The sequence below is a fragment of the Poromitra crassiceps genome (assembly GCF_964638095.1).
Source record: "Poromitra crassiceps genome assembly, chromosome: 3".
Classification (NCBI taxonomy): domain Eukaryota; kingdom Metazoa; phylum Chordata; class Actinopteri; order Beryciformes; family Melamphaidae; genus Poromitra; species Poromitra crassiceps.
Window position 1 is genome coordinate 28,954,864 of NC_139625.1, and position 140,000 is coordinate 29,094,863.

At 44.6% G+C, this 140,000-nt stretch overlaps 7 protein-coding genes across 10 annotated transcripts; 3 read left to right on the forward strand and 4 right to left on the reverse strand.

Moving 5' to 3' along the window:
- Positions 1-9,028: 9,028 nt before the first annotated feature.
- On the reverse strand, positions 9,029-19,816 carry pkdccb (protein kinase domain containing, cytoplasmic b). The gene is made up of 7 exons (XM_083632435.1): positions 19,130-19,816; positions 17,858-17,977; positions 16,181-16,452; positions 15,745-15,824; positions 15,272-15,379; positions 10,769-10,945; positions 9,029-10,051 (listed from the first exon to the last, which is right to left on the reverse strand). The coding sequence occupies exons 1-7, from the start codon at positions 19,748-19,750 to the stop codon at positions 9,945-9,947; spliced, it is 1,485 nt and encodes a 494-aa protein (XP_083488561.1). The 5' UTR covers positions 19,751-19,816; the 3' UTR covers positions 9,029-9,944.
- A 7,670-nt stretch (positions 19,817-27,486) lies between these two features.
- Positions 27,487-43,834, forward strand: disp2 (dispatched RND transporter family member 2; the record flags this gene model as incomplete). Its single annotated transcript, XM_083633430.1, is given in 9 exon segments — positions 27,487-27,581; positions 30,678-30,831; positions 34,709-34,933; positions 35,728-35,892; positions 36,650-36,804; positions 37,524-37,600; positions 38,263-38,360; positions 38,605-38,766; positions 40,469-43,834. Coding segments are annotated over 9 exon segments (4,497 nt in total).
- Positions 43,835-46,537: 2,703 nt separating this feature from the next.
- Positions 46,538-51,752, reverse strand: rpusd2 (RNA pseudouridine synthase domain containing 2). The gene is made up of 3 exons (XM_083633313.1): positions 51,097-51,752; positions 50,239-50,535; positions 46,538-47,862 (listed from the first exon to the last, which is right to left on the reverse strand). Exons 1-3 carry the CDS (start codon positions 51,688-51,690, stop codon positions 46,993-46,995), a joined length of 1,761 nt encoding a protein of 586 aa, XP_083489439.1. The 5' UTR covers positions 51,691-51,752; the 3' UTR covers positions 46,538-46,992.
- A 598-nt stretch (positions 51,753-52,350) lies between these two features.
- Positions 52,351-80,280, forward strand: LOC310773062 (kinetochore protein Nuf2-like; the record flags this gene model as incomplete). Its single annotated transcript, XM_083632983.1, has 13 exons — positions 52,351-52,473; positions 52,906-52,980; positions 57,740-57,813; positions 57,960-58,021; positions 58,127-58,224; positions 58,536-58,609; positions 59,332-59,425; positions 59,883-60,020; positions 63,806-63,946; positions 64,822-64,888; positions 66,051-66,162; positions 76,741-76,876; positions 80,173-80,280. The coding sequence occupies 13 exons, from the start codon at positions 52,351-52,353 to the stop codon at positions 80,278-80,280; spliced, it is 1,302 nt and encodes a 433-aa protein (XP_083489109.1).
- A 1,694-nt stretch (positions 80,281-81,974) lies between these two features.
- pcmtl (l-isoaspartyl protein carboxyl methyltransferase, like) lies at positions 81,975-87,728 on the reverse strand. The gene is made up of 9 exons (XM_083632662.1): positions 87,673-87,728; positions 86,982-87,117; positions 86,570-86,674; positions 86,367-86,398; positions 85,735-85,839; positions 85,440-85,560; positions 85,189-85,274; positions 83,803-83,972; positions 81,975-83,595 (listed from the first exon to the last, which is right to left on the reverse strand). Exons 2-9 carry the CDS (start codon positions 87,097-87,099, stop codon positions 83,583-83,585), a joined length of 750 nt encoding a protein of 249 aa, XP_083488788.1. The 5' UTR covers positions 87,100-87,117; positions 87,673-87,728; the 3' UTR covers positions 81,975-83,582.
- A 115-nt stretch (positions 87,729-87,843) lies between these two features.
- ccdc32 (coiled-coil domain containing 32) lies at positions 87,844-97,119 on the forward strand. 4 transcript variants are annotated; one of them, XM_083633455.1, is made up of 5 exons: positions 87,854-87,952; positions 88,139-88,231; positions 89,328-89,588; positions 92,173-92,326; positions 96,437-97,119. In XM_083633455.1, exons 2-5 carry the CDS (start codon positions 88,207-88,209, stop codon positions 96,630-96,632), a joined length of 636 nt encoding a protein of 211 aa, XP_083489581.1. In that variant the 5' UTR covers positions 87,854-87,952; positions 88,139-88,206; the 3' UTR covers positions 96,633-97,119. The 4 variants fall into 4 exon arrangements, with proteins under 4 accessions (XP_083489582.1, XP_083489581.1, XP_083489583.1 ...); XM_083633456.1 differs by lacking the exon at positions 88,139-88,231 and having other exon boundaries at positions 87,844-87,952; XM_083633457.1 differs by lacking the exon at positions 88,139-88,231 and having other exon boundaries at positions 87,877-87,952; positions 89,255-89,588.
- A 4,123-nt stretch (positions 97,120-101,242) lies between these two features.
- On the reverse strand, positions 101,243-137,947 carry bahd1 (bromo adjacent homology domain containing 1). Its single transcript, XM_083632839.1, has 7 exons — positions 137,737-137,947; positions 109,402-111,152; positions 105,213-105,613; positions 104,770-104,929; positions 104,191-104,270; positions 103,345-103,436; positions 101,243-102,628 (listed from the first exon to the last, which is right to left on the reverse strand). The coding sequence occupies exons 2-7, from the start codon at positions 111,050-111,052 to the stop codon at positions 102,436-102,438; spliced, it is 2,577 nt and encodes an 858-aa protein (XP_083488965.1). The 5' UTR covers positions 111,053-111,152; positions 137,737-137,947; the 3' UTR covers positions 101,243-102,435.
- Between the last annotated feature and the right edge of the window lie 2,053 nt (positions 137,948-140,000).

Below are 140,000 nucleotides of genomic sequence, written 5' to 3' on the forward strand. Positions count from 1 at the left end.
AGCAAAACAGCACTGAGCGTGTCCATGGAGATGTCACTGGATACAGCGCACAGCCATTAGGCCTTTCAAGATGCCTCTGTGGCTTTAGTGGTAGGCATAAACCTTTTGACTGGGGTTAACTTCGGGGCTTTTAAAAACATGATCCAGCCACACCTCCCAAAGCAGACGGGCAGAAATGAAATCCTCTCAACTCTCTTGCTCTCCCTCTCACACACACCTACTCTGTCTCTCCCTCCTTCAGGGCCTGCTAAAGTCATTATAGCCCTCCAGAGGATTGCATGGGCTCCAGACGGACAGGCAGACAGACACAGAGTCAGTTAAGACAGGTCAGACGTACAGACAGCGATCTGCAGACTTAAGAGGCCTGTGTGCCGGGGCCGGAGCGGCTAAATGTCTGGCTGCTCTTCAGAGGCTCTCAGGTGTGACCGGCAGCTCTCCCGTGCGCTGCAGCCAAAGCCCGCAAGACAAGAGCACAAGTGTTCTGCAAGCCCTAAGTGGACTGAATATCTGCTCTATCTCCCCGTCACACACCGCATGCACTGCAGATCTTCTTTCCTGCAGAACTATGCGGGCTTTCATTGAGTTAATGCATACTTTTGGTCTCCGCCAAGGTCGCTGACACGTCCTTTTTCCCAGCAGCGGTGGTTTTCGAACATTTGATGACTAACTTTTTGCATTTTGTATCAAAGACCAGAGCCAGGCCACAAGAGGAGTGCAACCCAGATTTTAAGAGGAGACGACGGAGGCTTTGGTTCAAGCCCAGCTTAGTCATGCGTGTCTTACTCACTGTACTAACACTGTTACACTGAAGCCTGAACCCCACAGAGGGGCCAGAAAAGTCCCGTGTGCGCGCGTGCACGCACACACACACACCCATACATTGTGCGCGCGCACGCGCACACACACACACACACACACACACACACACACACACACACACACACACACACACACACACACACACATTATGCACTCATACGTATACACACAACTCTCCCCTAAAATTGCTGATGGCTTGTTTTCATGAACATATATTATTTCCAGATGGAGGTCATGAATAAAACTGACGGAAACTAGTCGGGTGAAACTGGAAACTAAAAAAACAGCAAGTGAGGGGTGCAGAGTTGAGTATAGAGAAACAATCTTTCCCCTCCTCCTCTCATCCCCCGAACCCTTTTTAAAACACCACCATGTCAAATACAAGCTCTCAAAACAGAGCATCACTGTACCAAACATGAACATAGAAGGCAACAGCATATTATACATTTTAGTTTTTTTTTGCTACGATGAAAACATCCCTAAACAAAAAGTGGCTTTCATTCGAAAAAACTGCCATTTGAAACGCCTGGACTAACTCAACCTTCACAACTCCCATACATATTTCCAGCTAAATAAACACAGGCAGGGGAAGAGAGGGGCTTTCAGACTCAACAGAGGATACCAAAATATGCAGTGAAGAAACAGCCGCAGATTACATGCTGGGTCCACAACCCCGAGGTCTCCAGCAAACCCTAATACTATATGAACAATAGAACATTATTATTCTTATTATTATTATTATGTGAATATAACCCGCATTCAACTGGAGAAGTCGATGAGACTATCACCATTAAGCTTTCAAGACACTGAATAATGTGTTTGAAATGAAAACATTTGTGCGTAGAGCAACATGTGCAAGCTTCACACAAAGCCAGTCATCCATTAGACACGTCAAAGCCAGTGCCAAAGTAAAGCAGGCAGACGCCAGACATTTTCTCCTCGGGGCTGACATGGAGGAAGGACCACAGCTGTACGTTTAAATCAATTCACTCTTGTCACTGGCGGAAACCTGAGAAATTGAATACTGACCGTGTATTCTCAATGTGAACTAGGCCTATTTACTGCCTATTAGTAAAAGAAAAAGAAAAAAAAGCAAGCTTCAAAAAGTTGAGACTTGAGACTTTCAATTTACAAGCGCTTGACTGTGTCTAATTTTAGTGTTTTACTGTTGAATGTACCGCAGATGAAGTGTGACCTTGTTGAAATTGCTACTTGCCCATGAGCAGGTTTGAATTTGAGTTTTTGAGGCTGCACGCTGCCAGCCATGTTTCAACATAACTTAAGGCTGCACACTGCCAGCCATGTTTCAACATAACTCAAGGCTGCACACTGCCAGCCATGTTTCAACATAACTCAAGGCTGCACACTGCCAGATATGTTTCAACGTAACTCAAGGCTGCACACTGCCAGCCATGTTTCAACATAACTCAAGGCTGCACACTGCCAGATATGTTTCAACGTAACTCAAGGCTGCACACTGCCAGATATGTTTCAACATAACTCAAGGCTGCACACTGCCAGCCATGTTTCAACATAAATCAAGGCTGCACACTGCCAGCCATGTTTCAACATAACTCAAGGCTGCACACTGCCAGATATGTTTCAACATAACTCAAGGCTGCACACTGCCAGATATGTTTCAACATAACTCAAGGCTGCACACTGCCAGCCATGTTTCAACATAAATCAAGGCTGCACACTGCCAGCCATGTTTCAACATAACTCAAGGCTGCACACTGCCAGATATGTTTCAACATAACTCAAGGCTGCACACTGCCAGATATGTTTCAACGTAACTCAAGGCTGCACACTGCCAGATATGTTTCAACATAACTCAAGGCTGCACACTGCCAGCCATGTTTCAACATAAATCAAGGCTGCACACTGCCAGCCATGTTTCAACATAACTCAAGGCTGCACACTGCCAGATATGTTTCAACATAACTCAAGGCTGCACACTGCCAGATATGTTTCAACGTAACTCAAGGCTGCACACTGCCAGATATGTTTCAACATAACTCAAGGCTGCACACTGCCAGCCATGTTTCAACATAACTCAAGGCTGCACACTGCCAGATATGTTTCAACATAACTCAAGGCTGCACACTGCCAGATATGTTTCAACGTAACTCAAGGCTGCACACTGCCAGATATGTTTCAACATAACTCAAGGCTGCACACTGCCAGATATGTTTCAACATAACTCAAGGCTGCACACTGCCAGATATGTTTCAACGTAACTCAAGGCTGCACACTGCCAGATATGTTTCAACATAACTCAAGGCTGCACACTGCCAGCCATGTTTCAACATAAATCAAGGCTGCACACTGCCAGCCATGTTTCAACATAACTCAAGGCTGCACACTGCCAGCCATGTTTCAACATAACTCAAGGCTGCACACTGCCAGCCATGTTTCAACATAAATCAAGGCTGCACACTGCCAGCCATGTTTCAATGTAACTCAAGGCTGCACACTGCCAGCCATGTTTCAACATAACTCAAGGCTGCACACTGCCAGCCATGTTTCAACATAACTCAAGGCTGCACACTGCCAGCCATGTTTCAACATAAATCAAGGCTGCACACTGCCAGATATGTTTCAACATAACTCAAGGCTGCACACTGCCAGCCATGTTTCAACATAACTCAAGGCTGCACACTGCCAGCCATGTTTCAATGTAACTCAAGGCTGCACACTGCCAGCCATGTTTCAACATAAATCAAGGCTGCACACTGCCAGCCATGTTTCAATGTAACTCAAGGCTGCACACTGCCAGCCATGTTTCAACATAACTCAAGGCTGCACACTGCCAGCCATGTTTCAACATAACTCAAGGCTGCACACTGCCAGCCATGTTTCAACATAACTCAAGGCTGCACACTGCCAGCCATGTTTCAACATAACTCAAGGCTGCACACTGCCAGCCATGTTTCAACATAAATCAAGGCTGCACACTGCCAGCCATGTTTCAATGTAACTCAAGGCTGCACACTGCCAGCCATGTTTCAACATAACTCAAGGCTGCACACTGCCAGCCATGTTTCAACATAACTCAAGGCTGCACACTGCCAGCCATGTTTCAACATAAATCAAGGCTGCACACTGCCAGCCATGTTTCAATGTAACTCAAGGCTGCACACTGCCAGCCATGTTTCAACATAAATCAAGGCTGCACACTGCCAGCCATGTTTCAATGTAACTCAAGGCTGCACACTGCCAGCCATGTTTCAACATAACTCAAGGCTGCACACTGCCAGCCATGTTTCAACATAAATCAAGGCTGCACACTGCCAGCCATGTTTCAATGTAACTCAAGGCTGCACACTGCCAGCCATGTTTCAACATAACTCAAGGCTGCACACTGCCAGCCATGTTTCAACATAACTCAAGGCTGCACACTGCCAGCCATGTTTCAACATAAATCAAGGCTGCACACTGCCAGCCATGTTTCAATGTAACTCAAGGCTGCACACTGCCAGCCATGTTTCAACATAACTCAAGGCTGCACACTGCCAGCCATGTTTCAACATAACTCAAGGCTGCACACTGCCAGCCATGTTTCAACATAAATCAAGGCTGCACACTGCCAGCCATGTTTCAATGTAACTCAAGGCTGCACACTGCCAGCCATGTTTCAACATAACTCAAGGCTGCACACTGCCAGCCATGTTTCAACATAAATCAAGGCTGCACACTGCCAGCCATGTTTCAATGTAACTCAAGGCTGCACACTGCCAGCCATGTTTCAACATAACTCAAGGCTGCACACTGCCAGCCATGTTTCAACGTAACTCAAGGCTGCACACTGCCAGATATGTTTCAATGTAACTCAAGGCTGCACACTGCCAGCCATGTTTCAACATAACTCAAGGCTGCACACTGCCAGCCATGTTTCAACGTAACTCAAGGCTGCACACTGCCAGATATGTTTCAATGTAACTCAAGGCTGCACACTGCCAGCCATGTTTCAACATAACTCAAGGCTGCACACTGCCAGCCATGTTTCAACGTAACTCAAGGCTGCACACTGCCAGCCATGTTTCAACATAACTCAAGGCTGCACACTGCCAGATATGTTTCAATGTAACTCAAGGCTGCACACTGCCAGCCATGTTTCAACATAACTCAAGGCTGCACACTGCCAGCCATGTTTCAACATAACTCAAGGCTGCACACTGCCAGCCATGTTTCAACATAACTCAAGGCTGCACACTGCCAGCCATGTTTCAACATAACTCAAGGCTGCACACTGCCAGCCATGTTTCAACATAACTTAAGGCTGCACACTGCCAGCCATGTTTCAACATAACTCAAGGCTGCACACTGCCAGCCATGTTTCAACATAACTCAAGGCTGCACACTGCCAGCCATGTTTCAACATAACTCAAGGCTGCACACTGCCAGCCATGTTTCAATGTAACTCAAGGCTGCACACTGCCAGCCATGTTTCAACATAACTCAAGGCTGCACACTGCCAGATATGTTTCAACATAACTCAAGGCTGCACACTGCCAGCCATGTTTCAACATAACTCAAGGCTGCACACTGCCAGCCATGTTTCAACATAACTCAAGGCTGCACACTGCCAGCCATGTTTCAACATAACTCAAGGCTGCACACTGCCAGCCATGTTTCAATGTAACTCAAGGCTGCACACTGCCAGCCATGTTTCAACATAACTCAAGGCTGCACACTGCCAGATATGTTTCAACATAACTCAAGGCTGCACACTGCCAGCCATGTTTCAACATAACTCAAGGCTGCACACTGCCAGATATGTTTCAACGTAACTCAAGGCTGCACACTGCCAGCCATGTTTCAACTTAACTCAAGGCTGCACACTGCCAGCCATGTTTCAACATAAATCAAGGCTGCACACTGCCAGATATGTTTCAACGTAACTCAAGGCTGCACACTGCCAGCCATGTTTCAACATAACTCAAGGCTGCACACTGCCAGATATGTTTCAACGTAACTCAAGGCTGCACACTGCCAGCCATGTTTCAACATAACTCAAGGCTGCACACTGCCAGATATGTTTCAATGTAACTCAAGGCTGCACACTGCCAGCCATGTTTCAACTTAACTCAAGGCTGCACACTGCCAGCCATGTTTCAACATAACTCAAGGCTGCACACTGCCAGCCATGTTTCAACATAACTCAAGGCTGCACACTGCCAGCCATGTTTCAACATAACTTAAGGCTGCACACTGCCAGATATGTTTCAATGTAACTCAAGGCTGCACACTGCCAGCCATGTTTCAACTTAACTCAAGGCTGCACACTGCCAGCCATGTTTCAACATAACTCAAGGCTGCACACTGCCAGCCATGTTTCAACATAACTTAAGGCTGCACACTGCCAGATATGTTTCAATGTAACTCAAGGCTGCACACTGCCAGCCATGTTTCAACTTAACTCAAGGCTGCACACTGCCAGCCATGTTTCAACATAACTCAAGGCTGCACACTGCCAGCCATGTTTCAACATAACTCAAGGCTGCACACTGCCAGCCATGTTTCAACATAACTCAAGGCTGCACACTGCCAGATATGTTTCAACATAACTCAAGGCTGCACACTGCCAGCCATGTTTCAACATAACTCAAGGCTGCACACTGCCAGCCATGTTTCAACATAACTCAAGGCTGCACACTGCCAGCCATGTTTCAACATAACTCAAGGCTGCACACTGCCAGATATGTTTCAACATAACTCAAGGCTGCACACTGCCAGCCATGTTTCAACATAACTCAAGGCTGCACACTGCCAGATATGTTTCAACGTAACTCAAGGCTGCACACTGCCAGATATGTTTCAACATAACTCAAGGCTGCACACTGCCAGCCATGTTTCAACGTAACTCAAGGCTGCACACTGCCAGATATGTTTCAACATAACTCAAGGCTGCACACTGCCAGCCATGTTTCAATGTAACTCAAGGCTGCACACTGCCAGCCATGTTTCAATGTAACTCAAGGCTGCACACTGCCAGATATGTTTCAACGTAACTCAACAAGCAACTATTGCTCCTGGTTTCTTTTGCCAATTCTTGTCATATGAGCACCGAAGCTGAAGCATATCCTGCATCTGCTCACTGGGGAACTGAACAAACAATAGAACAAATCAGAGGTTGATTGTAGCTTCTTTGTTCAGGTTTTCTGTTATCAGTAATTGATAGTGGCTCCGTAGGACAGTGGTTTCCAACGTTTTTTGTATTATGTACCCCTTGAGCTGTTTTGCCATGCCAATAGTTCCCCCTCACTCATGCGTGTTAATGATTCTCCTAATAAGTTTTTACTTGTATTTATATAACCTTGTTTTTATTTCAGCCTCCCACCCCCTTCCCCCAAAAGGCCCTTGCTTTTTGTCAGGCTGCTTTTGTATATAAGAAATTGTTCTTACTTGCTTGCCTGGGTAAATAAAGGTTAAATAAAAAATAAAAAAATTAGTTATATTAATGGTTAATAGAACTAATAATTAATAATTAACCTCATATTAAACGTTTAGTAGGCCCCTCTAACATCTGATTATTAAATGGAAATCATTTGAATGACTCTACAATTCTGACTGTTTTCAATTGGAAAAAGTCATCAGTTTTACCAAGATGGGCCTATGAAGTTATTTGGAATATTGATTTGATCATTTTGGAAATAAATTGTAATCCTCAATCTTTCCAAGTACCCCCTGCAAGCTGCTCAAGTGCTCTGGGTACACGGCCTGGTTGGGAGTCACTGCGACATGTTGATGCCTGTTTCCTGCAGTGTGCTGTAGTTCAGATAAAGCACAATGTTGTCCGTCAGGTCAGTCCGGCTGTGTTTGTCCAGGCAGTTGGTTTGCTCTTATCTAATCAGACTCTGGCTGTTATCTCCATAATCAGGCTCTAATCAGCCCGCTCTGTCCAGACAACAAGGGGCCAACATGGGGCAAAGAGGACCCCAAGGCCTCCCCGCTGTCCCCACCATAAATGTGTAATTTGTAGATGGGACGTGCCCCTTCAAGTTGGTCGGAGTTAAGTGGTAGTGGTGTAGCTGGAGGTTTGATTTCTGGCTCTCAGATGCACTACCAGCAGTCAAAAGTTTGGACACCATTGAATGTAGTGTTTCATTATCTTTAAGCCATTTTGTTCTAAACACTTGTGCAAAATGCTTGGATTTTTTGGGGACAAGTGTAATAGTGAAGTTGATGCCTTATGTATGAATTTCTTTCCAAAGCCTTTGCCTTTCCACCAGGGGCTGATTTTAAACAATCAATTTTGGGGTCACTGCAGAACTCTTTTCATCGTTTTGATCATCTTAACGATTATTCTAACATGTGAAACTGTGTTGAAACTTGACTGGTATTGTATCTGTTTTCTTTTCAACGTATAGCTTTGTTAGTCTAGCACCTGGTTTGCATAGTGGATGTGCAGACGCTTCTCTCTACTATGGTATTGTATCTGGACCATGTCTGTTCTGCGAATTCTCATTCATACATTTTCATGAATACAATTTTTTTCATCATGTTCTGTTTCTCTGGACTCCAGGGTCTGGAGGAATGTTGGGACATTTAAACAATCATGAGGATGGAGGTTGGCGGCTGTACTTTCTGTTTATTTTGATGCTACATGCCCTGAGTTTACAAAGCCATTCAGTCCCTGCAGGCCTGGACTCAGGCCTGCCCTTATCTCCTCTCTGCTCCCTCCCCTGGCAGGCACAGATGGCGGGCCCATTCCTATGCAAACTGGAGATTTAGCGGTGATTGTCCTGATGACCGCCATTGTCTTACAGTAATGCCCCCCTCTCACCATGTGAAAGGGCTGCTAAGTAAGCTTATTTACATGTATTAATTAAGGCTGATAATGAGCCCAGCAGGAGAGGGCATTTTAATGCATTCCTCTGGCATTGTGTAAACTCTGCGGAGCACCGTCGGTTTGGAGCCTCACCCATTCAGATGGCCTACAGATAGAGATGAGGAGACACGCGAGCGGACAAAGACTAAACACACACAAAACCAAGCCAGCATATGCATGCAAGTCTCCCCACCCCCACGGACACACACACACACACACACACACACACACACACACACAGGAAGAGTGTGAATGATGTGGTTGTGGGGGGTTAACAGCATTCAAAGATGACCCTTCATATAAAGGTGCTAATGAGAGATTAGTTAGTTCAAATTACACTGCTTAGTAAAAAAAATAACCAAGAGAGCAACAAAGTAGAAATAATACATTTTATAGTATAAGTAAAAATCATAAAAACACATGACAACAATTTAAGTATAACAAAAATCACTGAAGTGGATCATTTTTCATTGAAAATAAGAGCTTCACCCACAAGGTGTACAGAAACAATGATGCACAATCGATGTAAGAACAATTACATTTCATTTCATCATTTAAAATACTTCTGAAAAACAACAACAGTATCAACTAAATGTGAAACAGTATTTAGAAACAAACTGGTCTGGAATGGTTTTAATCATCTTTGCTCATTGTTGCTGTGTAAATGCTTACATGCTTGTTGCCAACTCATCCCACAACGCAGCTAAGCCAGGGAACCATGTTACAACAGCCACAACCTCAGCGCATTCACATCAAAGAGTATTTGTATAAGAGCATGTTTTCTCTTCTCCTCCTCGGGCTTCAAACAGTGAGCTGTGGCGGTTGTTCTTATTACTTCTTTGGCTTAAAATCCGACTACAGGGACCCGGGCCTCACAGCTCAAACCTAACACACATGGCAAATAAAGACAAGCTGGGGGGAAAAATTAGAGGGGGGGGGGCAAGACCCCCTCCCCACCCCACCTTTAATTGTACCTGAAGGGAAATCCCTTTAAATAGATGTTGGCAGAGGCAGCGAGCTGGCAGGCAGATCAAACAGTAACCAAGCAGAAGCCCTATAAATACATCACATTCACTTGCCTCACTTCAAAAACGCCTCCTCCTCGCCACTCCTGCTGCAAACCCACAGACCTGCTGCGTACGCTACGTTCCTGCGGCACAACGTCACCATCACGAGGGGAACGCAACTCGGGTCTTAACGCAGCGGCCACGCGCGCGCACGCGTGTGTGTGTTATCCCAACCGCAGCCCGACTGAAATAGGAACGGCCGGCCCCCCATTTTGGGCCTCACATCACACCGTAGCCGTTTCGGGAGGTTTGGCTTTCCTCAAATACACCTCGGATGTCCCGTCGGGCACCAGATGGCTGAAGCTGCTTCTGAAAGAGGCCAGGAGGCGACCTGCACACCAGGAAGAATACAGGACGAGAGAACACACACACACACACACACACACACAAAGTTAAAAACACAAATTTAAAAACACTAATACAGCAATTTGCTCTGACTTGATCTCCTTGATGCATTTGAATGTTAAAACTTCCGTCGGGGGATTAAAGGGGAATATCTTCACTCAGCACTCAACAAGAGAACATAGCAGACACACCCCCCCCCCCCCCCCACACACACACACACAACACCACACCCCCCCCCCCCCCACACCCCACACACACAGCCTTTCAGCAATGAGAGGAAGAGTGAGGGAGGAAACGTCAGCACTAGCTTAAGGTGTCAGGAATCCTCTACCGCACATTTTGTTCGGTCTGTTTTTCAATAGTTGTGACAGAGCGGTTTTCAAACTTGATCTCGGGGCACTGATATCTCTTAACAGGTCTGTGCCTGTAACTTATATTTGCTTATCATAGAAAATTGACACAAGAGCTATTTTCTGTGAGTATTTCTTTTTAACTAGTGCAACATGTACAGTAGTCCACATTATGTGGCAGGAGCTGGAAAGACAAGACTACAGCAGCATCTTATAAAATAACGAGAATCCCTGTGTAATTGGGCATGAGGGACGTGAAAAAAGTCTCATGGGGATTAGCAACAGCAGGGAAGAATTTGCGGAAACGGGAATTTGCAGAATTCTTTGCTAAATCCTAAATCCATTCCACTGACCCGTCCAGGTCTTGTGTCCGGTGAGGCTGAAGCTGGTGCACTGCGAGTGGGAGTTGCAGATGAGCGCGGCCTCTCGGGCGCTGTGCACCGACAGCACGCAGCCCCGGTGGCTGTAGGACGGCCAGCATCGGTACTCCACGTCCCCGGACGTCCCCATGCCTCGCATCAGCGTGTAGTCTAACCACGGACAAGGAGACAAGAAGAAGATACAGTTCAGTATGCAAGGCTGCTGGAAGACTTTGAAGCGCTTCCTGGAGATGAGGTGAAACTTTAACAATCCCTGTGGGGGGGGGGGAACTTGAGTCAATGCTGCCGCCAAACAATAGAATACAGATAAGAATACAACAAAGAGAATATATTGAAGTGAAGATGCTGCATCAGGCTAAAACTGAGCTCCTGCTAGCATGAAAGCGTTCTTACTATGGTTATGACAGATTGAAAGGTAAAAGGCATATAAGGCACATATATATCGGTCCATCTATAAAGAAGTGAAAAGAAGAAAAAAGGTACTATAGGAGTGCATATGAAGGTCAGAAACACAGAAACAATACCAGACTTGGCTCTCCTCTCACAAAATGCTGCCCGACAATCTTTGAACTACACCTTCCTCCCAACATTTTCTGCTACATTCGTCATTATAATCCTTTCAGTCAGACGGCTTGAGACTCTGGCCTTAACTCATCTGCTGCACATTAGCACGAGTCATGAGAGAATCATACACACACATGCCGGCACACACACACACACACACACACACACACACACACACACACACACACACACACACACACACACACACACACACACACACACACACACACACACACACACACACACACACACACACACACACACACACACACACACACACACACACACACACACACACACACACACACACACACACACACACACACACACACACACACACACACACACACAAAGCAGGACAAAAGCCCAGTCAGTGAGTCAGTATTGAGGAGGCAGCCTGTTACAAACTCCGTATCTGTTAAGCGTCCTAATGGAATGAACAGCCTGGTATGTGTGTGTGTGTGCGCGCGCGTGTTCGTGCGTGTGTGGATGGAAGGGGGTATTGTTAAGAGGAAAGAGACATGAGTATCTGTCTTCTGGAAACAAGCAGCAGAGTGTTTAGACGATCGCTCTCGGGGGAGAAAATGAGGCCCGCTGGTTGGAGCTGCAGGGCGGCAGGCTTCAGCTGTCGAGGAGACGGCTTTGTGTGAAAAACAATCCCGCTCTCCAAATTAATATATATCACAAAATGGATTTGACTTTGGAATGCATACATTGAGCAGAGTCCGTGTCCTTGGCCTGCAGAGTTGACTTTTAACAGAAGTCAAACTTTTTCAATTCACACAAATAAAGCTCTAATACCTATCTGCACGTTCTCTGGCTCTGGACCACTTGTTTTTCCCTTCATGAAATAACCGAGGATGTCGGCTGCGGAAAAGTTACAGACGTAATACCAGTCAAACTCCATCTGTCAACAATTTCAAATAAAGACTTGAGACCTTTCTAATGAACACAAACACACTCTCTCCCTCCTTCTCCCTTTCTTTTTTAGAACACACCCGCACGCACGCACGCACACGCACACACACACAGATTACCGGTATGTTTTTTTGTTGTTGTTTTTTTGCATCAGGACTATTATAATGTTTTTCCCCTGTACATGCCTCTGACTGTTTTTCTCTTGAGGAGAGACGTCTTAATGAGCCCTATTTCAACACACTGGCAGACATTTGTATTTTGCTCTCTTCTTTCTGTGTTTTATCATTTAAATGTGCAGTTAATTATACTAAAGCATGGAGAGAGAGGATATCTGTTTTGGACAAGTAAACACAATCTCTTTGCAATGTAAGCCCAGATAGCAGTGATAAAAATAGATAACCCTCAGAGAGAGAGAGAGAGAGAGAGAGAGAAAGAGGAAGGGGGTGGTTTAAACTAAAGCCACATTATGGTGAAACTGAAATAATAAAAATGCATTTTTGCACGACTTTGTCACGTAGCAGAGGCTCGACTCATCGCACCTCCTTGTTAAAACATTCCCTCACTCTCGGTCTGATTCAATTCACAAAGCACTGCTATACAAACAGTCCGGCATCTGGGGGGATGGAAAATCTCACGGCAGGAACCGGGCCAGTCATTCTGTTATTAATATTTCATAGAGCTGAGAGGAATGAGGGGCTGGGGGGGGGAGGGGGGTGCTGGCAGAGGAGAGGCGAGTCGAAGAGAACAGTAATGGACTTTCACTGCTTTAGATGAGCGGAAAGTGGAAAAAAAGGGTTTATTAAAAGCAATTCATCTCGAATACGACTAACCTGAACAGCAAGAGAAGCGAAATAGAATGGATATTGTTATTTAATTACACACTTTTTTTCTTTTTTCTAGCGGGTCAAGCTGTGTGCCCCGGTCATTGCTCCACCTCCTCTGCCGATCTAGGGAGAGCCATAGACGAGCACATGCTTCCTCCAACACACGTGCCGGCCAGCCGCTTCTTTTCACCTGACAGTGAGGAGTTTCACCGGCAGGACATAGCGTGTGGGAGGATCACGCTATTCACCCCAGTTCCCCAGTTAATGCAGCAACAAGGACACATACCACACCGGCTTCCCGCCCGCAGACACGGCAAATTGCGTCTGCAGGAACGTCTGACCAAGCCGGAAGTGCCACTGCCGGGAACTGAAGCCTGGTCTCCTCCCCCGCAGTGGTAGGTGAGTGCTTTTACCTCTACACTACCCAGACGCCCCAGTTATCCACTATTTCTGACTGAGGAATAACCAAACCCAGCACTGTATTTTTATTTTTTAAGAGTCTGTGCTTTCTGGGCATAACAGTACACTATCTTTTGACCAAACCCAGTACTGTATTTTTACTAAGAGTCTGTGCTTTCTGGGCATAACACTATCTTTTGACCAAACCCAGTACTGTATTTTACTAAGAGTCTGCTTTCTGGGCATAACACTATCTTTTTGACCAAACCCAACACTGTATTTTTACTAAGAGTCTGTGCTTTCTGGGCATAACATTATCTTTTGACCAAACCCAGTACTGTATTTTTACTAAGAGTCTGTGCTTTCTGGGCATAACACTATCTTTTGACCAAACCCAGTCTGTATTTTTACTAAGAGTCTGTGCTTTCTGGGCATAACGCTATCTTTTGACCAAACCCAGTCTGTATTTTTACTAAGAGTCTGTGCTTTCTGGGCATAACATTATCTTTTGACCAAACCCAGTCTGTATTTTTACTAAGAGTCTGTGCTTTCTGGGCATAACACTATCTTTTGACCAAACCCAGTACTGTATTTTACTAAGAGTCCGTACTTTCTGGGAATAACACTATCTTTTGACCAAACCCAGTGTGTATTTCTACTAAGAGTCTGTGCTTTCTGGGCATAACACTATCTTTTTGACCAAACCCAGTCTGTATTTTTACTAAGAGTCTGTGCTTTCTGGGCATAACACTATCTTTTGACCAAACCCAGTCTGTATTTTACTAAGAGTCCGTACTTTCTGGGCATAACACTATCTTTTGACCAAACCCAGTCTGTATTTCTACTAAGACTCTGTGCTTTCTGGGCATAACATTATCTTTTGACCAAACCCAGTCTGTATTTTTACTAAGAGTGTGCTTTCTGGGCATAACACTATATTTTGACCAAACCCAGTACTGTATTTTTACTAAGAGTCTGTGCTTTCTGGGCATAATACTATCTTTTGACCAAACCCAGTCTGTATTTTACTAAGAGTCTGTGCTTTCTGGGCATAACATTATCTTTTGACCAAACCCAGTGTGTATTTCTACTAAGAGTCTGTGCTTTCTGGGCATAACACTATCTTTTGACCAAACCCAGTACTGTATTTTTACTAAGAGTCCGTACTTTCTGTGCATAACACTATCTTTTTGACCAAACCCAGTACTGTTTTTTTACTAAGAGCCCGTACTTTCTGTGCATAACACTATCTTTTTGACCAAACCCAGTACTGTATTTTTAGTAAGAGTCCGTACTTTCTGTGCATAACACTATCTTTTTACCAAACCCAGTCTGTATTTTTACTACGAGTCTGTACTTTATGTGCATAACACTATCTTTTTGACCAAACTCAGTGTATATTTTTACTAAGAGTCCGTACTTTCTGGGCATAACACTATCTTTTTGACCAAACCCAGTACTGTATTTTTACTAAGAGTCCGTACTTTCTGGGCCGGAGTCACGGAGGGTTAATCTGCGCTCGTTGGGTTCGTCCTCTCCTTCCAGCTGCCTAATAAACCTGTCAAAACAGACCGAAAGGGCGAAAGATCTCCCATTTCTTTTCTGTGAAGAAACCAAATGAAAGCAGTGTGTGTGTGTAGGCTGTCGACGTTCCCCAGGACAAGAGAAGGAGAGTGTTCTCAGCTGCCCCTCCGCCCCCCCCTTCAAGAAAGAGAAGAAAAGGTCTCACTCCGCTTTTATAAAGAGAAGCCTTCATCCCAGCGGCGCTTACCTCTGATTATTGATGGAGGCAGGTTGTCCAGGTGCAGGCCAGACTTGTAGAGGAGGAGGACGCGTTCAAAGGCCTCCAGCGTCTGATTGATGTCAGCTCTCAACTCGCCTGGACACACACACACGCACATGAAATCAGTAATGCATTAAATCTGGTACGGGCCCATTTAACCACAAACAGCATCAAACCCAACCAATGTGGATGATTTGTTTTGTAACGCTATGCATTCCAGCGTATCTGTCCTTCCCGGGCTCTCTTCTCCGAGTCTCTTTCATGTGTGATCTTAGCAGAGAGATAACAATGGCTATTCATTACATTGTACGAATACATTGCTGTATGTCATGCGGCATCTCGTAGCGCTCGCTTCATGAAGCATTAGATAGACAGAGGCGCGTCGTTACACCACTGCAATAATGGGATGATTTGCTTTGTAATGTGGAATAGTTAAGCCCTGTCGTGTCGGGACGTCTCACCTGTGGAGTTCATGATGTGGTCTACCAGGTGTGTGAGGCCGGGCGGGGCCTGGTGCGGCAGCAGGTAGGTGAAGAAATACCTGGGGCCAGGGAAAAACAACTCATTCAGACAGACAGAGAGACAAGCCCCATCACATAGTGCCCGCAGAACATGACTTGTCTCACTCCGCTGTTAAAGCAAACAGTCCATAAACCTGTCAAAAGTCTGAAAGTGCCTTTAAAATAGAAGGGAAAAGATTTCCCGTTTTCCCCCACTGAAACTACCAATTCATTCATCAATCATACTGAATCCATCAAACCATCAATCTCCAGCTTTACGAATATAACACTTTAGGTGTCAAGCCGGACGTATAATCAAGCAATTATCCATGTATCCACCGATCCATCCATCCGTCAAACGTCCATCATCTGGCAAAGCCGTCACTTTTTCCTTTACCTGTAGGCATTGTAAATATTCCGCTTCTCGTTCAGCCCCTCACAGACTCCGCGTGCCGAGCAGGGCAGGGTGAAGTTTCTGTGGGGGAACTGCAGTGTGCAGTCTGCGTCTGCCCGGCAGGCCGGCTCCTCCATGCTGGCGTCGTCAAGGTCCGTTAGCTTCAGCTCGCCCGACACCGTGACAAACTGCCGCGGCTGGAAGTCCAACAGCGCCACGGAGCCCAGGGGGGAGCGCGACAGGAAGTGGAGCAGCCTGGCCAGGTCCAGACACACCTGGAGCCAGATCACACATCACGAACACCCGTGTCAGAATACTGAGAATTATTCATTCAAGACCAGTTTGGCTGATGTATTGCACGGCACAACTGAGTAAAGCGGTAACATATTGCCGGGTGAAAACCTTGTAAATCTATTTTTAAATTGAAGAATTACATGGTTCCTCTATGGGTTGAAAAGTTATCCAACCCTTGGTCTTATTAAACCCTTTCAAAAGCCATTGGATATACCGAAAAATGCGTGGTTGTCAAGCTAAAAACAAGGCTGTTTTTTGTAGTTTCTTAGCTCCTAGTTTTTTTGTTTTGACCAAAACAGCTTTAGTTTCCTACTTCATAAACAAGTAAATTAAAAAGCAATAAGGGAAGCATGCTGTGTGATGTGGAATGTAATTAAGTTTCATGATATAGTTAAATAAAGGCAAATATAAAAACCTCCATTCTTCCAAAAACAATGTGTTGTGTTGTACCAGTCACAATGGTAAGCCATTTTCTGACTCGGTTTTTGCAGCATTCTTTATAACCCAGAGTCAAATAGAAGAAAAAAACAGAAGACCACTGTTCCAGATGAGCAACCAGAAACAAAATAAAGGCATTAGCTGTGCACTGACAGGGCATGAAATGATCCGGTCACACTACAAACATAGTTGGAGTATTAGGTAATGCTCAGAGTCTCTCCAACGTCACTCGGTTGGGATCGAAGCACTGTAAAAACAGGGGTGGGTGAAACCAAACACCCTCGGATTACTGTAGCCTGCGCAGATGCAGCGTAGCGGCAAGGGGCCGAGCGGCTTGGAAAGGGATGTTATGAACAGCTATTTGGATGATGTGGCAAAATAAGCTCTGCACATTTCAAAATGATACTTGCAGACTGCCGTTACATTTTCTTTCTACTCCTCTAACAAACACGTACGTATGCAGCTGCTGCCAGTTTTTGACGCCATCAATCCCTCGCTGACATTCTCTCTCTCTCAGACTCTATACGCTCACTTGGATCCCTGGAGTGTAAATCAGGACTGTCCCACCACCCACTGTTGACTCCCACTGGGGGCATACCTGTGATGGGGGTTGGGCTAAGCTGTGTGTGTGCACGAGTGTGTGTGTGTGTGTGTGTGTGTGTGTGTGTGTGTGTGTGTGTGTGTGTGTGTGTGTTAAGGATGGATGGGTCGACATTCCTAGCCTGCAGTGGATTAACTCCGCGACCCATCTCCATTCCAACCACCCTCTGATCAAATACGCTGAGAGACAGATGTCAGACTTCGGGGAGTTTCAAATGTCCTCTGTCCTCATCTTAACTTAAAACCAGTGTCATCTCTTCTGTGTGTGTGGGAGAGACTGACAGCCTGGGAGAGAAGACAGACCATGCATATCGACAGCTGAGAGAGAGTAGCAGCTCAGGTCCTCACCCTGAAGCGGTCCTCCCAGGGGCTTTGGAGCAGCTGGATCATCTGGAGAGGATTCCCCTGCTCCAGGATGACCGTCACTCTGCCTCCCCCTCCTCCATCGCCCATACAGTGACCTCTGAGCTGTGGAGGGGGTCGAGAAAAGGCCGACAAATCAATAATTCAATTCAACCGTTAAAATGCCTTTCAGTGGAATCATATTGTGACAACATGGTGCTGTCGATAACGTGCACATTTGATTTAAAAACGAACAAAATGAGGTGTATTATATTGGGGTATATAAGAAATATTTGAATGAATTTGATTTGAAATCACAACTAGCATTTCCATTCAGTTCAACGGGGGTGATCATTCATTTCACTATTTGAAATGCGATTTTGCACATGAGAGCCATATCATAACATCTTAGTATTAGATTATGGTGGTGTTGATGTTAATAATATCGCCATGTCCTAATGGTGCTTGTGAGGTTGTAACAGCAGAGGATTTGATGATGACAACAGGCATATCAGTTGATTCAGGGTGGGAGAAGTCAGTAGAGCAATTATCTGTAGCTTAACTCAAAGGCCTAAAAGAAGCAACAGGCTAACTCAAAGTTATCCGTGTAGGAAGGACATGATGTTCTGCCAAGCCAGCTTGTTGCAGCTGAGACTTGTAAAATCACATAGAGTGAATATGCTCCGTACACTTCTGCAATCAACCAAGTAAGCAGTCGCACACACCATATATGGGCTGACGGTTGAGAGAAACAAACCTGCCCTTTCAGTTCAAAGTATCTGTCTAAATTGGGCTGTAATGGATTGATTGAATAAGGGCTGGGGGCTTCAGATGCTACAGGGATAGTAGTCAGGACAGAGGCACATTGTCTCCTCTGCCAAGCCAGACCCCAAGGTCACATGAGGTTCAATGAGTTTGATTTAATTACATGGGGAGGTCCTGCACAGGGGGCTTTTCATGCAGTTTTCATGCATATAAGGATTACATACAGGCCTCAATACAAAATCACCGTGATATTACTACAATAGCGTTGTCATTGTTATCTGGTTACATGGGAGTGAGTTTAGTTTATTTTAATTTCCTATGCACAACATCTCACACATGCAGTCTGTATATTGCAGTGATATTTCTATGGTATCAAAACTTCAAAAATGACTATAAATAAAATGACTACTGTTTTACACAAGGCAGAGAGAGAGAGAGAGAGAGAGAGAGAGAGAGAGAGAGAGAGAGAGAGAGAGAGAGAGAGAGAGAGAGAGAGAGAACATTTTACTTTACCCGTATGACGTTTGGATGCTGCAGCCTCTGCAACAGGACAATCTCTTTCTTCAGCTTGTAAGAGACGAGCTGGTGGCAGCCGTGGGGGTCTTTAAAATCGGCCACACACTTCTCCATGTCCGTCCCCTGGTCGTTGACGAGCTTTAACGCCACGGGCTGATCTCCGGGTAAAATCACTTTCAGGACCAGCTTGGTGTATCCAGATCCCAGAACGTCCACCGCCCGCACGTCCACCAAAGACTCGCAGCCCATTTCATCCATATGCGCCTTTCTGGAGCCATCTACAATCTCGTTCCACAAACTGTAATCCACGTTTGATGTCACTGACTGGTATAGTTCGGAAGAATATGTTGATTCCAGGGACAGTCCTTTTTCTTTATCATGAGACAAAAGTAATGGAATAATCTCTTTGCGCCTTTCGTTGACTTGGTAAATCAACGCCCTGTGGAGCGATGCGAACTCCTCCTCATCACCACCACCACCACCGACAGTTGCATTGGGAAAGTGTGCGAGTTTAGCTCCAAACTGCTGCACGCTGCTTATCAAAAGTGACACCAAAACAGAAATAACCACGAAAGCCAGAAGAGCGGCCGCGCGTAAAGAGTTGCCCATCACAGGCATTTGGGTTTTTCTGGCTCGGCGACGCGTGGAAATACGCACGGACGCGGGCAGAAACGTGCCACCGTTCACTCCATGTGAAAGCACACTTTCTGCAGAAGTGAGATCCGCTGCTCCTTGTTCAGTAGGGAACTCCCTCTAGAGGTGTGTCCTGTCCGCTCGTAACTTTACACCCCCCCCCCCCCCCCCAACAACCCCGCAGAGCAGCCCGACCTCATGTTGTTGCCCAATCCTCATGTTAACGCACTTTCCAACGTCGACTTCACAACAGCAATTATCACGCCGCTTAGTATATATACGTGTAACTCTAGCCTGCATTGAATCACCCGAAAATGTATTCAACACACACGCACGCAACGCGCGCACGCACGCACGCACGCACACACGCACGCACGCACGCACGCACGCACGCACACACACACACACACACGCACGCACACACACACACACACACACACACACACACACACACACACACACACACACACACACACACACACACACACACACACACACACACACACACACACACACACAGGATTCATAGTGGGTGGAAAGAAAAATCACAATAAATTCAGAATGTTTTAGAGATACATTTTAAAATCTACAAAAAGCAACACAGTCTCACAGACAATTGTAAAGATGTGTCCATATGGACAAATTACCCCCCCCCCCAACACAGCCTACTATGTGCTGAAAAATGCAATTCAATTTGAAATTGTGTAATCTAGTGTAAAATGAACGGGCAAAAAAGAAAAGAAAAAAGAAAAGAAAAAGGGCTAGTACGGACCTACCGATAGGAGGAAAATGTATTTTTATTATATTTCGAGTCACCTACATGTAGAATAGGCTACATTTTTGTATATTATGAAGCGTGTCATAAACATAATCTAGGTTTAGCATATGTGAAATCACCTATTTTTTTGCAGAGAGAGAAAGAGTCCTGAGACTGACCCCCAATTCTCCCCAACCTCAGGACAGCCCTCATATCTGGCCCAACCAAATTATCACAAATAAAAAAGAAAACTATATTACCTATTGGAAAAATACCACAAAAACCCAAAGTAAATTTGATTGCTATTTGGCCCTAAATCGAGAGTAGGCTACATGGTGGCAGATTACCAACCTAAAACTGAGGAAGACATTGAGCAGGTACAGACTCAGTGATCATAGCCTGGTAATAGAAACAGGTCAACACAGACAGACCTGGCTGCCCAGAGTGGACAGGCTGTGTTCATTCTGCTCCCAAGGAGAGGTGGAGATGGACCTGTTACACTTTTTTTGTTTTTTACTTTTGTAATTACTAAGTGTTGCTATATGCTTTGTCAATGTAGGATGCACCATATCATGTCAATAAAGCCCTTTTGAACTGAATTGAATTGAAATTGAGAGACAGAGAGAGAGAGAGAGAGAGAGAGGGAGCTATTTGCATCTAGTGCTGCTGTCTCCAACCAAAGAAGGACTACAACAGCACCATGACCATCTACACAAATTTTCCCAGACCTGGGCCTTGACAGTGAATCTAACCAAGACAAAAAATATGATATTCCAAAAAGGACCCAGCCTCCAGCATCACAAATATAAATTCTATCTAGATACGATTACCCTAGAACACACAAAAAACTAACCTACCTCGTCCTGCTGTTAAACACTGGCAGCTCATAATCCCGATCATGTCTGAGTGGGCGGGTGGTGGCACTTCACGTTCACTAGTTTATTAATTAATGAATCGTTCGGGCAATCGCTTATATCAACGAATTAAACGAGCAAACTCACGGTTTCCTCAAGTGCCGCAAGTTTGAATTGTTTGGTAGAGCTAGGGATCCCAACGCGCTTCAGCTATCCAGGCAGGCAGGTCCGGTGCATCACACCGAGGAGAGGAGAGAGCTTACTGCTGCGCTGCTGATCCATGTCAGAAAAAGTGAGACATAGGCCTAGCCTAACTTTTGTGGGGAGAAATACATTGAAAACTAGTCAGATATGACTTGAATGCCACTTGTAAAAGAAATCACGACCACTATATTTTGACTGGGCGGCTTTATGTAACAAAGGCGGAAGCGCTCATTTTTGGCATACTGCCACCCCTCGCGGTCGGAATGGACCCTCGAGTTAAAACGACATGTTTTTGAATGGAGTTTGGTTAAAGATTCGCTAAAGCTGTTTCAATCTAGCACAGTGCCGACGACGACTCACACGACAACTATTTGCCTTGTAGGGAATAACGTGCATGCTCCCGCACCCCCTCCCCCCGCCCACTGGCAGAGAGAATACTGACCATTTCCAGCTGTTTCTAAACAAAGACCCCTCATGTTTAAAAAGGTAAAACCGGAAAATATCCTGCTAGCCTCTAGCCAGACATGATCCAGACTTCATGTTTAAAAGCCACTCAAGTTAGACATCCCAATTTAAATCTCGCTCAAAATATTGTACTTTGTTATAGAACCAATTTCCCTTTATGGTTGCGAGGTCTGGGGTCCACTTGCCAACCAAAATTTTACAAAATAGGACAAACACCAAATTGAGACTGCATGCAGAATTCTTCAAAACCATTCTCCGTGTCCAATGGAAAATGCCAAACAATGCATGCAGAGCAGAATTAGGATGATACCCACTACTTATCAAAATTCAAAAGCATTCAAGAGCATGTACATTTGACTATAATCTAAAAGAAAGTGACCTTGACACGCTCCATAACAAAGCTCTCACCCACAGAGAGACTGTACAGAGATGCCCCCTTAGCCAGCTGGTTCAGGGACTCTGCCCACAAACACAAGCAGAGCCACCAGATAGGAACCCCATTAGACTAAACCAAATTATAAGGAAACAAAAAGACAACTATCTGACACATTGGAAAGAATCAACAAAAAAAACAGAGTAAATTGGAATGCTATTTTGCCCTAAACAGAGAGTACACAGTGGCAGAATACCTGAGCACTGTAACTGATCAAAAACAGAGGAAATCCTTGACTATGTACAGACTCAGTGAGCACAGCCTCGCCATCGAGAGAGGCCGCCACAGGCAGACCTGGCTCCCAAGAGAGGACAGACTGTGCACCCACTGCACACAAAAGGAGGTAGAAACTGAGCTGCACTTCCTAACTACCTGCCAACTATACCAAGACATCAGAGACACATACTTCCCACATGATTACAAACATCCAAAAAGACTTTGAAAACATGACGAACAACAAAAAACTTCCATATCTGCTGAGGGAAGTACCTCAATGTGCAAACACAGCAGCACGATTTGTGAACTGTTGTGACAAGAAAAGGACATCAAACAGAACATAACCACCCTAAACCCAGAGCAGGATAGGCCCTGGGTCTTCCTCCTGCTTTAAATACCTTTATTAAGGAAAAATGCAGTGTTTACACAAGTTCCAAATTATTTGTATTTGTATATATAATTTTTAACTACAGTGTCCACATTTTTCTATTTTATAATTTCATTACATTTCATTACATTTACTTGTATATATTTCGCTCAACAACCATTAAGCACAATTTTTCTCTTTGCACCTTTTAAGTTAATGTTTATACTCTTATGTACAGCTGTTTACACACTTTATAGATCTTCAATTGTGTGCCCAACTACGCTTATGTATATTATCTGATTGCAATTTACACATCTGTTTAGACACTTGCTTAGTTAGTATATCTTTAATTGTAAGCACATTCTTAAGCTAACTTATGTATGTTACTAGGCCGCTGCGTGGCCTCGCCCATAGCTCGGCCTCGCCTGCCCTATTGGCACGCACGGATGTGTGTGTGTGTTGCTCACTAAATGTTATTGCATCAGTGATGTCACAATGCCTCCTTGTGTAGGTGTGTGTGCCTCATTATATCACTGATGACATCATCAGTGTGTGTGTGTGTGTGTGTGTGTGTGTGTGTGTGTGTGTGTGCCCCCCTATGACAACACTGATATTTGAGTGCAATGTTACACACTTCTTTATTCTCCTATATTTTTAGATGTACGCACATGTTTGTTTTTGTTTTCATTTTACACTTGCTTTGGCAATGTATGTTTCTCATGCCAATAAAGCCCCATTTGAATTCAGTTGAATTGAGAGAGATCTGTCACCATCACAATCTGTCCAACAGGTGGCAGCAAAACACCTCTTTGTGTCCAGTCATAGGCTACTGCTTTGTAAATCACCCAAGACATGGATCTTATTTGGAAGCATAAATCACAGTAATCTATCAGGTTTGCACGAGCCCACAGCAGATACTGGCACTCAACTGGACCCCAATGGTCACTGCATCATTTCATTCAGAGGTAGTGTGTATGTATTTACCATCATCCAAACCCTTGATGTTTTCTCCCCATATCTCCCCATGGATTTCCTGTTGTATTCGTAGTATTTATCTGACTGTGTTTGCTGTGAGGGTCTCGAGGCTGCATTCAAGCTGTAATAAAGCGTTTCCCGTCGCATCATTGCTCACTGGGAGAGATCTGCCACAGGAAATTACCATGGCTGTCACCTCAGAGCCAGCCAGAAGGCCCACCACCGCATGCAGGCACACAGGCAGAGAGAGAGAGTGAGGCGGGGGAGAGAGAGAGAATTATGGGTCTCTTGTGCTTCTCCCTCATTATGTGTGCTTATTTGTGTGTACGTGCCTGTCAGTGTTTGTATGTGTGGATAATTTCCATGTCTTAGCTGGTGTGTGTGTGTGTGTGTGTGTGTGTGTGTGTGTCTGTGTGTGTGTGTGGTGTGTGTGTGTGTGTGTGTGTGTGTGTGTGTGTGTGTGTGTAAACTGTGTAAGCTATGAAGTCAACAAGGCTTTAACCAGTCAACTGCAACACAGCTCATAACACTATTTGCCAACTATCAAAACAACGATATTACAAAATAGAGAATACTCTAAATTGACATAAAGGATCAAACATTTTCCACAGATCCCTCTTGACGACCATGTCCTTAAGCAAGGTGAATTCAGTTCTGAGTTCTGACTGATTCTCTCTCATCCAGTCTTCCAGTGACCCTGAAGACAAATCTAATCCGGTTTATCAGTCAGCTGAGACACAATCAATGCCAAACCACGTCACTCGAGTGAGCACCATGACTCATTTGTGCATTAATAGAGACGAGGTGTAGGCTACAATATTGGGTTATATTGCCTCTCTCCCTCCTAAAATATGAAATTGGATCTCTTCTACAGCACTTTCTAATACATTTTCCTCCCTCTGCTATTATTTCCAATAAATCTTTGATTTCTCTCACTCTTAACCCCTCAGCGACAAAGCCCCTGAGCCATGATTCATATTTATAACCAGAGCCAGACGAGGAGAGTCTCACAGGTCAGATCTGCTGTGTAGTTTTACTCTCTTTGAACTGTCATGTAGCTCTTAGAACATATAGGCTACAGGTACTCTATTCTATTCTATTCTATTCTATTCTATTCTATTCTATTCTATTCAACAAATCTATATCTCAGTGTGTAGTGGAGCATGCCTGAACTTTACCCTTTGTAGAACAGACTTAGTCCAAGCTAAAAAAAGAAAAGAAAAGAAAAAGGTCTGATATGAATTGTCATATTGTAAATTATATCGAGTGTCGAGTCTTTTAAGAAAGAAAAACAAATAAATGCTCAAAACCCTGAATGTACAAAATATTAGGGACATCTTCTGTAAGTTGCAGCCCCTCTTGCACAATCCAATTTTCATTTTTCAGTTGTCTTGAAAAAAAAGAGCTAAATCTTGTCTTCTTCACCCAAAACAGTTAAGGGGCATAAAATCACAATGCAAACTAGAAGTGCACTCAGAGCGCAGACCTCCACCAAGGCCAATACTTCAGTCTAATGCAAATTTGGTGAGTTGGATCAGAACCATGACCCTGATCAGGGTATTATTTGTTTGTTTGTCTGTCCTCTCTCTGCCTCAATGACTGGTACTTCCTGCATGAAGTTCACATTTTAGCGAGATTTAAACTGCCATTATTCATAACTAGGCTTGCCTGCTGTGCAGGCTCGCTAGCTCGGCCCTCGCCCGCCCTGCAACTTGCCCGCTGCGTGGGCTCGCATACGCAGCTCGGGTGCTGCATGGCCTCGCCTGATCTACTGGCACGCGCAGCGCACAATTGCTCAACTTCACATCAGTGATGACATCACAATTGTTTGAGTGGCCATCACTGATCACATCATGGAGTGCTCGAGTGACGTCACGCAGCGGACATCATCAGTGACATCACAATTACAGTGACATCACTGATGCTGTCATAGACATTGTGACATCATCAGTGGAAGTTGTGGAACAAACATTTTAACAAAAAACAAACCAACCAACAAACAGAGTCCCTTTTTTACTCCCTTTTATGATGATGATGATGATGATGATGATGATGATGATGATGATGATGATGATTATGGTCATTTCATGTTATCCCCCAGTAGTTTAATATATAATGCACAAATTAAATGAAAGTCAGGGAATTCTGTTAATTGCTTGACTCACTTCATCTGCACTCTCCCTGCCTCCTGTGGTACAGTAGCCTATCCTGAAGGAAGACGCTATGAATTACATACCCAACAAATAACTACAATTAGGTTTCATCACTGCTTGGTCAGGCAGACTGAATCGACTATCGATTGGTCATTGTAGACCTAAAACACTGTCTGAATTCATTGGCTATATGTAAATTTAAATTTATCAAATTCAAGTGTCCCACGCTGTCAAATCACATTGGCTTTTCACACTACATGCTCTTAGCCCGGCGCTATCTAAGCCCTGAGCTAAAAGTAGAGCTAAGATAGCCCCAGGCTAACTTAGCCCCGTTTCACAGTGGCAACTTTTAGCCCTGTGTTTAGATGGAAAGTCGGGGTTACCATAACCCTGCTCCAGAGCAGGGCCAGCTAGCCGGGGCTGAAGTCGGAGTTAGCCTACTTTGGAGTGGTTCCAGAATTGTGCAAGTGTGAACGTTTTCTTAGCCCGAGGTTAACAGCTCTCTTAGCCCCAGGCTAAGAAAGAGACTGACTTAACCCCGGCTAAGTGTAGTGTGAAAAGCCCATTGGACAGCTTAGCCTAGCTGTCAAGCTAATACAGCATTGGCTATATTTAATACAGCATTGGTTGTAATTAATACAGCATGCACTCCATGCAGACCTGCTCTCTGCTGCCTCCTAGTTTAGCTAGCTAGCAAGGAAGCTTTTATGGAGTTAGAAAACACCTTCTAAAAGTAAACTCGAAAACATCACCTAGTGGCACATTAGCTCCCATCACAACTCACACGTGTAGCCTATCCATGGCATCATCAGCTGTATGATTGATTGATTGATTGATTGATTGATTGTTTGCCTCTTGATGTTGGGGGGTCACAGTTATTTGACTGACCTTTTTCCAACAGCAGCCAGCATCTCTGTCTGCAGAACTGCACCTGCATGATGTGGCTAGTGAGCGGCAGGCAGCTGTGCGTTCAGGACACATCCAGGCGCTGTATCCGTCAGCTCTCCGCTCCAGCACCGCGGCCGGTTGGACAGCGACCAGGCAGCGTCCTCAGCATCACGGCGGGCTCCGCCAATCACAGCGCGGCTCAGGGCAGATTAACCCAAACAGCCCGGTGCGGATCTGTAGTAGCTGCCTCAGAAATAAGCCTATATCCCTATTCCTCGTGGACTGAGTCTCGGCATATGGGATCTGTTTTACAAGCCGACATCACAGGAAATTGATCGTTGTGGTTATATTATTATTATTATTAGGCCTATTATTTTTGGGTGTGTTTCAAAGCCAAATCGAGGTGGGGATGGATGCTTGCTCGATAATAGGAGAAAGCACCGATGCGATTGTAATGGATGATTCTCCTACAAATGAAATGGAAATACAAGAGGCTTCTCAAAGGTGGGTCGACTTTTCCCTTGCACGCAGATTTCTCTAGCCTATATCTTAATAGCATGATTAGGCCTACAAATAGACTACTTTACAAAATATGAATGATAATCAGCTGAATTAAATTTGTTTTTGTTTTTTATCCCCGTGCGGTCGCTGTAGCCTGTTCAGCGCATCCCTTGATCCAGCCGTGTTTATGCTGTGAACAATAGGATAATGTATCAGTCAGAACACACCTCAATCATGATGTTATTTCTGGTATGATTATTGATCCACGCCATGATCTAAGTGGTCATGCCAATGGCACTTTGATCAAAATGATTAAATCACCTAGGCTACTGAAACCAAGAGATGCTCCTGCCCTGTCAACTTACTTTTTCCTCCAAAAAGAATTCATGATTGTTAATCACAACATTTGCAGATAGGGTATTGTATTCATATGAAATCAACTATCAGTAGGCTATCTAAAGAAAACAATAAAAACATACTGCATTCATAGAATTAAATTATCTCCTGACACACATTCTGACACAATGTGCAGCAAGCACCACTGTTCAGGCAATAGCATAAAGGCCAAGCACACACACAGACACATGCACACACACACACACACACACACACACACACACACACACACACACACACACACACACACACACACGCACATGCACGCACACGTACACACACACACACACACACACACACACACACACACACACACACACACACACACACACACACACACATAATGATGTTCAGCTGGTGTCTCACCTCCTGCTCTGGGCTGTCAGGCAGTTCGGGTCACTGTTGTCGAGCTGTCAATCTATTCCCCACTGCATGTCAAATCAAATGGTTGAAACTGGGGAGTGTGTGCGGGTGTGCGTGTGCGTGTGCGTGTGCGTGTGTGTGTGCGTGTGTGTGTGTGTGTGTGTGTGTGTGTGTGTGTGTGTGTGTGTGTGTGTGTGTGTATCTTGGGGGGGTTTGGTTTAGAGCAAGGGTGTCAAACTCATTTTAGTTCACGGGCCACATGCACCCCAATTTGGTCTCAAGTGGGCCAGACAAAGAAAATCAACATAATAACCTATAAATAACTAATCATTTAGTGTACAGAATTACAGGTACATTTTAAGATCACATTTTCACATCTCAGCTCCCATAGGCCTATCAAACAACTGAAAAATTAACAAGTTCCACAAATTGCTCTCCTCCTGCATGTGTGTGTTTGTGTCTGCCAGCTCTGGTAAAAGGCATCAAAGAGATGTAATGGGTTTAAATACGTTTATCCTGTGCCCTGTGGTGAGGAGGCTGCCAAGCATGCATGGGTCAGATAGCATTTGCAAATAATTCAGTGTTCGTTTTAACATATCATGCAGTATCTGGTGGAGGGGTTATCATGCTACAACGGTGTCAAACAAATCCCAGAAAAGTATAGAATTAACCTTCAAATACATTCATGTAGGAAGCTAAAACAGCCAATGACAAACATTTATAAATATTGTCGACCCAGAGCTGGTGAGTGGTTATTTATAAAGAAAAACGCAGAGATTTGAGTTCCTTAATGTCTGTGCTAGTGCTACTGTACACCACCAAATCAACAGACTACTCATCCGCCCGTGCCCCTTATTATGGGGTGCAAATAAAACTGCATGAGGCCATTTAGCCTGTGTTTACTTTCTCTGTCACCATAGAGACAATACAGGAAGTGTGGTGGTTGCATCCACTCTGCTGTGGAAAAACCCAGCATGTTGTACACCGCAGAGTAGACCTTATGGCCACTTAGCTGAGATACAACTGCTATGTTGATGCTAGCTAGGCCTCTGTAATCGAGTCAAGGAGGTAATTTCACTAGTTTCAATAGAAACGCGTGGAAATAAGTTGAATGGTATTGAAAAAGTAAAATGATCTTAACCCATTGGAAGTTTATTCAATATATATATTTTATTCAATATTTCAATTTTAGTAGTAATAGTTTTTACCATCAGTGAATTTTACAGGGCATGAATTTGACTATTTCAGAACAGAACAGAACAGAACAGAACAGAACAGAACAGAATACAAACTTTATAAACCAAGTGTCATAAAGCACCACAAACTGCAACAGTATCTTATTGCAGCAGTGTGTGCTGCTCACTTTATGACATATGACATGACATGGGCTATCCATTAAAAAGCTCATGGATGAGAAGCATAGTATATCATTTCAGCCATCACTCTGCGCCTCTCCTGACTCCTGCCATTACCGTGGTGAGTCATCTTTCATGGTATCTCTCCTGTACAGCCGCCCGCCTCTCACATAGCGGGGTGAAGTGAAAAATAGTCTCGCTCTCTCTCTATGTCCCCTCCCCCATTTCTTTTTTAATTGGGCCTTCCACCCTCCAGTAGCCAGTGTGCTCCACACAAATCCATTCCTTACCTCATTAGTTGTGCTGGCCGGCTCATTTCTCCGCAGTGTGAGTTCATAGATTCAAGCCACGAATTTCTTAACCAAGAAACTGAGATTTCACGCAATGTCTAGCAAAATAGTCTGGTTTTTGTCCCGTAGTTTTACAACCATTACCTTCTGCATCTTTGCATCATTCACACGCGTTACATTTTGCACCCTCAGTTTGACAGAATTCTCTTCTCCTACTCACCTGTCACTTATTTCTCCTCCCCGCGTTATCTCATTTTCTCTCTCTGCTGTTCCCTGCCTTGCTTCTCCTCTCTCCTCACCCTCTCACCCCCTCCTCTCTCCTCGCCCTCTCACCCCTCCTCTCCCTTCACCCCCTCCTCTCTCCTCACCCTCTCACCCCTCCTCTCTCTTCACCCCCTCCTCTCTCCTCACCCTCTCACCCCTCCTCTCTTTTCACCCCTTCCTCTCATCTCGTCTCCTCACCCCTCCTCTCACCCCCTGCTCTCTCCTCACCCTCCTCTCTCCTCACCCCCTCCTCTCTCCTCGCCCTCTCACCCCTCCTCTCTCTTCACCCCTTCCTCTCATCTCATCTCCTCACCCCTCCTCTCACCCCGTCCTCTCTCTCTCCTCACCCTCTCACGGCCCTCCTCTCTCCTCACCCTCTCACCCCGTCCTCTCTCTCTCCTCATCCTCTCACGCCCCTCCTCTCTCCTCAGTGAGATCCCGGCGGTGTCACTGTGCCCCCCTGACAGCGTGTGCGCGGCACAGATGACAGCCATCCAGTCTGAAGGGGAGCTGTGTGACAGCTGCAGCAGCCTGGGCAGACCCTCATCTTCCTGCCAGCTCTACCACCAAGTACGCCCGAGCACTGTACTGTATGCGCTTTAAACCTAGACAACTTTCAAAACCCAATTGCCGAATCTGAGACACTTGCAGATTCTGGATTTTCTTTTTACCCATGCCGTACCTCACCGGGCTTATCCAAAAGCTCCATGCCCTCTCAAACATCAGAATTCAGGTCACGGTCACCACCTCCCCTCACCACAAAGACCCCCGCTGCTGGACTGTCTGACTATTCATTGTTTTCTAGGTTCAAACTGTGTTTACAGTACCATCATCACATGAATTGGTACTCTATGTTAAACCGTTGCCACGGTTACAGCAAGCGATATATCAAAGTGCAACATGTAATCTAGACCGCAGGTTGGCAGGGCTATGCCTTAATTATGCCATCAAACTAATGTAAAATAAATCAAAGTAATGAAAGTAATAATAAATCTTAACTGATAATAAAAAAAAAAGTGATGTTAATGTCTGATTATATAATTCCACCTCTCACCATGGCAGCCAGGTTCATGGGAGTGTTGACCTGTGGTTCATGTTCCTCGTGATCTCCATGCAGTCAGGATTACTTCCAAAACACAATCAGATTACCTGATTACTTTTTTAATATATATATTTTATTTTAAATTTTTTATAGAACAATATAGAACAATATACAAGACAAACAGGCTCAGACACAGGAAATGAAAATGAAAACAAAAAACAAAAACAAAAACAAAAACAAAAACAAAAACAAAAACAAAAACAAAAACAAAAAAAACAAAAACAAACATGTGCTACCAGCCGCATAAAGTGCCATGTGTTCACAAGAGACAACGTGTATGGGATGGGATCCCACGTATAACATCTGTATAACAGAGATCATGTCCATCAGCCACACCTGAAAAGAAGGCAAAGAGGAGGACTTCCATTCCTTCAGAATAAGTCTTTTGGCGACAGTTGTCCCCAGTGTCAGAGATTGTTGCACAGCTGTAGGGAAGTTCAGTGAGGACTCCGAGCAGCCGAAGATGGCGAGTTCCGCCAATAAAATATATTCGGTTTTAGCCATGTGAAGGGACAACTTGTTATCAGTGACCCATGACTTGATGTTATCAAATTCTTCTCTAAGAATGGTCTGAGGTTTAGACTTATCAGAGGCCAAAATGGCTGAATCATCGGCGTACAGAAACAAGTTTGAGTTACAAGCAGCTTGTAGATCCTTTATATAAATTAAAAACAGTAAAGGACCTAAGACACTTCCTTGTGGGACCCCACACGTAACAGGCAGGGGCTTGGAAAGATGGCAGAGGCATTCTGTCTTTTGGTCCCTGTCTGACAGGTAGGAGATGAACCAATTAAGGCCTAAAGGGCTTAGGCCAAGAGCTGAGAGTTTATTAAAAAGTAGGCTATGGTCTATCGTGTCAAAGGCCTTTTGGAGGTCAGTTAAAATCATGCCACAAATTTTACCGACATCCATCTCTGAGCGAATAAAATCAGTGAGATAAAGAAGACAGGAGTCAGTTTAGTGGGACTTCCTAAAACCAGATTGAAATGAGTACAATAGACCTTATTCGACTGACGTAACTCACGTACGGGCACGCCCACCGCCGCCATTTTGTTGACATTCCGCAGTGCGCTGTTTAAAAGTGACTGACAGCTGTCGTAGCTTAGGACGCTAGCCAACGTTACTTACTAGCCTATTTAATGCCATTTTTACTCTGTCAGGAGCTATTTCACAACAGCGATAGTGTGCTGTGTAATAATACACGGCTGTAGTAATAGCAGCAACAAAAGCCTAGGTGTTGGCTACTGTCCACAAACTTGAAGGGAAAGAGACTAGAGGCTAACGTTAGTAGCAAACATTGGGCTAACATGCACGCAAGCGTCAGATCATATCAAACAAACATTTAACGTTAATGTTATTTACCTTTGCTGTCACGACAATGTTTGACGATGATGATGATGTCGTTGGTGGCACAAAAGTAAAAATGTCAGACCAATTGCCACAGATGAAATAGTTATACGACTCAAGGGATTTGAAAGCCTTCAGCTCCATATAATGAGTTATATTTACTCTAAGTCAGTTTTTTATAGGGGTCCGCACCTCTGACCAAAATTATTTTTTCATCACTTCTCTTTGATGAAGCCATAACTGTTATATGCTCGGCCAGACTACGTTACGGCTGCGGTTTGTCAACAATATGGCGCCGTCCGGGGTTATCGAATAAGGTCCATAGATTGGACACATTAATAAAATCATAAAGCTGCTCGTGGACTACTTTCTCAAGTACCTTAGAGGTGACGCTGAGAATGAACTATTTGAAGCCTTCAAGTGATCTTAACTCTATTTTAGCTTTTCTATTTGACATTCTAAACATCAGAGGATTTATATCCCAGGATTGCCTCAGAGAGGGGGAACCTTGTGAGGGCCAATGCAGCTTAGGGGCCCAACTATGGACCCAAATCTGGGGACCCCCCTCTGGGACAGGCTGAGATGCAATAGATGCCGGGCTAAACATTTTACAGATACAGAAATGAAATTGCCAAAAAAAAGAAAAAGAAAGTTGAAAGGGTAAATAAGGAAAATATAGTCTTTAAGTGTTTATGAATTTAGGGAAACTAGATAGTTAGCTAGGTGAAAAAGGAAAAATTTGTATGTAAGTGATCTGAGAGTTCCACAAGTCTGCATTGGTGGCATCGTCCGAGAAGAGAAGGGTGGGGGGAGGAGAGAGGTCAGTAGTGGTGATGAAAGGCTGGGGGGACGATGAGCAACTGGATGAGTCGGGTAATGGGCCAGGGCGAAGGGCCAGGGTGGGGGCGAGCAACCGAAAAATTGACTTTTCGAAGCCACAAGCACAACAGGTTTCTCTGCAAATGTTTTCTTTTCCCTTTGGAACTTCGGATCACACACACTATCGTGTTGTATAAAGAATGAATGACTAGCTATTTGACTGCTTCTTGGTGCATAGCCTCATAGTTTTTCATTGGATATTAACGGGATCCATATGCATGTGAGTTGTTGATGAGTTTACACTACGCAACTGCATCCAGAGTCGGCTTGGAAATTCAAACATGTTTGATATAATCGTTGTGGCTCCGAGGCGGGAGGCGGTACACACTTGATGAATCTGTACCCATCATACACTAACAGATTTTGGTGCCAACTGCCCACAACAACTGCAGACTAGTGTAGAAGACAGACTGTGCCCAACTGGAAATCCTGTCTAAAAATCCGGAGGAAAGTCTTATAGTGTAATGCCTGTGATACACTAAGACTTTGAAAATCTTAACAGATTATGAAAAGACTGGCCGGGGAGTTTACACTACAAGACTGGTTCATTAAGATTTTTTATCACGACTGAAAACCTGACTGAAATACACTACACAACTGACTCAGACGAGGCAGTATAGTATACAGTATACTACAAGACTTTTCACTTCAAATTCAAACATGTTTGATATAATCTTTGTGGCTCCGACTGGCGTTCGGGAGGCAGTTTACACTTGAAGACTAGAATTCTGGAGGCAGTTTACACTAACAGATTAGAAATCTGTACCCAGTATCCACTAACAGATTTAGCTGCCGACTGGCACAACAACTGCAGACAACAACTGCAGACTAGAGTCAACAAAGACAGACTGAGCCCAACTGGAAATCCTGTGTAAAATCGGGGGGAAAGTCTTGTCGTGTAAACCAGGCATTACCTCAGCTTTAGTGTAGATGGCACCTTTATTAAAACCAAGTCAGAATGCCTCGAGCAAGGTCAAACCACAAGCGAGGCGAGGTAGCCAAAATAGAGACTGTCTGTCACCCAGAATAAGAAACAAACAACTTCTGTATAACTTCTGTATATTCTAGCCTACATGACAGGATCTAATATTAACCTTCTATTCTTTTCTACCTCTGCCTGCTTGTCTCTCTCAGGTACCGCGGGGTCCTCGATCTGTGGCCCTTCACTGCTGCGGCCACCGCCAGCCAATTAAACCCAACACCTGCCGCGACTGTCACTCAACGCCTCCTCAGGTGGGCCATAGCTGCAGCTCTGGCCATCAGGCGTCCTGCCGCGGCGCGGTGAGGTGTCACTGGCTGCACGGCTCACACGAGCCCGGGGCGCACAAGCCCACGCAGCGGCACGTGGTGACAGTCAGGTGTGTATTAGGCTACTGTCTGCTTTTCAGTCAGCGCTTTTCAAATTCTTGGCTGGAGTCATTATTTATATTTGAACATATGTATTTTCTACTCTGTTTTAGGGATGGAGGACTCTACTGTATCCCTAGAAAGTCAGTATTCAGTTACCAAACTGGAAATTGATGATTGATCATTAGGACTGATTTTATTTTGATCCAGTACATCCTGTTTTAGACGTTATTTTTATTTATTTATTTATTTATTTATTTTTCAGATTCCCCCCCCCATTTTCTCCCAATTGTACTTGCCCAATTCCCCCTTCTGTCCCGGTTGTTGCTCCATCCCCCCAGCCGTAGACTAGCATGCTTCCTCCAATACATGTGCAGTCACCAGCCACTTTGGCAGGAGGTAGGGCTTGGGAGGTTCACCTAGTTCCCCTCCCCCCCGAACAGGCGCCCCTACCAACCAGAGGAGGTGCTAGTGCAGTGACCAGGACTCATATCCCACCGGCTTCCCACCCACAGATACGGCCAATTGTGTCTGTAGGACTGACCAAGTCTGACCAAGCCGGAAGTACCGCTGCCGGGAATGGAACCCGGGTCTCCGCGGTGGTAGGCGAGTGCCTTTACCTCTACCCAGACGTCCGATGTTATTTTATTTTAACCTCCTCTTTTTATTTATTTTTATGTTATTCTATGTGTGTGTTTGTATAAAAAGACAATAAATACAGTTTAAAAACAAATAAAAATAAATAATGTAGTTTCCATCCATTTGAATTGGTTTTTACCACAGATCAGCTTCTCACAATGACAGAAATCCATGTTCACTCTCTTCTTCGGTGGTGTGTGTTTGGCAGCTATTCACAGGTGATTGTGGATTACCCGCTGGCCGTGCTGCTGGGCTGCGCCCTCGTCCTCCTGGGATGTTCACTGACTGGCCTGTTCATTGGGCCGCTTCCAGACTTCTCTGATCCGCTCCTAGTGAGTCTGCACACAGACACGCACGCACGCACGCACGCACGCACGTGCACGCACACGCACACACACACACACACACACACACACACACACACACACACACACACACACACACACACACACACACACACACACACACACACACACACACACACACACACACACACACACACACACACACAAATACACACACAGTGAAACTCCACTGTCAACTTCTTGTCAAAACTACAGCACAAAACCTCCTCAGTATTAATTACTACGTCCCTAATGACTCATGAACTGAGTCATATCCATTCACTTCAGTCTCATCTCAGATTTAATGAACTGGGCTGAATTAGATCACACATGCCCTCAACTTCATTAAAAAATATTGCATCACCTTTGTAATGCATGCTTACAGGATAACCCCTGATGAAGACATTATTCTGATGATGCAACGTGTAAATCATAACAAAGCATGTCTAATTGTTACTTAAAGAAAAACTAAATTGACAGATGACTGAAAAATTATTTAGCTTAAGATAAAATTAAGATTAAAGTGTAATGTCTCTTGTACGATATCATGAACACACACCGACACAAAAACCTGGCTCATTCATGCAAAGTGGCTTGAACTGGTCCTGCATTGGTGGGCGCTGGTGTCCACAGGGCTTTGATGTTTGTTTGTGTGTGTGTGCGTGTGTGTGTATGTGTGTGTGTGTGTGTGTGTGTGTGTGTGTGCACACACGTGCGCGCGCGTGTGCGTACGCTCTTTTTCCAGGGTTTCGAGCCGCGGGGAACCTATATCGGAGTCCGCCAGTCCAGTCTGACCAAGCTGCAGGAGAACACCGGTCCAGGGAAAAGTCTGTCTCCTCTGCCACAGCAGCTCAGAGAAAGGTCAATGGGCGGTTCAGTAACAGGCAGGCCTTCTGCACAGTGGGGCTGCATCAGACCGCTGCACAGACGCCATAGAAATGGATATGAGTTGCACACAAAGTTGCTATTGATGCAGCAGTGGTGGTTGTACTGTCTGTGTGTGTGTGTGTGTGTGTGTGTGTGTGTGTGTGTGTGTGTGTGTGTGTGTGTGTGTGTGTGTGTGTGTGTGTGTGTGTGTGTGTGTATGGGGGTGTAGTTAGAAAACTCAGAATACAGGACTGTTGGAGTTCATGGAGTTCATCTGTTGAGAGTAATTTCTAGCAAGTCATTTCATGATCATATTAATGCTAATACTAAACTTTATTTTGATAGCACTAATCTAAAAGCAGAGTTTAAAAAGTGGAAGGAAATGAGAAGGAATGAAAAACAAGAATGGTAAAATTGATGGAGATAAATAAAAAGCACAAGCAAGAGAAAACACATTAAAAGAAGGATATGTAATATAAAAACAGATGAAAAGAAAAACATACAGAACAACATGAGATTAAAAGTAGGCAGGCAGAAACAATTGCATAAGAAAAAGTGCTTTCTAAGAACTGATTTACCTTTGAGACTTGTCTTGATTAAAGCTGAAAACATTTGTGTGTGTGTGTGTGTGTGTGTGTGTGTGTGTGTGTGTGTGTGCGTGCGTGCGTGCGTGCGTGCGTGCGTACGTGCGTGCGTGTGTGTGTGTGTGTGTGTGTGTGCGTGCGTGGTACCAGTGGAGATGTCGGAGGCAGCCACGCCCTGAGACGACGCAGCAGGAGGATGCTGGACAGAGACTCTTCTCCAGAAACTTTCCTCTGTGAGGCTCCAGGTGGGTCAGCCGGGCCAATCACTTAATCTATCAATACACTGTTAAATCAATGAATCAATAAATCCTTCAAACCTTCAAACTCCCTAATAGCAATAATCATATCAATACCATCGCAATAAAAACAACACTATTAACAATAAGATTATAATCCTAATCATACATGTAATAACTATTTTGTGTGTGTAGCACATCTTATAACAAGGTTAAGTAGTAACACGTTATTTTAAAAGTTTATAAAAATGTGTTTTCAGTTTTGACTTAAAAGAAAACATACGGTAGTTTGATTAATGCATTTCCTCAGGCATGTTCCAGATTTTTGTCTTTGATCTTGAACATTGAAACAATGAAAGAGATTTGCTGGTAGATCAAAGAATGTGATTCTTTTCACCTTATTAAACTTATAAACACCCTAAAAGGATTTTCCATCAATCTCAAGTCTAGAAGGTAGCCTTTTATTTAACAGGTGCAATTTATATTCAGCACAGAGGTATAAAGAAAGGCGGATTTAACAGTAAGGAGGTATGTTGTTTATAGTTTCACTAGATTTGTACCCCCAATAAATTAAACAGACAACAGCTGAACTACACTGAACATTTTGAATTGACCGTGATTCAGTGCTGGTTGCATTGTCATGTTGGATCCATCTGTGTCTCTCCATGCAGGCGAGCGTTTAGCCCAGCTGGTGTTTCGTTCAGGGAACTCAGCCAGTCTCTGGAGCCTGAAGGCCATCTACTCCATGTGTGAGATGGAGCAAGCCAGGGTGCGTCCTGCTCCTCCCATCCCTCCACATCAACCCAGTCCTCTGCCTCCCTTACTCATCATCGTCCATCTCACCATCCATCTGCCTCGCCTCACCCTTCCTCTCTACCCTGACCATACCACAATTAACTCCTCTACATGAATGAAAAACGATAGTTTACCAACATCCAAAGTGAATTCCCATTTTGCTAATTTAATTCAAAACTGGGCATGCATTCAAAAACCTTTCCCCTTGTCTGATTCAGATTCGCTCCCAGGCCCAGTTCCAGGACCTGTGCCAGCAGCATGCGAGGGTGGAGGCTGAAGACAGGGCAGCCAGGGGCGGCTGCTGTCCCAGCTGGTCCCTGGGGAACTACTTGGCTGTCCTCATGAATGCCTCTTGCTGTCTCAGCCTCACCTCACACCAGGTAGCTTTCTTTTGAATACCCGCTTTCCAAAATGACCAAATGATACAAAATAGATTGTAATCAACAGTACAGCTCTTTTGTGTGTGCTAGAATGTTGTAGGCTACCCTGCACTGTCTGGAAAAAGGTCAAAGATACGTGTTAAAGGAAAATCCACCCTAAGTGTTACCTTGCATTTCTGGGACCACTTTGTTGTTTTTGGTGCTGTATTCTTAAGCAGTGCAGCCACTTCTATATGTGACATGTGTGTCTGCTTGTAGCACAATGTCCTTTTGTAGCATGAGAGGATAGACCAATCAGGAGTAGCCTATGCATGTGGAGAGGGGGGCTGGGGAGAAGGGGCCGACCAAACGTGCACCACTTACTTCAACACCATGGGTGTGATTTTTCGTATTCCCATCGAGATATTTCCAGTGCAGCTACAATGGAGTTTGGTAGGAGAACATAGCTATCTAAAACATCAATGATAAATGTTAGGTTTTGTTGTCGGCCCTTCAGATGATGCTGAGTTATCCACCTTATTTCTAGTGGCCATGATACCTATGCGTTTTTCTCCCGGTGTGATCCTCCCAGCCTTGTTGCTGACAGCTTGACACCCGTCTGGGCGAACGGAGCAAATCACTAATCAGGTCCAGCTTGGCAGAAATCTCGTCGATAAATATCCCTTTAAGAGCGCAGTGCGCATCCTACTGTGTTAGTGGCTAGGTATATGTTACATGGCAGTAAAACGCCACTAAAGACCAAATTGATTTAACTTTGAACCATTTCGATTAACACTGTTTCCATATGGACCCCCAGCGTTGGTTAGTTGTTTATAACGTGACTATATTTATAACTTTTATAACTCCAGTTTCCAGTTTATAATTCGGGTCTGGTAAAGGTAAAGTCCCAACAATTGTCACACACCTGAGTGTGCGAAATTTGTTCTCCACATTTGACCCATCCCCTGGGGGAGCGGTGAGTAGCAGCAGGGCCACGCTCGGGAATCATATGGTGATCTAACCCCCCAATTCCAACCCTTTGATGCTGAGTGCCAAGCAGGGAGGCAATGGGTCCCATTTTTATAGTCTTTGGTATGACTCGGCCGGGGATCGAACTCACAACCTCCCAGTCTCAGGGCGGACACTCAAACCACAAGGCCACTAAGCTGGCAGCCAGAGTATAACAGCCAGAGTATAACAAAGGAAATGGCAAGCTGCAACAATAAGTCACGTTAAACCGGAACTTGTACCCACAATTATTTGTACAGTGGGGCATTAAAAAATAAGGTGGATAGACTCACCATTTTGCATTTTGCACCAACAATCACACAGGGAGAAATCCATCACAGAAGTGGCAGAGGCACTCATTTCTCCACCAACAGTAGCTTCAATAGAACCTAAAGCAATGCAGCCACAGCACATGTACTCACTTTTTGTTGACTCGGAAGACTCGCTCTCTCTTGCTGTTACTATTGCTATCACCATTGGTCTCACACCCACACTAACACTCAAGTTATCTTTGGGTTGGTGAAACACATTCAGGGAGATGTAGGAACTGAAGTAGAAGTAGGCTAGATGAGGCAGGTTGAAGGAAGGTGGGTACACCACAAAGGTTAGGGCGCATCACAAAATAACTCCTGGAATGCACTGAACATCATAAATTGATGCTAAAACAGCTTTTCAATATGTTTTATGTTATTCAATTTTCCTTCTTTTACACCAGGTTTCGGAGTCTCTGAGCCTACTCCGGTACTGTGCCCCATACTATCATGAAGGACATCTAGTGGAAGCCTGTGTCGTGAGACCAAAACAGGGCAGCTGTTCTTTGGTACCCTCCCTCTGCAAGCAATCCCGCATAGTTTTCCAAATCCTACACTTTCTGGTTGATAAGGACTTCCTTGGCCCGCAGACTGTCGAATACCAAGTCCCGTCACTGAAGTACAGCCTCCTGTTCTTACCCGTGGACAAAGGGGATCACATGATGGAGATATACATGAACAGCCTCGAAGGCCGGGATCTGATGTACAACAACACCACTATCACTGGCATGGACCTTGGCATCAAGCAGACATTATTCAAGTATTACCTGGCAAGAGATTCAGTATACCCAGTTGTAGCCATTGTGTCTCTTCTCTTCACTATGGCTCTGTACCTCCAGTCTCTCTTCATAGCAGCATTATCTGCGATAGCAATCACAGGCTCCCTCCTCACTTCCTATTTCTTCTACAAAGTAGCATTTCGCCTCACGTTCTTCCCTTTGCTCAACCTATCAGCGGCTCTTATTCTCCTAGGCAGCTGCTCCAATCAGGTGTTCACATTTGTTGATTTCTGGAATCTCCAGCTATCCCAGAATCCCTCCACTTCCCTGGAGAAGAGAGTAAACAGAGCCATGCAGGAAGTGGGGTATTTGATTTTAGCTTCGGGGTTGATCTCCAGCGCAGCGTTCTTCTCTGGTTATCTAAGCAGCATCACAGCAATCAGATGTTTTTCCATTTACCTGGGAACTGCCTCTTTTATCAATTCCCTCTTGGCATTGGTGTGGCTGCCATGCTCGTTCATTCTACGCGAGCGCTACAGAGAAGCATCCTCTGCCTCAGTGGCAGCCCAGGGATGGAAGCCTTGCTGTTCCAAAAACTCTGGCGGTTTCTGGGACACGAGCTCACGGAAGCGGTGCCTATTCACCATTGGGCAAAAGTTGAGAGGCTTAAAACGAGGGCTGAGCGACACCTCCAATTTGTTATTTCTGAAGATCCTGCCTTGTGGGGTGGTTAAGTTTAGATACATCTGGGTGTGCTGGTTTGCCGTGCTCGCTGCTGGAGGCACGTACATATCCTGCATCGGCCCTGGTATGAAGCTGGCAACCTTAGACAGCGGGGCCACTCAGCTGTTCCGCTCCAGCCACCCGTTTGAGAGATACGACGCCGAGTACCGTCACATGTTCATGTTCGAGAGACAGAGGGACGGGGAGGATAAGCCTGTCACATTAATGCTCGTTTGGGGCGTCCAACCCACCGATAACGGGGACCACTTTAACCCAAGAAGCAATGGCTCTTTGGTTCTCGACCCAGACTTTAACATGAGCCGGCCAGATGCTCAAATTTGGTTGAGGGATTTATGTGGAAGGGTTCAGAACCAAAGCTTTTATTCCCCTCCATCATCAGAGGATAAAGATCCAATAACAGACAACATCTGCCTGGTGGAGCAGCTGATACACTGGGTGTCTGTCAGACGTTGCTCAGAGACTGAGGATGCCCTACACTTTTGCTGTAATGATATACCCTTCCCCTACCCACCCAGTGTGTTTGAAGCCTGCCTCAGTATGATGCTGGCGGAGAAGTATGCCGAGGGCCATCTGGCCCACAGCAGAGGCTTGTACTTCCAGCCAGACGGCAGAATAGCTGCCCTCGTGTTGGCATTCAAAACCACATACCTCTACAGTTTCAACTTCAGCAGAACCAGTATTTTCTACAAAGAAATCTTGACGTGGTTTAACAGAGAGATGTCTGAAGCACCACATGGGCTGGAGAAAGGCTGGTTCATCAGTCAGTTGTCTCTCTTTGATCTGCAGCAATCCTTAAGCTCAGAGACTCTATTAGTAGCTGGGTTCTCGGTAGCTCTCACATTCGCTTCACTCCTCTTAACCACGTGGAATATTCCACTGAGCATATACGGGACTTTGGCTGTAGGCGGCAGCGTGTTTGTCACTGTCGGCCTCCTGGTGCTTCTGGAATGGCAGCTGAGTGGCATTGAGGCTCTGTTCATATCAGCAGCAGCAGGGCTCTCTGTTGACTTTATTGCCAACTATTGCATATCCTACAGCTCAGCTCCTCATGCAGATCGAATTGGGAGAGTAGCACACTCAACAAAAAGGATGGGATGTCCTGTAGCAATAGGCTCTGGTGCGTTTTTCTGCATTGGGATCATCATGCTGCCTGCCACCGCCTTGCTGTTCAGAAAATTGGGGATCTTCCTCTTTCTGGTGAAATGTGTAGCATGTGGATTTGCAACCTTCTTTTTCCAGTCACTGTGCTGCTTCTTCGGACCCAAGAAAAACTGCGGGACGATCACGTTGCCGTGTTTGTCAGACCAGGTCGCTGACGGCATGCTGTCCTCCTGCTCGGCAGCAGAACCCGGTTCCTCGTCGGCCTCGGCCGCTAACGGGGCCTTTTGCAGATCTCGAGTCAGGAGGAGTTATGACAAAGATGCAGGTGGGTATCTGTACCCCAACCAGCACCAGCGGCAGCAGAGACAGAGACAGGCCGGAGCGGGAGGAGTGGGTGGGGCCGGGGGGCACGGGCCCGAGCAGTACGAGCTGCAGCCGCTGGCCTACCGGCTGAGCGACAGCTTTGAGAACAGCACCTGCACCAGCAAGTTATCCAACCGACCATCCGTGCTCTCTGATGAGATCGAGTACTGTGGCAGAGATGTGGAGAGGAGCAGCACAGACGGGGACAGTGAGGAGATGTGCAGTCATCAACATCAAGTGGGTCACCCGCCTCCAGCCCTCCAGACTTCTTCTCCTTACAAAGAGAACACCCTGCGGCCTACAGCGTCACCACAGGAGGGCCCGGCCAAGGACAGGCTGCTGTGTAAGACTTGCAGAGGTCAGTCTGGTGGGGTGAAGCACTGGAGAAATACATCCATCTCCTCATCTTCCAGCATAGAAGAGACTATAATTAGCCACACCTTGGAAACTATTGACCAGCTGTCGCTCTGCAAAGGGGGAAAAACCACCGAGGAGACACTCCAACACCTTCATCACTCCCACAAACGGCTCCTTTCCTCCCAATCTCAGAGCTCCTTCGAGGGTCTGGAAGAGTCTAACGAAACTTGCCTGAGCGACATAGAACCGGGACCTTCCAACACGCAGCAAGAAGAGGGAGAAGGGGAGGTTCAGTTACAACCAGGACACCTTAACGGGAAACGGGACACTCTGCGTCTCTCACTGAGGGAAACTGTTTATGACACATCGGGGTGTGGCAAGGGCCGCACCAGCCAGAGTGAGGAGGTGGTCATTTTACCCAACAGTAAGCCGGACTTGCCAGATGTATGGATAAAAAGAGATGGACAACGGGAAGATACATGTTAAGTAAAGCTGGAGAGATTTTGCCAACACTGTGCATTAACTGATCTGAAATTTATGGGGGGGGGGGAGAAGGGGATTTACAAATGGTAAAAACAAAAGGAATATATTCTGTTCCTCTTATATAATAACATCGATGCTCAAGGGAAATAAGCCAATTGCAAATGTAACATGTAATGTGACAGCATGTGTGTCTGATGTTGTTGCTTTTGATTACAAATGAATGTGATCAGAGCATGAATGTGATCAGAGCATGAATGTTCATTTCTTTAGCGAAAAGTCAAATCTGGCAGGATAGTGAAAAATTAAGCATTCTTTGTAACCAGAATTTTGCACCACCATCACACTTGAAGTAGTTAAGGCCAGGTCATCAACACAGACATCACCCAAGGAAATGAAGTACCACACATGCTGCCTACTGTTGCAGAATGTTACTTTGTGTATCTGCAGCTGTAAACTCAGCACAGACTGCGTTAATAAATGACACCAGTGTGCAACCACTGGCTTTTCCCATGCTGGAATTGACCTTAATGAGCCATATGGGAATGTATAAATTCATAGACACTTTTCAGATAGATCTGACATATACAGGGAAAGAGCTGAATTGTGTGTGCTTATGTAATACATACTTTTTCTAAGAACCAACCCTCACCATGAATGGATTAGAAGACAAGTGTCACTTGTCATGGGGGTGCACGGTGGCACAGTGGTAGCGCTGCAATATCCTGGTCGCTGAAGTGGTGCCTCCTCTGGTCTTTCGGGGCGCCTGTTCGGAGGGAGGGTAACTCGTTGGAATAGCGTGATCCTCCCATGTGCTATGTCCTACCGGTGAAGCTTCCCCTGTCAGGTAAAAAGAAGCGGCTGGCTACTGCCCATGTCTCGGAGGAAGCATGGAGCCAGTTTCGGCTCTTCCCAGATCGGCAGAGGGTGGAGCAGCAACCAGGATAAACAAATTAAAATTAGGACTAATGGGGGATAGAAATAAGATTTAAAAAAAAATCTGGAAAAGAAGACAAGTGTCACTTAACTGTAGCCATGGTGCATCAGTTGGTTTTGTGCTTTGTGACCATAACATGTGTCCGCTGACTGTGACCATAATGTTAATCAGAGACTTACAGTTAGCAATGTGTGTTAGCATTTCTAGTGTCATGGCTTATTTGCATTTAGTAACTGTTTCACGGTTGAGTTACAAGTCAAACTGTTTATTCCAGTGTCAGTGCCAAGAAATGTAATGTTTACTTGATGATTCTAAAAGGAAGGTTTCTAATAGAGATGAACTATAACAAATTAATAACATTACTGTATGTAGGTTAGTACACTGTTGCAGAATTCATGCTCGGCAAGGGCATATTATTCCAGACTTGAAAGATGTTGGTGTTTGCCTTACTCTTTGGTAAGGATGTAAAAGTCCTGATCAGCAACATTTCCAAAGCAGTTGTTGTGCCATGAAATGCACGTGACCGCTTGGATAGTTAATAATTTGTATATACACCATGTTGGAACACTGTAAAGAGAAATTCTGAAAGAAAAATATCTAAGGAACAGAAAGCCTTTACCGCACTGCACCTCCCTGCTGATTGTTGCTGGTTCTATGTATGTCTCAATACCATTCAAATAATGGTATGTACATGTACAGCATGTGCCAAAATCCTTGCAACAAACGGTTTCATTAGCTGGAACAATTGTAACTGTGTTGTGTGAAAACGACATGTCCTTTACGAATGTAAAATGTACGTTTTAAGAGATGTGTTTATAGTATTCAATGTGATGTAAAGTATGAAACCCAGAGGTGTTTGGAGGTTCAACACAAAGACCTTGACAAGAATAGACTTGTGTCAGATGTGCCTATGAGCAGGGTTATTTCAAAGCTATCTCGTAACAAGTGTTTCCTTTTTACCATTCAACAGAATAACCTGCCTTAGAGAGATGACTGGCATTAATTAATCACAGGCTTTGTATGATCAAAATAAATTAAAGGGATACGCCAACTTTTTGGGAGTTTCGTTCATTTGCCATATCGCCCATAAATAACCAAGACACACAATGCCTTTCCCGTCACTCTCGGTACAGTATACAGTGAGCTACAGTCATCAAGCATCGCGCCATTGGATTGGGGAAAACAGTACAGCCGTTCAAAGTCACCAAAAACACATTTCTAGCTCTATGTACATGTTGTGACTGGTACTCATCATGAGATTAAATATTAATCAAAAATGCAGAGAAACGCTCTTTTTAAAGGTAAATGGATAGCCGGAACTACTTTCTAAACATGGCCGCCAGGCATACAGCGCATGCGCTGTGTACAGGCAAACGAGGAAGTAACTATGTGGGGATTTACTACGAAAATGACGTTTCACGTAACTATGGATTATTATTTCATTGCGTGGTGAGTACCCGAGTCATAACATGTACATAGAGCTTTTTGGCGCTGTTAGAAATGTTTTTGGTGACTTTGAACAACTGTACCGTTTACACCAATTCATTGGTGATAATAACTGGACTGTAGCTCACATTATACTGTACCGAGAGTGCCGGTAAAGGCATTGTATCTTGGTTATGTATGGGTGATATTGCAAATTGACAAAACTCCCAAAAAGTTGGCGTATACCTTTAAAAGGTCACCACCACTATTCTCTACAATTCCAATATTAATTTTTCACAACATGGAAGGTAATAAAATAAAACAAATATTTTTCCTGCAGACCGGGTTTTATTTAATTTATAATGGTTGGAATAATTGACAGATCACAGGCCTACAGTAAATGATCCAACATTAAATTAAATCAAATATATATTCTTGTCATTAAAACTGCCCTCAAAGTAAAATGAGTATGAATCAAATTATATTTTCATTCATGTTTTGCTGAGAGCCTTATGGGGGAAAAACTACATGCTAAATTATTTCTAAAAAAGAAATCATCTATTAAGTTGAGGCATTTCTTAACCATCTGCAAACAGATTACTGGAGCCGTATCTAGAGAAATGTATCACACAGAAAAAGCAGCCTCAAACCTCAAAGCAAAATGTCTAGCATGTCAGATTTAAACAATATTTTACACATGACACAATATTTGTCTTCACTTTGGCCACACTTATTCTTCTGGTAAACATGCGTGACAGCAGTAGCCTAAACGCAGGGGTCATCAGAAGTGTTTGTGAGGACTCTAGTCAGCCTCAACCCAGTCGTCTTTGGCCCAGTCAGGCATTTTTGAGGAATATTCAAAATCTGCTCCTTTGTAGCGCAAAGCGTGCAGATACATTACGAGTTCCTGCTCTGTGGGGTCTGGTCGCACTAGCTTACATTCACTACACAGGTGGTCTCTGGTCCCTGGAGGGATCTGCTGAGATGAGTCAGCTGCCTCCATCTGATTCCCATTTGATTTGGTTGGTGCAGGGCAGTGTGAGTCCACAAGTGAGTTACTGTTTACGTCCTTGACCTCTGACTTCACTGTATCACTGCTTGAGTTAGGGTTACACTCCTTTTGCAGCTTGTTGTCAGCACCACACATATCCTTCTGTTTCTGACAACTTTCTACAGTCTCCTCAGTTTTGGAGGTGCCATCTAATTTATCGGCCTTCTCCTCTTTGCCAGAAGCCCTGGCCTCGACGTTCCCTTTCTCCACTACAAGCCCAATCCCATCATCTGGTATATCCAGCATACGCAGACTTTCTTTAGAGTGATGCTCCTCTACCAGAGCTTGCAGGAGCTCCTCATCACTCTTCCCCACTTGCCCCCCCTTGCCCCTGTGAGGGCCCCAGGCTGAGGAGCCATATATGGGGTCATTGAGGATGGGGAAGCCCAGGTACTGGAGGTGGACACGGATCTGATGCGTACGGCCGGTGAGGGGCAAGCAGCGAACCACGCTGGTGCTGCCATTGAAGCTGAGCCTCTGGAAGACAGTTCGGCACTCCTTCCCCTTGGGGTCAACCCGGCAGAGGCCGACCTTAAAGGAGACAACCAGGATGGGCTCCTCGCAGATCAACTCACTCTCTGGGAACTCCCCCTCCACTCGGCACACATACTCCTTTTCCAGCTGTTAAAAAAAAATGGCAGATGTTAGATACATCAGCAATATGCAGTACTTCTTTACATCGCATACCGTAAATAAACTTAAAGCAGCTACAAGGAACTTTCATTTTGTATTGATTGTAGCGGCGCCTGTGGACAAAAGCGGTACTGTTGAGCCGGAACAAAAACTGCATTTCCTGAACACCGAGTCTCCTCCCACTGTCTCCACTGGGCTGTCCGAGCCGCAGCAAGCCATGCAGGGCTTCTCCCAGTCAGCAAGCCTCCCCCGCTGTTTTATTTACTGCATAAGGTTCATGTTATTGGTTCATTCTCCAGCCGGAAAACAAAAATCACAACCAGTTTGACACGGACGTGACACGTGACGGACAGCGCAGCAGGCATTTGGAATAACCATATCCACCACATTTCTAGCTGCCATGATGCCTTTTGTGAAATATGGGCGCTTCTTCCGGAGTAATCCTCCCAGCCCCCTCCCCCCGTTAGTTACGTTGCTGACACGGACACAGCATAGCCCGTCTGTAAACGATCATCTCTAAGATTTCAGCTTTGTTCTCTTGGGTGACACCTATGGCGATGAGTGTTAATTGCAGGTGACATCCAAACAGTGTTGCATTATGTGACATTACTAATGTCACTCACTATATACTGCAAAGGCTTCCATCAATGGACCATATCCTCAATCAACATTGTGAGTGACTGTTATTTTTATTTAGATGAAAATCTTTGAGATTATAACTTTAAATCAGGATTCTGAGAATAAAGTCAGAGTTTTGAGATTAAAGTCAGAAAGAATTCTCAGATTAAAGTCCGAATTCCCCGGGGGAAAATAAGCATACTATGTGACATCACTGACATTGTCACTGATGACATTATCGACGATCTACCGGAATTTGAATGTCGCGGGTCCCTAGATTTTTGCGACTTCAAAATAGGGTCACAAGCCAAAAAAGGTTGGGAACCCCTGCCTAAATGGATTAAGTTGGAAACTCTCATTAATGCTTTGGTTGCACCAGTGTTTACCCTTCCTTTTAGACACAGAATTGCGGCTGTGAAAAAGGTCAATTGCCACCCATAGCTCACCTGTCCAACGGACTGTTTCATAACCAGTTAAAAGTTCCTTATAGCTGCTTTAAAGTCGAGCTCAACCCAAAAATGACTTTTCTATTATTTTAGTTCAAATACCTGGGTATGCAGTGCACCTATTTAATAATGTATGCAAAAGAATCACAAAAATCAAATTTCTTTCGTTTTTCATCCTTTTTCACATCAAAAGTTCATTTTTCAAGATTTCATTGATAACAGTAATCTACAGTTTGCTGACGTCACCTAGTACTATCAAATTTCTACCCCATTTCAACCAATCATATCACGACATGGCAGCTGTCAATCAAATCTTCATCTCAGGATAATTTTCTCTTCCAAAAGAAAGAGAAAATGGCGCCTAGTGCCTGTCTGTCATCTGGCAGAATTCCTATCCCAAAAACGAACTACTAACTTGGCCAATTGTATGAAACATGAACAAAAAACAAAAAGGGTAATGTCTAAGAATGCAAAGAAATTTAACTGGCTCGTTAAAACGCGCATTCCAGAAATATCGTATTTACAGCAATGGCGATAAAGGCGCGCGCTTGAGAGGCTGGTTGTCAGGGGTCGCCCCTCGGAGATTCCAGGCCGACGGGCTGCACTCTCCGCAAGACGAAGGCAGCTGGCTGCCTGCGGCTCGCTGAGCTCCACTCAGCCACTAACCTCGCGTCAGCAGGCTCTTCCCGAGGGAGGAGAGCAACCACAACAAGCTGAATCCCACTCGATTTGGAGGCGGAACACTCCAGGATTGGCCAAAACTCAATCCAGTCCCCAGAATTGTCAAATAAAATCATCGACATGATACTATGACCCGCCTCTCAACCTGTCATCTCAGACAAATTATGTTTTCAGTCTGAAACTGACTCAGACGCACGCGACGAATGGGTTCAGTTCGATTTTAAGATGCATTATGCAAAATGTACGAGTCAAGAGAAAGGGGGTGCTCGTAACGGTCTCACGACCTTCTTCAGAAAGAAGAAGGTTGTGAGACAGACAAAAAGTCTTAATACATCTACTGGGAGACATCTTTAAGCAGTGTGCAGACTCTACTTTTTAACTTATGATTGCTGCTTGTTAGTCCTGCACCTGCTGTTTTTGAGTGGATGTGCTCGCTCTACTTTTTATCGGTGCTCTTCTTTAGGACAGACAAACTTAGTGATTTAGGCTGATAAGACGGGTATATAACATCTAGTCTGGTCACTGGTGTAGCTTTAATTAACATTATGACCATTTGCTACATTGCTTTCAAATTGTGTTTCAATGCTGTAAAGTGGGTTCTACAGCATTCTGAACTCACCTGTCTGTCTCTCACCAACTGGTCCAGTTTCTGTGACATCTCCAGTGTCCTGGCGAACAGCAGCACCCCAGAGGTGAGCCTGTCCAGCCTGTGGACCGTATGGAGCTCGGAGATGCCCTGCTCCTTCCCCAGGATGAAGATTACCGTGTTGTGGCGGAAACGCCCGCAGGGGTGGACTGGGATGGAGGCGGGCTTGTCGACGACAAGCACCTCACCGTTGTCCACTAGAACCTCCAGCGGCCGGCCAACCACAGGTGGCTCATGGCGGTGCACCGTGTTCCTCATGTGGTCATTATTCTGTTGATAGACACGGAAGATAACGATTTTTATGACTAGGACTGCAACTAACAACTATTTTCATTATCAATTTTTTTTTATTGATCATTTAGTAGTTTATGAAATATCAACAAATGTGTGTTACAAGTTACCGGAGCCCACAGTGATGTCTTAAAACTGCTTACTAGTCTTACCAGCAGCAAAACACACACCTATACAAAGTATTAATTTTTAAATCTTGGGTTTGTGAAGCTGTAATCTGCAAATGTTTGATGTTTTTACTAAATGACTAAAACGACTTACCAAAATTATAGTCGACTGATCGACTAATCAACTAATGATTACAGCACTATTCAACTACCAATTACCAGTGTTAATGATGGGAATGTTTTGCAAACGTTTCTCCTTGGGGATCAATAGTCTGTCTGTCTGTCTATCTATCTATCTATCTATACTCCTGGGTCAACTGTATGAACTGAGAAAAACGCAAGAACAGTAAAGAACTTGATAATCAAATCTTGATTCTGATACTTATGGGTTTTGCATGGCCAACTCATGTGAGGTGATTATCCTGACACTGACCCTGAGTACCACCGACAGATCCTCCACAGGCGTCTCGTTCAGCCGTATGCGCCCCTCCTTGGCAGCCTTCTGGTAATACTCTATGGACTCGGCCCTAAACTCGCTCTTGAACACCTCGAGCAGACTCTTCCCGATCCACCGGCCCTTGCAGTAGGTTTTGAAGTCGAAGTAGTAGGGACGCACTTTGCGCAGGCCATCCTCGAAGTAGTAGGCCGTCTCTTGGAAATGCTCCTGGCTGAAGCTGACGCCCGGGTTCCTCTTCTGGGGAGGCGGGATGTACCTCTCTCCAGGACGGAGCTTCTTCCCTCCTCCGCCTCTCCGCCTCTTCCCTCGGCCAGCAGCTTTCTCGGGCTCGTCTGTCTCGTCGCTTTTGCGTTTAGCCGTCTCTGCTGTGGCTGTGTTGGTCTCTGTCGCCTCTTTTGCCGCTGTCACCGAGCTGCAGCTCACCTCGGCTGTCTGCTCCATTACTCCCACCGAGCTCCTCTGTTGATGCCGTGGGTCACACAGACAATTCACTGTCTTTAAAATGATCGTTGGACCAGAGAAAAGTAGATGATATACTCTAAACCCTCTGACCAACACACTCAGATGCATTCAGGACAGGAGCCGTGTCTATGCTTAAATACTGCCATGCATACGACGACATACACGCACTGGCCGCCATCTTGTCTGACGTCAAAGTCCGTTCCGGGGTCCGTCCTCAATCTTTGTCCGACCCGATTGTAATCAAGACCTTTATTTGTATTTTCAAACATGAATGTATAGGCTAATTTGATTAAAATGTAATGTGAAAAAAGGGTAAAGTGAAACTGACTGTAAACGAGGGTCAGTGAGTGTTTTGTGACCAGCAGTAGATACATCAGTTAGTTATACAGTGACAGATTCAATAATTATCACAATTGTCCTACTTGCCTTAAGAAAAATGCTATAATATGAGCAAGTCTAATTAAACGTGTTGCGAGAATGTGTGAGGATCATGGACTGTATAAATGGTGAGGATAAGCAGGCAACTGCATGCTGCTGCGGCTGGAGCAAGCACGACTCTCTGCTGCTGTACGCCATTATCACGGTAGAGGGCGCTAGGGATCATTCTACGCAATCTCGGTCACAACAGAAGAAGGGGAAGGCGCCAAGCAGGCACTGGCAGCTCGAGCTCGAGCTCGTTATGTATCGCCCTTGAGATGTTAGCTAGTTTGTTGTATTTTTTATTATTATTATTTATTATTATTATTATTATTTTTATCGTCAGCAACAATGGCAGAAAACACCTTCCCTTCCCATAAGGTGGAGGAGATAGTCAACTTTTACCGAACTGAAGTCCTTGTTGGTCAAGAGACAAAACGTTTCAAAAAGAGTGCTCTAACTCCTAATCCAAAGGTAACGTTAATAATGTGTAAGGTTTATCTTATTAATGTCAGCTCAGAGAGTAACTAATGTTAACGTAGCAAATAGCTAACGCAAGCTAAATTAAATCAGCGAAATATCAATTAAAGGGAATATATCACCGTTGCCAATGACTAACGTTATTCTAGTTTTTCGTGTGGAAACGAGGTAACGCCATTGAACAATCTGACAACTCGTTCTTGTTGTGCTTATCGGTAAAGTTAAATGCCTGTTTTAACAAGATTGCATGCGTTTTACGGATCAGATAGATAGGATCCACTGACTCTTGGATTCGCCAAGCACCGTCAAATTGATTGGCCTGTCATTCCTCACATGTTATCAGGGCGAGTGGGAAACAACTGCATTCCTCTTTGGTTGGTTAGCTCCAACAACACGATGATGCTCATTGATTTGCTCACTTTTTAGGCAGAGTCGGTCCAAATGTTATACATGAGGATACTGCACCACCTGTATCGTTTCCGACCAGAGTGTCACTCGATGGTAAGTATTGTGTCACATCCAAGCATGCATAGTAGGTAAGTTTATTTGTAGGCCTACCGGTATATCACATTTCATAGACAGAGGCATTTCAAAGTGGTTACATAAAATAGATAAAAGAAAAGAGCACAGTGGAATAGAAAATATTACAATGTGAAAAAGATAAAATTCATATAAAAGAACAAGCCCCTTTTTGCCCCCTAAGGGAAACATAGGATTAGTGGCATTCTTGGTGATAGACCCTTTTCACGCAACTGTTTTGAGGTGGTAAAGCAGGGCAAGCAGGTGTAACCAACCTGTGTTTACCTAGCCCCAACGTGACCCTACTACTGTACTTTGTGTATATATAATATTGTAACGAATCATGTATTCGTCCAAGGAACCAGGAGACTTGTCATTGGTACAGGCTTTTATTCTTGGCTTCACACACAGCTCCTAGCGGTAGCTTCGCTGCTAGCTATACACACAACCAGCCAGCTCTCCCACATATAGACCAAATCACCGTGACGTCACCATGTAAACAAATTTACTTCCGGGTACCACTTGGGGAAGGCGGCAGGTTTAAATGTGCGTGTTGTCAAATAAATGCTGTCAAACCCTCTCGCTGTTTTCGGCCGACTACTTTCAATTTAAATGGTTAAACGGTTGGTAAACATGCTTGTCCGACGTATCTAGCCTTTCTTCTGTGTTTGTTTTATGTAGTGTTAGCTAGCTAATAACGTTTGTTTGTCTGTCAAACTCGCTGTTTTTTTGCAGACTCGTTAACGTTACAGACAGAGCTACTGACGCCACGTTAATTTAATTTAGCTTCAAGTCTACTCTGGTCTGGTCCAACAGGTAAATTAGCTAGTCTGGTCTCCACTAACGTTAGTGAAAGTGTTGTTATGAATGATATTAAACAACAACACAACACGGACGAACCATTTTTGTCTTCTTTGTCTGTTTTTGTCTTCAACACGTCAGTTTGTGCCGTCCACCGCCATTATAATGTGTGGACCTCAGGGGTACCCGGAAGTAAATGTAAACATCCCTGCTAATTTGGTCTATACAGACTGACTCCTGCCACGAGACAGGATGCCCACTTACACACCGTTCCCCCCAGGAACACCCCCACACATCAGTTCCTAGCTAAACACGGAAACACCACATTACATGTAAAACCCCGGATGGCTACAATATATACACTCGTGCAGTATTAGGGTCACATAGCATTCCAATAGGCAATAGGGGGGAACGGCTGTTCAAAACACCCTCCTACCCGTCTCCGACGTCCGATTGTAGATCCGAAGATATGATAGTCCTCCTACGCAAGCCAGTAATTTAGCCAGGGCGGATAAATGATACTGCTGCGTGAAACAACCGTTTAAAAGCTGTATATTTAGGAGAGGAGAAGCTTCCTAGTGCCGACAGGAACCTTGGGAGTATTTCATGACATGTTTTGCTTCCCAGGTGTGCTGGATTTGCGTTGATCACTGACTGAGCCGCCGTCTCCGTGTGAGTGTGACTACATGTGTTTGCTCCCCGCGTCATGTGCAAGAGGTGCACCATGATAGTGAGATCAATCACACCCTGCTGTAAATTCAGCACAGGCTGTGGAAAGACTGCTTTTAAACGGTTGTTTCACACAGCAGCAGTATCATTTTAACCGCCCCGGCTAAATTACTGGCTTCCGTAGGAGGACTATCATATCTTCGGATCTGCAATCGGACATTGGGAGACGGGTAGGAGAGCGTTTTGTACAGCCGTTCCCCCCCTATTGCCTATTGGAACGCTATGTGACCCTAATACTGCACCAGTGTATATATTATATGTACACAAAGTCAGGGATAGCGGAACGCATCTGAACTTGGGGGGGCCGGGGGGCGTGTCGGGGGGGCGTGTCCCCCCGTCGGGGGGGCGTGCCCCCCCCCACACACACACACACGTCTGTGAACCACCATCATTGATTATTATTATTATCATCATATAAAGATTTTGGTTGTTTGAAGCCAGATTCATATAGGAATATCTCATTTTAAATTAACATTAGGATTAGACGGTTGTAATGTCAGTATTCAGTCTTAACACATTCAGTGCCACAGCGCTTCAGTAAAATTGTCTGGAGCCTGTGCCAGATTCACTTCCATTCAGTTGAAAACAGCTATAGAATTTTTTCTATTATGGCTATATTAACGGGGCTGGACTTTAATGAAAGATTGAACACTCCTGCTTCTTCCAAAGAAGAAATTTTGTTTCTAGACAGTTCCATTATGAAATTATAGCCTCTCAAAAAAGTGCACTTTCAAGGGTTTTCTGTCGTTTTTTTTTTCGTTCCAAGATATAGCCCCTTTTATGAATACCTTTTGCACTCTAATTTCGAGCACATTTTCACTGACTCTGGCTGGTGTTTTCTGATGTGGTGGCGTGTGGTGTGGTTTCTGTGCAGCCACACACCCCTCCCCCCCCCCCCCCCCTCTCCACCTCTGAGCTGCGGGCTCCTCCCACACGCACAGACTTTGCTTTCTCGACTCCGTTTTTGCCCCGGACAGATCCCAGCTTTGCTGCGCGCATCATTTCCTTGATGGGCATCAAGGAAATGATGCGCGCTGGCAAACGCGACTGAACGAAAAGGCTTGGCCCGTTCGGCTTCGGATGGCTTTCTAGGAAATCGTGTGGAGATAGATAGAAGCATAAGAGCTCAGTTGTGAGCGCGGATGCAGCCGAGCCCACTCTCGCTGTAGACGGAGCAATATATACGGCTCTGGCACAAAGCATGCATCGGTTTCCACGGCTTTCTCCGCTGTCTCCTGTACAAAGTAAAGGATCTGAGGTGGGTGGAGCAGCTCCTGTGACGATGTTTAAGGTGGCGCCGTGTGATCCCTTGAAGGGATTCATGCTCACTGGCTGGGTACGACCTTAAACAGCAGAATTATGGAATAATATGAATTATGATTTTAGGACGTCCACAGACGTCCTTGGCACTGAACGTTACTTTTTTTTAGGACGTGCACAGACGTCCTTGGCACTGAATGTGTTAACAATCATATATTTGCTCCTTTTCTCACTCACTCCTATGTCACCACCTGCTCTCACTGCAGGGTTTGAGATTCAACTTTTTTTTATCACCAGCCAATATGGCTGCTAGATTTTAAAGTTACGAGCCAATTAATTTCAACTAGCCAAAATGTTTTTCTTGAAATAAACCAGAATATGAGGGCGACTGGGTTTTACAGCAGGGCTATTCAACTAAATTGTTCAGGGGGCCACATTGTCAGAAACCTAAGGGACCGGGGGCCGGACCGTTCCCCGAGCCAGTACACTTGACACAATGCGCCACCATATTTTTGCAGCCGCGCTGGAACTATTATTAAGTAGGGGGTGCTGTAAGGAATGGAATCTCGGCAGCGCCGAAGAAAATTTTATGTTTTTTGGACTTTTATCCATATTTAGAAGAATATTTAATTTTAAATTAACATTAGGATTATACTGTTGTGATGTCATTATTCAGTATCTTCTCCTTTTCTATTATTAGTATTAGTATTAATATTAAATACTGAGTATCTCATGAAAAACTATTAATATTGCATCTTTTGTGTTTAGCTCCGTCTCACACCAGAACCAAATTACAGAGGGGGCCTGCCCCTAGCTTGGGGGGGCCAAGGGGGGTCCGGGGGGATTCTCCCCCGGAAGAAGATTTTGTACATTTTAAAGTAAAATTCGTCAAACTGGTGCATTTGAGAGCAAAAGGAAGAGGCTAAATCTGAGGAACTACACACATCTCTAATGTGTTGTGACTTTACAAATAGGCCTAAACAATTAATATTAAATGTATTTACACATTGTGCACAAATTGCATTCATTGTGACAAATTTACAATAGTTAATTAATATCCAGCCAGAATCATTGCAAATGGAGGTTCAAAGTAATAGTTAGCAATAGCATTCAGTTAATCAATGCCTAATGACAGCCAGATTCCGTTTTAAACTTTAAAACAGAAAAACGGAAAAACGTTTTTAGCACACACAAAAAAAAAAAAAAAAAAATTGAATGGGGGGGCCAGTTTAGGGAATGGGGGGGCCCGGCCCGGTCAGGCCCCCCTCCAACGCCGGGCCTGTCTCACAGCATTGTAACATTGTAGTGCAGCAAGAAAGGAAAACTACGGTACTGTAAACATTTGAACCACATTTCTTGTTTAGAACCTATAGCTAGCAACATCGCCATCTCCTGAAAAACATTAATATTGCACCTTTCTTGTGGCTACATCACAGCATCTACTGAAAAACATTTATAGTGGATCTGACTTGTTTAGTTCACTTTAGATTCACATCACATCTGAAAAACAACCAGTCGAGTGTAATAAGTAAATGAGGTTTAATTGTAAAAAATTTTTTTTTTTTTTTTTTTTTTGGGAACTGAAAAGTACCCGGGCCGCGGCCGGGGTGGCCCGGGCGGTTCCGCGATCCCTGCACAAAGTACAGTAGTAGGATCACGTTGGGGCTAGTGTTTACCCTGCTTTTACACTCAAAATGGCTGCTGTGAAAAGATTGGTCTCTCCTCATTTCAGCACATGTCCAGTCCATATAGATCATTTCATTTCTACACTATTTCAGGTTTCCACAGAGCAATCATGCCAATTTCTGTTTCCTTGGCATTGTTGTCACCCCCTCCACCTATCATATCAGACTGTGAATGCTGTGAGCATAAATGAAACAAGGCACATTATACACCTATTTGTTCTCTTTGTTTTTGTTGAGTGGTTGATTTTGTTTTTGTTTTCCAACAGGTTCCGCTAATGGAAGACATAAATCCAGAATTGTATGAGAAGCCAACTGCTATCATGAGTGTTTACCTGTGCATGTGAGTTTTCTGGCTTCCCTTCGTTGATATTATTTATCAACCAATTATGATTCGAACCGGCCTTCAACATGACCCTATGCACGATATGTATTTTTCTGTTATTTTATACAGTCCTATTGAACTGCATTGTGTATGATCTTTTTCAGGAAGCAGTTTCTGCCTATGTGCCTTGTGTATGACTTCACGCTCAATGACCTTCTGGCTCCAAGTAAGTATAATTTTCTGAGTTTTGCTAAAACATATTTTATTGGTTAAGCCACATACAACATTTGGCAACCAGTCCTTAAATGATTGTCCTGCTGTTCCTTTACAGAAACGAAGAAAACTCTCTTTGTTCTAAGTGCAATCATGAACTTTCTAAAGTTCAGGGAGCAGCGCATGGGGATGATATCAGAGGAGCTGGCCAGTTTTGTATGTTATGTCATCCCGCATAGGCATAGCGGAAATTACAGCTGTTATCTTGTTTTCATGACATTTAGTAGAATTAACTATTTTTCAATTCTATTTACATTTTCTAATATGTTACATTGAACACTACTGTATATTGACCACCTTCTGTCATGGTCAGGTTTTCACTATCACCTATATGCTTGTGTTTCTTTTCTGTCCGCTGTTATGAATGTTTGTTCGTCAGATGAGAGAGGCCCTTCAAAATAAAACAATTTGTGAATCTGTGTATTTGGATTTGCTCATACCATAACAGTTACGCTTTCTTTTGTCAGAGGGCCAGTACGGACATGTTGCAAACTTACACTAAAGGCATAAAAGAAGCGGAGAAGAAGATCGAGACGCTGACGTAAGTGTTGCATTACAGATGTGAGATCATCAACTAATTGCTATAGCCTATTGCTGTAAAATGAGTTCTCATGAGGCATTTCAATCCTAGCAGAGAAGAAAAACAAAGCATGATTTGTCACAGTTACCAATGGTATCCCTAATGATCTACTTCATCCATCCATATTTATCCACTTATCTGGAGTCGGGTCGCGGAGGTAGCAGATACAGTAGGGGACCCCAAACTTCCCTTTTTCCAGGCCACATTAACCAGCTCTGACTGGGCTTTTAGGAGCATTGTGCCAGCGACGCGTGCAGCGCTGTTCCAAAACCTGTCAACGTGTGTTGTTGCCTGGGAACAACAACAATACAACTGTTCGAATCGCATCCCATAATAGTATGATGATACTTGGGATGCCATTGCGAACAGGTTAGCTAAAAGTTTAGCGTCGCCGTTGCGTCGGGGTACGTTTCAAAATCCCTCCAGGCCTGACATTTTTTCTAGGGGAAACACTGGACTTAGTATTGATTTGTACACGGAACATGCAGAGATAATTTGGCAAGAATGAAACTCAGATTATTCAGTTTTATACATTCTCTAATTTGTGTAATTTCTTGTGAATTAAACTAGATTAAAATGAATCTATGGCATCTGGCATAGTTGCAGTCCTATGTTGTGATTTAAGCAGATTTTTACATAAAAGTTGTAAACTTGTACATCGACTTTTCTCCCTCTGTGTTCAGGACCATCCCACCCGAGCAGCAGGCTGAGGCCAACGAGCTGGCAGCCGCGCTCTCTGACCTCCACACCGCCACTGTGCAGAAACACCAGGAAGTGGTAGGAACTGTGATAGAAACACCACACGATCATCACACCATCCTGTCCTTGTGTTGTGCTCTCAGTCAGACTGAAACATAGATATTTCCTTCCAGAATGTATTAAACGACACCAAAGAAAAATGGAAAACCGAGATCGCAGAGAGGACACTGAAACTGGTATGTGATGGTGATGCAGTATATTTAACTGCTTTTACCCCTCTCATTGCATGATGTGGGACTTTGTTCTGGCATGGAGACTATATGTACATTATATATATTTTAATCATGTAAAATATTGTTTCTACACCACAGAATACTCCCAAGCCACATAAATTATGTTCCATAGTTTCTTCTGGGAGATAAAATGAAAATACACACACAGTACGAACCATGAAATGACACTGGACACAGATGGCAGTGTAATAGTTCCAAGGCCTTTTCAACACTGTTGGGTGCTGTCTGAATGTGTGCATCAGGCCCAGCTGAATGTGGACGTGGACACCCTGAAGGAAGACATTGGCAAGCTGACGTCTCAGATCGTGGAGTATCCGGAGGAACTGAAGAACCAGGTGGAGAAAATGAGAGAGGAAGTGAAGGACATCAGGAACTTCATCGTGAGTAGAATAGGAAACGGGGAGATCTTTGCTCCCCTAACCAAAACCTGGCATTTTAATACAGGGGTAGACAAATGTTTCAGGCCGTGTATTAAACACCAGAGATCTGGGGCCAGTTTCACAGAGACTTTTACTATGGCTTAGATAGATATAACAAATAGACTTCAGATATACATCTAAATTGCTCCATTGCACAAAGCAGTTTAGTTCTTGACTATCTTAACTAAGCAGGATTATGGTACGACTGCATCCAACCACTCAGCTCTGTTTACTCTAGCAGAAAATGTTGGTCTTTTGAAAGAATTCAATAGTTGTGTGTGTGTGTGTGTGTGTGTGTGTGTGTGTGTGTGTGTGTGTGTGTGTGTGTGTGTGTGTGTGTGTGTGTGTGTGTGTGTGTGTGTGTGTGTGCAGAACGAACATTGCTGAATATGGACGACTGATCAGACACATTAAAGGGTGGACTGTTAGCTCACCAGTCCTGAACGTTACCTCAGGCAGCGGTGTAGCAAGCAGAAAACTGCTTGTTGTGAGTAAATATCCACGCATTCAAAGCACTTCATACTCCCAGAGCTTGTGTAATCCATATAAAAAACCCTCATGTTTTACTCGAAATTAAACGTCCAGGTTTTGTGTCGGTCAGTGGCTCCAAAAACAGCCGGCTACGTTACGGTGGCTAATCGGAGCTAACGTTAAATTGAGGGTAGGGTAAGTCTCTGTAATAACGCCTAATATCTGTGTCGTTTCACCTTTGATTGAAAAATGCTTCAACCTGATTAAAGAAAACATGTAATATTTTATGTAATACATAAAACCATGAGTCAACATCACATCACGTATTTTCTTTAATCAGGTGCAAACAGACAGATAATGCGAGCGCTCTGACCTAACCAAATCTAACTGAACACAAAACAAAGAACATGTTCTGATATAATATGAGTGTTTTGTTAAAGTGTATCACTCAATACAAAAAAAATAAAGGCTTTGATAGAACCAATGGCTCCTAGTCTGCAGATTAGAGATGCACCAATCCACTTTTTTCGCTTCCGATCCCATTCCGATACCTGAATTTGGATATCTGCCCATACCGATATTATGCCGATACCAATATTTTTCTTGAATATACAGCAAAGATTTGGCCAAATTTTTTTTTTTTTAAATATACCTTGCAAAAAGCAGACAAAATTAAGAAAATATATAAGGCAAAGAAGGATACTATTATACATGGGCAAATTACAGCCAGCTGGAATTGCAAAAAAAAAAAAAAAAAAAATGATTCCGATCCGATCCGTGAATTAGTGCCAATATCGCACCCGATACCGATATTGGATCGGATCGGCCCCATCCCTACTGCAGATAAAACACAATGAACCATAGTAATTTAGACTCAGGTGTGCATAAACTACAGGTTAAGAACTTACTTTTTTAAATACAAAAATGTGAAATGATCGCCTGAAAAAATCCCCCCCAAAGTCTATAGATCCCCCCCAAAATCTATGAATCCCCCTATCTGAAGAACATAACCCCCTTATGTAATTCAAAGTGAATTTTAAGCCCTGTGTGTAAGTATATATATATACATACATACATATTACACTAGACGCGACCTCGCACGTAGCTTGGCTGCTGCATGGCCTCACCTGCCTTACTGGCGCGCGCGTGTGTGTTTTTGCTCACTAAATGTTATTGCATCAGTGATGTCACAATGCCTCTGTGTGTGTGTGTGTGTGTGTGTGTGTGTGTGTGTGTGTGCCCCATTATGATATCACTGATGACATCAGTGTGTGTGTGCCCCCATATGACATCACTGATCAGTCTTGTCACAATGCCTCCTTGTGTGTGTGTGCGTGCGTGCGTGCGCCCTTATCACTTTTGACATCACTACATACAGTACCTGAATTATTTGTTGTTATTCTTCATCTTCTTCTCCACCCCTGAATGCTGTTTCAGGTCTACACGACAACGCCCCCTGCATAAAACCTTTGTTACGTTTGGGCCTTCCATTTTACATGGCAACGGCATGATTGGGGCCTGAAAATGCTAAAAAAGTGAGACCAGGTTCCAGAGTGGAAATATCTGATAACGCTGCCCTTACCATCACTGTGTAAAGTGGCAAAACACAATTCTTGTGAAAACTAGCCTATCAATATAGCACTCAACAAAATATCACGACAGGCGTTTTTACCTTCAAAATAAAAGCAATTTATTACTGGGTAAATAAAAAATGGAACAGTTGACTCACTACAGGTTAAAATTGACTTTTAATTGTTTGTGTGTTCTGTGTATTTCACATCACACACACAAAAAATGTTCCAACGTGCATCAATAAAGCTATTACCGTAAATTCCGGACTATAAGCCGCACCGGTGTATAAGCCGCACCTGCAAAGTTGACTATTTTTTTCTTATATAGGCCGCACCGGACTATAAGCCGCGGGTGTTTTAATGGTATTTATTTTTATTTTTATTTATTTTTTTTATTGTGTTTTAATGTTTAATTAAGTAAGGGTTCATGCACAGAGGGGATTGTCGGGAAAGAGATGGCTGTTTGAGGAAGCTCCCATTTATTCACATTTCAACAAAACAACATAACACAACACCACCTGTGTTGTTTTTTACAGTGCACACAGTGTCATACAGTGTGGTGAAAAGAGGGCAAGAGAGGAAATTAAAACTTATTATAGTTATATAGGATTTATAGTTAGAAAGAGTGCTAAAAAAGAGAGTTTTTTTTTTTTTTTTTTTTTTTTTTTTTTTGAAAAAAATCCATAGATAAGCCGCACCGTTATATAAGCCGCAGGGGCCAAAAAAGCCCAAAAAACGGGGAAAAAGGTGCGGCTTATAGTCCGGAATTTACGGTACTTTATTTACCGTAAATCCTCTAATAGTGGCCTCTACTCCATTAAAGGCCTCTACTCTAATAATGGCCGGGGGCACTGTCTGCACGGACAAATAAAGGCCTCCCTCCAATACAGGCCTCTCTGATTTGTTTTGTTGCCACAGGGCGTATTTCCACTGTGAGGTCAGGTCACTGTGAAGCTGAATCTGATTCTTATTGACTGTGCTGAAAACTGGCCAGTCTGCCATTTGTTTTGTTGTTATGTGACATTGGGCACATTTACCGGGTATGTTATGTTTTGCTAATACCTGTGGTATTCCAGTTTACTGATCTGATCGTTATTAAGACAACTTATCGTAACTGTGAAGTTAATTTATTTGCTTTGTGTTTGGTTTTCTGCAATATTTTGCAATAAAAGTCAGGAAATTAAAGGAGTATGTCCATGAGAGTTTAATATTAAGAAATAAAGGCCTCTACTCTAATATAGGCCTCGCTCCAACAAAGGCCCGGGGCTCTCTGCGGCTCAGTAAATAAAGGCCCTGGTCACTATTAGAGGATTTACGGTAATTGCCATTATTGTGAAGGTTGTAACCAGAAGTTTCCGTTTTATTCTGGCTCACTTTATGCTGCTCGGAGTTGGTGATGACATTTGCAGCTCCAGTCTGCAAGTGAATCGTTATCTTATCACAAACAGTCTATAAACGCGGAATCAAAGGCCAGAACGCTATGACAGTTTGCCGTTTTATGCAGAGACCGTCGTCCAAAACATGATCTCGAGGCTTTTCTGCAAATAAAAGGGAAACACAGCATACTTGTAATTTTATGGATGTTTTTGGCACAAGAATAGTTAACTTTAAAGATATTTAATATCAGCAGCTATAATCCAAAAATCGTATTGCCTTTCAAAACCCCGTGTCTGTTTTTGAAGCTAGTTGTGTTTGTGGTACTAGAACCAGAAGGACCAGTTGATGGTGGAGATGCAGAACCGAGTGCAGGGTGAGGCCCACAGCAAGTCCGACATCCAGCTCTTGTACAACCTGCTTCACGACCTGCAGAGAGCCATGAGCACCAGCAAGCAGCGACAGGAGGAGGTACAACAGCCTGCTACTGTACTGTTCAGGGTCCAGAACAGAAACATAAATAAATCATATTTCAAATACAGTAGCCTAACCAACAGCCTGCTACTGCTCTGGTGTTAATTTTGTTGGCTATTTTTATGCCTCCGCCGGCGATAGCCAAGCCAGAGGCATTATGGCCTCAGGTTGTCCGTACGTACGTCCAGCCGATGTTCTTTATCACGATATCTCAGGAACACCCTTGATTGAATTTCGTCACATTTGGCTCAAACGTCCACTTGGACTCAAGGATGAACTGATTAAATGTTGGTGGTCAAAGGTCAAGGTCACTGTGACCTCACAAATGCCATTTTCAAGCTCTTTTAACGCAATATCTCAGTAATGCCTTGATGGAATTTCTTCACATTTGTCTCAAACCTCAAAGTCTGGACATACATGCATGTAGACTGCTCACTTGTTGGCGGAGGCATATATCCACAGTGCGGTCGTTCTAGTTTAATTTAGTCTTAGTCTTAGTCTGTGTCATATGTCCTTGTTAGTTTTTATCATATGTAGTCAACCTGATCCTGTTTTCGTTGTGCCTCCGCCCGCGATAGCCAGGCCGGAGGCATTATGCATTCGGGTTGTCCGATGTTTGTTAACACGATATCTTAGAAACGCCATGACGGAATTTCATCAAATTTGCCTCATATGTCGACTTGGACTGAAGGATGAACTGATTTGATTTTGGTGTTCAACGGTCAAGGTCACTGTGACCTCTTGAACGCCATTTTCAAGCTCAGGCTCCTGATTGGCTCTCAGATTAATACCAAATTGTGAAAAATGAAAGCATTTGAGAAGCCCTGTTTGTTCATTGTACCTTGCGATTGTGCGCTCCTGTTTGTGCGTAGGTCCAAGAGCTGGCAGCTCAGTACGAGAAGCTACAGAAGGAGCTGAAGAACATGTGCCTGGATGAAAGCCAGTTAACACATTGACTGCCAGCCGTTTTTTTCTTGCTGTAGGTAGCTTCTGCCAAGCCGTTTTTTTGAGGATTGTGGCTCATTTTACAAGCGCCGAGGATTATTTTCTGCTTGGAGTTTGTGAACATACAATATCTCAAAAGTACTAATAGAATGTGTACTTTCTCTGTCTAAAAGAGTTAGTTTGTAGAGTTAGTAGTTATGTAAGCATTATCAGTTGAATACAGCATGGTTTTAGCATCAGAACAAATATTCAGAGATAAACGGCTTTTTGTGAAATTCGATAGAGCTGTCACTTTAACCATTCATTTTTGGCTCTCTCTCTCTCTCTCTCTCCCTCCCCCTCTCGCTCTCTCTCTCTCTCTCTCTCTCCCTTCCCCTCGCTCTCCCTCCCTCTCTCTCTCTCTCTCTCTCTCTCTCCCTCCCTCTCGCTCTCCCTCCCTCTCTCTCTCTCTCCCTCCCTCTCGGGAGGGAGACGCACTAGGTTTAATCCTAGTGAGAGGGGGAGAGGGAGAGAGAGAGAGAGAGAGAGAGAGGGAGGGAGGGAGAGAGAGAGAGCGAGAGAGAGAGAGAGAGAGAGAGAGAGAGGGAGAGAGCGAGAGGCAGAGTTCAACTCCTCCCTCTTCTTGGGTGCAGCGGCCGTCACAGTCTCAGTGCTTTTGCTGCTCTCCTGTGCCTGTCTGCAGGCTGCTGTTTGAGGAAGTCGGCATGGACTCGCTCGCTTCTTGGGAGTTTTGGTTGAGAGAAGCTTTTGCGATTCTGGTCATATTTATGCTGCGTGTTTCAAAGTGTGTTCCACCTGTAATGTATTATGTAAATTTGCAATCCCGCATCGCCAGCAATCAGCGTGAAAACGAGAGCGTTTTCCCCCAACCATTTTCATGAGAATGTAATACTGTAAAATCGCCTCGCCATTTCCTTGGAATGGCTTGCTCCCTTTTTCTTTGATTTCGCTCGTCTGGGGGAGCACTGTCAACACTTAGTGGGTCGGTAAAATAGATTATACACATTCAATACCTCCAATAATTGTACAGGAGACGTAAAAGGGATTGATCAACGCCCCACCGTCAAAAAAAAAAAAACGATTTTTTTGACGTATCCATACGTCCTTGGCAGTGAAGCGCTGGATTTTTTTTGACGTATGCATACGTCGCTGGCAGTTAACGTGTTAAAGAGGGCTCTGGGCCAGAGGCAGGACAGGCAGTCCAAGCTGCAGTTCCGCAGGCAGAAGAAGAAGGAGATGAATGAGCGCCACGTTCAAGATGTGTTGGGGTTAGGCATGCACCATGTTGGATTTGTTTTGCAGATATCCGATATGTTGATATTTTCCTATTGCAGAGAACATAAAGTCTCTCCTGTAGTGGAATTAACACACTATTATTATTATGCCTACTCTTATCGTGATGGCCCACTGACAGATGCAGACAAATACAATGTGCACACATTCACTGGGCAAAATAAGACAACTATTTCAACTTACCGTAGGTTATGTAAAAACATGCAATATTTTTCTATATATATTTTTTATTTATGTAACATTCCCTTTCAAACAAAACTTTAAGATTCATCCCACTTAAACAGACTTGAGTTGAGCATTTAGTCAAGCATTGAGCATTTGGGCATAATTAAGGCGTCATTTTATCGGCCTGTCATATCGGCAGAGATGTTCGTTTCTGGCCGATGCTGATATTTAATTTTAAAGCCTTTATCGGCCAATACCGATTGCAGATATCATTGTGCATCCTGTAATTGGGGTATTACCTCAGTGGAATAGATGGGGACATATATTTAATTTTCTGAACTATCTCAGTTTTGGTTTTGAAGTCTGAGAATATTACATGTTAAAAACGTTTTTTCCCCTTTTTTTATAGGCTACACATTTTTACAATTGGAGAATGTAATAATCTCTTTAGGCCTACAAGAATGATAAGTAAAAAAACACGTTATTCATTTCCATCAAATTCTTTGTCAATGCCACAGGAGAGGGGTTAAGGCTGAATTATGCTCACCCTCACAAATGACGTAAATTTGTTGGGTGTGGTTATTCGCTAGCTCCGTCGGGCGCTCGCCTTGTGCCTGATTTTTTTTCTAACAGCGCGAGCAGCGCACGGCTTCTCTCCAAACATGTCCGCTTTCAAGCCACTGAACCCTGAACACTGAGCTGTGTTTTCGCCACATTTCTTGACCCATGTGGTAGGCTATAAACTTTGATTTGCAACTGTTCGTTTTTAGTAATTTCACCAAGTAAATGTGTTGTGTTGAGAGCATTATTGAGAGAGATTAAAAGCAGCACAGAGTAGGCTATCAGGGCTGAGAAGTAAAACAGCTTTCAGTAAAAACAAGTTTGGTGATTTGATTCCTTCATGTGCTGATGTGCGGTCGTTTGAGAGTGAAAGCGCACTCAGTACTGCACATAATAGCGTTTCATTGTGACTTTTCACGGGCTGTTCTAGTCAAGTCAAGTCAAGTCAAGTTTATTTATATAGCCCTAATTCACAAGCATGTCTCAGAGGGCTTCACAGAAAGTATGTCTAGCTGATTCTAGCTAACACAACAGTAACAAGAATATACAGAATAAAGATAACATTTGAACAATTGATAATATAGAAAATATAGAAATGAAGAGAGAGCAGAGGAGAGAGCAGGAGAAGGGGGAAGAGCAGGGGGAATGTGAGAGAGTGATGGGGTGGGGAGGGAATGGGAGATGTTGGAGGGTATAGGAGGTGGGGAAGGAGCAAGAGGAGAGAGCAGGAGAGGGGAAGGGGGGGGGTGTGGGGGAGAAGAGAGCAGGGGGAGGGAGGAGGTGGGGAGAGAATGAGAAATATAGACGCACATCTTGCAAACGGACATATGTCAATTTCTAAGCAACCAAACTATGCCTAATTTAATTGGCTGCAAGCCTTTAGTAGTGAGTCCTTTTGCCAAATAAGCACATGTTCACATATAGAGCTTATGGGTGCCTTGCTTTAGGGAAGAGTGGGTGCCATGCTTTGAATAGTGGCGAAATACTAAGAGCATGGGTGCCATGCTTTAAATAGTGGCGGAATATTGCCATGCTATCTATGCCATGCTTTAAATAGTGGCGGAATATTGGAGGGGATAGAGTGGGTGCCATGCTTTGGAGTAAAATGTGTACTATGCTTTAGAGTAGTGGGGGAAGGGGGGAAGAGGAAGAACACCGGGAAGAGGAGAAAGCAGGAGAGTGGAGGAGGGGGGGAGAGCGGGGGGATGTGAGGGAGGAGAGGGGGGAGGTGGGGAGAAATAGGAAATGTGGAGGAGGAGAGAACAGAGGAGGAGAGATGAGGGTGCAGGGGAGGGAGAGCCAGGGTAGAGGTAGGGTCTAGGGTTGGGGGAGGGGAGGGAGTAGGATACGGGCCCGGATTAGGGCGAGGGTGGGGAGAATGGGAAATGTGGAGGAGGAGAGAACAGAGAAGGAGAGGTGGGAGGGTGCAGGGGAGGGAGAGCAGGGGGAATGTGAGAGGGAGGAGAGGGCAGAGAGGAGGAGAGAACAGAGAAGGAGAGGTGGGAGGGTGCAGGGGAAGGAGAGCAGGGGGAATGTGAGAGAGGGGAGAGGACAGAGAGGAGGAGAGAACAGAGAAGGAGAGGTGGAAGGGTATAGGGGAGGCAGAGCAGGGGGAATGTGAGAGGGAGGAGGTGGGGAGGAAATGGAAAATGTGGAGGAGGAGGGAACAGAGAAGGAGAGATGGGAGGGTGCAGGGGAGGGAGAGCCAGGGTAGAGGTAGGGTCTAGGGTTGGGGGAGGGGGTAGGATACGGGCCCGGATTAGGGCGAGGGTGGGGAGAAAATGGGAAATGTGGAGGAGGAGAGAACAGAGAAGGAGAGGTGGGAGGGTGCAGGGGAAGGAGAGCAGGGGGAATGTGAGAGAGGGGAGAGGACAGAGAGGAGGAGAGAACAGAGAAGGAGAGGTGGGAGGGTGCAGGGGAAGGAGAGCAGGGGGAATGTAAGAGAGGGGAGAGGACAGAGGAGGAGAGAACAGAGAAGGAGAGGTGGGAGGGTGCAGGGGAGGGAGAGCAGGGGGAATGTGAGAGGGAGGAGGTGGGGAGAAAATGGGAAATGTGGAGGAGGAGGGAACAGAGAAGGAGAGGTGGGAGGGTGCAGGGGAGGGAGAGCCAGGGTAGAGGTAGGGTCTAGGGTGGAGGGAGGGAGTAGGATACGGGCCCGGATTAGGGCGAGGGTGGGGAGAAAATGGGAAATGTGGAGGAGGGGAGAACAGAGAAGGAGAGGTGGTAGGGTGCAGGGGAAGGAGAGCAGGGGGAATGTGAGAGAGGGGAGAGGACAGAGAGGAGGAGAGAGGCAGAGAAGGAGAGGTGGGAGGGTGCAGGGGAAGGAGAGCAGGGGGAATGTGAGAGAGGGGAGAGCAGGAAGTGGCAGGGATTCAGGAAAATAGGGGAGAAGAGGAGAAGGAGCAGAGGGGGGGAGAAGGAGGAGAGAGCAGGAGAAGGGAGGGGGGGGCGGTGGGATGTGGGGGAGGAAAGAGCATGGAAAGAGAGGAGGTGGGGGGGGGGAGTGGGAAATGTGGGAGAGGGGAGAACAGGAAGGGGGAAGAAGGGAAGAAGCGGGGGAAGGGGGAAAGAGAGAGGGGGGGGGGGAGATCAGACAACTCTAAGCATTAACCAGAGCTAACTGGGACATACTATCTAGCTAATCTACAGCCTAATTTGGCCTATCCTACTCTGCTCTAGTCTGATCTTTGCCTGAACACTATAACAGGTCAGCCTTAGGCTGTAGCTAATCTATCGCCTACCTAAGCTGTTCTAAACCAACCGGCAGCCCTCGACCAGTGATGAAGAGCACCGATGCCCCCCGCCCCGGCCCCCGCCCACATAAGGCGTGGGAGGGAAGGCCAGGCCGGGACACAGCGGCGCCCCCTCACCCCCAGTGAACGCAAGAAAACCTTTCCACCATATGGTGGCAATCCACACATGGATCGCCACATGGATTGCCCCAGTGACTTGGTTGAGGAGGAACCTTGTGAGGTCGTGCACCCTCCCACCTCTCCTTCTCTGTTCTCTCCTCCTCTCTGTCCTCTCCCCTCTCTCACATTCCCCCTGCTCTCCTTCCCCTGCACCCTCCCACCTCTCCTTCTCTGTTCTCTCCTCCTCCACATTTCCCATTTTCTCCCCACCCTCGCCCTAATCCGGGCCCGTATCCTACCCCCTCCCCCAACCCTAGACCCTACCTGCTATAGGGGCCCATTGCTGCGGCCCGGGCGGACCCAGCCCCCACGCGACCCGCTCCCCCAGCCCCCAGCCACCAGCATAGTGGCTGAGAACAGGTCTGAGAGCAGGCCACGCGGGGGACGGGCCCACCGAGGCCACAGCAACGGACCCCCATCCGGGGACTCCCCTCCGAGACAGGCCGAGAGATGCCGGGCTAAACCATGTACAGAGTTTCCGATAATGAAACTCTGTGAATGGTTTATTATGGAAATAAAATTTACAAGAGAACAGAAAATTGAAAATGTAAAAAAGAGTCCAACAGAAGGGATATAAAAATGTAGTTTTTAAATTATCCTAAGATCAGGGAAGGGAGTTGAAAATCTAAAAAGTAGAGTCCAAAAAGAAATAGAAAATGTAGTCTTTAAGTGTTCGTAGGTTTAGAGAATACTAGTTAATTAGCTAGGTGAAAAAAGGGGTAACAAGATTGGGAGTTCCATGAGGATGATCTGAGGAATCCATGAGTCCGCGTTGGTGACATGGATTAAGAGGAGGGGAGGGGAGGATAGGAGTCGGAGGTGATGATGAGACCGGGGGGGGGGGGGCGCCCCCCCCCTTCCCTTAGGCAGGCAGGTGACCAGGATGATGAGGATAGGGGTCGGTGATGGTGATGAGCCCGGGGTGTCAGACAATAGAAGGAGTAGTGGGTAGATGGCCTAGAGTGACGACAGGTGGCTAGGGTGATGACGGCCGGACCTAGGGCTGCAGCGGCGGGGTGTACGTCAGGCCAATGAAGGACATCTGAGGGGGAGAGAGAGAAGAGAGCGGGGGAATCTGCGCAGAGGTGGAACTAACTCTATAGACAACAATAAAATTAGGTCAAATCAAAATTTATTAGGATTATTTAGGATGACTAATACTATACTGCTAATTCAGGTCTAGGTAGTCTAGGTCTAAGTTTAGACTGATACTGCTGGCTTGTAATAGCCCGCTCAGCAGTTCAGGACTAAGTTTATTCACCAGCTATTAGATTTTCTATCTGAGCTACTGGATCGGCTGATGCCATATTATTAAATTAGGTCAAGTCTAAGTTTATACTGATACTGCTGGCTTGAGATAGCCCGCTCAGCAGTTCAGGACTAAGTTTATTCACCAGCTATTTGATTTTATATCTGAGCTGCTGGGTTGGCTGATGCCATATTATTAAATTAGGTCAAGTCTAAGTTTATACTGATACTGCTGGCTTGAGATAGCCCGCTCAGCAGTTCAGGACTAAGTTTATTCACCAGCTATTTGATTTTATATCCGAGCTACTGGATCGGCTGATGCCATATTATTAAATTAGGTCAAGTCTAAGTTTATACTGATACTGCTGGCTTGTGATAGCCCGCTCAGCAGTTCAGGACTAAGTTTATTCACCAGCTATTTGATTTTATATCTGAGCTACTGGATCGGCTGATGCCATATTATTAAATTAGGTCAGATCTAAGTTTATACTGATACTGCTGGCTTGTGATAGCCCGCTCAGCAGTTCTCACCATTGTACAATACATGCTGATCACTTTCTGAGTATAATGGGATCTGCCCCAGCGCGAGGTCTGCACGGAGACTCGCGGGGCCCCACCCCACGGAGCTTTGCTCGAGTATAAGAGCACCTTTAAAGAGCAGCATGGGGCTCCAGAGCCGCAGGTTGCCTAACCCCTGGGCTAGGGGGACATGGGGGGGAGGGGCTGTAGCTAGGGATAGGAAGGTGGTAGAGAGTTGGGATTTGAGGGGTGGCTATGTGGGTGGTGGGAGCGAGTGGGCGTGCTGCCATAAAGCTGAATGGCCACACATATGCGCCGTGGGCTTGAAATAAATCAGTCTGGTGCAGCTTTAACAAACCAGGAAGGAGTACAAAATGTTGGTCACGATATTGCTCTGACATTGTTCAGGAAAGTCAAGGTATTTTGCATCAAGGCCACAATGGGAACTTGCTTTCATTGTGTCCCGCATGTACAGAGAGCCGCAGGAATGAGTCCAGAAGTATACTTCCAGGTTCGTGAGGGGAAAAGTCTATGGGATTTAACATGGGGGTTTCGCTTAAATGCATAAAATAAGGTCTGTGGTTAACAAAAGTTTATTAGAACACGAATTTGGGTTCAGCATGATAATCTTCACAAACATGAATGATAATCTTCACAAACGTGAATAACCTTTATGACTTTTGGAACGTGAATGCGTTTTTTTACACGATTTTTAGAAAACACTTCAAAAGGCATAAAAATTATTCACGTTTGTGAAGAGTATCATGCTGAACCCAAATTCGTGTTCCCATAAACTTTTGTTAACCAGACCTTATTTTATGCATTTAAAGGGGGACTTACCACCCAGATATGTAACAAAACAGCATGCTGCTTGATTTGAAAAAACCTATGGGAAAAACCAAGAAATGACCTATCCTCTTGTCTATCCTGGGCCCCTTACTTTTCCTTCTCTATATCAGATCTCTTGCCTATGTGATCTCTTCTCATGGCTTCTCTTATCACTGCTATGCTGATGACACCCAACTTTTCCTTTCCTTCCCCCCCTCTGACACTCAAATCGAGGCTCGCATCTCTGCATGTCTCAAGGACATTGGCGACTGGATGTCTGCCCACCACCTCAAGCTCAACCTTGGTAAGACAGAGCTACTCTTCCTCCCAGGGAAAGACTGTCCTCTCGCAGATCTCTCCATCTCCATCGACAACACCACTGTACTGCCCTCCCAAACAGCTAAGAACCTTGGGGTGATCCTCGACAACCAGCTGTCTTGCTCAGCCAACATAGCTGCGACAGCACGCTCCTGTAGGTTCTCCCTCTACAACATCCGCAAAATCCGTCCCTTCCTCACAAGAGAAGCAACTCAACTCCTGGTCCAATCACTTATCATTCCTCGCCTGGACTACTGCAACGTGCTCCTGGCCGGCCTACCTGCCACCGACATCCGACCGCTTCAGCTCATTCAGAACGCTGCAGCCCGTCTGGTATTCAACCAACCCAAATTCTCTCATGTCACTCCCCTCTTCCGGGACCTCCACTGGCTTCCCATCTCAGCTCGCATCAAATTCAAGACACTGGTACTGGCCTACAGGGCAGTACACCAGTCAGCTCCCCTGTACCTGCAATCTATGGTCAGGTTCCAAACCTCTCACCGCTCCCTTCGCTCCTCCACCAGTGCAGGGCGCCTCGCTCCTCCTTCGCTACGGGCGCTCAAAAGTCACTCATCCTGATCTCGACTCTTCTCGTCCCTGGCACCCCAATGGTGGAACGAGCTGCCACCTTCGGTCAGGACTGCTGAATCACTGCCGATCTTTCGGAAAAGACTAAAGACTCACCTTTTCAGGCTCCATCTGGGCCCTTCTTGATCTAACTTCTTTCTCTCTCTTTCTATTAAGAAAAAAAAATCCTAAACTAAACTCGTACCACTGTTCCTTCAGGATTTGTAGTTGTCATAGACTGTGCTCCATAGTTGATTGCTCTATTGCTGACAAAAAGTGTGTTATTGTAAGTCGCTTTGGATAAAAGCGTCTGCCAAATGACGAAATGTAAATGTAATGTATGTAATGTATACTATACTCTTTGGCTGTGCTCAGCTCAGGAATTTTTTCCGGAAATCGACGCCATTACAGTTTGCCCACCGCCTCGAAAATAATTTATATGAGAGCTGCAATATCTTTATAAATATCAACAACTAGCCAACGCTGGTGGCCTGTTTGGAAACAGCGTTGCTCAAAATGGTTGAAAGTTATATCAATTTGGCCATTCAGTGGCGAACTAGAAATTGAATTATTTTTCTCCCATGTCTGTGTGTGGCTTGTCTAACTTACGTTAAAAGAGACTAGTGACGCGAGACCGCAGCACAGCACAATAGTCAGGACAAACGCCCCGCCCTCACGCTCATGTAATCACAATGCGAGATTTCTCCACGTCATTCCCTCGTCCAACTTGCCATATACCGCGCCATGAAATCCGCTTTAAATTTTCGTTTGGGGGCTTTTCGCGATTCTTGTTAAAAGTTGTACTGCACCTCTGATTTTTCCTCTCGAGCATCAATATCAACTTTACCGTTCTTTATCTTCTTTACCGTTCTGTGGTTTTACAGCGATGAAAAAATAATTGTTTCCCTATATATACTATATATATTCTGCATACAGGTTCTGGTAGAATTATGCTTGCATAAATAATACCAAAATCACTTCAGGGGAGTTTCAAGTAAAGTAACATTTTGCTTTGTAGGCAAAACAAAAGTAAAATTATATCAAAAGGGAACTTCCTAACTTATTGGCTGGAATAATATTCCGACAAGATAATAATATACTGTAAGCACTAAAGCAGGAGTTTGCAGTCAACTAGTTGAAATTAATATGTGGCAGTATTTGTGGGGGTCAAAATCTATGTAGGGTGTACCACCACAAATAGATCAGTGTATGGGAAACACTGACTATTAAATTGTGTGACTAGAAAGACACCAATAAATCTGAGAAAATGTACTTTAATTTTGAACAACAGCACTACAACGGTGGCATTACAAATGGTATTATGAAATTATTGTGGGAAAAAACAAGATCTGACTGGTTGGAAGTTGGTAGGCTACCACCACCACAGCGTGCAAAAATAGGGAAAGAAGGAAAGAAAAGTGAATAGCATGCCATGCACGCATGTTAAGCTATCATCATCATCACATCAGACAGGCTGTGTAAAGCAGCCACTTGCGATTCTGAAGGGCTTAATTTCATTCAGATAACAAGGGACCCGTTTGAAAATATGTTTGTCACTTATGCCCATATGTTTCTCAAAAAACATTGCATCCATTTACATCCACTTTACTGCGAGCTAGCATGACATGGCTGGCTGGTGCCATGGTAGCCTACCTACCTTCCTCCAGTCCACCTGTTTGTCTGGCAGGCACAGCCACATGTTCTTTTGTTTAGCCTACGAAACAACGTTACGCGCTAATTTGCATATCAATATGCGCTAATTAAGTAACTACCGTACTAACGACTCTGACTGCTCAATGCTCACCTCACAGTTTCATTGATCATGAGTGGGGAGAACGATTGTGTGGACTGTGGAGGACCACTTCGCTGCTGTACTGTGTGTGACCTGTGTGAAGTGATGTGGGATTAGGCAGATAGATGGAGGAGGGAGCGCCTGCGCAGCCGCGGTTCTAGAAACTTTTCGGGTGGGCTGAACCCCCCTAAATGTTTGTCTCAGCCCACCCTAAGAACATAGAGGGGGGGGGGGGGGGACACGCACACAGCGCATTGAGTGTAGTCAGAAACTGCTACTAATGACCACCATGGATTTGGAGAGGGTAAAAAAAAAAAAAAAAAAAAAACTTTTTTTTTGCCTCTATTTTTTTGGGTGGGCTGAGACTATTTCGGCCTAGAACCGCCCCTGCTCCTCGGCTCAATCCATTGCAGTCTGTCCAAACTTAATACCGATCTAATCTCAGTATGAGATGCAGGGAAATATATTATAGTAGCCGATGTGTTTAGAGCAGCTTTATCACGTTGTCACTTCGTAGTATAGCGTTATATTTTACATGTGTGCTAAACTGCGATGAGATTTGTTTGCGGAAATGACGGCGGAGATGAAAGTCGCTGTGAGGGGAGGCTCACTTTGGTGCGGGGGCTCGGAGCTGCTGCAAACACACAACCCCTCCCTCCCTCCCTCCTCCTCTCTCTCTCTCTCTCTCGGCACAATCAAGTGGTTGAGTAATTCTCAATGTGGGGCACAGAAGACCACCAGTGGTCCTTGAGAGGATTCCATTCTCTGTTGTCTCTCAACCTAATATATATGGAATTCTGGACAAAATCATATCTAGGCTACATAAAAAAAAATATATATATATATGATTTGCATCTGAGAGACAAAATCTCATGATATGGGGGTCCATTGCCACAATGTGAACTAAATTAGGGCTCCTTAGTATGAAAAAGGTTGGGAATGATTTACAGCAACACAATGCCATTTCCTTCCTTTTATGATTATAGTGGCGTTTATTGATAGTATTGTGTTACATAGGAGTTGGTAGGAAAATAACAGGCGATTGTAATCAATTAACAGGTGATTAACAGGTCAAGTGACACAAACAGCCAATGAGCTGTGTGTATTGTAGCGTCATATTGGTAGGAAAATGCTTGTGGGAATAGGCTTGGAGTTGTGAGGAGCCGGGAAAGGGTACAGGGGGAGTAGGGGAGTAACTATCTTGAAATCCCATAGTCTTTGGTTCATCGTGACGTCACGACGTATCAAATCTCCCATTCATTTGAGGGCAAAAAAGAAAGCAGTGTTCCACCCATAGAGGGCACTTATGCCAGTTATGCTGCTGAAAAATGATACAAATGGTAGAATGGCAACAGTTTGGTCTCAAATGTGGAAATTTTGACCAGAATTCTTCACACACCACCCCCAGTCATATCTATTGGTTAAAAGCTAAAAAAAGTGTTTTGGGGGTAAGTTACACTAAGTTACACTTTAAGTGAAATCCCCATTCTAAAACCCCATAGACTTTTCCACTGACGAACCAGATGGTGGTGATTTCTGGATAAAGCCTACAAAAATATGTCATCCCTGCAGTACTCTGTATTGGACTAGCTCTGTTGAAATGCCCTCATGGACCCGCCTTGACTGACTCAACTGTGCTTCAGGCAGTGTGACCAGGTCAGTCAGAAGCGTGAGGAGATGGCCGACCAGATCCAGGAGCTCTCCAGGGACACCCAGCAGCAGAGAGCCAAGATGCAGAGCCTCAGGGACATCTGCAGCAAAGAGACGGCGAAGGCACAGGTACCAACAAGCACCGTGCACCAGCATGTCGGCCTTGAACGTTTTTTGAAAATAGATATAGACATGGGTCACTGAAAGTGCTTGAATTCATATACTGTATTTTGTGCAAGAATATAAAGTTGTTTTGATATATATTTTTCATAACATTAGTAAATGGGTTTAACCCAGCACCGCACAGTTACCTCGCCCCCTAATTCTCCCTGCTGTTCCGGTCGTTGCTTTACCCCCTTTGCTGATCTGGGGAGAAGTGTAGACTAGCACATTGAATGCATGCATTTATTTGATGTGTCTTAAACACAGAAGATATACATTCATCAGCTCCAAGGAGGCTAGAAAACAAAGCATCCACATGAACACCGTCAAGGATAACGCAAGAAAGCCTATGGCTTATTTCCATTGTGGTCCTGTGGTGTTTAAGAGATGTAGAAAAGGGGAGAAAAGAAAAGTAGACATGAAAGGCAAATTCACGATTTAGCATTCAGTCATACATACATACAATAAAAACACAATATAAAAGATACAAATTCATCAACTACTAATCGATTCAGTGATCCTATAAAAATGAAAGCTCTTGGTCATAACGAGGTCCAGCGCCCTGTGAAAAATTACCTAGTTACTATTATTAAGGAGCCATTTCTTCAACAGTCTTTTGAAGCTGGCCAAACTCGGTAAAGTTTTAATTTGTTTAGGTAAACTGTTCCATTGTTTAGCCGCAGACTATAAGAATGATTATTTCCCCATCAAGCTTTTAAATTTGTAAAGAACAAAATCGGTGGTGGTCCCTAATAGAGTTACAATAATTACAAAGGTATTTAGGAACATCACCCTGGATAATTATTTTCACCAGACAAAGCTTAATCATTGAGACACTAGCATCAACCTTGATCCAGCTAAGACTCCCAAAATGAGAGGGTTTGAGGTGAGTACGAGTGGGAATCTTCAGAACTATCCTAATTAACTTGTTTTGAGATGTCTAACTTATTTTTTTGTTTTTTGTGTGTACGCTACTATACCATGATATACATGCATAGTCAAAAAGACTAGAGTCTGTAAAGCCCTCCTGTCCAGGAATCTTGATATTCTGCTCAAAAATCTATCTTCAGGAGAACCTTTTGGGCCATGTTTACTCCTCAGAGTTGGTTATCTAAAATATATCCTAGGTAGTTGATGGTCTCTTTGGCTGTAATTACTGTCTCTCCTACCTTCACCTTGAAGACTGAGGATTTTCTTAGTTTAGCCAGCGAGCCAAACAGAATAGCCCCAGTTTTCCCTAAATGTAATGATAACTTATTATCAGAGAGCCATCTGCTAACATTTAGGAGCTTTGTACTTAAAATATTCTCTACCTCGTCCTTGTCTTTATGAGATACTAATAAGGCGGTGTCATCCGCCTTATTATATAATATATAAAAATAAATCACAGGAACAGGCTGACTTCATATAATTTATGTACAATAAAAAGAAGATTGGACCAAGGACACTGCCCTGAGGGACCCTATACTCCACACCTTGGGTTGGGAAGAAATGCCCCCAACATTGACAATCTGCATTCTATCTGAAAGATATGACTGAACCCATTTGACTGTTTGATTGCTGAAACCTAAAGCTTTTAATTTGCTCAACAGAATGACATGATCTGCAGTGGGATCCATAATAACACGACCAGGACATATACCCTTAATCTGGCTTCCCACCCACAGCAGACAGGGCCAATTGTGCCTGTATGCACGTCCGACCAACACGGGGCACTTGAACCTGCAACCTTTGTGTTGGTAGGCACTGGGCAGGGACTCTACCGTTGCATTACCTGGACGCCCAGTAACACAGCAGAGTTGAGAAGTGTTCAAACATTCAAGCTTCTCTTTTAATTGTTGTCTGTGAGCTTCTGTAAAGCTGCTAGTTCTCATTATAAAAATTCTCAGTGTTAACTGAGAATTAACCTTGATCCATGCGTGCCTATGGATGAAACGGGGCGGCTGTAGCTCAGGAGGTAGAGTGGGTCGTCACTAATCGCTTTGGATGAAAGAGGTCGGTGGTTAGATTCCCGGCTCCTCCAGTCTGTATGTCGAAGTGTCCTTGGGTAAGATACTGAACCCCAAATTGCTCCTGATGGTGTGCCAGCACCCTGCGTGGCAGCTTGCCACCATCGGTGTATGAATGGGTGAATGTACCTACTAGGGATGTTCATTTTGAAAATTTTCCAAAATCGATAATCGGTGAAAATTAACGATCAATTATCGATTATCGATCATATTAATACTTAGAAAATTTTCAATATTTTCATTTTTTTTTTTTTTTTTTTTTTTAACAAAATGAATGCCTATGGCAGAAAATACGAAAGACAACGTGTTCTCCTCAATGAACTCTTTATTTCAATGTGTCTCCTCTCCAACACTGCTGTCCCCGGCGCATGCCGGTGTGAATTTCCCATGTTTAAAACAGTTTTGTTGGCACAAAGGCCCGTGCCCAGCCAGAAAACTAGAGACTATATGAAGCTCCACCTCACGTTAGTCGGCTGTGCAATGGAGTGGGGCGAGGAGGAACGAATTCCACCCAAACCTAGTCAAAAAAAAAAACATTTAATAATTAAAAAATCGATCCAAATGCCACAGGATCGATTCCAATCCTTAACGATCAATTATCGATTTTCGATAATTGATGAACATCCCTAGTACCTACTGATTGTAAAGCGCTTTGGATAAAAGCGCTATATAAATGCAGGCCATTTACCATTTACCATGAAACGATAACCGGTTGTAATGATAACCGTGATAAAATTCCTGATGATAAGTGTACCGTTTCAAATTTTCATTATCATTAAAACTGTGGTACCATGATTACCGTGTTAGGGTGATTACAGCGCTTTGAAAAACATGGTAAATACTGTCCATCAACCAAAGTTGGCAACCGTCTCCCAGATGCAGACGCGCAGCCTTGGAGAAATGATTTCAGTGAGTGTATCAGCCCTTTTTTGGGTGTGAGTTTTCAATATAAAACTTGGTGAAATTATTTCCGTGAGTGTATTAGTACTTTTTGAACATTTTCAGCACATTTTAACAATACCGTGATAATACTGATAACCTTGATAATTTTGGTCACTAATTGTGATATGAAATTTTCATATTGTTTCACCATGCCTCAAACTACACTGTGTTGGGTCCTTGAATTTGAGGGAATGGTCCTGGGAAATCATTGAATTTGATATTTTAAGAATGTGTGGGAACCCTGCACACAGCCCAGATGTGTTATTGTTTCACCATGGTCGGGGACTAACCATTCAACTTTACTGTGTCCAGGCTATTTTCGACAATCTGTCCACTGCGTTGGACGAGCTCCACAAGAGAATGGAGCGGCATATTCTGGACCTGAAGGAATATACCAGCAAGATGTCTGAAAACATGTAGATTATTGTTACCATGTAGTTTACTACATGGTTTGTTTTTGTTTACTTTACATGTTTTGTTCTTTACTTGTTAAACTAGTAAAATTGTTAAGTTTCCAATGATTTTCAACCAGCTTCGTATCATTACAAAATCAGTAGTACAGTATATCCGAAAACTGTAAACAGTTTTGCAGTCATTCATTTAGTTTGACAGTTATTGAGAGTTGATTTGAGTCAAGTTGTGGACCAGTGATATAATTTGTGCATGAATGACATAACTGGTCCACAACTTAACTCAGATCAACTCTCAATAACTAAATGAATGACTGCAAAACTGTTCAGTTTTCTGATATACTGTACTACTGATTTTGTAATGATACAAAGCTGGTTGATTCGTCTGAGTGTTCCTTTAAACATGTTAAAAATTTAATTTATTAAACTATACATTTTTGTTAAACCCATCATCACTCGTCTGCATGTCCTCAGGTCAAATCCATTCTAGCATGGGCCCTGAACCATACAGTTAGCTTAGCTGTGAGCTTTTATCCTTCCATTTGTCCATTGTCTAGGCCAGTGGTTCTCAAGCTTTTTCAGGTCAAGGACCCCTAAACTGAAACAAATTAGACCACGGACCCCTAGTTAATAAGATTTTGTCCCAGCGCCCCCATAAGTCATACATTTTGACAATGTGTTACTTATGGATGGAATTAGAGTGAAAATAAATTACCACCCTTTTTGCTGGGAACCCCCTACAGGACCACTGGGGGGGTCCCCAGTTTGAGAACCACTGGTCAAGGCATTTGTAGTACAATGGCTGTTGTGTATAATGTGTTGGTTTCTGTCACCCTCTAGTGGTCAGAAAAAATTGCTTACTGCTGCTCTCTATGTGCCTGCCCCCTTTCAAGTGAGTTTGTATCAAAAAAACATATTGGGGGGGGGGGGGGGGGGTAATTAAAAATAAATTGGAGGAAAATGTGGCTGTTACATTCAGAATCTGTACACATACACAATGTCTTCATGTGCACTTTTCTTGCCCTACAAGCAATTTCACACTGAAATGGGTTTTTGTGTCACTTATTCTGGGATTGTAATATTGTTGCCAAATGTAGGGATGATTTGATTACCATACTTTCTATTACAATTTGACAGTCTAAGTGACCGTTCACACCATATGCCGAAGCAATGCTCAACCTATGCTGGTTAAGCCCTTGTTCACACAGGATGCCGAATGTAAGCAGAACTGAAGCTTGAAGCAGGCACAAGCTGAACGTACACATTACCGTTCACACAAGACGCCTTCTCTTTTCCTCTCAGCGCCTACTCTCGCACCCTGAAGCCACCCACAACTCCCATTGACTTCATGCCTGGCTTCACGCGTCACGCTTGGAAAATCGGCATCAATCCTGAGTGATCGCTTCAGCGTGAGCGTGGCTTCGGCAAGGCGTCAGCGTGGCACGCGGGTGGTGTGAACGGCTTCGCTTGTTAACAAGGACGCCTAAATGAAACTTGTGGGTTCAGCATAGGTAGAGCTGCAGGTTGAGCGTTGCTTCGGCGTACTGTGTGAACGGGCTAAGCGTCAGCTCAGCTTGAGCCTGCCTCAAGCTTCAGTTCTGCGTATGTTAAGCGCCAGGTGTGAACAAAGGCTAGCAGGTCATGTGACTCAAGTCTACACCTCTGATTAGATATCAGCATTTACATAGATTTTGGTTTGGGGTTTAGCGCCTCTTTAATTGAAAATCAATGAAAACAGCTGATCACACACACACACAAAATCAATGACCCGAAGCTCCAATTTCAGATTGCTAAACACGCTCTTGGCTTTTTCTTAACCACATAAGAAAGACAGGAGGCCGGACTGTGGCTGGAATAAACCATTACAGCATCCTGACCACTGGCTTCATTCAAACAATATTAAAAAGACATGTCTTTGTACAGTAACACTAGCAGGATGGGATACAGTAACAGTTGGAAAGGGAATGTGTCATTTGGCGTAGTACTGTTCACTAGATGCAGTAAAACCTAATTATTATACAACTGGAGAACAAACAAAATCATTTGGGATTGATGTAAACAACCAATTAAACTGAAAAACAATTACAGAGAAAAACCCTCCTTAGTTTTTGTACAGCTACTTCCATGCATCTGAGATTAATAGAAGAAAATTGACATTGTTGCTGCCAAATAAAGATAAACATCTAGCGCTCAGTGTGTCCAACAGCTTACAGAGGTTACAGCACCATTTGAAAAATAGAACAGTGATGTATAAAAAATGGATCAGCACTGCAATTATACAGCGGCTGTTCTGTCATCACATCATCATGAAACTAGATGATAGTGGGCGTGCTCTGTAGGGGTGAAAGATAATGTTACATCAAGTTTAACAAATTTGTAACGTTATGATTAAGTTCTAAAATGTTTAACATTACGACTGACACATTTAAATTTTAACGGTTTTGTTTATTTTAATTCATTTCTCGCCTATGGACATGCTCTGTAGCGGCGTGCTCTGTACTGGCTCCGCCTGGAGCTGGACTCTTCTCTTCTGGCTAGCACTAGAGGTCCTTCTTTTGCAGATGCCCAATGATGACGTTTATGTAGTCCAATGTTATTAGACCCTCTCATTGCCTGTGTGCAAATGGTTGCCCATGGATTTTATAGAGAAGAAAAACACGTGTATTGGGTTTTATTAATAAATTATTAATGTACAATTAATTTCAGTTGTGTTTCAAAAATTAAGTACCTCAAATCAATATCCATCCATCCAAGTTGCTCTCCTGTTTTTCTTTTTCTTTTACTGGTTAACAGTGGTTAACACAAATTACATATTTGAATCAAAATAAGTGAATGCATAACAATAAAACAGAACTTAGTTTGGTAATTTGCTCAACTTATATTACATTTCATTGGCTTGTACTGAAACTTGGGTTTGTATTTTTTGTATAACTGCATTCATAACCGAATCATTGATTACATTTGAATTTTTCCACAACCATCCAGAAACGACCGCTTTTTAAGCTGTAATTGCCATGTCTTCTCTTTGCTCAACTTCAAAGAGCTCCCCAACCCACACACAATATTGTGAATCCTGACTGCATGGTCATCAGGAGATAGTTCAGTATTAGCCATCAGTCAGTCAGTTACTCACTCTTTTAGCACTACAGGAAGACAAGCTGGTCAGGCAAACAGAGCAAGACTCTCCTTGCATGTTGCTAGGTGACAATCCAGTGGAGCAGGTGGCCTCTAGACTGGAGCTCTATGAAACCATGAAGCACCAGAAGAGCCGCAGCACCAGCGCCACCTCCTGCAGGGGCAACCACACTGCAGTCAGAGCTCACCACTGGGAAGAGAAGGACAGCAGGGGAATCATAAGGGAAAAGCTGTATGCCATGTCACTAAGGATTGAACCAAGACCAAGTTATTGACAACAATGCAGGTTTTTGTCATTACATACAATTTCTAAGCAAAGAAGAGTGTGCTTTTCTTTTCTTTTCATTCCCTGATGTTGGTGTAGGAATGACAGATTAAAGGTGGATTTGAGCAATACCCGGGCCACTGGCGCCTCTTGTCAGTTAGGGGAACATAGATCACTCCCATCAAAGCTTTCTTGAGGAAGGTTCCGTCGCTCTGCCGATCGTACTGTTCCAGGACCTGGCTGCCACCGTCTGGACCCACTGGCAGAACCAGCCGCCCTCCCGGCTTCAGCTGCTCCAGGAGCTTCAACAGTGATGCAGGTAAAAGAGGGCAGATAGCAGAAGATACGTTATACATGAAGGGATTATACTGTTCAAGGGGCTCACTCAGTCAGGGTTGAGACACTTCTAACTTCATCAGAGTTTACACAGCATTTGAGAAAATCAATCTTTATAAATCATATCTCTTGTTTACTGAGTGGGATCTGCTGAAGAAAGTAAATGTACAGTGCTGCCATATAATATAGGAATATGTTCTTGACCTCCATCCATTATATAAGTGAATCTTCAGATTCAGATTTCTTTTATTCACACACACTTGAAAAAATATACATCTTGAAAAATGAAGGAAAACCAGAGTGTGCAAATGGGAACCCCGAGGAAGCTTGCAGAGCTTTTGGTGGGGACCCACAAGAAACATAAATTATGACATTAAATAAACAATTATCATACAATACAGAACAGACAAAACAAACAAAACAAAACAAGACAGGGTACTGGCCTAATACCCCCACAACGTATAATACAAAACATAAGACAGACAAGACAATTCCCAGTCAGTTTCAATTCAAATATGTGGCAAGTAGTTGTTTCTTCAAAAAAAATGAAAAGAGGAGACAGAGTGTGACATTTTTATGCTTTCATCGAGCTCGTTCCAGATCTGCGGGCCCCTACACGCAACACCAAGACTGCTACATTTCAATTTCCTAGGTTTACCAAGGATTCAATGTTTTTTCCTGGTGTTGTGTGCGTGCAGAGGCAAGCAGACTGGAACGAGCTCACATAGACGAGGGTTCAAATTGTGTGTAACCTGGTACATCAGACAAGCATTCTGTAGATAGTTGTACTCAATAAGGCGTAAAAGACTATATTCAGACCATGATAGGGCTCGGATGATTTTTTTTTTAGTATCTGTAGCTGTTTCAAGTGTGTAGGATAGGTGTTGCACCATATGACATTGCAGTAGTTCAAGTGAGGCTCAAAAAGTGTTTTGTATAAAGTAAGAAGTGCAGAGAGAGGAAGGAAGTGTCGGAATTTAAAAAACAAACTAACGTATTTGGACAATTTTTTACACAGACCATCAATGTGACTTTTAAAATTCAAAAGTTCATCTAAGACAACCCCAGACAACCCCCATCTTCCAACCCATTTTGTGAGAAGGAAAAAGTCCAATAATTCCACGTACTCTATCCTAATCGATTTCATTCTATTTTATAAGTCAAAACCATATGTGTCCTTACAGCCTTAGGAAGTGTAGCAGCAGCTGCTCCAACATGAATGGCGTCATATGGCGCTCCGTCTGGGTAGCCCAGCCTTCCATCCCCCACTGTGGAGAGATGTAGACTTTTACACTATTATGTAATTGGCTTTATGTCACCACAAAGATTGCATCATGATGAGGACCGGAACAGTTTGTCCATCCAAATTCAATATGATTGGTGCCAAAAGATGATTTGACACAACTTGCCCTCCTTGATGCCACCTGACTCACCTACAAGTTTGATGCGTCCAGAGGAGAGCAGTTCTGGGTCGTCAGATTGCACATTTTTCACTGACATCTGGACCAGTTCATCAATATGTTCAATGCCAACCACTTTACCACTGGCCCCCACCTACACACAGCACAAACATGCACTTTACCACTGGCCCCCACCTACACACAGCACAAACATGCAACCATTGTACTTCATCATTACTTGTGCAGTAACATGGTCAGATGTCAAGAGTAAATATCAAGTCAGTAATATCTTTATTGTAAGAAACATATAAAAGATTATAGAACTTACCATCCTTGCCAAGCAGGCAGTGAGATAGCCACTTCCTGAACCCACATCCAATGCCGATGCCCCTTCTGTTAGCTTGTCACTCAGCACCTCCAGAGCATGAGCATGCTGTCAGGACAGGCCATGGCCCATAAAAAAGACATATATATATACACACTTAGGGCAATCTCTGTTTGTTTCCATTTTTGTCCCACTGATGATGTCATAGGAGACATCACTGATGATGTCATCAGTGATGTCATAAGACTGATGTCATAAGAGCAAAATCATCTTATGAGATCACTGATGATGTCATAGGCACTGATGTAAACTTAACACACACACACACCCACCCGCGTTTGCGTCAATAGAGCAGGTGAGGCCATACAGCAGCCGAGGTGCGGGCGAGGCCGTGTAGCGGCTGAGCTGCATATGCAAGCTGCAGGGCCAGCTCGTCGAGCTGCAGAGCGGGCGAGCCCACGCAGCCGGCGAGCCTAGGAATCGAACGCGCGACATGCCTAGTACATACATACATACATGCATACACGTGCGCACACACACGTACAGTACATATATACCTCAAGAGGTCTACTCACATCTCAAGATGTCTGTAATCAAATGTTATGTCATAGTCCAGTCTTTGATGTGTTACTCACCATGTGTGGTGCACTTATTGTTGCCCTGTAGCCTGTGATAAGAGATAAACATCAACAGTGGCACAAAATGTCACTTTTACTGTAAGTGATTACTGAATAGCTGCTCAATAAACTGCTGTCCAAAACAATGTTATCACTCAAATAACTGCTTTACTAGGTCAATAAGCATAATGTGTGTTTGTAAAGTGTGACTGAACAGATACCTATGGACTGAGGAGAGTCTGCATAAGGGTAGTCTCTGGAGTACAGTCCTCTGTCTGTAGCCAGCAAGGCATCAAACACTCTGTCGCTGTGGATCACCCCATGATCTGAGGGAGGAAAGAGGGAACGATTACGCCAAACTGAATTGGCCTATCCTCTGGAATTAGTGCAGGGTGAACTCTGCATCCCAGATGACATCTACAATACCACATAGACAAACATGATCTACAATACCACATAGACAAACATTACACATCACATAAAAGTGTTCTTAATCTATGAGGATGCACTAATTAGTGCATGCTTTTTGGATGTATATATGATAATGAAAGCATTACCTTAAGTTAAGATACAGTAAGTTCAGGAAACCTATTGTACAAAATAGTTCAAGTCCCTGATATTAGGCTACTCTACCCCTCAGCCGGCTGATGAGTTCTGGATGTGTTTTGCCACTGGACATCCACGCCATGGTCCGGGACAGCAGCACACCCATAGGGACTACCACCACTGCCAGAGGGAACACTGCTCGCATCTCCTACACTGGATCTCCCTGTAACGTTTAGTGAGATGATCAGCGTATGTGACACACACACACACACACACACACACACACACACACACACACACACACACACACACACACACACACACACACACACACACACACACACACACACACACACACACACACACACACACACACACACACACACACACACACACACACACACACACACACAGCCTGACAGGCTGTGAGAGCAATAATTTACAGGTTCATATCTTCCATATGGCATGGGAGGTAATAGGTTGTTGGCCAGTTGTAAGGTTGTCAATGATGTCAGACAAAAAGAGTAGGTGCACTGAAAATGAACTTGGCCGGGCAAATTATTCACTTATTAAATAGAACTTGACTAAAACAATTTGGCAGAAAGCTGATCCAGCTTCTGATCTTCAGTCAAGGTTGGTGTGACACGACTAAGCTAGCTAACGTTCTACTACTATGAACAGTCAATATCAGCGAGCAACTGTCGTTAATATTATTGTAACTCGTCAGTCAATGCTCACAAATACAATAAAAAAACACGGGTCAGTAAAGTGTATTTACCTTGGTATTTTACCACCGTAGGTCCCTGCAGGGACTTCCTGGTCCCTCAGCTCTGCTGGCCAGTAAGATGCGCATTTTACCACACGGAACTGCAGAGATCCAATCACAGCTCCAAACAATTTGATGGGTGGTTACAGTGTCCAATCATAGCACTCAAAACAAGGAAGCTGTCTGACTGACGCTCGTCAAAAAGATCATGGACACGCTGTAGCCAGGCAAATCTTTATTCTTTGATAACTTGATATATCGTTGCAAATAACCTCTGGACTTTTTCATACAGGTAAGATATTGTGATAAAACTTTTGCAATGACGAATTGCTTTCAAATTTATTAAAACGCATACGGTTAGTCAGAAGTGGGTTAGCCACAATGTTAGCTAAGATAAGTTAGCTTGGTGTATGATTAAACATAGCCAGTGATGTAAAGTATGTTAGGGTGTAACCATACGGTGTAACTTACCTTGCAGGGCAAGGAGAGTGATTCCGTAAAGGACTCTATACGAGGGATCAGCGTGACGTCACCTGACACCCAGAAATGCGGAACCCCGCGGCAGTTAATAGTATGAGTTGTGTCAATCAAACGTTAATATCTCAAAAACTATACATTACATCGCTTATATTTTGACATTCTGAGTGAGAACAGAAGTAGCTCAAGAGTTTGATGTATAATATATGCATGTCGTGTTAAAGTTGTGTGAACTGGTGCAGTTTTAAAAATGTAAACAGAGTTAACTGGCTAGAGTCAGCCACTTGGGCTCCATAGGGTTCCATTGCCGTTGCCACCCAGTGACGCGGTTTGTTTACCAAAATGCTGCTCCTGATCCCTCTATTGTTTAATTCCAAATATTACCTTTAGCTAAATCATTTGCAGAGGTGCAGCCTATATGATCTTTCAGTTAAACTGAATATAGTCATAATTTAAAGTCTCTTATAGACAGCCATCATTCATGTAACTTCTGAATACTGCACTGATACTACTGTACTATGTCAGTATGTGTCTGTTTGTCTGGAGTTGTAAGGTTGCTCCGATTGCCTCCAAAACCTGCCAAAACACTGTTCAGGGGTCTGGCATGAGTTTGGTGGAACAGAAAGAAAAGCCATTGTGTAAGGTCAGTGATGAGCAATTGTGATGTCGTCAGTGATGTCACTTTGCAATTGTGATGTAATCAGTGATGTCATTTGAGCACTTGTGATGTCATCAGTGAGCTCATCTGAAATCAAGCAGTAGAATGGGCAAATATTACTGGCCCATTTTTGGGTGAACTATATTATGTATGTAAGAGTAGTCATGTCACTGTTTATAACACAGGGCGTTTATCCATTACTGGACAGGCCACTTATTTTTTTTTGTCATAAATTAAGAGTATACCCACTTCTCCAGGCACCACTACACCACTGACTTTAGCCCATTTTTGATTGCGTTCGGTGTATTCCACTGTGTAGCATCGACATGGAATCGATTTTCTTCTGTCTTTTATCCAAGACTCATGACCCTGTCCATTGGCTTTTTCAGGTTGTGTAGTCTTAAAGCCTGTCATAGACAAGAGTAAAATTGATATAGCATCTGATCTGTCTTAACCCAGGCAGTCACTGCACCATCTGATCTGTGTTAACCCACCAGGCAGTCACTACACCATCTGATCTGTGTTAACCCAGGCAGTCACTGCACCAGAATGATTGACGATTTTGAGACTCACGAGGCCCGGTCCAGTGGAGAACTGTGGTCCGCGATCTGCTCCAGCCTGCCAGAAGGCCAGGGGGAGACAGCAGCTGAAGAAAACACTCCATTCATAGACTCTTTCCAGCCAGCAGCACGAGTGGGAGTGCAGTGCAATGGACACTCAAATGGGATGTCAAGTTTGTCTGGCACCAAATGGGAACCCATGGAGGATTCTGAGATCTACATAGCCAGTTTAGGTATTGGTCTCTGTCCCCTCTCCTCCGTCTGTCTCTGCACCTCTCTCTCTCTGACTCGAAACCTTCTGTCCCATTCTTTTACATTGATTAAGTTGTACTGTTTGGGCCTTTTCACCATCAGCCATTTTCTGTCTAAAAGGCAGGAAGTAACACAGGGGCAAGGCTTGCTTAATGAGGGTTTTGGAACTTCTAATCCATTTAGGTGCTCCAGTGCCGGGGCCCTCGTTAATGTTTTGCTTGCACATGTGTTACTTCTTGTCTTTTAGACACAAAATGGCTGAGGTGAAAAAGGTGGATAGAGGAATATTGGGAGGATGTAGATAGCAGGGCTCCAGACTAACTTTTTACCTTGGGTGCAGTGGTGCACTGGTGCACTACTTTTTCATTTAGGTGCACCCAAAATTTTACACCGCGACTTTTGCCGCCGCCAAATACATTTTAAGCTTTACCTTTTTTGTCAGTTCCCACATTGGTAATTTCTTAACACATTGTGTAAATGACTCTAAACAGGAATAAAGCTGCCACACTGTTACCCGAGTGCAGCGAATGCCTTTTTTGTTGCATTTTTTCTTTTTCTTCTTTAAAAAAAAAAATCTGTGTAACACATTCAGCTCAACAGCCTAAACCCAGGTTTCAGATAGTACTCATGATCAATACTCCAATTGGAAAATGATCATGAAAAAATGAAACAGAATAATAAATTATAACAGATTCTATAGTCAGGGCCCTATACAAGACATGCAACAAATTGTAATAGTTATATTCAGATTGATTCAGTCGATCTGAATAGCTTAATAACTATAACGTTATTGTATTGTAACTTGTGCATGCGTAATTTGAAGAGACGTCCTCCTTTTTTTTAGAATGTCTGAAATGATGAATCAATGAATTGGGCACAATCCCAGTGTCAAGATTACTGTAGGTTGGATTGACGTCTAACCCGCTTTTCTTCAAGAGGGATTTGACACTTACCACCACTGTTATACTGTATGTGGTGGAAATGAGCCATTATACTTTGTAAATGGCAGCTCCTCTTTGCCTATATATAATAAGCCACGTTAAATTTGATAATCATTTCAGCCTCCAGCTCTGTCTGCTGCTGCTGCCTGGTGCTGAAACGCTGCGGGGATGGGAGTGGCTGGGCCTGCCACACACCTGTCACAGCATGTGATGTGTTTTTGGGAGGAATTGTGTTGCTTCAATGACTCGATTCGGTACGCCGTCGCTGTCACGAAAAAACAATCTATAGTTCTCTTCATTTATGAGGTATGGCGTTGCTGGAGGAGGAGTGGGCTGGGCACGTTTCACACACGCAGAATCGTTTTCCCTGGCAGAGTGTTCCAATCTCTTGCCAATCAGAGCCAGAGCGGGGCGGGTTTGCACAGAATGGACATCCTTTGCCATTTAATAGGAATATGATGAGGATGATCTGAGCGAATCAGACAGAGCGGGGCGGATCTTTGCAAAAGCACATGCCAAAGCACATGGCTTAGGAGGGGGGAAAAAGACGCTATAAATTCCAGGGTGCACTGGTGCTGCGTGTTCTAAAAATATTGACACGCACTGGCCGAATTTAAGGTGGGAAAATGCATGTATTTACACGCAATCTGGAGCCCTGAGATAGGCATTCTAGGGCAGTGATTCCCAACCTGTGGTCCGCGGCCCCCTGGTGGGCCGCGAAGGTATTGCAAGTGGGCCGCCAAATCATTTCCAAAAAAGTATGATTTTTGAAAAAAAAAAATTTTTTTTTTTTCATTTTTTTTTGAAAGATTTTGAAAAATCATACTTGAAAAAGTAGGATTTTTGTTTCTTTGATGTTATTGCTTTTGCTTGAATTGAAGTTTCATCTTTACATCATCTTTATATTGGGTTTGTGTTTATTTGTAACCCTATCGATTTAATGGGCTTTCTTCTGATATTTGGATTTTGTTTGGATCTGATATTGGATGTCAAATTGTTATGAGAATGCATTTTTCCATTGTTGAAGGATACCGTTATTTATTAATCATTTGTTAATTAGCCTGTTACAGACAGCCCCTTGCTTGTCATTTCTGACATCTGTGTGGTGCTGATGGACAGCTCCTTGAATGATTGGTATGTGTGTGTGTGTGTGTGTGTGTGTGTGTGTGTGTGTGTGTGTGTGTGTGTGTGTGTGCGTGTGTGTGTGTATGTGTGTGTGTGTGTGGACAGCTCCTTGAAAACTGTAATACTGAAGGTGTTGCAACATGTTACAGGTGCTGTGTTAGTGACTGTGGAGCTTCCAACATGTTTCTCCTGTATTCAGTTCAGTCCTTTATGTTCAATTTTCAATAAAAAAGTGCTCTGAGAACGCATTATATGGCCTTTGTATTTATGGGGTCGGAGGTGGGCCGCGAACATTTTTGAGAGATAAAAGTGGGCCCTGAGTTGGAAAAGGTTGGGAACCACTGTTCTAGGGGTTGTATATTTGTCCCTCACCCTCCAGAAAACCAATCAGAAGTGTGGATATTGGATAATAATGCCTTCTTTATTAATCTGAATTGTCTCATTCATTGAAAGACTGTTAAAGATGACTGTTAAAGATGTTGTCTATATTTTGCTTTAGAGAACCGTCTGAAGAAACTGAAGGGCCAGTCCAGTGATGTGACCTCCAGGGAGATGCTGCGCTCCCTGTCTCAAGCCAAGAAAGAGTGCTGGGACAGATTTCTGCACGACGCCCAGACCTCAGAGCTCTTCCAGGGCAGCGACATGGATGAGAGGTGGGGGGTGGGCCGCGTTTTACTATTATGTCAGACCCTATTGTCAGGACAAAGGCAAGAAGTAGAAGGTCTGCTTATGCTGTCATGCTTCAGTCTTTTTATGACTCCGCCGGCGATAGCCAGGCCGGAGGCATTATGGATCCGGGTTGTCCGATGTTCGTTAACGCAATATCTGAGATCGAAGTGATTAGATTTGGGTAATCAAAGGTAAAAGGTCAAGGTCACTGTGACCTCTCAAATGCCACTTTCAAGCTTCAAGATAAAAAAGAGAGGTAGCTGTCCAATATGGTTGCAGGGAGTTCCTCAGGTGTTGAAGGCAGCAAAAAAAGAGAAGACATCCGAGGCACTCTGAGTTATATTAAAAAGCCTTTATTCTACAGGGATACCAACGCGTTTCGACTCAAAGAGTCTTCATCAGGGTAATGAAAGCAATCACATAGAGGTGCTGCATTTAAAGCCCACTGAGGGGTCATGTGGTGGAGTCACATGGGAGTGATGTAACAACCCCTTTAAAGGAGACACCAGAGGATATGATTGTACATAGAGTCAAAATGGGAGACAGAAGAAAATACAAAAAACATGGAAAAAGTGTCTTTCCTAATTTAACAGGAAGAGGTCACGTAACAAGGTCACACTTTTCATATTAAAAACAATGGCATTGAGTCACAAAAAGATGCATGGATCAATGACACAACACAGTGATTTGAGTCATGAATGCATGATTCTATAAATCACAAATAGGGCACAACAGTTTAAATCACAGTAAAGTTAAGGCATCTGTTGAAGGCACAGAACAGTTAAGGCATCATAGTTTAAAGCACAGCACAGTTAAGGCATCATGGTTTAAAAACAACAGCACAGTTAAGGCATCATAGTTTAAAGGCACAGCACAGTTAAGGCAGAAAAAGTTGGAAAAAAATATTTTAGAGAAACGGTGAGAAATCATTGTCCTCATTCAGGCCAGGGAAGGTGGTAGCTCTAAGGGTATCCAAAACGTCTCACGTTTGAGCAAGTGTTTCAGTCTGTCACCTCCTCTCGCGTTTCTGGGGATGACCTCTAGGACCATGACCCTCAGAGTGTCAGGACTGGTGTGGCCTGCAGTTTTGTAGTGTTGAGCCATATGGTATAGGGGGTTGTTGGTCCGAATTGCGTACTTGTCTTCCGCCAGTCTCTCCCTCAGCTTGCGCTTGGTACGGCCGATGTAGGACCCGCAATCGCATTCAAGTCTGTAGACCCCAAGCGTAGTATTACAATTTGCAAAGCTCCGACATTGAAAAATCCTGTGGTTGAAGATGTCCACAAAAGTGTTAAATCTCTCTTTATATTATTGCAATGACTGCATGAGCCACACCTGTATGTGCCGGTTGGTTTTGGGAACCAGGTGGTGGGTCTGGGGCCTGGTTGGTGACTCCTCACCAGGCTGTCTCTGTGTTGGTGCCCTTCTGAAAGAGAAGGCAGGAGGCTCTGGAAAGGCTGCGCTGAGGGAGGGGTCACTCAATAGAATGTCCCAGTTTTTTGTGATGATGTGTCTGATGTCATAGGCCATGTTGCTGTACTGTGTAGTGAAATAGATTCTAGGTGGCTGTTGTTCTCGTGGTCTCTTGTTCAGAAGTTCATTCCTGTCCAGAGACTGAGCTCTAGTAAGAGCTGTAGAGAGGGTCTTTTTGTTGTAACCCCTCTCTGTAAATCTACAATGCATATCTCTGGCTTGGTGTTCAAAATCACTTTCAGTGTCACAGATCCGTCTGAGTCTCTGGAACTGGCAATATGGGATGTTTGAAATTAGGCTTTTTGGGTAGAAACTGTCCGCCATCAGAATGGTATTTCTGTCACTACTTTTTCTATATATTGATGTGTGCAGACAGCCATGTTGGTCAACTGAGATTAGGGGTGGGAATCACCAGATGCCCACGATACGATACTAAAACGATACTAGAGTCATGATACGATAGTATTGCGATATCGCCGATATTGCGATATATTGAATATTGCGATATATTGAATATTGAATATTGCAATATTTCGATATATTGTCTAACTCCTTTTCCTACCTTTTCCTTGACCTCACTGGAAGTAAAACATGCAGTGTTTTTTTGTTTTGTTTTGTTTTTGCCCAAAATGTAGGCTACATTATTAAGCTTCTCTGGACTCAATACGCCACTGCAGGTGCGGACTGCAACATCGGGCGCTTCGGGCAGATGCCCGGTGGCCTGGCATGGCATGGCCTGCAATATATATATATCTTTTTATATCGATACTTGGCATCCAAATATCGATACAATATCGTCAGGCAAAATATCGCGATACTATGGTGTATCGATTTCCCCCCCCACCCCTAACTGAGATGGTCAACATGATTCTATAAATCACAAATAGGGCACAACATAGTTTAAATCACAGTAAAGTTAAGGCAACTGTTGAAGGCACAGCACAGTTAAGGCATCATAGTTTAAAGCACAGCACAGTTAATGGTTTAAAAACAACATTTTTGTCACTACTTTTTCTATATATTGATGTGTGCAGACAGCCATGTTGGTCAACTGAGATTTTTAAATCCAAGAAATGTATCTCTGTGTTACTGTATTCTAGGCTGAGTTTGATGTTGGGGCCACTTTCAAGCTTGTTAACATATCTCAGGAACGCCTTGATGGAATTTCTTCACATTTGCCTCAAACATCCACTTGGAGTCAAGGAGGAACTGATTAGATTTTGGTGGTCAAAGTTCAAGGTCACTGTGACCTCACGACCGCTCGTTTCATGCTTGTTAACGCAATCTCTCAGGAACTCCTTGATGGACTTTTGTCAAATTTACCTCAAACCTCCACTTGGACTCAAGGATGAACTGGTTAGATTTAGGTGGTTAAAGGTCAAAGTTCAAGGTCGCTGTGACCTCACGAACCCTATTTCCAAGCTCTTTAACACGATATCTCAGGAACACTTTGACGGAATTTCTTCCAATTTGGCTCAAACGTCGACTTGCACGCAAGGATGAACTGATTAGCTTTTGGTGATCAAAGGTCAAGATCACTGTGACCTCTCGAACGCCATTTTCAAGCTTGTTAACGCGATATCTCAGGAACACCTTGATGGAATTTCTTCGAATTTGCCTCAAACATCCACTTGGAGTCAAGGATGAACTGATTCGATTTTGGTGGTCAAAGTTCAAGGTCACTGTGACCTCACAACCACTCGTTTCTTGCTCGTTAACGTGATATCTCAAGAACACCTTGACGGAATTGCTTAAAATTTGCCTCGAACCTCCACTTGGACTCAAGGATGAACTGATTAGATTTTGGTGGTCAAAGGGCAAGCTCACTGTGATCTCACGAACGCCATTTTCAAGCTCGGTAACGCCATATCTCATTAACACCTTGACGGAATTCCTTCACATTTGGCTCAAACGTCAAAGTCTGGACAGACGTGGATGTCGACTGCTCACTTGATGGCGGAGGCATATATCCACAGTGCGGTCGTTCTAGTTTAATTTAGTCTTAGTCCTGTGTCATACTGTATGTCCTTGTTAGTTTTTATCATATGTAGTCAACCTGATTCTGTTTTCGTTATGCTTCCGCCGGCGATAGCCAGGCCGGAGGCATTATGCATTCGGGTTGTCCGTCCGTCCATCCGATGATTGTTAACGCGATATCTGAGAAACGCCTTGACGGAATTTCGTCAAATTTGCCTCATACGTCGACTTGGACTCAAGGATGAACTGATTCGATTGTGTCCTCACAAACTCCCTCTGTTATTCCAGATATATATATACTAATATATATATACCGGTATGTATGTATGTATGTATATATATATATATATATATATACATTATATATATATATATATATATATATATACACATTATATATATATATATATATATATATATATATATATATATAATGCAGATGTCGAGTAAGAATAGCACTGATTCGCCTTTTCTGTACACCCAGTCAGTTTTACACACACACACACACACACACACACACACACACACACACACACACACACACACACACACACACACACACACACACACACACACACAGCATTAAATCAAATCAGTTTCCTCATCTCCATGCCCTTATCTTCTCGTATATCTTCCCTCCCCAGCGCTCTTGAACACTTGAAGAGGTGGTTGATCCCAGAGAAGGTGGCCATCAGTGCAGAGGAGCTGGAATATCTACTGAGGCCTCAGAACAGGGAACCAGCTGACGGAGCCGCTGTCCCGGACCCACCCAGCGGAAAGGAAGCGGAGGGAGAGACGCACAACTCTGAGGAGGATGACTCTCACAACCCAGAGAAATGAGCAGTTTGGAGTCTATTTAGCAAGTGTTACAAAATGTTAATTCAGAGCGGTGTTATGTCATGTCGGTTATTTGGCCAAAGCTTTTGTCTGCAATGGTCAAAGAAGAAATTACAGCTTGTCATCACCCAGCAACTGTTAAGTTTTTTATTCAGTCGGTCGTATCCGTTCATCTTTTTACCCATGTCACCATACAGAATAGATATATAATATTTAGCTGTCTGGTCTGTCTAGTAGCTCCCAATCTGTAACTGTTTGTAATATTGTGAATGTTTCTTCACCTCAAACGCATCTTCAGTTTTTAATGAATAAGGACCACATTGAGTATCATGTTGTAACTAATGCATTATGTAACGGAAACACAGTATTTGTCCTTGTTTTTTTTATGGTGATATGTAGAGTTGAGGTACTACATGTAAATGAAAAATCGTGTAACATGATGTGAGATCCTTGTTTTTGCCATGTTGATTTTACACATGAAATTTTACCCATGGTTCAATAAAATTAGATATTTGATTAAGTTAAAACGTCCCACTTAAATCTGTATTTCTATATTTAGCTAATTGCAGCTGAAGCACAAGTGCAGTTGAAGTGTAAGTTAATGTGCACAATATAGACCCTTCTCACGGGGGCCATTTTGGGTCGAAAAGGCAGGGTATACACAGGTGCAAGCAAAACACTAATGAGGCTTTCCAAATTCCAATCATGGAAGTTGGAAACCCTCATTAATGTTTTGCTTGCACCTGTGTTTCCCCTGCCTTTTTTACCCAAAATGGCCCCCGTGAGAAGGGTCTATTGTGAGGTAGTAGTAGCATATTATGTGTGTGCCTGAGATGCTCACAAGTTATTTTTTGCAAGTCCAAGTCAAGTCTCAAGACTTTGAGGGGCAAGTCCAAGTCAAGTCTCAAGTCTGATGAGCGTTCTGTCATCTGCTGGATGCCATCCAGTCTGCTTAGAACCCTGCATAGGTATATCTAAGGAATTCAAAGAGTATGAACTGTATACTGGCGGGTGACTTGCCTGGCTGGTTCCTCATGGTCCCCATGCGTGGGACCCCATGCCCCAGGTATTAAATCGGCTGGGATCCAGTAGATCTGGATGCTGATTGATCTGTGTGAGGCCAGCAAATAGGTTGTCAAGTCAGGGAGTGGTGTGTGTGTGTGTGTGTGTGTGGTGAACAGGCCATTGTTCAGAGGGCATAACGAGAAAAGCTCTGTTCCATCTGTGAGCTTCTGTCAGCTGTTTTTACTCTGATGGGTTTGGCTCCAGTTTGGATCTCGTTATCAGTTTCTCATCTTGCTGCTGATTCCTCTGATCCATGTCCACTGCCAGGGCTATAGACCATGTGCTAAACTGAGGGACTGCAGGTTACACTTCAAGTCTTCAAGTCTTGGCAAGTGGCACACCCATAAACTGAGGACCCAGAGGGAGATGTTTCAAGGGTGTAATTGATGTGCAGATGATTGAATGGCAAATTATGACAATGGTTTTATGATGGGCTTTTACATATTTAACAACCTTTTCTCTAGTGGCAAATACATAAGAAGTTACCCTGGCTCAGCAGTCAAATCACCTGGCCTAATGGACAAGGTGTATGATTTTGCATCAGAAGACTGAGGGTGTTAGTCCCTTTATGGTAAACCTTCTAGTTCAGCAATTCCAGAAGTTTCTTTTAGAGCTTCAGGCATTATACTGTGTGATTGGTAGTAGTTGTCAGTTTGTGACATGGTTTTTCCACGAAAAAGGTGCACATAATGCGTAAAAACTGGGGAAGTGCGAGACGAGAGAGACAAACAACGTTACATCATATTTGTCTGTCATGCATTAAAATTAAAGTAACTAGCCTGAAAATGTATATTTTATTATTATTTATAATAATTATTATTATTTATATTTATTTTATTTACCAGATATAGTACAAGCTATCAGTTCATAATAAATATGGTGTTGCCTTATAGCCCTGATCTGTGCCATTGTTTGAAATACACAATCAGATCGCATTTTCTTGTGAAAGTTACCTGCTTCACAATCAAACCATTTGACACATCAACAGAGTGGCCTGCCCTGATCACACATGTAATGACCATTTCTGAAAGTATTTCTGAAAGGCCGACTATGCCACCATGTGGACGAGAAGTATTACTACAGCTGTCGACTTGGCCAAGGTTATTTTGCCAATCAAACCACATTTCAGCCTAAAAAAGAAATTGCACACACATACTTTCAAACTCATATATTATTTATTACAATTAAATAGTTTTCTTATATTACAGAGGTCCATTTGAAACCATACAAATAATCTGTGCTGTGATTAATAGTTCCAAGATATTCCCAAAAATCCATGCAAAGAATATGAACTTAAAGTCACATCAGAGGAACAAATGGTTAGGTATCATTTTTGTACACCTGGGAATGAACTGAAATCGATGTTTCAATACCTTTCTCTCTCTTTTTGGTACAAATAATTTGTTGTGGTTATTCAAGATGAAACCAGCATCATCCGACAAAAATAAAAAGGCATTTAGAAGGTGCATTAAAACAACAGTAACTACTTTGTCATTCCCTCCATGGAAAAAGCTTGGAATATAGGTTAATGGGACCAGGCACAGAGGGCCATGTAAGACATAGTAAGTATCACACATCTTGATTAAACACAATTAGTTTGTTGAGTGATTCCTAAGGCCGCTATATGTAAGTGGTTTCCAACTCTGGTCCAGAACACCGACAGTAAGGGGATTTTCAAATGCAGATCCAAATCAAACCGAATGCAGTGTACTAAACCCTATTCTACCACGCTGTGTTGTGCTGTGTGGGCTGTACATCCACCATCCATCCATAGTCAATACATTGATTCAGCCAATGGAAAAGGTTTGTTATAGTTTTGCTAGAGACTGATAACCTTTGGTTTACTGAGAAGGCCGATTCAGACAGCAGGGTTGGAGTCCATTCCTTTACATTTCAGCCATGGAAATGACCAAATCTCCATCATTCAATAATGGAATGGATAAAGGAGGCGTTTTCCAAAATAAAATATTTATCCATTATTGAATTCTAATGAAACTCCACTTTCTGACCTAACAAGATTCAGAATGAACCGCTCCCACCCTTTGTACAGGCAGTAAAGCAGAAGTAGGCAGGATGTCGGTATATTTCAAGTTTGATCCGAACCTGGGCAGACATTTGTCAACATAGGAGTGCTGATTGAGGACCAGTTTTGCCATTCAGATCATATAAGAGAAGGTCAAGGGACCTCAAGGATCAGCGAACCTGGATCAGCACTCCAAGAAGCTTGACAAACCCGGGCAGAGATTTCCGATCAACATTTGTAAAATGAAAGGCTGGGAATGTTCAGTAAGGCAGCAGGAACAAGGGCACAGGCTGATGGTAAGGTAGGTTCAAATCATCGTATGATCAGGTGGTGAAGGGAGAAGAGGCTAAGCTTGACCTTCTGAGGAAAGGTGAAAGAATTGAGGGGAAGTGACGAGGAGAATGACAAGCTGGGACAGGCCGAGGGACGTTTTGGTCCTGCAGATCAGCTTCTCTGGTCGCTTGTTAGCAGATCTAGTTCAAACTGTATCTGAAATCCTTGTAAATACTCAGAGGATGTCCTTAAATGTTATTGGAGGGCTATGAAACTTTTGACTCTGTATTTAATAGGCTCCAGTGGGCAAGCAAGCTCCATCGGTCACAGGAAACTACAAGAATGGCTTTCTCTATTGCAAACGATTCGCACACTTTTGTTACTTCATCTTAAAGACAGTGCAGCTAGGGAGGAGCAACCTCTACCTCCTTTCTAAACAGGAAAGAGAGTCACTCTTCTAAAACTATTAATCTCTTTAAAATTATCATTTGAAAATAAATTATATGTTCTCAATACAGAAATAAATACATATCTTCTTTCAAACATAGGAATGAATCATCACCAAGCTAAATGCTACACTGAATACATTTCTCACCATCGCATCCATGAAGAAACAAGAATATAGGTGACTAACTGATGCCATCTGCCATGAACAGACACTCATCCAGATATATCAATGCAAATATACAGTTGGCTGACACAGAAATCAAGTCATCTGGCAAACAGCTACGTGAAAGTCAAATATTCATTAGCATTAGCATAACAAAATTCATGCTTGGCTCATTGGTCATTTTCACACCGCTAAGCCAAACAAGCTGAACTGTGCTTTAAGTGCGGTCTAGGACTAAGCTACAGCAGTAGAGTGCAGGTCTAGGGCTAGGCTACAGCAGTAGAGTGCAGGTCTAGGGCTAAGCTACAGCAGTAGAGTGCAGGTCTAGGGCTAAGCTACAGCAGTAGAGTGCAGGTCTAGGGCTAAGCTACAGCAGTAGAGTGCAGGTCTAGGGCTAAGCTACAGCAGTAGAGTGCAGGTCTAGGGCTAAGCTACAGCAGTAGAGTGCAGGTCTAGGGCTAAGCTACAGCAGTAGAGTACAGGTCTAGGGCTAAGCTACAGCAGTAGAGTGCAGGTCTAGGGCTAAGCTACAGCAGTAGAGTGCAGGTCTAGGGCTAAGCTACAGCAGTAGAGTACAGGTCTAGGGCTAAGCTACAGCAGTAGAGTGCAGGTCTAGGGCTAAGCTACAGCAGTAGAGTGCAGGTCTAGGGCTAAGCTACAGCAGTAGAGTGCAGGTCTAGGGCTAAGCTACAGCAGTAGAGTGCAGGTCTAGGGCTAAGCTACAGCAGTAGAGTACAGGTCTAGGGCTAAGCTACAGCAGTAGAGTGCAGGTCTAGGGCTAAGCTACAGCAGTAGAGTGCAGGTCTAGGGCTAAGCTACAGCAGTAGAGTGCAGGTCGGCCCCACAGTGTGAAAATGACCACTGAGATGAATTTCATAGCTACAGATAAGACAACCTACGATCCTCTTTCAGAAACTCAGAAGAGTTGCAGCAAAAACTTTTGCCGTCGGTTCTTCCTCTAGCTGGTTTTCTCAAAATCAACCCTGCTGCTGAGGAACGTTCTAAATTAATAGCTGTATTTAGAGTGTAAAACAAATACTACATTTTCCTCATAGACTTATGCTATACAGGTCAATGAAAATGAGAAGAAAATTAACAGAATGGACACAGCCGATGCATTTCAAAGCTCATCTGTGAAACCTCTGCCTTGTAGAGAACTGCATATTCCTAACTGATCCTTCAGTTAGGAACCAGGCAGCTGTACACACATTTCCAACCACAAATGTAATTTCGACTTCAGCCACTCACAAATCTCTCTCGTCTCTCTTTATGATCTTTGTGTCTCGCCCCTTCGCAGGAGCCATTGCGGCGGACTATACTATACGTCTCAAATTAGCTTGAAGCTATTGAGTATCATTGAGACGTTTCGTGTCTCGTATCTATCAGGGAGATAGCAACATTATTCACATGTAATATCAACCGAGTGGCGTATCTCTCTTCCTATCCATCCAATCTCACATTTCTAAGAGCTACAGTAGCATTTTCTACAGCAGTGTACGTTCTTGGCTCGTTACACATTTGCTCTGATACCAGAGAGCTGTGTATGATAATGACCATTTACACTGCCATAATAACCGATATAATATGCCAAATCGGCCATTTCCCATCATTCCTACATGTGTGGCGTCAGTATAGACGAGAGAGTCTCAAAATGAAATAAGAACGTCTCTTAAACCATCTCTCTGAATGAGCCTCAAGGGCCTGGTTTCTCTAGCGCAGCGCTGCAGCTCCTCTCTCACAGATGCGGCAGGTGGGCAGGGAGCTAGTTAAAGTGGTGGCAGATGAAACTCATCTCGTCTGGTATCCTGCACTGTGTCAGTGGGTCCCGTCGGATGCTACTGCAGGTTCTTGAGGAGGCGTCCGAAGCGAAAGTCGTACACGTGTCGGCAGATGTATACCTGGTCGGGGTCCACGTCGTCGGGCACACAGCGGTGGGTGGGCATGGCGTTGCCGGCAGCGGGCGGCACCACGAGGGAGGCGGCACTCTCACGCACACCATCCCTACGGCATTTTACCAAGGCACAAAATCTGGAACAAACACGGAGGAAAAAACAGCTAAATGACTTTCAAAAAAAGAAAAGAATTCCGAAAAAGGTTCCTCAAATATTGTTACATCTCCAAAATGTCAACTGAGGAAAACCACAATGCATTTTTAAGGTCATCCATTGGGGATTTGCAATGTACTAGAATTTACTCAAATGATAGTACATCGACTGGATTTAAAACATTAAAACAATCTAAACTGGAGTTACGAGGCTTCCACATGACAACAGTGATATATGATCATAATTGATTGGATTCATATAGTGCTTTTCAAGGCACCCAAAGTGCTTTGCATACCAGAGAGGACAGAAAGTGCCAATTAGATATCGAGGGATGATTAGGTGGGCATGACTGAAGCAAAGCCTGTGTGGGAATTGTACCCCTCCTCTTGTGAAGAGTGCCAATGAGATCTTGAATGACAACAGAGAGTTTCAGTTTAACGTCTCATCTGAAGGATGGTGCCCTGCCCTGTCTCTGCCCTGGGGATATTATTCATGAGACCAGAGGGAAGAGCACCTCCTACTGGTCCTCCAACACCACTTCCAGCACCAGTCTCCCATCCAAGGACTAGCTAGAGTCACACCTGCTTAGCTTTAGCTTCCCCAGCAAGTCAGCGATTTTACGCAGGAGCCACAGTAATATATTCTGTGCAAAAAGAACTAAACTACCTCTCACAGAAATGTCAGCGCGCTCTTTCTTACCGACAATACTGTGCCAATGTCAGGACATAGCACTTGTCTTCAATACAGGCCACACTGTTCACATCCTGGTGACGAGACGCAAATATCTCATTCTGGAGGGAGAGAGGAAGGGAAGGGATGCGAGGGAGGGAGGGAACAAAACCCTATGTTAAGATACAGACAACAAAGAAATCCTCTAAACCTCATAATCCAACTGGACTACAAGGCTGGTTACATCATATGCCTGTACAGTAGGCTGTTTACATCATATGCCTACTTCATTTGGGGTATGGAGGAACATTGAAGGGGCTTGAAAAGATGTGGACACTACACTGTGTATTAATGCTTGTGGAATGAAAAACAACAGGGAGATATTTTGCTGCCTCCTCTGAGCCAAAACTCTGCCACTGTTCTCACGCTGCGGCTCTGATGTGTTTATTGTTTGTTAGTGCAGCCATGAAATGACAGACTTGACGTGCTTTATTATTATTGTTCCTGAGGGAGCTTACTGACAACAGGAAGCAAGCAGAGCAGAAGCTGTTCCTCAAGGAAATACATCGTTACAATCCTGAGTGTGTGTGTGTGTGTGTGTGTGTGTGTGTGTGTGTGTGTTGGTGTGTGTGTGTGTGTGTGTGTGCGTGTGCGTGTGTGTGCGTGCGTGCGCACGCTCCTACAGTATCCTGTCCTTAAATCACATTTCCACTTACTGAGTCATGCCTCAATACCTTAAAAGTCTTTATTTGATGTAAGCTCACAGCTGAACAGCATAGCTAGCTAATATTGTACAGCAAAGGGATGAATAGAAAGGATTTAAGTAATCAAGTAGACCCTTCAGATTCGACTGTCGTATATATTTTGGCTTCTCACCTCACAATGCATGCTGGGATTGCGTCCCCCCTGTGTGTGTTCTGGGCGGTAGTACCAGAACAAACTCATCATCAACTCTCCTGAAGCAAAAGACACACACATCCATATTAAATGAGGCAGTTTCACTAGTTCAGATCTATTCTTGAGCCCGTTATTACAGCAGTTTACATGCACACAATGATCTGATCACTGGGAATAATCGGGTAATGGTAATAATCTGATTGACGCGTTTACATGCACTTTAGTAAGTAGCGGGCAACGCCCCTCAAAGTCTGAGTCCGTGAGTGTGGACCTTGAGATTGGGCCATGCACTGAATAAAATGGATGATTCAGCAAAAAGCTGGGTGTTTATTGGATTTCTCATCATTCGATAATGACCTTCATCCAATAAAGCATAATGGAACTATGCTCTTTACATGACCACTTGAATAATCTGGTAAATCCATAAATCAGATCATGATCGGTTTATTAGTGTGTATGTAAACACGCTCATCATTAATAGCTCAACATATATAATATAATTCAATTCAGATTCAAATCTATGTATGGATGTACAGTATGAGTCAATGTGTGTGCTACCTGAGTCTGGATCCTCCCAGAAAGCAGAGATCTTGGCCACGTAAGGCAAGGACTTCTTCCTGGGTCCAGATCGGAGCAGGACGGTGTCTCTGACCCGGATCACGTCCTCGTCCCGCTGGACTCCCTCGAAACACTTCCTCAGCACCGGAGCCTCCTCTTCCTAGGAACACAGGCAGGACATACTGACTTCTCTAGCGGCACAGTGTTACGCAGTGGAGTAAATAAGCTGTTAGAGGGATTTGTGTTGAACGAGCCATTCAACACAAATCCCATCTGTCGCCATTTCTGTTGAGACACACCTGAGCCATTTCGACAGTGAATTATTTTGGCAGAAACACAAAAATGATGAGTAAGCCCTGATGTGACAACTGGCTGTGATAATTCATCAGATATTCTGAGAGTCAGGTTGTGTCAAAAAGCACCATACCACTTTGCCCACGTACCACAGTGAAAACCTCCTTCTGAAAAGGCAGACCAACCGGCCGCCAGCCGTTGGTGCTTTTTTGGCGGCCGTTCTTCGGCTGCTTGGTGGCCGCCTGTCCTCCGACACTGGCGGAGGCGAGCTTCTGGTTCTTCTCCCTGCCGAGAGGGCAGAGAGCCTGGCCGGTGCCGCGCGCACCAGACCTGGAGCCGCTGGGCGCCTTGGCGCTCTGCGGACACTCCTTGGCCACCTGCAGGGGGGGCTGTGGCCGGCTGGGGTCGGACAGCGGAGCCTGAACGTGGGGCACCGACTGGCCGGCCGGAGGCACGGCAGGCACGGGGCAGCCAGTGAGGGTGTGAGGGCTGGGAGAGATGGGGATGGAGGAGGGGCTATGATGGTCGTTGAGGGTTGAGGGGTAGTCTTCTGAGGAAAGAAGGAAAAGGGAGGTTAGAAAGTAGAGGGAGAGTGAAAACACACACACACACACACACACACACACACACACACACACACACACACACACACACACACACACACACACACACACACACACACACACACAATCCTCTGTCTGAGGAGTGGCTCAGTGCATTTGACCACTGTGATCAACGACTCAAACAAGGTTACGGTACATAATAGAGACATGAACGACACTCTTGTTGTTATTAGTTCCGCTGAAGTAGCAGAAAAACAAACAGAGCATCAATTAAGGTCAATTAGAGTCCCTAACAGAGCAGCCAGTGCAGACGCACACACACTCAGTAGGCGTCCCACAAAGCCGACACAGAGGCTGCAAAACACCAGTTCTCTCACACTAAAGTCTACTGTGAGCATGTGCTACAGTCCCATGACGCACGGTGATGACATATACACCATGTTGTTAATGACCAGTTTGCTTCCATGTGATCTACTACCGTGACCCTACTTCATCAGATGTCTTCTTCTCTCCTATGGAGAATACAGTAATGTGAGACTACTGTACATGGCTTGCTAGTTAACATTAGGAAACATAGCTTATAACAAATTACATACATACATACATACATACATACATACATACATACATACATACATACATACATACATACTGTACATACAACCACTGCTTATAACGCAATGTGATTTATTATAGCCTAATTAATGTGTAACGTACCTGAAATTGCATACAAAAAGAGAATTATGGTTTATTTAGTGTGATTTATAGCTAATGTAAATTTTTCACAGTAATACAACTCTTGATTCCTTTTATGAATTAGATGCTGCTACAGAACAGCATTGATTTGTCAAAAAAAAGAAAAGAAGATTGTCTCAACTCCGTGAAGTTTGACAGAGAGAGAGAGAGAGAGAATGAGCGAGAGAGAGAGAACGAGAGGGAGAGAGAGAGAGAACGAGAGTGAGGAAGAGGGGGAGCGAGAGAGAGGGAGAGGGAGAGGGAGAGAGAGAGAGAGAGAGAGAGAGAGAGAGAGAGCAAGAGAGTGTTTTTTTCTGATTTTTCCACCATTTTCTCCCCAATTTTTCCCCTTGCTGTCTCGGTCGCTGCTCCACCCTCTGCCGATCTGGGGAGAGCCGTAGAGTAGCACCATGCTTCCTCCGACAAATGCGCAGTTGCCAGCCGCTTCTTTTCACCTGGCAGTGGGGAGCTTCACCGGCAGGATGTAGCACGTGGGAGGATAACGCTATTCCCACCAGTTCCCTTCCGTCCTGAATAGGCGCCCTGACCGACCAAAGGAGGCGCTAGTGCAGTGATTCAGGAGACAAACGTGACACAGCTAATCATGTATGGATGCCCGACCAAGCCGGAGGGGACGCAATTCTCGCACGGACGCACGCACGCACGCACGCACGCACGCACGCATGCACGCACGCACGCAGGGTAGTATCACACAGACAGGGTAGTATCTTTTTTTTTTACAGTCTATGGTCATATCCCATGGACATCACTACAGCATGTTTACTGCTCTACATGAACTTAGTACTGGAGGAAAACTAACTGCTGACACACAAGCAAACTGTGCTTTTGCAGCTCATGTCATTAGGTTTTGGCTGAATGGGCCAAGTATTCATTGTCTGGCAGCTTGTATTCAAACAGAGACAAAAGAGCTCTTGCCCCTTATCTGGCATTTTTTGTTACTTCCCACTCAACTGACATTCCAAATGGGAGATTAAAAATGTCAGACATACTGTGATGGCTATTCTCAGTCAGCACATTGTGCTTTTTTGGTACACAGATTAAGGAAGTAATTTCAAACACAATAACCTTATCATTGCCATTTATTAGAAGAATAACCATACTTGTATATGAGCAATCAATACTCAAGTTTATTAGGATGTCATATACATGTACTGTAGGCCTATTGCCTTGCCTCACACTGCCACACTATGTGGCCTCCTCCTCCTCATCCAATGGACTGTTTGTCAGCTTTTACCAGTGTCAGCTTTAACCACTTTCCCACAGAATCCAAATCTATTTGCGGCGGCAGGTGGGTTAGCGGCGGGGGGGGCTACACACAGTTCTACAATTACAAACTTTGCGGGCTGCCACAAAGTTTTCTATGTGTGGGAAACATTGTTAACTTAACGATGTCCCTGTTTGCCATGCTGTGCTATTATTAACCAAGCCGTTTTTCCACATCTCCCAATATCTGCCCAACCTTGCACACTTCAGGACACATGACACATGACACTTTTCAGCCACGCAAACATCACCAATGCTCACAATTTACTTTGTGCATCTCATTCTGATTCTGGTATATCTTCCTCATTGTAGACTGGTCCACTGGTCACTGGCTACCGGTTATGTAGTGGCAAATAAAATGGTTGGTAATAAATATTTTTCCTTTAATGTATTTTCTTCATATTTTCTTATTTGCTTACATTAGTTTAATACTACTTGCTATGATACTGTATTGATGGATACTAATCTACATAATACAGTTTTATAAATAGGTAGATAATCTACCACAAGATAGAAATAACCGCCTTGCGGTTGTAAGCCTCCACCAACAAGTCAAGTTGCAGTTTATCCATGTCTGTCAGACTCATAAATATATGGAGTGAAGACTTAAGGTATCAAAGTGTTTTTGTTTTTGCTTTGTTTTTGTGTGTGAAATGGAAGTTATCACTATAATGAATGTATATGAGTCCAGTGAGTAAATTCCAGTGAGAAATATGCTGTCTTCACTTAGAGACTATTTTTACAGAGGAGTACAGAGGACTGATAGGGAGCTTTGTCACATGGTGCAACAACAATCACCTGAAGCTCAATATCAGCAAAAGCAATGAGCTTGTGGTGGACTACTAGAAGAACAGGAGGCCTCCTGTCCTGGCTGTCATCCAGGGAGAGGAAGTGAAGAGTGTGGTTCTTGGGGTCCAAATCAATATAGCGTAATTATTAGATAAACTTAAAGGATTTTGGTGTCTGTAATAAATTATAAGTGACAGCACTTCCACCGTTTGTGCAGAATCACCCAAGATCGTTTTCTCGGCTACAGTGGTAAGCAAAACATTATGATGTCACAGTGAATTTGACCGTTGAACTTTTAGATAATAGAATCTCATCACTTCATCATTTTATCATAGACATTTGTGTGAAATGTTGTCATAATTATTTATTATATTATTTATTATTAATTCTTAAGTTACTTCCCAAAACGTCTTTTGTGACGTCACTGTGACCTTGACCTTTGACCACCAAATTGTAATCACTGCATCCTTCAGTTCAAGTGGGCATTTGTGCCATTTTCAAACTCTACCTCCATTTTTATACTACACACACCTACTACTATACTACTACACACCTGTGAAGTTCCTGACTGCATATTGCATGGTTTTGACGCTATCGCGCTAACAAAATCTGTCCACAGACAGACAGACAGACAGACAGACAGACAGACAGACAGACAGACACTTTTATATGTATGCAAAGTACTCAAAACTGCTTCTGTGGTAGTTCCCATTACAATAGGTGTTACCAAGATCACATTTTGCCATTCGATATACGCACGCACGCACGCACGCACGCAGCACGCACACACACACACACACACACACACACACACACACACACACACACACACACACACACACACACACACACACACACACACACACACACACACACACACACACACACACACACACACACACACACACACACTCGGTGAAGAATCCACAGCCCTGCTAGTAAACATAATCATCAGTAATTTCCTCACCTCTTTTAATGCCGTGGTTACACTTGGCGCAGTCTGTGGTGCTGAAGGAGCACCCTCTCCTGGTGATGGTTGGAATTACACTGGTGTAGGTAGAGTAGCCACTGATCCGACAGGGCTCTCCGTAGCACGCCCCCACTGAGGTGCAGCAGTACACCGGGTGGGACAGCCCCGAGGGCTGGGGACCGGTGCTGGGGAGCAGCTTGGGCCTTTTGCCGCCCCTCGGGCATAAAGTGATGGGTGGTATGGAGGAAGGCGAGGAGTCCGGGTGGCTGAAGTGGACGTAGTAACTGGGGAAGCAGGTGTACGTGTGCGGGCTGATGGTTATGGCTGCTGGGTGGGCGGGCTGAAGATGGTGGTGATGGTGGTGGTGGTGGTGGTGGTGGAACACCTCCGACCGCGGGCCATCCGCGGGCTCCTCGAAGCTCTTCTCCCCCAGGAAGAGGGCCAGCCTGTGGCAGTACTCCACACACCTCTCCTGGGAACAACAGTAGCAGGGAGACACCTCAGCCTCCGCCTGCTCCTCCTTGATTGGTTTGGATGAAAAGCCCATGGCAGAGCTGCAGCGGGGTCTATGCTTGTGGCACTCCTGCTCCCCTGTGGTCCCCTTCCACTGCCCCTCTGGGTCCAATCTCTCTGTTCGACACAAACTGCAGCCCCCCTGTGCATTAGGTCCTGGCTGGGAATGGACTGGATCCTCTATACCCTGATTTCTGTGCTTCAGCGCCTCTTCGTGTTTGGGATGTGCCGAACTTTTGGTCTGCGTTGTTTCCCTGCACACAGGCTTACAGCTTTTCTTGTTCTGTGTCGCTGTTGCCGTCTCGCTCTCGCTCCCCGCTTTACAGTCTGTCTTTTTCTGACGTTTGGTTCCATAGCTGCTACTGGTCAGTTTGAGCAGTGTTGCAGCGGTGAGTCCCGCCTGACGTCTGGGCGTCGGGGTGAACAGAGCCAACCAATCGATGCTCTCAGCGTCCGCCTTTGACCTCTTCTTTTTTTTACTTATGTCTGGTTTCCCTAATGTGGGAACCTTTTTGGTTTTATGCCCTTTACCTTCATCTACGCCAACAGCCGCAGCTTTAGTGAGACCGTCTTTAACCAGATCCTCATTGCGTGGTTGCCGTTTCTTCGGGAGATTTGATGTGAGAGAATTGCCTCGGTAGAGCAGCAAGCTGTTAACAGCCTCTGCATTTAGGGAGGCCATTCTCCGCCTACGAGGCTCAAAGATGGATGGGGGCAACATGAGTAAGGCGTCTGATTGGTTGATTTTTGGTTCCAGTGCTTGCTGATTGGCTGTGGAAGTATTCCTTTGTCTGGATTTGTCACATTTGGTCCTTTTTTGAATGGAGGTGGAGCGCTGCTTCCTTTTGACTTGCAGAATCTTTTGCTTCTCAGCTCTTGCTGCATCCTTTTTCTTACGCAAAACCGCTTTCTCCTCCAGGCGGGTGAGCAGGACACAACAGTCCAGAGCATCTCCATCACCCGCTGCCAGCCTCTTCTTCCTATGTCGATATGATGCTTTCTTCTCCTTTTTCTTTCTTCTTGGCTCAATCTTTCTCTCCTTCCCCTTTCTCATCCCACCTCCTCCCTCCGTGCTCCCCTTCTCCTTGCGGGGTTTCCCTCGTTTCACTGGCTGGTTCTGCCGAGCTCTGACCATGGTCTTCACCCACAGGGTCCCAGGGCCTACGATGGTGGCTGTCAGCTCAGAGAGGCCCTTTGATGGGCATCATGGATCATCACCTAGGCCCATACACCTCCTGAGGAGAGACAGATGGCACATTCAACTGTAAATCAAGCTTACAAGAGCACAGAGGGCAACACTGCTTTCATGTATACATTTTGGAAACATTTTGCTATCTGAAATTCATCAGACAATATTTGAAAAGCATAACTGATTCTGATCCTTTTGATCCTCAGAAAACAAACTATTTTTTATAAGTCTCAAGTCTTTAAGCTAAGCTCTAGTCTAGTGCTTAACTTTCACATAAGTGAACATCCATTACATTCAAGGCCTTGCCAAATGAGTTCCCACTTCCCACAATGCTGATTAAGCCTATCAGCGCCACATAATTCTCTATATTCCACAGTAGACCGGAGTTTTCAATCTGGTGTCTGTGGCGACATTCCCGCACTGGGCTGGAGCATGCGCACCAGAGATTCCCGAGCTGGCTAACTTCCGGTTAGCCCTCTGCTAACTTGAATGTGGATAAAGTTGTAGTTTTTTGTTGTTGTATTTATTTGTTGTACACTTATTCAAATTAAAAACAGACAAAAGAAGAAAAACAAAAAAGATTGGGCCAGTACAGACAGGAAACCCTATTGGGCTTATTCTGGGTCTCTACCTAAGAAATTAAACCAATAATAATAGTAATCCAAACAAAACATACAATAAAATAATTCAGTCTTGCGGCTCTTCTACACTGTCCATATTTTATCGGACCGAATGGATCAAATCCTGATAGTGAATTTTGCAGGAGTTGTGTGATGCTCAAAGCAATTCATCCAGTGTTTTACAGCCAAAACAGTAGAGAGCGAGTAGGCTACATTGGAACCATATGACAAATGCTGCATTCACATGCTCCTCAGATGGTCCCATTTCCCGAGTTGAGAAGTTGTTTTTCTGATTTTGGTGTGTTCGAATGAGCTTTTCAGTTGTAATGTGGAAACAACATGGACGCTACAAAGAAGATGTGTGTTTTTTTGTTGTTGCTCAGAGCATTTAAACAACACGTTGACAGCTGTTTCCAAGTTTTTGCGAGACAACGAAAAGCAAATGAAACTGTCGGGAACTAATTTCTCCGACACAACATGAATGGAGCCCACCTACTCTCACTGCCAGAAGGGGAAGACAAAGTTCTGCACTACAAAAGTTGCACTATGAGCCGCAGGAATGAGCGAGCTTCTGCTGCTCGTGTCGAAACGTTAGTTTTTGTACCTTATTACATTTGTTTGCCAGTGATTTCATGTGCTCCAGTCAATTCTACCTTTCCTTTAAAAAACGACATCGAAAAAATATTTTCTTTAAATCTGCATTTTTTTTTTTACATTTTTGCAGGCCACCACACACACATTTATCTGAGCACGACTGCATACACCACTCAGGAACCGTAAACTATTCATCAACCTGTTCGACTTATTTTACTGTCAATCACCAAGTCCCACTTCATCTACATCTACCCTGAACAATGACACACAACCAGGACTGGAAGGAGAACGTGAGGTACAGACTGCATGCATGATCTTCTTCCTTTGTGGCAAAAGGGTAGTGAAGAGATTAGGTCTTGGGACCCTCGTTGCTCCTAGCTCTATTCTTCGTATCAATTCCAATACTTGTGGTTTAACAAACGGCTCTCATTACAATGCTTACAATTACATTGTGATGCCTGAACTAATAGTATTGTAACTGCATTATATTGAATTTGTGTTTATTTATTTATTGGGGGGGGGGGATAGAACTGCGGCCAGATGATGAATTCCCATTGCCTTTTCATCTTTTATGTCAATGGGGCCAATTTTTCAGTACCCTGAGCTGAGCCCATTTTTGAACAGATTAATGACTCGTGCAAACCATTAGGAGCCCAACATTGCAAGTATTCACCCACTCACAACTCAAATCATTTAGGTTATGTATTTAACATTTATGATGGATGTTTTCAGAGGTGATTTGGGCTTCTTGTTCACAATGCCACCCGGATTCGATTTTAGCCACCGCTACAGCCTGGAGCTGATCGTCCATAAATGATGTGGCTAACCAAACAGTTGGTAATTGGATTAAATATAAAAAGCCTGCAGAGACCTTTTCACATAATTTCAATCGTCTGCAAGGTCAACAGGGCAGCTAAATCTTTCATATAGCGGTATCAAATTAATGAAACATTTTGAGACACACCCATAGCCTACACACACACACACACACACACACACACACACACACACACACAGACACAGACACAGACACACACACACACACACACACACACACACACACACACACACACACACACACACACACACACACACACACACACACACACACACACACACACACACACACACACACACACACACACACACACACACACACACACAGTGCTAGGATCAAATGACTCAGGAATTGACTGATATTTCAGCGAGTGTAGTTGTAGCAATCCTTGTCACAAAACACAAAATAGCCTCTTGAGTTTCCATGTCAACAGGCTGGTACTGACTGAGTATATCAGAGCATCTCAGACCACTTTGTATTGTATGAAGGATAAAAGGCTTTAAAAACTTCTCTAACTCCTGTGAGTGGAAATGTGATGTGATTTAGCCTCAAGAGTCTCGGTTTTCTCAACCCAAAACAAAACAAAACAAAGAAATCTCATGAAGGGAAACTTGTCAATTAAGTGAGGATCCAACCAGCAGCAGCCTCAACACAGTGCAGGGTGAAGAGACGGCTCCAACCTTCCTGCTGGAGCCTGAAACATGATTTCAGATCTCTATGAGATGAAGTGTCGCTTCAGTCATAAAGTCATTGAGCTCTCACATCGAACACACTCTCAGAACTTATTTAAATTAATACCTAATAAACGTATGATCAATATTAGGGATGAGCGAGTACACCATTATCTGTATGTGTTTAATCAACTCAATTATCTGTATGTGTAGCTGTTAGGGGTGTCACGATACACTCGGTTCACGAGACGATACGATACGATACACGATATTGGGTTCACGATAACGATACGATACTTTAACAATATTTTTTTGCGATCAATTTGTAAGTCTGTTCAAACAAAGCAATGAAAAGGAGAGCGAGCATACAATCAGATGCAGATCAGTGCCACCATGTTCAGCTTCTCTTTCTCGTGATATGAGATTTAATCTCCAACGATACATATTGTGACGTTTTGATATCGCGATATATCGTGGGACGATATATTGTGACATCCCTAGTAGCTGTACTTGGAGGAGGCGTGGCTTATATCGAAAGTGGGCGGGGTTTAGACTGAAAGTGGCTGTGGCTTAAGTTTTGTGTGTTGTCGGCAGTTCAGAGTGGAGATGTAATGCCACCGAAACATGCAAAGTACGGCACAAAAAAGAGGTATTGAATGAAGTACTCTGTATCAATATCACTTTAATCACAAGTACGATATTGACATTGTACTTGGATGATACTTGTACTCGTAAAAAGTACATTACCTGTACTGGATTCTTGTTTCATCCGAGTACTCGGCTCAACCCTAAACAATATATTTTTCAGACACCACAAATGTAAGAGCTTCTAATATATCTCTCTTTGCTCTTGGTGCTTTTCCACACATCTGTATCTCCATAGGATGTTGATTAATTGTCATGAAAATGTACCATTTCTTCAATTGTTCAGAGCCAAGCAAACAAAATGCGTCAAAATGAGAGCGATGAGTTATGACTGATGACAGATTCATGCAGATGCATTGTGCTGCAGAATAAGAACTGAATCATCCCATCAGCAAACATGACTTCACCCGTCACCATCAGCTCCCCTGTTTCTTGGCCAGTCACTTCTTCTATTTCCCCAGTCAGTCCTGCCATCCTCCACCAGATGCCCTCAGACTTTTCTCCTCAAAACATGCTGCTTCCTCAGCCTGCATTTCCCTCCATACCTGCCCTGCATGAAGTAAGGGATAATCAACTCCTAGGTGTGTGTTAAATGATTTTGATGCACGACGTGGAGGCGAAGAACCACCTGATGTGATAGCAGAGGGTGGTTGCCTCCACGAAGTGTATTAAAATTGTTTAACACACACAGGAGTTGATTATCCTGCTTATACCATGGTCATTTGCCAACAATCTCATCTCACTACTAGAGTAAAGCTTGAATTATACCTGACGCATCCGCATCAGGTATATATATATATTTTTTTCTGGGGCAGTTTGCCTTTATTTGATAGGACAGTCGGCAGACAGGAAAGGTGGGGAGAGAGAGGGGATGACATGCGTCAAAGGACCACGGGTCGATCCTGCGCCGCCCGCGCGAAGGACTAAGCCTTTGTGGTACGCGCTCTACCAGGTGAGCCACCACACCCCAAATGTTCTAACTACACGGAGGTGGCTGGGTGGACAAAGTGGAGTTTAAAAAAATAACGGTTACTAAAAAGCACCAAACGTTTTCTCGTCAAGATTCTGTGTCTCTCATTTCCATGTGACAGTCCATACGTCTACAGCATAATTCCAGTTTAAGGCGGAGGGGTTCTGCTCCGCGCACAATTACTCAAATGCACTTGAGCGCAAAGCTAGAAATGAGCATGCAAAGCATGTGATATTTCTACTATAAAATAAAAGCATTCACATTGCAATGGAAACGAAGTTCAGTGCTTCGGTAGGACGAACCTCGGATACGAGCCAAGCAACAGGAGGTAATCTAGTCCACTCAGCTCAGTAAGAACCCTTTGGCTCAGCTGAGCCAGAAAACTAAATTGAATAGTTATGCTAGCAATTTTCAAACTCAATAACTGCATACGGTTGACAAACAGTAATATAATTTGACAGCATGTTTAACGACAAGCTAGCTATCCAGCCATCATTATTGTCCCCAAATTGATATCAAGGTTTTCACCAACAATGAGGCTCTGTCAGCCTGAAGTAGCAAGTTGAATAGCATTAGTGAATGGGATGTCAGATGATCGCTTATGTGATACATAAGTAGCCTACTGACTGTATCAAGTTCAGAGGGCGCGTTTCTTGCAGTTTGTGTGTTAGACTACACATCGCCATCCTGTGGTGTTCAGAGGATGAGGCACTGCAGAGTGTTGTGCTGTGCAGGTCGGGGAGCGGATTCATTTAGAACATGTGATTAAACTTGAGCCGGACTATATGTGCGTTAAATGATTTTAACGCATGCCTGCCGGCCAGGGGCGGACTGGGATCATATTTCAGGCCGGGCATTAGATACCAAGCAGGCCAGGCTGATACGGGCCGCCGCGCGTGCCGGCGAGATTTGGGCCGTTTGAAGCCCAATTTGGGCTGTTTGAAGCCCAATTTGGGCCGAGTCCAATTTTACAATGAGATGCACCCACTTTAACCCTGAATAAAGTAATAAAACCACTAGTAAACCAGTAGGCGGCGCCTGGCCTGCTGTTCAGTGAGTGGCCTGACTGCAGGCACCAATTTTTTTTTTTTTTTTGCAGGCCAGGCCAGGCCAGGCCACCGGGGATTTGCCCGACGTGCCCGATTATGTAGTCCGCGCCTGCTGCCGGCCAATCAGGAAAGAGTATTCACCCGGACCATGGTGTATAAGCCTCGTTAGCCCTGCCTTGCTCTCAGCCAATCAGCTCCTACCTGCTCCTCATCCCCACTCACCTGCTGCCCATAGGACATTTTCACAGCAACCATTTTGAGGTGGTAGAGCAGGAAGTAAAGCAGGTGTAACCAATAACACCAATGAGGGCCCTGGCGCTGGAACACCTAAATGGAATGGAACCATTAATAATGGTATTGGTTACACCTGCTTTACTTCCTGTTTTACTACCTCAAAAACAGTTGCTCTGAAAAGGGTCTATTCCCTCATCACTATTTGTACCGGTTCTTTTCCTTTGTTATTTGCCAGTTCCATATTGTTGCTTGCGTCTCTGTTCCTGTGGTTCATACCTTCAGCCTGTATTTGACCTGCCTGCCTTCGCCTCTTTTGGATGTGTTTGACTGATGTGAACTGCCTTCCTGTAAGTCTGACTTTAGATTTTGAGCATTAAAGCCGGTTTCATTCTACCTGCCTGTCTGTGTCAGCAGCACTTGGGTCCTCCACCTCTCTGTCCCGTCCGAGGCCGTGACATCACGACAAATCTGCTCTTCCTCTGGTATGGGTCTCAATAAAATGCTTATAAGCAACAGACCGCGTGGGGAGTTGCCTCCTCTTTTTAGCTGCGACCAGCAGCTCTATAAGTCAATCTGTCAGTTGGTTGGTCCACAAAAAGTTCACCACCCTTTAGCGGGCACAGTTTTCACCCCAGGAGGCTGAAATTTGGCATGGAGGCTGTGTGTGTGTGTGTGTGTGTGTGTGTGTGTGTGTGTGTGTGTGTGTGTGTGTGTGTGTGTGTGTGTGTGCCTGTGCGTGCGTGTGTGAAGGTGTGTGTTTGTGTTCATGCCTATTCATTAGCTTAAATGGTGGTGGTGTGAGGACAAATTTCAAAATGCAGTATGGCAGGGGCATAAGGCCTGGACGTCAAGTGTGTGAAGGTGTGTGTTGTGCTCATGTGTGTGTTGTGCTCATGTGAAGGTGTGTGTTGTGCTCATGTGTGTGTTGTGCTCATGCCAATTGGCTAAAATGAAGCAGTGTGGGGGGAGGGGATTTTGAAATGCAGGGTGGCAGAGGCAGAGTAAGGTGGGCTGCCCCTGCCGTCCTGCATTTTGGAAATTTGCACATGTGGTCGCTGCTATTGCAAATTTGCGCTTGTTTTTTTTAGGTCTGGTCTGTCACCTACAATATTCAAATGAGCAAAGTATGTTTTGTAGTAAAAAAAAAATAACATTCTCGAGGTGCTTGTAAGGGAACATTCTCAAATCTGATTATGTCTTTTGGCTCCTCTGCTTCTCCACAATTTTTTTATGCAGCAATCGGTTACTTTTGAATAAGCGGCTATCTTTTGCAGCAATTTCTGTCTCTTATTCAAATTGTTGAGCACATACTCAGGACGAGTGGTTCTCCGGTCTAAAAATGTCCACCTAGCTCCACTCTGGAGTGGACAGCACTTTGCAGCTGGACATCTTCAACTATCTCATCTCTTATTGAGAATGCCAACTGACTCAGTGAACCATGAAATGCAATCCATGGGAGAGAAATTTAATTTCCAGATAACAAGAGAACAGACGGAGACTCCCGCTGAGTTTCTGTCTATGGATATCAAATCAAGTTGCTTCATTTTGAATAAGACAAACAAGCACAAATGGTGACAGGGGGTCATTGGAGAATGTTATTTCCCCTGACTAGAGCTGCCTGGGCGACACAGACAAACACATACTTCAATATCAATGTTTTAGTGAGAGAAAATTACCTTATTTAAAGAAACACACACATGCACACGCGCACACACGCGCACGCACGCACGCACGCACGCACGCACGCACGCACGCACGCACGCACGCACACACACACACACACACACACACACACACACACACACACACACACACACACACACACACACACACACACACACACACACACACACACACACACACACACACACACACAAATCTGAGGTTGTTTCAGGGTGCTTTGAAGAATCTATATTCTAAAAAAAAATCCTGGTGGACTAGAATTTGAATATCTACTCTGGAACTCTCTCACACACCCGCACGCACGCACGCACGCACGCACGCACGCACGCACGCACGCACGCACGCACGCACGCACGCACACACACACACACACACACACACACACACACACACACACACACACACACACACACACACACACACACACACACACACAAAACACACACACACACACACACACACACACACACACACACACACACACACACACACACACACACACACACACACACACACACACATTGCCACTACTACATGTTAACTCTGATGAAAAAGTACTATAGTTTGTTAATAAAATGCTTTTTGTCAGATTTAAAGTTTGGTCAACACAAGAAGTGTATGTTTTCTAATTTAAAATATCCCATAAAGAATCCTCCAATTTTAACTTAAAGAGCCACAAAGTGACTGGATGAATCTGTCTGTGTGGACCACAGGTCAAAGTGTGGAATCTTTGAAGCTATAATTCCATTATTTAGTAGTCCAAAAGGCACACATGGGCCTGCTCAGCCAAATGCCTATTAGCCCCCCCTCCCCCCCACCCTCAATGGAACATTTAGAGAATATTTTGTGTATATATTTCCTTAAAATAATTTTCACCACTTTAGAAGCTATGAATCGAGATAGGCTATTTTACACTTAAAGCACTGCTGATGGAATATTGCAAATTTACCTTCAGATACATCAAAAGTCAGACAAGACCTGGTAACATAGCCTACAGTGCACTACACATTGCCTGAGATGATTCACAGACTAAACTATAAGTCAGAGGAAGGACACAGTGTAGAAGCTCTTGGGAATCAGCACATCACCAACAGTAGTCCACTTCAGTTGAACAGTCCTAGACCTAGACCACCATCACCATAGTAGGCTACCTACCACCCTCGCACCCCCCACCCTTCACCACCACGCAGTTAGGCACCGCCAATTAAAAGCAAATCCACATCCTCTTACTGTAGGATGGCCTGAACATTATGATAAACAGAAATGCAATTAATAAGCGCGCATGCTGCATAATAATCAGGGTAGTCTACGTATAGCCTGCTGGAGCTGATAGTTGGCCATGGAGGTGGACAGACAGTGTGTGATCTGACAGCATGCGGTGGCAGTGCGGAGTGCGGACTGTAGGTTATGATATCACAAGTAAAAAGCTATTCTCGGTCGATCAAACGGGGATTTGGGGAGGGGGGGGGGCTTCTAGTTTATATCAATATCATCAGAAGCTCATCTAGCCTAGTTGTTAGAAGGCTGGCTACCCGACCTACACACACACACACACACACACGCACACGCACACGCACACACGCACAAACGCACACACACACACCACCCCCCGATCCGATAATCTGCAACTGTGACTGGAATTACAGCCGCGTTGAGGTTCCGAAGATCCGTCATTACCTCAGTGTGTCCCGCTGGAAATAAAATCCCGTCCCGGTTCGTTTCTGACGGCCAATTCCTACACGTTGGCCGGGCTGCGTGTCGACCTGGGAAGCGATCCGTGGACCAAATAGCCCACTCTAGCTGGAGACATGGCAAATCGGTGAGCGGTGACCTACTTCCGAAGTGGCAGCATGCTGGAGATAATATTCATGCGCTGCATTCGCATTGGCGAAGCTGCCGTTGCACCGGGACATCCCTAACGCAAAACCACGCTCATATTCCTGTAATATTCCTACAGGGATACTGTGAGCGCTCCATCGCACTTTAATAGTATTTCTCAATCTCATCTGCTATGATGTAACTGTATCATCCTCCTTGGACTTGCTTTTATCCTGCTAAAATGTAGGATTAGGCTACTACTATATCTAGTTTGAGCCAAAATAACCCTATGGAAATTACGAAACTTCTTCCAATATAGTAACTTCAATCAATAGTCATCGTGATTTGCCGTTATGAAAAATATAATACAATATCACAGCAAAACATGTCTCTAAATGGAATATTATAAAAGGAGATAACTGATAAGGTCGCTCTAAACACACCACTGAGACCAAAAACACACTATTCCCTATAGTTAGATAGGAGAAAGAAACACCATAAAGTCTGATATAATCTATCAGACTATCAGATAGATCACTACTGAGTAGGCCACAGACACACTTCAAGTCCATAGGAATAGTGATTTTTCCTTTTTAGATGTCAGTAGAAAACAGAAGCATGTGTCCCACTTCATTAGGCCTATTTATGGTATCCTCTTCTCTTAATGATACATGGAATCATAATGCTCATGAGTGATCAATCACTGTTCCACCATAAGTCCAGTGCTGGGGAAAATAACATAGACCTAGCACCAAACAATTGATGGTGGGGAAGGTTCACACTTCAACAACAAAATGAGTTGGGAATCTATTATGTTATCAAGTTGGCATGTATAGTCAGAATCAGGCTTTAATTGGGATAAATGCTAATTGTCCTCATCAATATCAGCTTTACAGTGTGTAATTAACAGCTGTAAACGAGCTGAGTGTGTAACTTAATGAGGCGTGAGTGCTGGGGAAGCAGAGAGAGTAGACAGCTGAGAGCTGACCCACACTGCAATAAACATGTAACAGCTCACTGCAGAGCAATGCACAGGGCCCACCAGGCTGACTGACTGACTCACTCACTTTCATTCACTCACTCATTGGTTGTTTCCCAATGTTAAGGTTCCTTCCTTGGCAGGATAGGTCTTCCTACAGCGGGCAGGCAAGCATCCTTCCTCGCTGACTAGGAAGTACCATGGAAACTGTGAGAAATGGCCACTCACACTCACTCACTCACTCACTCACTCTATAGGGCTGGACAACAACAATTCAGTATTATGATTTGCCTATTATGATTGACCTCCCTGCAGAGCAGAGAGGACTTTTCCTTAACATAAAACCCCCTCCTACAAATGTGCATGTTCCACTTGTGTAGCAAATCATATCCAACAGAAAATCTCGTCAAATTCACATATCACATTTTACACCGTAAAATCAAAAGTTCTGTTTATTAAAATATATGCAGACTGTAATCAATTTCACTGAAAAAACAATTTGTATAAAAAGATGCATTCATAAAGTTAAAATATAACTAGAAATAAGCACCTCACGGCTTTATGCCTCCGCCAACAACTCAAGTTGCAGTCTACATCCATGTCTGTCCAGAGTCATAAAATAATATATGTAGTGAAGACTTTGAAGGAATTGAATAGAAGGTATTACGCGTATTATTATTGTTATTGTTGTTATTATTATTATTATTGTGAAATGCAAGTTATCGCTATTGACATGTATGATTCCAGTGAATAATTTCCATGGAGAAATATGCTCTCTTCACGCAGAGACTATTTTTACAGAGGAGTACAGAGGAGTACAGAGGACTGATAGGGAGCTTCAACAATCACCTGAAGCTCAATATCATCAAAACCACTGAGCTTGTGGTGGACTACTACAGTGTGTGTTATCATACATTTTTGTCCTGGTTGTCAAAGGTATACTATGCAACTATGTAAAGCCCCATTCAGCAACTTTTCCAAGTTTCGCTATTAGGAAAACTGCGCCCTCTGGGTGCGATAGTATCGGTATCGATATCGCCATTCAAAGTCAACAAAACACAGCGCCAGAAAGCTCTATTTACATGTTGTGACATCAAGTACTCACCACGTGATGAAATAATAATCCATATTTACGTGAAACGTCATTTTCACAGCAAATCCACACCGAGGTACTTCCTTGTTTTACAGAACACAGCGCTTCCGCTGTACACAGCACATGCGCGGTATGCCGCTCATGCTGTCTCCGGGACGCAGGCACAAAAATGCTTATTGCCAGGAGAGGTCTTTGGAGGGTGGTGTGGGACCAATAGACAATAGACATTCTCCCTCTTAATATACACTGGACCATCTTCAATGACTAAAAATCTGTTATATTAAGGTGAAAAAGTTACTGATTGGGGCTTTAATAAAAAAAACATGATATAATTATACAAAAGTTTCCCCTCAAAATGATCACTTCTGGCCTATATAATAGTGTAGAAGTGTGTTTATGATGAGAGACGCTGCGCCCTGTGTTGATGAGAGACACTGCGCCCTGTGTGTATTTTAGTGATGGGACATTGTTTTTCTGTGTTCTGTGTTTATGTGGTCAAGCGAGGTTGTGTTTATGTGGAGAGAGAGCGCCGGCAAACCGTTCAAACACAGGGATTAAACTTTATTTTCTGATAGTTTCACAGCGGTTATGCTATAAAAACACAAAACACACACATACCTTCAAACCATCGAGGGATGAGCGCCAAACAGCTCAAACATTGAGCTGGGAAGGAACTCTATTTCCTGGTTTTAGTCCGCGCTGACTCCGCTCTGTTGAGGTATTCCTCTCTGTAGAAAACGGTCTGTAATGGCCCACCATCAGGCCTGTTCTTGGGGCAATTGACGCCCACGAACCAAGGCTCCAACGACGTAATGATGATGACACCGCCGTGACATCATCAATGATGATGTCAGAGTTCACTTTATGAGGTCACCGATGATGTCATACCTCCCCGGACGTTGTGACATCACCAACGATGTCATACACCAAATGTGGGGGGGTATATAACAAGGTGTTATTCTGTTATGTATTGTATTCTTGGTCCTATGTTTCCCTTTCTGTATACGACGTATACTGCTTCTGCCGATACTCAATAAAGATCGCTTGAAAGACATCTCTGTGGTTCTAACCGATCACTGCCCGTGAGCCCTTACCTAAGATCCAGCACACTTTACACTTCACCCAAGGCAAGCACATAAACTTCCTTACAAACTGGTCCTTCGAGTGGATCCGAGGACTTACGACGCTCCGAGATGGAACAGAAGTCAGGTGAGCTCGCTCTGGCCACGGCACCCCACCGACCAGAGGAGCAATTCCTTCCCCAGCAGTCCGAAACATCTGGATACACCACGAGTAGTAGTCAGAGGCCAGTCCCCCTACACTCCCAGACGATCCGACCGGGGCAGGAGCTCATCCGCAGCCACCAGGAAAACCGACTCCCTGCTCAGGTAGCCCAGGCAAGGGCCGATTTAGCCCAGACAAGGGCTGAGTTCGACCATAAGATCGCGCGCCAAAGGGACACCAACCATCATTGAATACTTCGAGGAATTCCAACGCACCGGTAGGTCCCATCAAGTTGGCCACCAGTCAAGTCCGGACAGGTCATGGAGGTTTGACCTATGACAACCATGACGCCTATGCATCCTGCAGCCCCAGCGGGCGCAGGAGTCATCACTCTCACCATCATAGCGCTAGCCACCGGACTGACCATAGCGCATCACGACACTTTAGCGCCAGCTCACGGTCAACCGTACGTTCACACGCCTCCGCTCCGGCTCAACATTTCACCCGTGCCTCGCACCTCCCACGACCAGGGTCAGGTCACACGGCGGCTCCAGAGCCAATGACCCAAACTATGGAACCCCCTGTTCCACTGCCCAGACAAGGGCAATGGCCATTGCCAACGCCACCAACACCCGCACCCAGGACACGTCCGCCGACAAAGGTCGCCGACCCTGAGCATGCAATAGAGTGCAACGGGGCGGCCGAGCCCGTCACTGGGATACCTCACACTCAGGTAGGCATGGCGAACGTTGGGACCAACAGCACGGGGCACAGTCAGCCGGCCGGCGTCAATCATTCCCACAAGATAGCCGAACATGACAGCTGGGACCCCCCCAGAGGGCGGGACCAGCCATCACGATTACCTACTCCCAGAATTCACCTCCTGGCCCTGCCCGGGCTCATGGAGACAACTCCAGCCAAGGCCTCTAGGGATGCCAAGAAGTCCGAGCAAACTTCCCAGACAGGCCCCTTCCCGCACCCACCACTAGCCATTGGGGTTGCGGACCCCCTTTCCTTCTTCTCAAGCCCAGATCGCTGGCCAGAGACACCCCAACTCCACACAACCTCGGATCAGAGCGAGGAGTTGAGGAAGCCAGGTTACTGTGGCCTCAGGCCGGCTCCCCCCATGCCGGAGGAGTGTACGACCTTCGGTGCCCTCATCGAGGATCCCACACCGGCGCTTCACGGGGCGGCCAACGAGGCACTAAGGGCCGAGGACTATAGTAAGGCCGAGGCTTCCCTCCAACGAGGGCAGACAAACTGTTTCCTCGCCGACCTTACGCCGCTGAGTTTCCTCAACTGGAAACTCAAGCCACCAGAGGCCCCTCACTCCCTCGCTGACCCTACACCGCTGAGTTTCCTCAACTGGAAACTCAAGCCACCAGAATCAGAGGCCCCTCACTACAGCAGTAGCTGGGTAGATCCCCAGCTCCTGAGCAGCTCCCGCGCTGACCTCACGCCGCTGAGTTTCCTCAACTGGAAACTCAAGCCACCAGAGGCCACTACAGCTCACTACAGCAGTTGCTGGATAGACCCCCAGCTCCTGCACACATTTTGGCCAATGAGGACAGTCACCAAAGTTTCCCCTGGACTGGACAACAACGTGTAGACCCGTACCTACACCCGGCCGGCGGCCAAGCGGACCACAGCCCCCCTCACTGCCAGACTGATCAACCAAGCCCTGCCTATCCCAGGTGGGACTGGAGGGCCATTTCTGCAAGAATACAGATTCCCCACAGGAATCTGAGGGCGGCTGTAGAAAACGGTCTGTAATGGCCCACCATCAGGCCTGTTCTTGGGGCAATTGACGCCCACGAACCAAGGCTCCAACGACGTAATGATGATGACACCGCCGTGACATCATCAATGATGATGTCAGAGTTCACCTGTGAGGTCATCAGCGATGTCAGACGGTCTAGGCTGACTGTGACGGCAGACGGGACTTTATGAGGTCACCGATGATGTCATACCTCCCCAGATGTTGTGACATCACCAACGATGTCATACACCAAATGTGGGGGGGTATATAACAAGGTGTTATTCTGTTATGTATTGTATTCTTGGTCCTATGTTTCCCTTTCTGTATACGACGTATACTGCTTCTGCCGATACTCAATAAAGATCGCTTGAAAGACATCTCTGTGGTTCTAACCGATCACTGCCCGTGAGCCCTTACCTAAGATCCAGCACACTTTACACTTCACCCAAGGCAAGCACATAAACTTCCTTACACTCTCAGAACATCTTAGCGATGCTATTGGCTGGCTGTTGCGCTGTGAGCAATGTTATTGGCTGGGCATTATACAACTCCAAGTGGACTAAAGTGGCTAAATAACACTAAAAATTTAGGCTAAAGTTTGCTGAGGGAAAAAAAACATTTTCAAAGGGGTGCTCTTTTTCACAGCCTAATGTTGGCAGGTGTGTGTACCAGTAGCCTTATGTTGCTATTTAGCCTTTCTGATGCTATTGCATGGTTAAATCAGCTAATTTTATTTCAGACAGATTTTTTTTTTGTATCCGCAGTGGAAGTGGTCCCTCAGAAATTAGGTTTGGTACATAGCACTACTTAGTCTAAAAAGTTTGAAAAGTTTGGGAACCCCTGTTGAATGACCCAAGACTGTTTTCTCAGCTACAGTGCTAAGCAAAACATTATGATGTCACAGTGAAGTTGACCTTTGAACTTTTGCTTATAAAATGTCATCACTTCATCATTTTATCCAATAAGACATTTTTGTGAAATGTTGTCATAATTAGCATATGAATTGTTGAGTTATGGCCAAAAATGCTTTTGTGAGGTCACAGTGACCTTGACCTTTGACCACCAAATTGTAATCAGTTCATCCTTGAGTCCAAGTGGATGTTTGTGCCAAATTTGAAGACATTTGCTCAATGCGTTCCTGAGATATCGTGTTCACAAGAATGGAACGGACAGACATGAGGTCACAGTGACCTTGAACTTTGACCTTTTACTACCAAAATCTATTCAGTTCATCCTCGAGTCCAAGTGCCAGCCATCCTTTTATCAAATGTCCAATCCCTCACTAACAAGATGGAAGAGCTTCTGCTGCTAACTCAGAAGAAGGATTACAAAGAATGCTCCGCTTTCTGTTTTACGGAAACCTGGCTCAACAACAACATCCCCGACGAGGCTGTAACCCCACCTGGATACTCGATCTACCGGTGTGATCGTTCCGTTAAGACGGGCGGCGGAGTATGTTTCATGATGAACCACCGATGGTGCACCAACTCCACAATAATCCACCAATCATGCTCCCCTGATCTTGAATATATCACCATAACATGCAGACCATTCTATCTCCCAAGAGAATTCGCCTCAATCGTGCTCACTGGTGTTTACATACAGCCACGAGCTAACGCTACCGAAGCTATCAATGAGCTAGCTCACCACATTTCCTCCACTGAACAATCTCATCCTGACTCCACAATACTAGTCCTGGGCGACTTTAATCACACAAACCTCTCCCGCGAGCTTCCCAATTATAAGCAACAGGTAACATGCCCCACAAGAGGTACCAACACTCTCGATCACTGCTACAGCACAATCAAGTCCGCTTACCGTGCGTTCCCGAGAGCTCCACTTGGTAAATCTGACCATGCGTTGCTGCTCCTCATCCCCTCATACAGACAAAAACTCAAAACAGTTAAATCCACCACAAAAACTCGTCTAGACTGGACCCCCGATGCAGTCGAAACTCTAAAAGGTTGCCTGGACTGTACTCTGTGGGACATTTTGAAATCCGCGTGCAGCTCATTAGACGAGTACGCATCGACAGTGACGTCATACATCCAGTTCTGTGTGGAGATGTGTATCCCCACTAAAACTGTTAGGTCTTTTGGTAACAGTAAACCCTGGTTCAACAAGGATTTGGCAGAACTTCGCAAGAAAAAGAACTCAGCTTTTCTCAGTGGTAACAAAGAAACATACAAATCTGCAAAATATCAATTACGGTCTGCTATCAGGAAGGCCAAATCAAACCACTCAACAAAACTGGAAAAACAATTCCAAGACAATAACACCAGAGAAGTATGGAAAAACATTCAACAACTGACAAATTACAAAAAACGCCCCCCCCCCCAGCCGCAGATGAGGACCCTAACCTCCCTGACAAACTCAATCAATTCTATGCCAGATTTGACACCGACAACCACTCCACACCCCCCTGCCCCGCTCCACCGCCCCCCCTCCTCCCTCCCCCCTTCATCATCCAGGAAGACAAAGTAAGGACTGTATTTAAACAATCGAATAAAAGAAAAGCTGCAGGACCTGACCATCTCTCCCCTGCTGTGCTCAGCTACTGTGCTGAGCAGCTAGCCCCTGTATTCACCGATATCTTCAACTCCTCACTACGCCAATACTCAGTCCCACAATGCTTTAAACAGTCCACTATCATCCCAGTCCCCAAATCCACCAAAATAACATGTCTCAACGACTACCGGCCCATAGCTCTCACATCTGTTGTAATGAAATCATTTGAACATCTGGTCCTAGACTACCTCAAATCATTCACATCATCTCAACTTGATCCACACCAATTTGCCTACCGCGCCAACAGGTCAGTAGAGGATGCTATCAGCCTAGCACTACATCACTAACCTCCAACACATATGCACGCATCCTATTCATTGACTTTAGCTCAGCTTTCAACACCATCTCCCCCCACAAACTATTCTTTAAACTGCAAGACATGAACATACACCCGGCCATAAACTACTGGATCCTAGACTTCCTCAGCAACAGAACCCAAACAGTCAAAATACTCAACCGGATGTCCCACCCCCTGACCCTCAGCACCGGCGCCCCCCAGGGGTGCGTCCTTTCCTCCTGGTTCTTCTCCCTCTACACTAACAAACTCACCTCCCTGGACAACTCAGTAAAAATTTACAAATACGCAGACGACACCACCATCCTCGGCCTCATCACAAACAACAATGAATCAGCATACAGACGAGAAGTAGAGAGAGTCGCAACATGGTGCTCTACTAACAACCTCCTGCTCAACACCTCCAAAACCACCGAAATAGCCATAGATTTCAGGACTGCAAAAATGACACCCAAACTCCCACTGACAATATCCGACCAACCCATAACCCTCACAGACTCTTTCAAATTTCTCGGAACACACATCAGCAATAACCTCAAATGGGACCACAACATCACCACCATCACCAAGAAAGCACATCAGCGACTCTATTTCCTCAGGCAACTGAAAAGATACAGGATTAAACAACGCCTACTGCTCCGCTTCTTCTCCGCCATCATACAAAGCATCATCACCTCATCCATAATTGTCTGGTTCGGCTCAGCTGATCAATCATCTAAATCCAAATTACAGCGCATTATTAATAAAGCAGCAAAAATCATTGGTTGTGACCTCCCCACCCTGGACTCCATATACACCTCCATCACCCGTGCCTGTAAGATCATTAAGGACCCCTCCCACCCAGCCCACCCCCTGTTCCAGCCCCTCCCCTCAAAAAGACGATACAGATCAATTCCCACCAAAACTACCCGCTTCAAAAACAGTTTCTTTCCCACAGCCATACGGACTCTGAACTCCCTCAGCACCCCTCTCCCTCTCCCCCCTCCCCCCTCACCCTAACTTTACGTCTGTTGGTCTTGTATCCTGTATTTATGTATTTATTGTTGGAAGTGGGAAAGGTGTAACTGTTTAATTGTCTAAATGTATCAATGTCCTGTTTCCATGTTTTGCCAGAGCTATATCATCATGTACTGAAACTAAATACCACCAACCTGGTTGCGTGGCAATAAAAGTATCTGTAAAGTATCTGTATCTGTATCTGTAAGTGGACGTTTGTGCCAAATTTGAAGAAATTCCTTCACGGCATTCCTGAGATATCGCGTTAATGAGCATGGGATGGATGGACGGAGACAAGCCGAAAAAATAATGTCACGGCATCGTCGGCATGGTAAGCATACCCCTAGTTAAAGAAATATTTAATTTTAAAGACATGATGAGATGCAGCACAGCTAGTCCACATCTGTTAGACCTGCTTTACAACTACAGTACCTGGGTGAACAAATTGTAATCATGTAGAGCAAAAAGGCGTGAGATCCATGTGTAAATGCACCCAAAATGAAATGAAGATCCAATCACCTAAAGGGGTGGACGAGGACACATTTGGCATTAAGGGCCCTATCTTCGTACGGCGATATCGTTTGCGCTGCCGTTTGCGCACCTCTTATTGCTATCTTCCCTGCCTCTTAAACGTCTGCCTCCACCATCCAGTTTTGCGCTGGGATCTAAGCGCAGAGACAGGTGTAGGCGTGGCCCAGGCGTGTCCGTGGGCCTCTCTAGCCTATTATCTCCCTCCCACAAGTGTCATTTTGCGCTCTGGCGAAGATACCGTCGCTACGTTCTGAGCGTAAACAGAGGTTTGGGCGTTCCCCGTGCCAAAATAGGCGTTCCAGCGCAATGTGTTAGAAAAAAAGGCCTTGGGTGCCCTCAATTTGAATGCCACCAAATAGCTGGTCTTAGCGCAAAAAAACCTTACGCCAGGCGTACGCCTGAGCCCACACAGTATTCTCCGAGCAGTGCAGGAAATCCTCGCTTGGAGAGGCGTACATTACGCATGTGCGGACACACTTCCCTCCTCAGAATGCCACGTTGATTTTCAACTAATCTACACTGGAGAAAAAAACACATCTTGATTTAAAAATGAGAGAATTTATTTGTCATGGTTTTGTGCCAAAAAAGTGATTTGCGTTTTGAATTGGATTACCAGGGGAACGAGGGTCTGGCGGGGCAGGAGTCTGTGTGTAGCGCCGGGAGGGGTGCTTTTAAGGGCTAGTGTGCCGGGTCCTGGAGGGGGGTCTCCCCGGAGAAGGTGTGAGCTGGGCCGGGTAGGCAGGCCGGGTGGGTCGGTGCACAGGGTGGGTAGAGAGGCACTGAGGCAGCGCTGTGTGCGGTCCCGCAGATCGAAATCAGTTTCTGGCACCAAATCACTTTTTGACACAACACCGGCGAGTAGGCTATACAGTAACCTCTCTCCCTGCAATTGCACCATGGTACAATAGCTTAACCCGAGTGGACAATTCTGGTATAGGCTATTGAAATAGGCTAGAATTAAAATCTTACACATCCCTACCTTATTAAAGAAACAAATATTTTTAAATGTGTATGTTCAAGTTCAAGTATATTTATTGTCATTGTTATATTGCTCCAACAACGAGATATAGACAAGCATCTCCCTGAGACGTACAGTGAAACACCAAGGTAAAGTGCATCCGCCCAAATAATAAATACATACAATAAATAAATACATTATTCTATGTTATGGCCTATATGAGCGAAACGACTAATTAATAGGCTACTAATTACAAAAGCATACATTTTCGTTACGAATCCAAACTGGTTCATCCTCCAATTTTCTCCCTCTCTCGTTCTCTCCCCCCTCCCTCTCTCTCTGACTCTCTCCCTCTCTCTTTTCTCTCTCTCTCTCTCACTCTGTCACTCTGCTTGCACTGAGCAAGAAAGAAGCTGCTGTCACAGACGTGATGGCGGTGACGCTGTGGCTTTTAAGGGGAGTGATCTCACCTTGTGAATCCTGTTATGGGCGTAAACACGCCTATGGAGCTTTGCGCCGAGATGACGTGAAGCGCAGCGGCCCGACACGCCCACAATTAGTGCTTTGCGCGGCGCTATTCCAGCGCAAAACAGGCGCTAACGCAAAATTACCGCCGTTGCGAAGATAGGGCCCTAAGTGTGTTTGTAACACATTTTCAATCCACAGATGGCTACTCGGTAAACCGAAGTAAACTTTAGTGATCAGATCCAGAAAGGAAGCACAGAAAAAATGTAACAGGTGGCAGGCAGCTGGACAGCAACATAACTGTCAACTTCAGATGAAAATACATAATAAGAGAGGAAGTGACGTGTGCAGCAATCTGTGTTTTGTCGAGGGGAAGAGAAACACCCTGTGTACACCAACAAGGCATTATAAGGTTAGGTGCACATTAATCCAGCTATCATACACTGATGTATAGGCACAATTCAGATAGGTGCATCATGTATCATGTTAAGGACAGGTGTAAACAAGGTCTTATGCAATCTAAAAGGTTCAGCATGATTTCACTGACACTGACAAGAGACACAATCATTTTAGTTGTGTCTGGCTGGTAGCAACTTGAAATTAGATGTATTTATTTATGCAACAAGTAAACTATAGGCTATAGGCTCCCTCACCTGATATGTGAAGCGCTTTGAGTATCTTGAAAGGCGCTATATAAAATCCAATCAATTAAAAAAATACAGACAGTTTGGGTGGTTTAAAAAAAAACTTTTGAAGAAGAATTGAGAAAATTAAAGCTTGAAACCGATCATTTCTGTTTATAAATGAGAGGAAATAAGAAAAGAGAGAGCATGGAGAGAAATCTGGGGACATTTGCAGGGACAGAGCAGCAAACAGGGACGCCTCGTCGTCACCCTGAGTTAATGTTGACTTTGGAAGCAGATTTGACGCTGTGAAACCTGATAAGCACAAACAGACAGTACATGTACACAACGTTAGGATAAGCTGCTCTTTCCATGGAACACTGAACAGGTGAACGCCTATGATCCTTTAACTTTAGAGGTGTAGACGAAGCAGACTAGGCAGGCAGGGCAACTAAAGATCTTTAAGCTTTGAAACAACTGAGACATGGATAAGATGATCCACTCCACACAGCGCTGCGTTACGTAATGAAGGATAATCAGCGTAACTTTTAAAAGCAAAACGCAAGTAATTGTCACGAACACAGCCCAAAAACCACGACAAAGTGCTTTCTCGGCTTCAGGGTGCAGGTCTAGATGACAGTTCGGCACCTCAGAGCCGATAGGAGACAGGACAGGAAGCGTAATTAGCCGCTTACTGTTTCTCTTCAAAGAAGACAGGGCGGGATGCCAGAGAGTCTGCCTGGCCGAGAGGGACAAGGAAAATAGAGAGAGGGGAGAGACAGAGAGAGAGAGACAGCAGTGAAGATGACTGAATTCAGCGAGAGGAGGGAGCCAGAGAGAGAAACAGCGTTGAAGATGACTGAATTCAGAGAGGAGAGAGCCAGAGGGAGAAAGACAGTGGTGAAGATGACTGAATTCAGATGGAGGAGAGAGCCAGAGAGAGAGACAGCAGTGAAGATGACTGAATTCAGAGAGAGGAGAGAGCCAGACAGCGGTGAAAATGACTGATTTCAGAGAGAGGAGAGAGCCAGAGAGAGAGAAACAGCGGTGAAGATGACTGATTTCAGAGAGAGGAGAGAGCCAGAGAGGGAGAGACAGCAGTGAAGATGAGTGAATTCAGACAGAGGAGAGAGCCAGAGAGAGAGACAGCGGTGAAGATGACTGAATTCAGAGAGAGGAGAGAGCCAGAGAGAGAGACAGCAGTGAAGATGACTGAATTCAGAGAGAGGAGAGAGCCAGAGAGAGAGACAGCAGTGAAGATTACTGAATTCAGAGAGAGGAGAGAGCCAGAGAGAGAGGCAGCGGTGAAGATCAGTGAATTCAGAGAGAGGAGAGAGTCAGAGAGAGAGACAGCAGTGAAGATGAGTGAATTCAGAGAGAGGAGAGAGTCAGAGAGAGAGAGACAGCAGTGAAGATGACTGAATTCAGAGAGAGGAGAGAGCCAGAGAGAGAAAGGCAGAGAGAGAGACAGCAGTGTAGATGAGTGAATTCAGAGAGAGGAAAGAGTCAGAGAGAGAGAGACAGCGGTGAAGATGACTGAATTCAGAGAGAGAGAGGCAGAGAGAGAGACAGCGGTGAAGATGACTGAATTTAGAGAGAGGAGAGAGTCAGAGAGAGAGACAGCAGTGAAGATGAGTGAATTCAGAGAGAGGAAAGAGTCAGAGAGAGAGAGACAGCGGTGAATTCAGAGAGAGAGAGGCAGAGAGAGAGACAGCGGTGAAGATGACTGAATTCAGAGAGAGGAGAGAGCCAGAGAGAGAGAGACAGTCACAGCAGTGAAGATGAGTGAATTCAGAGAGAGGAGAGAGCCAGAGAGAGAGAGAGCGGTGAAGATGACTGAATTCAGAGATAGAGGACAGGCGCATTTGAGGAGAGGAGAAGGAAGGTGCAGAGGGAATCCAACACCTCACAGGTGTTGGATTCGAGCTGAGAGCTGAGAAAAAAGTAAAACTTCGCAGAAATCAGAAGGGCAATTTTTCCACTTTTTCAACCTCCTGGTTCCTTTTCTCGACAGGTCATTTGACATAGCCTTTCAGAGAGAGAGAGAGAGAGAGAGAGAGAGAGAGAGAGAGCAGGGGGGAAACAAAGAGAAAGAACGAACGTGTGAGAGACAGAAGATTGAGAGTGACGAATAGAGACAGCACAGAGAAAGGGAGGGAGGGAGGGAGAGAGTGAAAGAGAGGGCGATAGAGACAGAGAGAGACTGTCATCATCATGGTGAACAATGACTCTCTGATGGGGGAGGCCTGTCACTGCTGTGTTTCCAACCCAGCTGACGAAGGAGGGAGGTGGGGGGAGAGGAGGAGGTGCCCGTGGCCTGCCTGCCAGCAAGCCAGGGCCTCAGTCCTGCTTTTAGCATCTGCCAAACTCAAGGACACTTGGTGCAATGTGCTTTTCAGCCGACAAGTCTGACATTTGTCTGTCACAGTGAGGGCTTCTGTTCTGCCCTGCCTCCGCCACACAGGACTTAACCCCCCCCCCCCCCCCCCCCCCCATGTAAACAATCCCAGTGTGTGATAACCGGGCGAGGAGCAAGAGACCCCAGCTCTATACCCTCTCCTCCACAGCCACTGCAGCTGTGGGCCAGCCGACAGCTGACCACAGCTCTATACCCTCTCCTCCACAGCCACTGCAGCTGTGGGCCAGCCGACAGCTGACCACAGCTCTATACCCTCTCCTCCACAGCCACTGCAGCTGTGGGCCAGCCGACAGCTGACCACAGCGCCTCTGTGGGTCTCTGTTCCCCCTCTCCGCTCCGTCACTCCCGCCTTCCAACCCTGCCTCCTCTTCTTCCATGTTTCCATGACAGAAAAAACTGACCTGTAATTTTCACAGCTGTGTCTCCGGCAGTATGCCCGGGTGAGAGAGAGAGAGAGAGAGAGAGAGGGAGAGGGAGAGGGAGAGGGAGAGGGAGAGAGAGAGGGAGAGGGAGAGAGAGAGGGAGCGAGAGAGAGCGGGAGAGGGAGAGGGAGAGGGAGAGGGAGAGGGAGAGGGAGAGGGAGAGGGAGAGGGAGAGGGAGAGGGAGAGAGAGAGAGCGGGAGAGGGAGAGGGAGAGGGAGAGGGAGAGGGAGAGGGAGAGGGAGAGGGAGAGGGAGAGAGAGAGCGGGAGAGGGCGACCAGAAGGCTAATGGCTTTTAGAGGACTGGGCTACAGTAGAAGTTTGCTAATCCTGAGCCCCTCGAGACTCACGGGTCATTCTTCAAACCAGTGAAATATTCAAACAACTGAAAGGCTGAAACAGACTGAAATTACAGAGCAATTCTCATTCAACATACAAGTCCATGAATCCTGTATTTTGTAGATGACAGCCATCAGCTGTCAGTTTGGACGTCTAAACTGACGTTGAAAATTTAATAAACAAGGATCCCATTCCCGACACAGACACATAAAGCACGATGGACGATGGCATCGACCATCATCGATGGGCCGACCCCCATCGACCTCTGATCCTTCTACATCGGACCATCATGATTATCTGTTTGAATTTCAAAATTTCAGATTTAATAATAAAAAAGGACAACTCCACTCAGCCGTGACGCACGGAGGACGCGCGGGCGGCATCAAACAAGTGTACCCTGTCCCCAGTACAGAGAAGCAGTAGAGCGGAGGGGAGGGGAGGGGAGGGGAGGGGAGGGGAGGGGAGGGGAGGGGAGGGGAGGGGGAGGGTAAGCAGAAGTTGGTTGTGTTGTTGTGAAAATGTTAAGACAAAGAAGAAACTTCATGTTCTTTCCTGTTTTCAACCCAATGTAACGTTACAAGTCTAAACTGAATTAAACTCACCTGTTTCCATGAAGTCGCTCCATTACATAGGTTGCTGCTGCTGTGTTTCTATCTCAAAACTGAGCCCACACGAGACTAACCTTAGCTACCAGTAATTCTGTCCATTTTCAATTCAACACACACGTTGATCAGGATCTGTAACGTTAACGTTATTTGTTTTGTGCCTTTCAATATAGCCTACTGTTTCAGTCGCCTGGTTCTGTGCTGTTGGTGGCCTATCCAAGCCCGCTGGTCTCTCATGACATGTAGAGCTCAGCTGAGCACAGCTGCTGTTGTAAATGTGAACGTGCATTGCAGCGGTGCCGGCACAGCCAAATGGCACCGCAACGACTTCATAAATCATTAATTAATCACCCCCCCCCCTCCACCAACGACGATGCTATCGTCCATCGCGATGGTTATTAAATAATCATCGCGATCGTGATGGTTCCACCAAATTTGGTGTCAACCAAATTTTGGTTGACATCGCACAACCCTAATAACCATACAAAGTCATCGTTAAGTAATCAGGAATTAACAATGACTGTGACTCCTGCAGCTGAAGTTACTGAAGTTGGGAGAAGAATACCAATGACAACTGATAAAGGAGTGGCAATCAGCCACACATATTGGCTGTCTGATTGTCACCTAGAAGAAAACATGTTTATCTAGCATCAATAATCAGATTTATTTCTGGGTAAATGAGCTGGAAAATGAAAACATCGGACCACTGACATATGTCTTTAAAATGTGCTGTTTAAGTGAGAGCACATATTCCATTATTGCATTTGATTATAGTCCATCCAGTAACATCTATTTTATTCGACAAATTAATACTCTGCTCCACCATTCCACTCCATTAGCCTTCTCTGCTTCCCTCTCCAGCCACATGTGGTGTACAGTGAGCAGGAAGTATTTGTCTCTGTTGGGACAGCAGGGTGTGTGTGTGTGTGTGTGTGTGTGTGTGTGTGTGTGTGTGTGTGTGTTGGGGGGGGGGGGGGGGGGCAGTGTATGACAGAGATGTTCTCCAGCCCTCCTGCCCCCATGTCCCATGCACACAACGGGACACTTCCTCAGAAATAATGGGATTATGTCCAGGATTTATATCCAGCTTTAACGCTTCACGTGTGGTCATGCACTTCCATTGAGCATGCCGCCATGGCCTGACATCCACACACAGGCCGGTCATGCTGTGCTGCACACACATCTAACCATTACCTCCAAAACTACAGGTTATCTGGCTTGTCTGTGCATGGATGGCTCGATCTGTGACTATCCAGCAGCATGTATTGAAGAATTTACCAGGAACCTTATATTTCATCACATCATTTCACCCTGGTGTTTGCAATAGCCTACTTATATTGTATTTACAGGAGGAGATGTTTCAGTTATTCACAACATTTAGCATTTTTCCTGTACTATTAAAAGCATAAAGAAAGTTCTGTAACATTGGGGTGTCTGTGGTGCTCAATTGTGAAATGATAAAGACCACACACACACACACACACACACACACACACACACACACACACACACACACACACACACACACACACACACACACGTGTGTGTGTATATATGTGTGTATATATATATATACATACACACACACACACACACACACGCACGCACACCCACACACAAGCACACGCACACACACGGTGTGTGTGTGTGTGTGTGTGTGTGTGTGTGTGTGTGTGTGTGCACGTGTGTGTGTATGTATATATATATATATATATATATATATATATATATTATATACACATACATAGCCTACACATATCTTGTGAAATTATAATTTGGATTTATAGTTTTGCTCTGATATTGACTTTGCTATAGGCAAGGGGTTCATCTTTATCATTCGGTCTAGTAAAAAATGATATAACCATGAACTGCACCACAGCGATGAGCCTCGAACTAGTTGCTTGAGTTGCATAAAAGCTGCTTATGTGACATTTTCTGCGATCACGAAGTGGAGCCTCGGTCGAGCAGGCTCTAGCCTACTCACCATTTAGCCTAGGCGAAAAAAGACCAGTGTCACCTGCAGAAGTTCAGGCACAAATGACAGAGAAGTCCAAATAAGTGGCTTTGGGAGCGTTACAAAAGCAGCAGCTAGGCTCTGTTTATCTAGTGCCTACAACTGACCCATACCAGCCCGAGGAGAGGAGCCTCATCGCTGGGCTTGATCTTGTCCTGTCTGACACTTTCGGTTCAGCCTGTGAAAGCAGAAAGAGTTGTGGGCGGCTGGTTATCTTACCGCTGCGTGGACTGCTGGCCAAATAATCCACAGACGTGTGTCCAGAGGAAGCTCAGGTCCACAGGGCAGGAGACTGATGGGTCAGGTGTACGCTGGTTCCCGCAAGTGAAGGAGGAAAACAGAGTGGAGGGCATAGACTCATGTTGAGTTGCGTTGATCCGCTGAAGCCTGCTGTTTTTCCTCCAAACTGCGCCGCTCCATGCGCTACGCGTAAAAGCCGCCCGTCGGTACACTTCCAACGATAAAACGACTTGATGAAACGAAGCGAGGTGTAGCGAGTGTTCAACCGCGCTTCAGCAAACTACGATTGACTTCAGCGTGTTTTTACATAACAGCATCATCCGCTTTTTATGTTGACGCATCATGTTGCGAAAACATGGAGTTTCTTAAAGGGCCACGGACGCACCGTCTGCATGTCCCTGTCCCCAGTAGCTCTACAGTGGCTGACAGATGGTTTGTACCTAGTTAATGTCGTGGGTAGCCTGTGCCATGTTCTTATAACACAGCTATTAACCCAACCCGGCCGCTGTGTCGCCTCTGGACCAGACACTGTCCTGCATGACTGAGGGAGCAGCATGGTTTCTGCTGGGGCACCGGGATTAATTTCTTTACAGTTTTGGCTTACGGATATTTATCATGGCGTTGTTTAATCGATATTTAAATAGGGTTGCATCTGGGTTCACTGGTTTGATATGGGACTGCTGTCTATTAGAGCAGTGGTTCTCAACATGGAGTCCGGGGACCACCAGGGGTCATTGAGGAGGTTCCAGGGAGTCCCCAGAAAATGGATGAATTAAGGTCCCATCTTGTGTAAATCAATATTTCCTTGTTTTACACACTTGGGCATGCTATACAAACATCATGGAAGTCTCAAAACACATGGGCCCCAGATAAAGTCACATCAGCCCATGTAAGGAAAAAGTGCCTCCAAATGAGCAGTTTTGACTTCCGTGATTTTGTGACATCACAAAGTAACACGAATTTAATTTGCCCGCTTACCCGCCAACTGAATGTGAAAGACCAAACCTTGTTGTATGTAGCATAGCTGCGTGTAGAATGGAAAAAAATAGGCTACAGAAAACAATCAACTGCACCTAAGATGGATCTATCCCAACAGATCATCTTAAAATCATTTTTATTTTTTTATTTTTTTGGTTGTTGTTGCCATTTTGCCTTTATTTTATATAGTAGGCTATCAAGTGTGAACCAGCTACAGGAAAGCAGGAAGGGAGAGAGGCGAGGACATGCAGCAAATGACCGCAGGTTAGATTCCAACCCGGGTCGGCTACGTGAAGGACTAGCCTTAATTGTACGAGTTCTACCATGGCCCCTTAAAATCTTATCCTATTATAAAAGGGAGCATGTGATGTGGGCAATCTCTGTCTGTTTGTTTCAAGAATTTTGGCTGGCCACAGCTATGCCGTTTTACGTGCGAACGGGCTGAAACTTTCTACAAAGAACACCTGTGCGGGTGACCTGATGGAGCCGGATTTTTTCATTAGGTAATTGCCCTAATTACCTAATGATGATGTGATGTCATCAGTGATGTCATCAGTGATGTCATCAGTGATGTCATCAGTGATGATGTCACAATGCGTATGCGACGTGCAGTGGGCGAGCTGCGTATGTGAGCTGCAGGGCGGGCGAGGCCGCTCAGCGGGCGAGCCTAGGAATGGAGCAAGCGTAGCCCATGAGGCTGAGCTGCGTATGCGACGCGCAGTGGGCAAGCTGCATATGCGAGCTGCAGGGTGGGCGAGCCTAGGCATCTCGCGCGCGTCTTATCAAAACAGCATATTGAGAGGTCCCACAGAGGCTGGATTTGATTTTTTTTACAACAGAATTCATAACCTTGTTTTAAAGACCTATAAGACATGTTTTATACAGTTAAAAATAGCATGATATGGGACTTTTAAATGTCCTCTCACATTTGGGTATGAGAGACAAAATCTCATTAAATGGGCTCATATGGCCGTACAATGAGGACTAAAGGGCAGTGTTGGGCAAGTTACTTTAAAAAATGTAGCCTAATATACTACATATTACTAGTTACTTTCATTTGAAAGTAATAAGTTACTTTACAATATGACTGTCTGTGTAGAGTAACTCGTTACTTATTACACTACTTTTGCATTACTTTTACCAAAACAACAGCATCAGCAAATGACATCGCCGCCCCGGAACCATCCCGAAAAATTGCCTTGAAGTCAGTGTAAACCGTCCAAAATTCTAAATGTTATTCTTTTCCTTTGTTATTGTCATCTATA

Bases quoted from the DNA above. Each gene is read 5' to 3' on its own strand.
- pkdccb (XM_083632435.1), bottom strand. From the start codon at position 19,750: ATGCCTGTGATGGGCAACTCTTTACGCGCGGCCGCTCTTCTGGCTTTC. The intron at 16,453-17,857 runs GTGAGGACCTGA...ATCTGGCTCCAG, and splicing joins CCTGGGAGGACCGCTTCAGG to GTGTGTCTGGACCTGGCCAG. The intron at 10,052-10,768 runs GTCAGTGGAATG...CCTGGTGTGCAG, and splicing joins CGGACACAAGACCTGGACGG to GTCGCCTCCTGGCCTCTTTC.
- rpusd2 (XM_083633313.1), bottom strand. From the start codon at position 51,690: ATGCATCTGAGTGTGTTGGTCAGAGGGTTTAGAGTATATCATCTACTT. The intron at 50,536-51,096 runs GTCAGTGTCAGG...GTCTATCAACAG, and splicing joins ATCTGTCGGTGGTACTCAGG to AATAATGACCACATGAGGAA. The intron at 47,863-50,238 runs GTGAGTTCAGAA...TTTTTTTAACAG, and splicing joins AGTTGGTGAGAGACAGACAG to CTGGAAAAGGAGTATGTGTG.
- pcmtl (XM_083632662.1), bottom strand. From the start codon at position 87,099: ATGCGAGCAGTGTTCCCTCTGGCAGTGGTGGTAGTCCCTATGGGTGTG. The intron at 86,675-86,981 runs GTAGAGTAGCCT...TTCCTCCCTCAG, and splicing joins ACTCATCAGCCGGCTGAGGG to ATCATGGGGTGATCCACAGC. The intron at 85,840-86,366 runs GTGAGTAACACA...CTGTCCTGACAG, and splicing joins CAATAAGTGCACCACACATG to CATGCTCATGCTCTGGAGGT.
- ccdc32 (XM_083633455.1), top strand. From the start codon at position 88,207: ATGCGGAACCCCGCGGCAGTTAATA. The intron at 89,589-92,172 runs GTATTGGTCTCT...ATTTTGCTTTAG, and splicing joins GATCTACATAGCCAGTTTAG to AGAACCGTCTGAAGAAACTG. The intron at 92,327-96,436 runs GTGGGGGGTGGG...TTCCCTCCCCAG, and splicing joins GGCAGCGACATGGATGAGAG to CGCTCTTGAACACTTGAAGA.
- bahd1 (XM_083632839.1), bottom strand. From the start codon at position 111,052: ATGGTCAGAGCTCGGCAGAACCAGCCAGTGAAACGAGGGAAACCCCGC. The intron at 105,614-109,401 runs GTGAGGAAATTA...TTCTTTCCTCAG, and splicing joins TAACCACGGCATTAAAAGAG to AAGACTACCCCTCAACCCTC. The intron at 103,437-104,190 runs GTGAGAAGCCAA...CTCTCCCTCCAG, and splicing joins ATCCCAGCATGCATTGTGAG to AATGAGATATTTGCGTCTCG.